The 111,187-nt window shown below is 55.8% G+C and overlaps 1 protein-coding gene and 1 long non-coding RNA gene across 3 annotated transcripts; one reads left to right on the forward strand and one right to left on the reverse strand.

Annotated features, from left to right (window-relative positions):
- Positions 1–9,293: 9,293 nt before the first annotated feature.
- FBLN1 (fibulin 1) lies at positions 9,294–88,010 on the reverse strand. 2 transcript variants are annotated; one of them, XM_046010966.1, is made up of 17 exons: positions 87,829–88,009; positions 69,898–70,003; positions 66,366–66,501; positions 64,159–64,330; positions 60,232–60,291; positions 58,824–58,925; positions 58,113–58,250; positions 56,813–56,950; positions 52,771–52,914; positions 51,821–51,949; positions 51,059–51,184; positions 48,308–48,427; positions 47,409–47,540; positions 46,450–46,573; positions 31,111–31,253; positions 29,056–29,187; positions 9,294–9,628 (listed from the first exon to the last, which is right to left on the reverse strand). In XM_046010966.1, the coding sequence occupies exons 1-17, from the start codon at positions 87,902–87,904 to the stop codon at positions 9,489–9,491; spliced, it is 2,118 nt and encodes a 705-aa protein (XP_045866922.1). In that variant the 5' UTR covers positions 87,905–88,009; the 3' UTR covers positions 9,294–9,488. The 2 variants fall into 2 exon arrangements, with proteins under 2 accessions (XP_045866922.1, XP_045866923.1); XM_046010967.1 differs by lacking the exons at positions 9,294–9,628; positions 29,056–29,187; positions 31,111–31,253 and adding an exon at positions 38,557–39,002 and having other exon boundaries at positions 87,829–88,010.
- Positions 88,011–89,835: 1,825 nt separating this feature from the next.
- LOC123945959 lies at positions 89,836–95,469 on the forward strand. Its single transcript, XR_006819541.1, has 3 exons — positions 89,836–90,720; positions 91,461–91,557; positions 92,955–95,469. It is a non-coding gene; the product is annotated as an uncharacterized LOC123945959 (long non-coding RNA).
- The last annotated feature ends 15,718 nt before the right edge of the window (positions 95,470–111,187 follow it).

The following is a 111,187-nucleotide window of genomic DNA, read 5'->3' on the forward strand; positions in this document are numbered from 1 at the left end:
TGTTCTCCTCACAGACCAGAAGGGAGGGCCTTCTCTTGTGACGTCAGTGCCGTTAGCACGTGGCCTGGGACGCCAGGTGCTTTCTGGGCTGTGGGTTTTGGTTTGGGAGGCTGGCGTGCTCAGGTTTCCATGGCGATGCTGCTGGGGCGGGGTGGGGGGTGGCGCAGACAGTAAAGGCTCATGGAGGGAGAAGATGCAGAAATCATTTCTTTGTAGGATCGCAAACTCTTTGCACGGGGGGGGGGGGGGGGGGGAGGCAGGCTCTGCTCTCTAGGACAAGAATTAAGCACCTGCTGTGTGCATAGCAATGAACTGGTCAGAGAGGAAAGGACGTCCAGCAGAGTTTCTTCTGGAATCTGTCTGCCTTTGCCCACAAGGAGGGCAGAGTAGCATTTCGCCTCTTAAGAATGATCCGCGATCACTGTCTTCTCGGCAGACAGACTGAATTAATGCACCTGTAAACGGGCAGGATCAGGGGCGGCGTGGCCAGGTGTGCGAGGGAGGTGAGAGGGAGGGGTTCGTGCAATAATAAACGTCAGGGTCATCGCCGTTGGCCGATGTCCCCATTACAGTTGGCCCTGGTACCTCCTTAGATTTCCCATTTAGGACCTCGGCCCTTGACCGCTACGCGGAGAGGTCTGTTAGCGCGCGGTTAGATGGCCACATTGGCCCTGTGCCATCTCAATAGCTCTGGGTCCCACCTTCCAGGTGACCCCCTCTTCCTTGGACCTCTTCAATGTCCAGAGCTCTGCGTGCCTGTCTCCTGCCCCCATCACCACTCATCCCTGCCTCTCCTTCACAACAGCCCTGCCCAAAACCAGGGCTCCTGGGCAGACTCTAGGTTCCTGTAGGGGTGTGGGGGGAGAGAGAGGTGCTGGAGGGGGGCTTCAGGCTTCCCTACAACTTCTGTCACGTACGCTAAGGTTCTCCCGGGCTCCCAGGCAAGCGGTCAAGATGACACAGACACCACGTACTTGTCCCAAGGGTGGGGCTGTACCCACGCTCCGGCGTCGTGGCTACGGCCAGGACTCAGGGAACCAGCCCAGGCACAGGTGTGTCAGACCCCTGAGCCACGTGGACCATGGTAGTCGGGTGGGGGGGGGTGGCAGGAAGGAAATAGAGTCTGGCTTTCCAGAAGAATCTCAGAAACCCAAAGGGAGAATGGCTGAAGCCCCAGGGGACGCTTTTAACTCTTTTCAGCTTCCCTGCAACTACGCTGGCCGGGCCTCCGCTCCAAGGAACAGCCTCAGACTTGACCCGTCATTACGAACAGGCGGTGGCAAGGGCCACCCGACGACCAGGTCCGCCGTCCTGGGATCAATGCGTGAGCAGAAGACCCCACTCGGGGGCGGGCGGCTCCTTCCTACCGGGGACCTGGCACAGAGGCGAGCCTGGCCGCCCTCCAGGGGAGTGGGTGTCGGGCTCCCCACCCCTAATAACCACCTCGTCTGCGTGCGCTACCTGCACGCAATTAATTATGCAATTATCTAGGCTGGGTTGGGAAGAGCAACCATCAAGCTGTCAAGATAGGCCGTGGGATAAGAGTCTTTCCACTCTGCAGAGTGGAAAACATTCCTTTCTAATTTCTAAGCCCCGTGCGGCGGCAGTTACAGCAGCATCTAGGACTCTGGGGTTAGAGCCCTGCTTAGGCAGGTACGTAGCATTTTCACTAACCTAAACCGTGGTCACGGAGGTATCGAGCGCTTTGTACCGTTGTGACTCCTTCTCGGCAGTGTCAACACAAGACGGCAAATGTGGAATTCGAGGGGAGAACGTGGTCCTTGGTGCAGACCAGAGGCTGGGGGCTGGAGGCCGGAGGCTGGAGGCTGGGGACAGGGCAGGGGGCGGAAGCTGACTCAGCGCCTCGTCTTGGCCAACCCCGAACTGCCGACACAGGCTTCACTTCGGAGAGGGCTCTCGGAAGAGGGCACAGAGCATCCCGGGGGTAAGACCAAGGCCTCGGGCCTGCTTTGGGGCAGATGTGAGGTTGGGTCTTGTACTCGTGGGTGTTGAGCCTTTCCAATGAATGATCTCTTTTCTGGCGAGCCTGAAGCTCCGGTATGGGGGGAAAGAGGCGGGTGAGAAGGGGTGGGTTTCGGTTAGATCTCAGACAGAACTCCCGCCAGGAGACCCTAGACTATCTCGATGCTGGCGAGACCAGGAAGCCCCCCGCCCCCCGGCCCCAGACTGCCCGGTCTTTAACTCCCACCGCCCGCAGCGCCCGCTGGCATGGCGCTGTCACGGGTCCTCAGGTGGCTCGACGGGCCTGCGTGCCTGCTGTGTGGCATGGTGTGACCGCTGCGGCAAACAGGGCAGGAGGCCTTCCCGTTCATTCTTTCCTTGCAGTTCTGGGAGCTGAAATGCAAAACCAAGGTACCAGGAAACTTGGTTCCTGGGGAGGCTCCCTTCTGCCTTGTAAATAGCCACATTCTCCTTGTGTCCATATGACGTCCATATGAGATTTTGGGGGCTTTTCTTCTTCCTATAGGGACACTGACCCTCTCAGCTCAGGGCACCTCCCTGATTACCCCGAATCACTCCCATAAAGGCCCCATCTTCAAAGAGTCACACTGGAGAGGAGGGTTTGAGAGTATGAACTTGGAGGGGGATCCAGTTCAGCCCACGGTATGGTGGTCTTACCTCTCCCATCCAATAAACATGGGCTGAGAGCTTATTCTGGGCCCGACACTGAGCCAGGGGAAACCCAGAGTGGAGATGAGTCCCCGTCCTCTGGGTTCCGGCTCTCCAGCAGGGGACAGGCACGCGAACGGACAAAGCAGCTCCCACGGGAAGTTTCCAAACGCACGAGGAGGCAAGAACAGATCACACATGGGAAATTAAGGGAGGCGTCTCAGAGTAACAGCTGAACTCCCCAAGTGGAAGGCAGCAGTGGTCCATCTTCTGGGCTACTCGGTGTCATTCGGGACGCTAGTTTTCACTGAAACACTCGTGTCGAGCTGGACAGCTCCGTCCGCTCTGTGGCCCCCTTCACCAGCAGCAATTCCCAGGAAAACAGGAGCCTGTGACGTGGCTGCTGTCCTCAAGACTGAGACCAAAGGGACAGGCCAGGCAGGTGCACCCTCGCTCATCTTTGCCTCACTTCTGCAAACGTGAGCACATAGCAGAATGAATTTCCCGTTGATGATGTCCGAGGACTCTATAAACCAGAAGATGTATTATGGAGCAGGAATTTTTCACAAATATGCAGACACATGAGCGCACATGCACGAGGATATCGTTTCCCAGGGCTGTTGCAACAAATTACCACGAACCCAGCGGCTTCACCCGGCAGATAAGCGTGTCCTCCCGCAGCCAGAAATCGAGGTGTCCGCAGGGTTAGCTGCTTCGGGAGGCTCTGACGGAGACTTCTTCCCAGGACTCCCCAGTTTCTGGAGGTTGCTGGCAATCTCTGGCTTGTGGGGCCTCACTGACCTCTGTGTCCCTTTCCAGGTGGCCATGCCCTCTGGGTCTGCGTGTCGAGTCTCTCTCTCTTTTCTTTTGTAATCACACCTGCCATTGGACTTAGGACCCATCCTAAATTCAGGACGGACTCACCAGCCCCTGCTTGATCCCATCTGCAAAGACCCTATTTCCAAGTAAGCTCCCACTCACGAGTGCTTGAGATCAGGACTTAGACCTGTCTTTTGGGGGGACTCTAGTTAACACCTACACGTAGATGAATAGTGCCTTGGAACCCTGAACTTTATTTCACTTACCAAACAGAGTCAGGATGGTCCTTCCAGCCCCCTCGCCTCGCCTCAGTCCCCCTGCCCTACTCCAGCCAGACTTGGGAGCAGGTGCACAGGGGTCCTGTTCACACCGTGCGCCTTCCCCAGCCTCCCCAGCCTCTAGTTCCCTGCTCAGATCACTTGCCGTCTCAGTGCCAGAGCCCTTCCTGGAACCAGGTGAGCATGTCTGGGACTCCAGGTCAGGCAGTCCCGGATTATTTGGGATATGTGCTCACGACATGTGCTGTATGAAGGGAAGTCCGTGCCCCAGGTCGTGGGGATCCAGGAGAAGTCTCAATTCCAAGAGACATGTTTGGGCTGAGGCTTGGAGAATGACATGGAGAATAAAGCAAGTCCGTTTTCTGTAAGCCGTGAACACAAGGTAGAGGCTGGTTTTGTAAAAGTGGTCCCAAGGTGAGTCCTTTGATAACTGAAAAGTTCCTTTTGTTAAGGAAATAATTACCTTCAATTCTGCTCCCCATCCCCCATCCCAGGGATCAGATCTTTTTTATCTTTGTGTCTTCGCCACCCCCAGTCCCCAGCAGGGTCCTTCTACCCATCTTGCTAAGTACTTGTTGAGTTGAATTAGAAATTCCATAAACCACTTATTAGAAATAATTAAGGATTCATCATTACTATGGTTTGGTGTAACAGGTGTGGTGGCCATGTTTTAAAAGCCCTCATCATTAGAAATGTATATGGAAAAAGTGTTTAAAATATTTAAACATGAAATGACTTGATGTCTAGGATTTGCTTTAAAATATTGCTGCAGTCTTCCCTCACGATGGTGGAGAGTAAGTCCTCATCCCTGAAAAAGTCCCCGGCTCTGCATAGTGACTTCCTCCCAGAGAGGACGGAACGGACAGGGGAGAGAGTGACTTCAAGCGAAGAAGCCTACAGACCCACCTCGCCTAAGTGATGAAGGTCAATGCCGCCAGCGTTCAGTGCTGTGGATGGCAGGTGCCGGGGTAGGAGGGGCTGGGAAGGGCCCTTCCCTTCCGCGGTCATCCCAAACCCAGAACCCAGTCTAACTGTGGGAAAACCATCAGGCAAATCCCAGCTGAGCGTCATCTGACAAAATATCTGCCCAGCACGCCTCCAAGGTCATCAAAAACAGGGACAGTCTGAGACATTGTCACAGCCCAGGGGAGCTGAGGAGACACGACACCCGAATGTAACATAGGATCCTGGATAGGGTCCTGGGACAACAAGAGGACATTTGGTACAAACCAAAGGCACCAGAATAAGGAATGCGTTTTAGTTAACGATGCCACATCGATGTGGGTTCATTGGACCTGACTCATGCAAGACATGAACAGTGGAGAAACCAGGGGCTGGGTGTGCGTGAACTCTGCCCGATCCTGAAAACTTTTCTGCGACTCTAAAACAGTTCTAAGCATAAAGTTTATTGAAAAAAAAATTCCTGTAAAATAAAAAGGAGCCAGGGGAGGGGAGAGATGGAAGAGGATTGGCAAAACGTCTGTAATTGTTGAAGCTGGGGGGTGGGTGCGAGAGGTTTCTAGACTCTTTGCTGTCCTTGAATGCATCTTTGGAAGTTTTGAGAAAGTAAAGTCCCAGAGCAGGGAACAGGGGGTCAGGCTGTGAGTTCGGCAGCAAAGGGAGCGATGGGTCATCCCGGGGATGAGACAGGTGTCTTCTTGAGAGAAGATGGCCCTGAGCTGACCTGGCCGCGGGGCTGAGGATAAAGTGTGTGCGTGTGCGTGTGTGTGGGTTTGGGGGGAAATTACCGAGGGGATCCTGGCACGTTAAATGGTCTACAAAACGTAATGATTATTCGGGGTCATGGCGACTGTCCCCACACTCCCTCAGGGCTGTATTTTACAAGCTTTGCCGTGCTCTGCTCCCGTAAAGACTTCGCGAGTCACTCAAGAGTCACTTTCCGTCTCACTCCACTTCCAGGAGGATGGTCGGCGGCCGCTGGGAGCCCATCTCTCGGGCACGAGTGAGGCTGGCGAGTGTGATGGGAGGTGCGGGACTGTAGCCAGCACCCAGACCCTGACGTCATCGGGGCGAGCAGAGTGCAGCCAGGGAAGGGGGCACAATATGAGAGCTGGCCCGGGGGACAGTCCAGCGGTCCTGGAAGCGGCCCGGGGACAAGCGGACATGCCCTCTAGCGGCTGGCGTCCCAGGTGGAAGGAGCAAGCGGTCTGCGGCGGCAGCTCTCACGAGGCCACTTGAGGTGACTTGTAAACTCCTCTGGAATCTTGCCGTGTCCCCAGCTGGTCCACATGGACTAACCGAATGAAGAGCGCCCCTTCAACTCCACCTGTGATGCTCGCACTATTGACGGGGACCCGATGCGCGGCGGTCCTTGTGCTGCTCACGTAACCCGACCGTTTGGTCCCCGCAGCCGCCCCCACGCGGTACGGGCATCGCTTTCACTCTGCAGCAGCAGCACCAAGGGTCTGAGACAGGAAGACGCTCGCCCGAGGCCACACAGTCCAAGAGTGGCTGGATCTGAACTTGAGCCTGCGAAACGCAGAAGCTTTTTTTTTTTTTTAAGTTTAATGTGAAATTTAATAGCATTGAGTCACCATTTCTTCAAAATGCAAACCGATCTTACAAAATGATAACGGCAGAGTCTAGGAGGTGGGGACCCCGACCTTCACTGTCAGATGCTTCCACCTCTCTCGCTGCATGTTTGGAAACTTTCACGATAAAATATCAGGGATGAAAATGTAGCATGATTTCCAGGTGTTTTTCTCACCCAAACTCACTTGAGGACCTTGATGGGATTTAGGAACGGGGGCTTACCTCCTATCGCCCTTCATGCTGGTCCCTCCAGGACGCCAGGAGACCCAGGCCCTCCTGCCACCGCGCTGCAGTGGTCCTCTGAGCGTCGGTGAGGTTCCCTTCATTCACAACAGAGACGGCTTTCCCGTAGGATAGGACAGCCCAGACCTTCTGGAACCTTCCTTCCAACTTTCTTCGACTACCAAATCAGCAAAAACGATCTGGTCCAGTGTGTGTGTGTGCCTTTGGCCTCTCATCCTGCTTATGAACTCGCTTTCCCTATAGGGACTCCCCTCTATAATTTTGTCCTAAGGCCGCAATTAAAAAGAGATCACTGTTGTCTGGGGCCCAGAGGCCTGGCTGGTTCATATTAGCAGGTCGGGAAGGCAGCTGAAGCAGGAACTCCTTGGCAAGAATAATGGGACGCGCACCGGCCATAGCACGGTATCAAATATGAAAAGTTGGGCTCTTGTGTAATCGACACAATTGTCTCCCCGGGCTCTCCTGGGTGGGTAAGAAAAGGAAATGCAGAAGGCACTGGAGACCGGGAGCACAGGAGAGCTCTGCACTGTCAGGAGCCGCGTGCCTGTGTCCGATCTGAGTTCACTCATCGCTCAAGGGATGATGGTGGCGTGACAGCGGTGGCCCCTGTCAACGAGGCCACCCCAGCGCCGTCTGCGGGGATCACTGCCTCCACTCTGCAGGTGCAGAGACTGAGGCTGGGCACATGGCGGTGACCCGGGCTGCTGGCCCCTGCCAAGGAGAGGTCCGACTCGGCCTCCCTGGCTCTGAGTCAGGTGGGGCAAGGGCCCGACTTGTTCTTCTCCCCTTTGCTTTCCACCGGGCAGCTCCCTGCCCTCAGCACTTTCCCCCTGCCCGCTCTCATGCCCCCCTACCGCCGGCCCACGCTCAGGAAGGTTGATTGGCCAACGTGGATCTCACGCTCCTCTGAGAGCCAGTCAGAGACAGGGGGCGGCTCTGTCCACTAGCGGCAGCTCCCACCCTAACCCCTGTAGAGAGTGGGAAGGCCTTTTCCAGGGGTCCTGGCTTCTGTCCTCCCACTCTGCCCCACCCAGGAATCCGGGAGCGGGAGAAACCTTCCTCTCTGAGGGCCTGGGCCCCAGCTGCCCGGCCCTTGAAGACTTGTCCCCCAGATTGCAGGCAGGAAACCAGAACCCCAAGTGGCTTCCTCACTTCCTGCCCATCACCCCAGGCTTCCATTCCTGTGATCGGATCCCAGGTCCCCCCTTCCCCACCAAGACCCCAATCCCCCAGCCTCCGGAGCTGCTGGGACGGCTTCCTGGACTGCCCAGTCCCACCCGCTGCCTCTCTTCCCCAGCACTTCAAGATGCCCAGACCCTGCAGGTCTTGTGCCTGGCTGGCCCTGGCCTGGCTTTGACAGAACAATGTCCCGAATGAGGGACCTCAGAAACGCAGGAGTCCCCGAAGGCAGCTAGAGACCCCACCCCGCCGAGTGGGAGAAGCGCTCGTTTGAATGAGCAGAACGCCAGCCACAGTGAAATCCCAGCGAGGGTGACGTCCCCCACGGGGCTAAGATCTCAGCCAGTGCCAGGGTCCGGGCTGCTGAGATGAGCCGGGGCATGGGAGGAGAGAGGCTCTGAGCCCCAAGCGGGGTCCCCAAGCTGGGATAAACCCAGGGCAGGGGCATCTAGAGAAGGGGCATGTGTGGGAGCGAGGGGCCCTGAGGCTGCATCCCCGTGGGTCCCAGGGTGCGACCGAGCATGGGCTCGGCCGGGCTCCCTGGCAATGCTGAGGGCATCGGGACACCCTATATATGCAGCCTGTCCACATCTCTGACGCAGGGCTTCACGGATGAGTGGAGTTCGGCGTCTGATACACTGACTTTGAATCCCGCGTCCCTAAAAAGCTTGCGACTTGGGCCGTGGTGTCCCTCTCTCAGAGCCCTATCTGCTCACCTCAAACTCGTGTCCGATCGTGTCCACCTTGGGTTCCGGGAGCAAATAAATGAAGCACACAGGCCGAGTGCATGGGGACTTCCGGTGCCCTGGGGGTCTCTCCTTCCTGCTGAAGACAATCCTTATTTCTCTCTGGTGATTTCTAGAGGGGACCAGAATCCCATAGGGAATGCCATCTCGTCAGGCAGGGCTGGGCGTGGGGCACGGGGCAGGCTTGAACCACACTTGTCAGAGGGCGGGCATGGAATCGGAAACGACACGGGTGGGAAGCTGTTCCTATGCACCTGCTGGGCCCCACCCAAAACCTCCACGGGGGGCAGAAGGGTGTCTGAGAAGGTATGAAGGGACAGTCCCAGGCACTTTGCTAGCGAAGAACCGTCTTCTTGAAAGACCCTCATGCACAGGCCACCAGGAGGATGACAAAACTGTTTATTTCCCCACCTCTGATGAAAAAAAACCAATGCACGGTGCAGAGAAAACCCAGCCGTTCCCCCGCTGACCGGCAGGGTCCGCGCTAAAACCTAACGACTCTGTCTCTCCCCGGGAAATTCTTCTGCTTTAACAGATCTGTAATGCACCTTCTAAGTGCTCCCCGAGGCATCGGGGCAGAGCCGGCCATACTTGCTACTGGACAGCACCCGTGTCCTTGGACACACTGCATCCAATTGGCGAAAAAAGTACCAGATGTCAAACTACGTATGATCAGTGCCGGAACTGGTTTTCTCTCAGCATCTGGACTGGCTGTCCCCTGAAAAATGTCTTTCCTTCCTTGGTCCTTACCAATGCCCAGCCACCCCCACCCCTTTTCCAGGGCAGCGAACAGGAGCAAACTTTAACCTTGGCGTTAAAAAATAAGCAAGGTTTTCAACAGACAGTTGAGTAATTGGACTTGTTATTTAAATACCAAAATACATCAGATGAATTTATTCATCTGGCCAGCTTAATACATGTTGGCCTAATGCTAAGACAAATACATCAGCTTAAGAAATGTTGATGGGGACAGGCACAGATGGTGTGGCAATGACTTGGCCTGGAGACACAGGTGTGGCCGCACGGCACAGACAGGCCCTCAGAACCAGTACTCGGAGACAAAGATGTGCACGTTGACAACGTTTCTGTGGGACACCACACCCCCGACCACATAGTTCATCTCCAGCTTCAGGACGGCATGGAACGGGCCCACAATGGGCCGCACTTGGCGCACGACACCTGGGGAGAGAACAAAAGGCGTCTTAGAGCTCCTCGTGTCCCAGGCTGAGCTAGATGGTTGAATCCCCTGTGTAGTAACATCTGCCTCCTGGTGGTTGCCCCTGGGCTCTGTTTCCACCTCTAGAGAACAAATGACAGTGAGTTCATTCTGGCCATCTACCTGACAGAGGATTTGGAAGAGCCTAGAAGTGGGCCTGGGGTGGTGTGGACGCCCAGGAGACACCCGTCCCACTCCTTCCTACCCACCGTGTCCAGTTCTGACCCAGCAGAAGGAGCAAAGCTCATGTGATCCTGTCTTCTGTGACATGAAGATCACAGCGGGGTCCTGGAAACCCTTTATCCAAGCATAGCTGTCCCCACAGGCCATGGCCCTAGGTCCCTCGCTGTCTCTGCCCCCATGGAGGGCGACACTTGAGGTCACCGCTCGTGTTGGTGGGAACCGATGAGCGAGAGGCCTCTGCCGACAGAGTCTCAGAGCGGTGCCGGCTGAGCAGAGGAGCCTGGCCAGGGCCATCAGCAGGAGGACAGGGGCAGACAGGCGGCGGAGGGACCACACGAAGGCCATGACTGGCGGCCTCCTCTGCCAGGGCTCAGAGTACAGGGCGGAGGGACCACACGAAGGCCATGACTGGCGGCCTCCTCTGCCAGGGCTCAGAGTACAGGGCTCAGACAAAGCTCAGTTTGGAAGGCACCCTGAGATTTGGAGGGGAGCAGGATCGGAGGGGAAGAGCAGATTCCATAACACTCTCCAAACCCGCACCTGACCATCTCCCTGTCTCCGGGGCAGGCTTTGCGGGCGGCTGCTTGCCTCTGCAGGACACCTGAAGGCTCAGAGCAAACTGTCCTGCCCTCTGGGAGGAGACTGATGGGGCTAGGGTGGGCATTAGCCTGGCCGGCGGAGTCAGGGAAGGCTTCTTGGAGGAGGAAGCAACACAAGCAGTCTGCAGGTGGATGGATCCCCGGTGCATGGATTCCCGGTGCCACCAACAGCTGTTGACATTTATGAATGAATGACGTCCAAAGTCCTTTCTCCGTCCCACCTGCTCTGATATCAGGACCTGCCCCAAGTCGCGTGCTGTGGAGGGATAGATCTCCCACTGGAGTGCACAGTTTCCGTGGCTGATCTTCAGCCACAGAGGCGACGTCACTGAGAGCAGGGGTGGGGAGTGTGGACCAGCGCCTCACAGCCGACCGTTGCGGTGTGCTGCCCCTGCGTGCGGGCACAGAGCAGCTGGGGAGCCGCAGCTCCGCAACCGTGTGCTGAGAACTCGCCCTGACTGTTTGCTGCATCAGACTGCTGACCCCCCGCCCCAGACCCAGGAACCAAGCCCAGGGCAGTGCGGTCAGGCCCCCAGGGCCGCCTCTGCCCACGTCAAAGGCTTGGGGTTGGGGGGCCTGCAGGCTGGCGAAGGCCTTCTGCAGCGGCCCTGGTTCCTGATCAGGAGCGCCAAGTTCACGGTCAGAAGGGGAATCTGGGTGTGCCATTCCCCCCTTTCACTCTCTGGGCTTATGTTTCAAAAGTGAAATGCCCAACAGCCGAGGTAGAATTCCAGGCTATTCTAAGTAAACAAGGGCTTTTGCTCTGACAGAGAGATATTCTGCAGGCTGTCAGCACCCTTTCTCTGCCCCTGCCCGGTGGTGACATCGTGGCTTTGTCCTGGGTAAACGCCCAAAACATCTTCAGCTCGCTGCTAAAGACGCGGGCTTGTCGGTGGCCCCTGACGACCCGGCCACTCCCGCCTGCCCCTCCCGGGCACAGAATCTGGGCGGGTAGGTGGGGGCTCCCCCATAGCCCCCCTCCGTGTCACCCTCTCCTCTCCCCTGGCCTGAGGCCCACCAGTGGCCTGGGTTACCTCCTGACTTCTCCCACGCTGGGGACAGAGGTTACTGCTCTATTTCCAGTGCTCAGAGGAGTTTCTGGGTCTTCAAGGAAGAGGTGAGAGGCTGGGGGAGCCTGAGAACTATTTTGGGACAGAGAAACAGTGGAGTGGAGAGTACATTTCTCCAAGCAACAATCAGATACGTATTTATTTCTATTAATCATCATTCTGTTTATATAGCATATAATTAATATGTGATACAGATTATAATTTTATATACGTTATTATTATAATGCCAAATATATAACTAGATAATACGAAGTATGTAAATATACATATTTAGAATATATTAAAAATCTGGGGCGCCTGGGTGGCTCAGTGGGTTAAAACCTCTGCCTTCGGCTCAGGTCATGATCCCAGGGTCCTGGGATCAAGCCCCACATCGGGCTCTCTGCTCAGCGGGGAGCCTGCTTCCCTTCCTCTCTCTTTGCCTGCCTCTCTGCCTCCTTCTGATCTCTGTCTGTCAAATAAATAAATAAAAATCTTAAAAAATATATATTAAAAATCTTTTATATAAATATTATATAAAAACATATTTTTAAAATTTATATAAATTTTTCTATATCTATATATTCTGTATAAATTTGTGAATATTATATAGAAATAGAAAATGTATACATTTGTATGTTAAATAGAAATATTATAAAATTATCATGCACACACATCTCAATAGCATGAACGTTTCAGACCCACAGACGTTTTGGGTGTTGCCAAGCACACGCTAAGGAAGTGTGTCAAGGAAATGTCGGGCTGTCCTTGTGGCTCGGCGCGGGGACAAGGAACGGCGGCACAACCCCAGGAGAGTTAGTTAACCTTCCTGCGCTTTAACGTGCTCTTCTGTGAAACAGCAATGAAAAACAGCAACCTTCAAAAGCACAAGGACACCTTCCTCCTCCTCCCTCAGAAATGACTACTGGACGGCAAAAAAGCATTTTGCGATTCCAACTTGAAAGTGATCTGATGTTCTAAGGATGGCTGCATTCTTGCATGATGGAAAAACAGAGCAAGTGTTGAGTATTTTTACTGGATTGATTTTAAAACTGGACTGAAAGGAAGGCCCCAAACGCGTAGAAAACGTTTGTACGACACCCGTCATGTCGGGCACTTTTCAAGGTTTTGTCTCTGCCGGGCCGAGGCTTGTTGCTCAGTGGCAGCTCCGCGCTGAGACAAAGGCGCGTGGAAGGAAGCCTGGGCTGTGTTAGCGAAGGGGGCACTGGGAAGGGCCGCCGGGAGGTGGGCCCGAATCTGGTGCAGGTCACTCTCAGAGCCGGGATTTCCGCAGGGTCTTGGCAATTAACAAGAAAAATGATTAAGGTGGAACAAATATGCGTGTTGCCAGGGAAAGAAGAAATCGTGAGTGCGTGTAGGAGGTCTCAGAAGCAGGGCTTCTTGGTCCTGACCCGAAGTCAGCACTAAATCCTCACCTCTAACCACAAACCCAGCCAACCCAGGGCTCCCTTTCCAGGCCACACCACTCTGTGGACCTGACCGTGACTTCTTCTGCTCAGTCACATTTCCCCTGGAGCTCTGGTTCAGGTGAACATGTTCCCTCCGTTTCCAGCATAGTCCGAGCTTGAGTTCCACTTCCTAGTCCTCCCTTTGACCAAATCCAGGTTTTCTCCGGTATCACTTCTTTCTTTACAGCTCTCCTACCCACTGATCCACTCACCATCCATCCACCCACCCATCCACTCACCCCTCCACCCAATCATCCATCCACCCATCCATCCACCCATCCACCATCCATCCACCATCCATCCACTCACCTGTCCATCCACCCACCATCCACCATCCATCCATCTACCTATCGATCCATCCATCCATCATCCACCATTCCATCCATCTATCCATCCACCCACCCACCCACCCACCCATCCATCCATTCTGGCTTCCTCCTCACCACTGATTCTAGACCAGCATCCATTCAGAACCACCACCAACCTTCCTACTGCAAGGAAACAAGGGAACTGCAAGGGAAGAAGAGAGAATCGTGCTTCCCATCTGTGACCCCACAGAGTCTGGAAAGCCTCCCCCAGGGGTCCAACCCCCCCCACCCCCGCCCATCAACTTGATTCTGTAGATGTGATATTGGTGTCTGCTATGGACCAGGCTCAGGGGACCAGCTAGACCGCTTAGGTCCTTTTTCACGAAGCCTCCCCAGCCCTGGGGTCCATGATACCTCATCCCTGCGGCGTAATGCCGCCTCTGCCCATGGCTGGGAAGCTCCAGTCAGCTCCCCTTCAAGGGATATGACATCTGCAACTCGGGCGTCCCACTGTCCCCAGCACGGGGCCTGGGGCAGGACGCAGAGGGAGCTCCATCGTGATGACTGAGTGCGATAAAGATGGAGGAAGAAAGAAGGCAAGAGGAAAGGAGGAAAGAAGGGACGGCAGACCCTGAGGCCCCCCACAGTCTACGAAGGGAGACAAAACTCTGTTCTGAAGGAAAGATGAACCACGGAAAGTTCTGGAAGGACGGTAGTTAATGACCAGTCTAGCAACAACGTGCAGGCCAAAGGGAGGCCTGCTTTTCTGCCGCGCCTGGCGTGTCCATCTGACCTGCTGGGGTCTGTGCCTCCTCAGCTTCCTGGAGCCCCGGAACAACAACAAAAAGACCACGGTGCCGGGTTCAACCGTGTTAATCTTCCAAATCCTCGTCCTTGGCATTTCTGCTTCAGGTCTCAGACGCTGCTGGTATTCCTCGGCGTGTCTGTGCCTCTTAAAGATATAATTAAGCCTTTTTTTTTTCCTTTGAAAAATGTAGGCCCCTCGGGCACTTCACCTTCACGTCTCGCCTCTGCTTTGTAAATCGCAGCTGATGTGCTGGGAGCCGGGAACACCACAGGAAGCACACGGGTCCAGCGGGGGACCTGGTCACCCCGGGGCTCTGTGGTCAGCCTTCCTGGTCCTCAAGGCCCCCCCCCCCCGCTCCCTCCGCCCAGCATCTGCTGCTCAGAGGGCACCCGAGTGCCCGTCCGTCGTTTGAAAGGACGGAAAGCAGCCGTGGAGCTCCCTGCACGGGTCTTGTCTCTGACACAGACGCTGATCTAGGAGGAGACCCGGGATCACAGCCTGGGTCTCGGGGCTCGCCGCACACGGACCAGCGGTGTGACCTTGGGCAAGTCACCACACATTCTCAGGGTCAGCCTTCAACCCAGAAGCCCCATGATTCTGACCGACGAGGTGTAACGGCGTGAACGGGGCTGTCGGAGAGGATTTTAACGAGCCGGACGACGCATCACGGAACTTCGCGGTGCTCTCATGTCAGTGGAAATGAACCGTGCGCTTCAGAGAGATCCGCTGAGCAAAGACGGGTAAGCAAGTCGCAGCCCACGGAGTAAAAAGAGTGAGAAGCTATCGCTCCTCGGAGACAGGCTAGAGAGCCATTGCTCTCTTGGGGGTCATCAGTCTCCGCACGGCCATGAAAGTCCGGTGGCCAACAGCCCCGTCTTTCCCGGCCCCTCCGGTGTGTCCGGTGTGTGGCACAGAACAGGTCCTTCATCCTACTTTGCACGTGACACACAGGAGGCACTCAGCCCACATTTGCTGAACGACTGAATGAACGAACGAACACGAAAACCTGAAGTACGGTTCGGAAAGTGGAAACTGTCACCCGGAAGGGAGAGCATGGGGAGCGAGAGAACGAGTTTCCCGGCTCGGGTGGACAGGGGACGAGGACGAGCCAGGCCTCACTGTCTGGCCTTGGTGGCTGCCACGCAGAGCGGAGGGCGGAGTGCTGGCCCGTGAGGACGAGGTGCTGGGACCGAGAGCCGGGCAGCCCGAGGAGACCCATGTGGTCTCGACAAACCCAGACACGATGGGCAGTCGGGAAGGGCCCGTCATTTCGCACGTCTCTGTGGGGTTTCCTGGGTACAAACGATGGTCCCTGCAGAGAATGAAAAGCACAGACCAACGGCAAAGAGGAAAACCTAAGAAAACAAAGATACGCTGTGGCTACATAGAAAGCAAAACACTAGATGGGGTGCTTGGCTGACTCAGTCGGGAGTGTGTGACGCTTGATCACGGAGTCGTGAGTTCGAGCCCCACGGCGGGCCCAGAGATTACGTAAAACGAAGCGGCACCACCAGAACTAGAGCCAGACGGGCGGGGGCGGGGACACGCAGCCGGTGAAGGGGAAGGGAAATGAGTGGTTCCCACATGCCCATCGGTTCTTAGTCCTCACTGCGGTGCCGTCGGGAACAGACATCCCCCTCCCTTCCCTGGGGGAGTGGAGCGGGCTCAAGGGCTGGGTGCCCCAGGTCACACAGCCCACACCTCCCGACGCCATCCAGCCGGGACGGACCCAACGCTCAGCTCTTCCCATCCCCCTGCATCTCCTTCCTCTTCACAGTGCCACGTGACGTGGAGGAAGCTTCCAGAATGTGCTGCCTTGGCTTGCATCGAAGGCAAGCACGGCCGAAAGGAACCACGAAGCGGTCCCGTCTGTAATCGGCCGTGGAGGAACTGAGCTCCCGAAACCCCGTCCTCCCTTCTTGCCCTGAGAAACACCCAAGCAGGTGCTTGGGCGGAAGGAGGAGGGTATCTGGGCTGCATATTTAAAATACCAAGTGGCCCTCAACATGTCTCCGCAGAACTCACCCTCCGCACTTCTCGATTATTATAAATGTACTCCCCTCACCGGCCTCCCGGAGCTTCCATGGAGCCCTGTGGCTCGCCAGAGGAAGAGGAGGCTGGGCCCTTTTCTGGAAGGGATTCGCCGTCTACGCACCGACTATAACAAGTTGGCCAAAAAGCCGCCCATGATGGAAGGGATAAGAAATCATTTCCTGCCCCAACCCCTGCCTGCTGGGGTCCTTCGGCCCCAGACCCAAGCTCACCGGCTGCTCAGATCCCCCCAGATGCTCCCTTCCCCCAAATCTGCTGCCCTTCTCCAGTCTCCAGAGAACGCGGACCCCTCCTCAACAGGCCTCCTGGCTTCTGTCCATCCCACTCGGTCACCGTGGGGACAGACGGCTTCCGTGCACAAGAGGGTCCAGACCCTCCTGTCTGCTCCAGCCCCAACCCCACCCTGCCTCAGGTCATGCCTGCCCTTACAACACCTTGCTGCTCAATCCCAAGCTCTCCCCTCACTGCGGCCGCAGCCAGCCTTCTAGAATGCAGGTCTGATCCTGGGGTTGTGCTATGGCTCTGCCAAAAATCGTGTCTCCCCACCCCACCCCCCAGCTCCCAGCAGGTGAAGCACCTTGCTCGGGTCCCCCACATTCTTAGCGCTCTGCCCCTGCCACACTGAACCCCTCGCAGCCCCCCAGGAGGTGCAAAGGTCATGGAAAGGCAAGTGTGTACAAGTCTTGCCGACTGGACTTAAGATTAGAGCTGGGAGTACCGGAGAGAGACAAGGCCTGCCCTCTGCTACATCACCTCCTTCTTCAGAGGCAATAAGGCCCTGAGGAATTAAGACGCCGGCCCAGTGTGCAGCTGCCAAGTTCAGAGCGGGCCCCCCAAGCCCCCACCGCTGGCTGCAACACGGCGCCCGCTCTTCTCTTTCCTTTGGCAAGCATGGGGTCTGTGCTCTGGGCACGCACTGTGCTGGGTGCTGGGGACACAAGCTTGCCCAGAGCCCGCGTGGGTCCTCGTGGAGCTCTCGGCCCCCTGGGGGAGTCGGATGTAGAGGGCGAGGCCGCAGAGGCTGGGAAAGTGAGGACAGAGGCTTCTGACCTTGGGGGAAATGCTCACCCCAAACCGGGCACCGGCCGCCTGTGAAAGCTTCACCAAGTAGCTCGTCTCGGCTGAACTTCGAAGGACAAGCCGGCCTGGCAGGAACGGTCTGGGGGGCGCACTCAGAAGCGCAGCTGCAGGGGGTTTCAGGACTGGGCCGGACCCCAAAGAGTAGGACTTCGCCCTGCCCAAGGTCACCCTGGAAGGTCACGGCCCAGGAACCCCACACGGAGTCCCGACACTGTGTGTGCTCTCCTGACTCACACTCCCTGAGCCCGAGCCTCAGTTTCGTCCTCTGTGGACGGGGAGAATCACCCACAGGCCTGCTGTAGGTAGGATCCCCGACGTGCTGGAGAGTGCCTGGCTCACAGCTGGCCCCGGGGGTGGGGGGGGCGAGTTCTTCGTCTGCCGGTGGTGACAACTAGGACGCTGGGGTCCCCCGTCTCAGCCACGGAGCGGACGTTCCTCACAGAGTCCATCCAGAAACGCCTGACATTGAGGCTCCTCCTGCTAACGGGTGACAAAGGCATCTGGGTCCTTTGCACATTATGGTTGTGAGGCGAGGAGGCTCGAACTTTCGGATTTTCACCCCCTTTCCTTTCCTGAGTTTGCAGGACATGCCTCCACGGCTGTTTGCCTACAACACTGTGTTTCGTTTTTTTTAATAAAGAGCGATTTATGAGTGTGCCCCGCGATATCAAAGGCTTTTCCAAAGGTGCATGAAAGCAGCAGCAGGAGGCTCACGGATCATCCTGGCTGGGCACAGACGGTCCCCGGGGGCCACCTCAGGGGGTGCTGAGAGTCGGTCCCGGGATCGCTTTAACCCCGTGGTGACTCTGGAATTCAGAGGACACTGGGCCTGGGTTGTGACCTCCTAGTGCGGTGGGTGTGTGCACACACGTGTGTGTGAGAAAGATTAACAAGCAGGGTGACGGAGGGGGCCGTTGCACAGAGGACCCCCTCGTAGGTCCTTGCCTCCTGGAATTCACAATCTTGAGAAGAACAAATCCAGCAAATCCAGCAAGAACTCACGAGGTCGTGAGCACCGCGCCGCTGCCGTGGGCGCGCGCGTTCCTCTGCTCCTGTTCCAGAAGGAGCCTCTAGTTATCCTGCTCTGAGCATCTCCCCCCGTCCTGTCTGCTGGGAGGGCCTTGCCGGGGTCACCAGGGGCCTGGGCGTCACCGAATCCAATGGGTGTGCCTTCCTCTGGGAAACGCCTTCCCCTCTTCTGGGATATCACCGGGGCAGGCTCCCGGCTCGCCCGGACCTCGAGCACAAGGGCTGTGCGCCCTGTCTCGCCCTCTTCTCTCTGTGTCTATACTCGCCTCCTCGGTGAGCTCATGGGGTCTCGGGCTCTGACCACCGTCCACACGCTAACGTCTCCCAGGCTCATCGGTTCCATGGAGTGCCATTGTGGGGCCGCGGAGTCCTGATCCCAATGTCCACACAGAACCTCCAGCCTCCCTGAAGCTGCCCCGTCTTGGCCTTCCCCTCTCAGCAGTCTTCTCTTTTTTGGGGCCAAAATCTGTGGGTTCATCCGCCCTAAACCACCCCATAACAAAACATGGCACCCCCTTCCAATGACACCTGAATCTGTCTCCCTCTCACGCCTTCTGCTGGACCCACACGGGGGCCCACCAGCACCTCCGCTCAGCTGGCTATGAGAGCCTCGGCCCCACACTCGGAGTTGACCTTTAAAGCGTTAGGTCATCTCACCTTTCACCTCAAGACCCTCCTGTGGCTCCCACCTCACTCAGTGGAAAAGCCAGAGGCCTCGAAAGTCCTTAAAACCCCGCCTCACCAGCCAGCAGCTCACACCTCTATTCCAGCCTCATCCGCCTCCTTGCTGTGGTTCAAAGACACCAGGCTTCCCTCTGCCTCAGGGACTTTGCACATGCTATTCCCTCTGCCTCAGGGACTTTGCACATGCTATTCCCTCTGCCTCAGGGACTTTGCACATGGTCTCTGCCTCACATTTCCATGTGGCTCATTGCCTCGGCTCCTCGGGTTAGACAACTGTCTCCGACTACCAGATTTAAAGTTGTTTCTCTGCCCCACATCCCACCCTGCCCCTCCTCCTTTCCAGCCCTCCACGTCACACTCACCGCCTCCTGACCATGAACATATTCTACTCATTTCTTATCTGCTCCCACCCTCTGGAATAAAATGAATATGTGGCCGGGTTGCATGTCTGTCTAGGTCACTGCTGTGTCTCCTGGACCGGGACCTGCTCAGCAGGGCACAGACATTGTTTGCTGGAAGGGACACGAGAAGGGTCCCCAAAGAGGCCCATCCAGGCAGTTGTGGAACACAGGGGAGGAGCCAAATACTCAGCCTGTGGGGGTGCGGAGGACAGGCAAGAGGAGAAAACAGGGCTTTGAGGGATGGATAGGAGTTCACCCAGAGGAGGAAGCAGGGAACGTCCTAGCTAATGTCCAGAAGAAGAGAGAGGCCACGGCTTCCCAGGGTCTGAGGCACGGGCTGGGGTTGCTGGAGACAGTGGACAGAGAGAGAGGAGGGACAAGCATGCTGAGCGCTGAGGAGGACAAGGACAGGCCTAGGTGGAGGACATCTCTCTGGCTGGGCAGCGGGGGCTTTACAGTTGGCTGTGGGGGTCTGAGGGGAGCCACTGTAGAGGGTCCCCAGCTGCTGGCTTTGGGAACCGAGTGGCTAGAGCACCTTTTGCTGTGACATGGGAACACTCTGCTGAGAGAGGAGGGATGTTTGGCCGGGCTCCGCGGGTCCAGCTCGGGCCACTGGGCCTGCTTGGGCAGGAGCAGGCTTCCCTGCGTGCCTCACTTGGGTGGACTCCAAAGCCCTGAGCCCCACCGAGCCCTCGGAGGGTCCAGTGTGAGCCTGGAGGGCCGCCCGGGGGCATCATCGGCTGTGTGACGCGGTGACCTCTGAGAGTCTGTCAGTGAAACTGGCGGTCGAGAGCCCTTCTCGACCTTTGTCCTTTGAGCATGGTGACGAGGTCAGGCACAGCATTGGGCCCTGTGCCCTCCACCCCATCTCTGCTCCCTGGGATCCCAGCACAGGCGCACAAAGAGTGTGGGTGCCTATCATCTCCATGCTGTCCCCTTCAAAAGACCCTCCCTCCTACCCTCTACCTCCCACCGCCCTCAGTGAGGCTGCCAGCCCTCCGGGTGAAGTCAGGCCACAGCCCATCCCAGGCCCTGAGGCAGCTGCGCGGTCACCCCAGGAAACATGCTGGCTGTGGGCCAGGGCGTGGCCCGGGGTGACAGGAGGGCTGTGCCTCCAGGAGGAGAGAGAGCGCCTAATCCCCAGGATTTGCCGTGAAAGCCGGGACAGGGCCAATCACTCGTCACCCGGCAGGGACAGCCGCACTGTTGTTTTTAGGTGGAATTTCTCAATGTCATCTGTAATGTGTACTGATCCCAGTCCAAGCTTTCTGAATCAGGCCGCGGGACGGGGTCAGCAGCACAGGTTTAACCCCTTAGGGGGTAATGATTTTAAAGAGGTGATCTGCACCCCGCTGGCTGGGACAGCCAACAGGGATCTAAAGCCAGCTTGTTGGGCAAGCAAGTGCTTTGCTCCCTGGGGGTGGGAGGGGCGGGCAGAGGTGCTGTGAGCTTGGGATCTTCACTCACAAGGTCTTGTACCAGGGCTGCCATGTACTAGTCCGTAGGTTGTGCACTGCACATGGAAGAGGCTGCAAATGGTAGCCCCCTAGGGTTTTGCAGTGCACAACATATTCAGCTGGATGCGGCAGGCCTGCCACCGACCAATTCTCCCTCCCTCTGAGACATGAATAGGTACGGGGCCTACAGGAGCTCAGATGGCAGGATACTAGGGAAGCTAGGAGACAGCTTCATGAAAGCAGGCTCTGTGGCTTGGGTGTAAGTTGGCAGCCCAGTGCCCAGCCCGGGGCTTGGCCTAGAGTAAGAACCCAGAATATTCTTGTTGAACGAGTGAGATAATTCAAGGATGGCAGAACTTGGAAGGCAGAGCCTCCACCATCTGCTTCTGGCTGGGCCTGCCTCGCCCGCCCAAGCCACAAGGATGGCCCCCAGGCAGCTGGAGCCGTTTTGGGGTGAACACTCCCGGCGCCGTCATTCCCTCAGGTGACACAAAGCTCTCACCTGCTCCAGAGCTGAACGGCTCCTCACCGCAGCTCATTCATCCCTAACAACCCACCCAGCTACATTCAAGTACGCATGCCTCTCCAGTCCTCTCGATTATTAACCCAGCAAGGCAAGTATTGAGGCAGTTTTGCTGAGATGAAAACTGAGGCTCAGAGACGTTATACGAACTGCCTGGGGTCACACAGTTAGAAACAGGGAAGCAAGAATCAAGCCCAGAAAGTCTCACCCCAAGTCCAGGGCTCCGATTGTGGCCACACGATCACATTTTGCCCCAGAAGGACCACCCCAACTACTGATAATTTTCAAACAGTAAACTTGCAGTCCAGTAAGAATCCTTCTACCCACAGATGAAATCGGAATGCTATTTCAAAGCTTAAATGTTTTTAGTTTGCTTTAAGAGGGGGTACTGTATGAGGGTGCCCGCTCCCTGGTTGGCACGAACAGCGGGACAAGTGAGGGCCATCAACCCCTTTCCACGGAGGAGGCTCAAGTCCCACTAGGACTGACTTTCTGCACAGTCATTGCGGGCCAGGCACGGCTACGAGCCTTCACACAATCTTTCCATCTAATTGCATTAATGGGCGTCTATAATTAGGGCATATCCCTTCTGCACCTAACCGGGAACCATCTCTCAGGTGAGTGGGACAATCACGTGATCCTCCATTCATCCCGCCTTTACTGAGGGCAGAATTAGCTGCCACCGGGCCAGGGCGAGTTTCTCGGGGAGCCCAGGAGCCTCAGAGCAGCCCGCGAGGCCAGGGAGCTCAAACCAAAGTGGGCACGTTGCCGACCAGCTCTCCAGCCGCAGCTCTGACTCGCTGGCTGCAGGACCCCGGGCTGGCCGCTCAGTTTTGTCTTACAGCAACAGTGATGCCGTCCCGCCAGGCAGAACGATGAGGGATTTGCTCCCAAGTGTCGAGCTTGCAAAGGGCTTTGTGCACGGGGATGAGTGAACGCACATGGGGGCCCCAGATGACTTCTCCCTTCCCAGGTGAAGCTGTGAGCAGACCCTCCAGACCCTGGCCCTGGGTCCAGGATGGCTTGGTGCTGGGGACACGAGGCTGAGCCATGATCTTACAGGGTCACCCTTCTCCAAGTAACCCCCATCTCAGAAATCAAACCCTGTGTGTCTTCATGCTCCTACAGACCTAGGCTTAGCCTCCCCCATGCCTACACATACCCGCACATACCCAGAAACTCCCACCCACCCACCCACCCACCCACACGCACCATGCACGTGCGTGCAAACGCACACACACGCACGCACGCACTGTCAGACCAGAGGGCTTTCCCAGAAACAAAGTCACAACTAGAGTGGGATCTGAATTTCTCTCCAGACCCGTAGGTTATAATTAAAGCATATTTCCAGCCAGAGTCCTGCCCGGCCTACACATAATCCCCCTAACGGGCAAGTGCCATAGAGGGTGCGGCTCGGCCCACGCTGAGCGGCTGCCCATGGCGGTCCCGGACCCCATCCCCACCAGCCCCCTGTGGGCAGACAGGGAAGAGGCAGGCCCAAGGGTCCCGAGGAGCAGCCCCCGCTGCGGCCGCCTGTGGGAACGAGAACGAGTCAGCCCTGGTCGGGTGAAGGATCAGAGAATGCTGTTCTGGACCTGCTCCCTCCCAGCACGCAGTGTCTAAACCCCGCCTCTTGACCATGTGGGCTTAGAGGGGCTCTTTACTCACAAAGGGGTGGCCTGAGGCCCAAGACCCCACGGCTGGGAGCCCTGCAGCTGTTCGAAAGGAGATGCTTCGTGACCTACCCCTCTGACTACTGCCGCCAGCTGCCAGGGGCAGAGATGCCCGCCGGTGTAGACCAGAGGCAAACGGGGCTGCACCATGGGGACCATCGGGGTGGGAGGCTCTGGAGACAGGTGGTCCAGGTCCAACTTCCATCCTGAAATGCTCCCCAGCTGAGAGGCCCCGGCAAGCAGCTTAGTTCCCCTGGCCTCAGTCTTCCCATCTGCCAAGTGGGGACAACCACCACGGCGGGCTGCGGAGGGATCTAGAAGCACCACGGGCCGTGCACGCCTCCCACGGAGCACCGCAGACCTCCGGTGGCTCCCTGCGGGCCACCGGAGCCCAGGAGGCCTGGCCCTGTGCGGCTTCCAGCCTCTCTTCTGGCTCTGGTAGCACCAGACTGCGTGGGTGCCTTCCCGCCCCGCCTCTCCGCACGTTGCCCCCGGGCCAGGAATACCTCTGGGCCTTGCTCACTCCTCCTCGGCTATCAAGACCCAACTCTCGTGTTACCTCTTCCAAGAAGCCTCCCTTGACCGCTGGGGCGCGGGCTGGGCCGCCCCTCCTGGCCTGTCCGGCGCATCCCGCTCCGTGCTGGAAGGTCAGCTTTGGTGTCCGCCTCCCTCTCCGGGCTGGGAGCAACCAGAGAGCCCGGGGTGCCTCCCGACCACCTCGGCCTCCTCGCCGACCCGGGGCCGGGCCACAGGAGGCCCGCGCGGGTTTCCTGGACTCCAGGGAAGGTTGGTGCCGGGGCGACAGCGTAGGCAAGACCGCCAGGTACCCCTGCACTGCGGGAAGCAGGAGGGGAGCGGGGGGAGAGCTGACGCGCATGCGCAGCGCTCGCGGGCCCGCGGTCGCTGGAGGTAGACCCGCTGCGTTCCGTGGCAGGTCCCTGGGTCCAGGAAGAGTGCGACGTTACTCCAAACCCCAGGACCTTCGGAGGGTTCCGCTGAGAGGCCCTGCCCAGCACAGACAATTAAGGCTGAACAACCCTGGGGTGGAGACGCGTGTAGGAGGCGTTGTCTTGAAGCTTCCAGACCGCGCGTGATGACCTAAGGCCACGCCCCCTTGACATTGAGATGGTCAAGACTTTCAAAGCACCATCCGCTGAGGGCGGGAACAGCCTTCTCTGGTTCTTCACCTGGTCAGGGCCGAGCCTCCCAGGGCCCACCTCCTCCAGGCAGCCCGCAAAGATTTGCTCAGGCAGGGGCCACCAGGCTCTGCACCCCAGCACCTCTGTGCTCTCCTGTCCCGCTCCGGAGACAGTGAGCTCCCGAGAGGCAGAGAAGCGGGGGATGGCGTTCGCGCGGCCAACGCTGGATCCTTGCAGGCCGCCACGATGTGAGCAGAACGGGAAGGAAGAGCGGCTGCGGGAAGGGCCGCGGGGACAGTGCACCCGAGCCGCCCGCACCGGAAGCTACGATTCATGCCCGAGTGAAGTCCCCACGGGACAGTTTATTTCCAGGATCTCTGCAGCCAGAACGCAGGGACGGTCTCGGCACATTTCAAGTGGAAAGAGTGGTCAGACCTCACGAGGCCCAAGGCTAACACCGCCGGTGACGCTGATACCACTGTTCTTCTGTGTTCCTGCTCGTTTTAGTCAAAGTAGAGCCTTCCCCGCAATCATGCAAAGACTACAAAACAGAACTCCCCACTCGCTGCAGAAGAGCAATTAGCAAGCCCATTTCTTTTACTTCAGCTCATTCTGGGGCTGGGAGTGCTCCCTAACTAGTAGTTTTAGGGCTGTTCTTATATTAATTGTCATCATTTATAAGGGATGTTCTCTAATACAGTCAAATGTTAGGAACTTCACCTCACGCACCAGCGGCCCGGCCTGAAGGATTCCACTCCAAGCAGGAAACGTAGGACCCGGAGAGGAGTCGCGGCTCCATCCCAGTCTGGTGGCCCTTTCTTGCCGGGGATGGTCAGTGCCTCGGGAGGTGGGACCCACGGAGGCTGTGTGACCCGGGTGCTTCTGTCCCTCCCCCGTGGCCCTGGGTAAACACTCGATCACTTGCTGTGTGTCCTCAGCTGACGGGGAACCAAGGCCCGTCCCGGGCCCGCACAGAGCTCACGCCCCATGTGGCTGGCGCGCTGTCCCTAGGCTCCCCAAGCACCCCCCAGCTCACGAAATGGGTGTGTGGCAGGAGGGGCCGACTTCCAACAAGCCACTAAATTCCCCATCTGCGTGCCCGCTGGCCAAGGATGGGTTGGGCCTGCGCGCCATCGGAAGGTGGATCTAAAAACCGCTCAGGCTACGCGCCGTCCAGCTCCTCTTGGCTTCGGGGAGGTCTTCACAGAAATGTTAGCAAAGCTGACCCTCGGGATAGACAGATTGTATGTTCCTGTCCTCGGAAAAAGAGCTGAAAAGAAGCAGGGAGCAGGGGGGTGGCGGGGAGGGCTGAGGCCTGGGGAGGGGGCGGCCCCCAGCGGCGGGGGGGGGACGCTGACAGGACCCGGCCTGTGCCCGCTTGGCCCAGGGCCCCTGCAAGCGCCGAGCTAGTACCAGAAGGACCCCTTCTCGGCACAGCCCCTGACCGCAGCCCGTAGCCCGCAGAGCAAAGTCTGAGCATGGGGCTGGGTGAGGAGGCCTTCGTCGTGGCCTGAGGGTACCTCCGCATTAAGAGGGCATTTTTGCACAGCCTAAAAGTGCTTTCTTCATTTTTCTCTGACAGCTGGTGAAGGAGGAATGCAACGGGACGGCCGCGCGGGCTTCGGGCAGACTGCAGGCCCAGACCCGGGCAGAGCCGCCTTTATCCCTAAGAACGGGCTTGTAAAGGATACATTAGGGGAAGGCCTGGCCCTTTTAGGTTCTGAGTGGACTTGGGGCACTTTCTTCTTCTGTTATTCGGGGGCAGAATGAGCTCTGTGGCCTCAGGGTCCTGGCAGCTTGTGAAGGGCGCATTTCTCTGGGACCCAAACCCTCAGTCACTTTGCCCAAGTCAGCCCCAGCCGTCAGCGGGCTCTAGCCCCGGGTGTTCGGGGAGCACGGGGCTCTAGGCCCGCGTTGCCCCCAATATCGAGTGGCCAAGGACAAGCCTCTTGCTCTCCTGGCTCTCACTAAGTGTCAGTCGCTTCTTCACATGTGTTGAGACTCAGCTCAGACCTCACTTCCTCCAGGAAGCCTTCCTGACCTCGGTGTCCAGTATCCATAGAGGGCATGGCCTAAAGCAGGCAGGTGTTCAGCTGACACCTGTAAGTGGGTCCGTGTCCCTCCCCAGGCAGCACAGGCGGCGTGCGGCTGCACATTAGTTCTCTTTGGGCCCCAGGAGCCCCCAGCATCCTGCTGGTCACCGCAGACAGCAGGTGTGACTGGCCTCAGAAAACACTTTCTTCCTTTCCACTGACACACTGGGTTCCGAAGATGTTGCTTGAAATGAGAACTGCACCCCTAAAAACAAGCTGGCAAGTACCCAGGCCCCACTGAGTTTCAGATGCCCGGTCCCAGTGTGGTTGTTTAACTCCGTTCCCTTCTTTGCCCGAGGGAGACGATTGCACCCGTCCCTGAAGGTATTGGTGAGACCTGAGAGGGGTGCGGGGTAAACAATTTGGCTGTGGCTCGTGGGCTACTCATGCCTGGGCTCGGGTCCAGCAGCAAACCATCCGCCACAGGTGGACAGGCCTGGAGCTGTACCACCACGGCCACCCCCCAGGGGCCCAGGAGCTCCTGGGGTGAACAGGAGTTATTTGGGACAGAGGAGGAGAGGGAAAGAGGAGGAGACCCAAGCAGAGAGATAAGGCAGCCACCAGTGGGCAGGGACGAGAGCCCAACCCGAAACCCAGCCCAGGTCCCTCCCCAGCCAGACCTTGCCATCTGGACTCCCCTGGCCTCAGTCCTTAATCTGGGAGATGACATCGGCACGAGGACCCTGGGACCCCGTGCCAAACCCCAGCCAGATGGATGCCCGGCAATCACAGCGAGGAGTGGAGGAGGCCGAGTCCACCAGAAGCAGGACGAATTCCCCGGGGCTGGCCTGGGCCCTCCTCGACGCAGCCCCAGCCCGGATTCCAAAGACCAGGGCACACGTGACCAAGCGCAGTGAGGGACAGCACATTCCATTCCCAGGGGCTCCATTCGGTTCCCCACTCTGCCCTGAGGCACCATGAGAAGCCTGGCACACCCTCTCGCCTCTCTGGGCCTCGGTTTCTCCCTCTACAAAACAGTTGGAAAGAGATGGTCTCTAGGAGCCTCCAGGCTCCGACACGCCAAGATTTTCTGCCCCAGTGGATGGGAAGTCTCGAAACGGAGGCTCCCAGGTTGACTCTGTCTGGACTACAGATGCGGCTAGAAAAATGCACTGGTGGGCCCTGGATCCGGGCCCAGCCGCTGCTCAACCCCCAGGCGTGGGTCACCCAGGAAGGACTTAGCCGGGACCGTGAGGCACAAACACGACAAGGTGCCACCCCCTAGAGAGGCCTCGTGGGGCCACGGAGGCTCGTCAGTCTCTCCAGCGTCAGATTTTGATGACCTGTTTTGGGGCTGTCGCTCTCCCCTGCAGGAATGCGAAGCCCCCCAGGGCAGGGTCTGCGTGGTGTTTATTCACCTGTGTCCCCGCAGTGTCCAGTCCGGGCTCCCGGACAGATGGGGGCTCAGGGACGGAGCAGAAGGGAAAGAGTGAGCGGGTGAGGCAGAAGGCTGAGTCCGGCTCTTACAGTTCCAAAGCTGTGACCTACCGTGCAAGGGGGTGAGTCACTGCGCGAGGGGGTGATTTACCCGCCGCGAGGCAGTGTTGCTGCTCCCCCGGCCGGCTCAGCCTCATGCATGGGGCTGGGAGGAGGTGGGCTTCTGGAGGCCAGCGTTGGCAGGTAGCGCTCACCATGACCCCCCCCACACGGGACAAAGCCTGACCCTCCCTCCTCCCGTCTGCTCTCTTCCCCGGGGCCCTGGCTGTAGGGCCTGTTCATCTAACGTGGGGGAAACTGAGGCCCAGGGTGGGCAGTGACTCAGGGCAAGCAGCCAGTGTTAGGACTGCGGACAGCCCAGCTGCATCCCTCCCGCTGGAATCCCAGTGAGGACTGATGGACCATTAATTGTAATTAACTAATTATTCCTGCTGCCAACTAGCGGAGGAGGCGGCTGGGGGCGGGGAGCCCCTAAATGACTCAGTCGTGTTTACAACATGCAAACCCATTTAAGAGCTTGTAAAGTCGCTATAAACGGCTCTGTGGTAACAGAGGAGTAACGACCCGGGTCTCCAGCTGCCGCTGTAAGGATGGTTGGCAGCATCCGGGCGCAGGGACCGGGTTCTGAGATCCAACAGCGCCACCTAGAGACCTTGTTCCAAAACGCTCTGCAGAAGGGCCACCGCTCCGATCCAGGGCCGGGACACGACAAAGTCTGAGCCGCCCACCCACAATGGGGAAACTGAGGCCCATGCGAGGACAGGGCCTGGCCCTCGGCTGCTCATCTCAGAGTCTAAATGGCCGCTGTGACAGTTTCCATCCCCTACGACCTCGAGGTCTCTGAAAGGCGACTGTTCAGGAGAGGTTTATGGGCCGGTGCCCTCCCCCCACTCTCTGCTCAAGGGCTGTGCGCGTGACCCGCCGGCAGGGACATCGACTAGACACACGGCAAGGCAAGCAGTCTGGGGCCGAGGCCGGAGCGCGGGCTCAGACCCCGGTTCGCTATTCCCTCTGTCGCGCCACAAGAATAAGAATTCCATCAGGTCCCACTGATGGGGACTGTCCGAGCTCTGAAACAAGTGCGTCACCTGTGTGATCTCGTGGGTTCACGATTGTGACAGAGATCTAGTGAATCTGCCCATGCACAGGCAGGACACAGAGCCCCCCAGGGTCGCCCCCCCCCAAGACCTGGCGCACAGCTGGGAGCAGATCCCCTCCTCGCCAGTGACTGCCTTGAGGGGCGGGAGGAGACTCCAGCTGGCTTTTTTTATGAGGGACAGGAAGGACTTAGGAGGGGGACTCAGATGGGACCTGGGTTGGCCCAGAGAGGTGTCCCCAGCAGCCTGGTCTAACCGGCCTCTGTGAGGCCGTCGCCTGGGAGGACACGAACGTCCCCGGCCACTCACCCACAGTCATGCCATCCATGTAGCGTTTGATGATATCGAAGGAGTCCCGCAGGTTCCCTTCAGTGATGTCGAAGATGATGTCGGCGTGGTTGGCAGGATACACGGGCATGATGGCCCGGAGAAAGATGATCTCTGCGGGAGGGAGGCACAGCTTGGAGCCCCTGGAAACGTGCCCTTGGGTCCCGAGAGCCCAGGGCCAGCGAGCCCCGCATGGAGAAGGCAGAGGGGTCCGAGGGCTCACAGGTCATCACCTAGCCGCCTTTTGATCAGTGGGGAAACTGAGGCCTGGAGAAGCTCTGGGTGCTCCCTGAGATCCTGCGGCTAACGAGCAGCCGTGGCAGGGCTGAGGCACTGTCATTAGTCATAGATCTTCGTGGAGCTGGGGAGAAGGGAAGGGGGGGTGGATGCGGGGACAAAGGGGAAGAGGTCAGCAAGGGTAGGAGAGCAGGGTGGTCTCCTGTCCCATGGTGATGTGGGTCAGAAAAGCCACTTCTCAGGGTGGGCTGGGCAGTCTGGTGGCTGTGTCCATCTCCCTGGCTACCCTGCGTAAAGCAGGACCAGGTGCCCTGGGCTGGGGGCACAAGGCCCCGGTTCTACCCCGGCTCTGGGCGATCTGGAGGTGTCTTCTCTCTGCGCCTCCATTTCCTCATCTGTAGAGTGAAGGAGGGAGACCGCCAGTGCCCACTAAGGGTCCTTTCAGCCCTAAAGGTCAAGGTCAGGAGTGCCTGGGCCCCAGATGTTAATAGACATCCCCAGCCACACTCAACTCTCTGTAGAATCCACTCCCAGACCAGCACTGCCCGAGAGGCCACAAACCGGCTCTTAGGGGTTTGGGAAGGGTTTGTCTGTGGTTTGGTGGAACCTGTCATTTGGCACAAGACAAACACCAGTCAGTGATTTCCTCCGATCCAAGCCCCTGCCACCCTGCAGAGATTCTGGGCTTCTCCTTTTTCTAGAAGAATGGGTCAGTGGAGGGGGGGGGGGCATGGGCCACCCGCTCTTTCAGGCAACCATATCCTTGGGGAGCCCCTCCTGCCCTCAGCGCTCCCTCCAACCCCCACAACGGAGAGCTGTGTTCTGGCCCGTGCTCCCGTGGCTCTGTGGGAGGCTACCACAGTGTGCAGACGTGGAGTTCGGTCATGCTGGCTCAACTGCGCCTCTTCCCTGGGAGGGCCAGGGAGCCTGATTGCTGTGCCCCGGAGCCCGACCCTGAGCCTGATATCCCGGAGGCCCGGTCCACGTTTGCCCCATGAATCAATCATGGTGAGCTCCTCCCAAGGCCAGGGATGAAGACGCCACAGAGGAAGGGGTGGCTGGAGACCACAGCAGCCTCAGCACAGGGGCCGCACTCCCGGGAGCAAGGCGTCCAGGTGCCGGGAGGGTGCCGCGCCCCAGGTCCCACCCCCGCGGGAAGGGGGTTGTGATGGCCGGTCTACACAGCCGGCCAGGAGCCACCTGCAGGGCGGGGCTGGGAACCCTGACTTACTCCTGGGCTTCCTGGATCCAGTCTAGCCCTCGGTCTCCACAGTGACCTTTCTGTATATGTCCATAGCATCAGGCCCGGCCCTGTGATGGCTCCCAAGAGCCTTGCAGTGGAAACCTCCACCCCAAGTTAGGGCTTATCCTTCCCAGACTGTCTCTTCCCAAGCCTCTCCCACTCCAGCCAGAAAAACTTGGCTTTGTTCCTCCAATATCCACCGCCCCCCAAACTCACCTCCAGACCTTTCCAGATGAGTTCTCCATTTGGCACTTTCCACTCTCCTGGCTCCCCACTTTCACTTCTTACCTCCTACTGACAACATGGGCCCCGGCATGGAAGTCACTTCCTCCCAGAAGCCCTCCCTGATGCCTTAGTACTGGGCGCAGAGTCAACGCTCAACAGCTGTTTGCCGAGCAGCTGTGACCCAGAAGAAGCGTTCTCGTGAGCAGACAGCCAGGCACGGGCCAGCGTGGTGCCGTGCGCTCTGGGGACCCCGGGAGCTTCCGAGGCCACTCCGTGTCTTTACCAGGGTGTAGCTCCTTGGCGGCCGAGCTCTCGGCTCAAGCTCCACTCACCTTCAGGGCGGGTGAACTCCCGGAAGGTGGGCAGCGACACGACGGTATGCGAGATGGTGTGTACTGGGTCCAGCACGCAGGTGACGTCGTTGGGACGGCAGGACTTGACGCAGCGGACGGTGTCTGTCTTCTCCTGGCGGAGCCTGAGGGGAATCACAGCACAAGGGGCGCATGGGAAAGTCGGAACTGCCCCTCCCCCAAAGACCCAGGCTCCACGAGGAGCTGCAGGTGGCCAGGCGGGGGCCCTGGCACTCCTGACCTTGACCCAGAGACGGCCCCACCGGAGAGGCGCGGTGGCCTCCACAGCCCAGCTGCTTGGCGGGGCTGCCGCAGAGCCCTTCCTGCCAACTGGACCGGGGTCTACACCCCGATGTCCATCTGCCCTGGCGATGGGCAGGTGAAGCTCTGCTGTTGGCCCAACCGCACGGGCTGGGCTGCAGTTTCCGCCACTGCAGATTCACGGGCTCGACAAGTGTGTGTTGAAGCCCTACTGGGTGTGAGGCACCAGAGACGCCGAAGCAAACATGGGAGACGTGGTACGGCCTCCCCAGAGCCCCCAGGCAGGTGGGTCACGGGATTAGGATACGAGCTGCAGGCATAGTGCCCAGCTCAGTGCCCGGCACGAGGAAGTCAGACCCCCAGTGTCATGGGACAGACTGGGAGTGGGGAGAGGAAGGAGGGGCCTTGTTTGCCAGACAGATTTTAAATCCTCCTTATTGTAAAATAAAACACAAATGCAAAACCTACCCAGAACAAAGACGCTGTTTAGTGAGTATTACGATCGCCGCTCAGGTCAAGAAAGAGATCCTCCGTCTGCCACCCGAGACCCCTTCATGTGCCCGACCAACCTCAGCACCCCTCTGCGTGCCTGCCCCCTCCCCAGGACCCCTGTCCTGATGGTGCCAGCGTCGCCCACCTGGCTTTCTTTATGGTCTGTATCACACAGGTGCACGCCTCGAGACACAGCTGTTTCGATTTGTCCGTGAGAAGAACGTGCTCTCAAGTCCTTTCTAATCTACGGGTTTCCTCTGTCTCTTCATTTCCCAGAAGCTGATCTGTTAAGGAGCTGGAAGTCTCTGAGCGGTAGAGCTTCCTCCAGGTGGGCCCGCCTACTGCACCCTCATGGTGCTATGCAGCGAGTCCTTCTGTCCTCTGCGGCACTGGCTGCTGGATCCGGACCCGATCAGATGCAGGCCCGGGCCCTTTGGCAAGATGACAGTTGGTGGCATCTCTTCTATCGAGGGGCACCTGGTGTCTGGTTGTCTCTCTCTCTGTGATGTCAGCCGCTGTCGATGCTCGGGGCCCAGACCCGCTGATTCATCGGGGATTGCAAAATGCTGGTGTTCTGATTCTGTCGTTTCTTTTCAGTATGTTAGTTGGAATACTTCTGGAAAGAGTGCTGCCCCCATACGCGGTCTGGTTACAGGGGGCATCGTTCATAGAAGAAAAGCAAGATCAATGCCCGACTCTTGCCTTGTTTTTACAAGTTTTCAGGATCATGAATTTTCTCTCTCTCTCTCTCTCCATCATCACCCAGAGCATACCCGTTGATTTTTTTAAAAATATCAGTATGGACTCATGGATTTAAACCATTTGATGGATTTCAATCCATTGCAATTGTTATCCTTTGCTGGAACTCAAGCTTTCGCCTCTTTGGTCAGAGGGAAGATCAGAGCGGCTCCAGGAATCTGTAGCTCTTTTACTCTATGTCACAACAGGGAGGTCCATCTCATCTTGTACCTTTCCTTCCCCAGCTACTTCTCCAAGAAGTCTTGGGTTTGTTTGAGTTTTTTTTAAATGGAAAATGGTATTTCAAGACCACACCCTAGGTACCAGGTATGGTGGGTGCTGCTGGCTTCGCCCTTGCCTCCAGGCCTCTTCGTGGATTTTTAAAGGTAAAATATATCATGAGTTCCTACTTCTATTTCTAATTCAAAACAAGAACCACACGGTCTCTTAATCTCCTCTATATTACAAAGGAATCTCTTTTCTTCCATGACAGAATCCTGGCTCTTAAGAACACAGGAGACAATAGAATATTCCACAATTATTAATGTAATTATTCCATATTCTGACACTTTAGTCTCAGAAGAGCAATGCTAAAATTATCACCACTGACATAAGTACATAAAATAATGTTTGTCTGGCTATGTCCTCCCTACTCTACCTGCACTTTTTAACAGATGTGCTCTTTCTACATCGTTTGAGCGTATAACAAGTCACAGAATACGATTTCCTTATAACACTCACTTGGTTGTAGCTGGATGTGTAACTATGCCTAATGCTTGCACAGCAATACTTTTGCATGTTGGTAATACTTTGTGTCCATTGTGCACACAAGTCTGTTTTGTTGGGTGTATAATCTTGGCCTATGTTTTCTTGAGGATCCTAAGTATTCACCTTCTTCTAGAATAAGTGTTGCTGGGAAGAAGTCTGATGTCAATATAATTTTTCCCCTTCGGCATTGTTGCTGGTTTTACCTAGATGCCTGCTAGATGTTTTGTCTTCTCTTTCTTTCATGGTCTGATAACTTTACAAGACTATGTCTTGGTATTTGCAGCTCTGAATAGGGATGTTCAGGTATGCTTTGTGTTTTTTCAATGTCAATTTTCAAATCTTGTTTATTTTTTATTTCTGGGAACTTCTTTGAGTTACCATTTTTTAATACTTATTTCTTTCATTGTTGTGGGCTCAGTCCTCAGAGATTTCTATTATCTGTGTGTTGGGTCTTCTTTGTGTGTCTTCAATGTCTTTCACTCTCTCTTTAAGCCCTTTCATCTCTTCTATTTCTTTTTTGATCTGTAAAATTTGTCTTCTTCTCGGCCACTCTTTCTCTCAAATATTTATTTCGGCGGTTGCTTTTTGCTATAATTTTAAATTACTTCCTGGGTTCCGTCACTTCATTTCTCAATTTTTTCCTAATTCTGACTTACAGTTTTTGTCCATTTTCGACCATTTTCCTAATGCTTTTACTTTGTTTTGCTATAGGTTACAGTTTTGATATAGATTTGGAGCATAGCTTTCTAGTGTGCTTACATTATGCAGAGAGATGTCATTCCATTCCTTTTCATCCTTTCTCTTACAATAATTTTATATGTGATTCAGCATTGATAGTTTTTGGTTGATCATTTCCAAGTGAAATTAATTATCCTGAAATTTTAGAAAAAGACATATTTACAGCAGCTCTTCTGCTTCACAGAGCTCCCTTTTCTGTCATTTGCAGCAACTTGCTTTCTAATATTCCTCTACATTTACCTGGATTTTCTTTATCTGCAGTCTATTGTCTCCTTCCTATTCAACTCTGCATTTCACATCTAACAGCTTTTCCATAGTGTGAGATCCTGACCTTAAGGCAAATCTTTGCTGGCTCAATTCCAAGAGTTTCTAGGGGCTAGATGGCTCCATTCCCTCTACACGTCCACGAGCTCTTCACACGCACTGCAATGGAATGAGTAAAGTGTCTCCCAGTCTCAGCCACTGCTCCAAAATTTTTCTATTGTATTTTCTAGGGAATGCCTGTTGACTCTTCTGGAGTCTTCCACCGCTTTCTTCTGCACAGGTGCTAAGACCATGCAGATGGACATGAACTGTATCTTGGGGGTCTTAAGGATATCGTGTCACCTTGTTTAGTTGGCATTGTCTTCCGTGATTTGTCCAACCATCTGTGTCTTTTGGGTTGGGATCCAGAGAGCTTCAAACACTACCCCGCTGCATCTTCCCAGATTCTGTGTGCTAGAGAGTTCTCACACATCGTCTCATTTAATCTCCACAGCTTTTCCCCTCTATACCACACTGCCTCCCTCTTTAGCTAATAAAACGTCCCATTCTCTACCTGGGAATGACAGAATAGGGATTGTATCCTGATTTCAGAAATAAGGCTAGACTAATAGTCTGACCAGCACTGACAAATCCTGGAAATCCCACCCTCTTCACAGCATTTGAGGCAGCAGGGGGGGCAGGGTTTCAGAGAAGATTCCAGAGCCAGGCTGCCTGGGTTTGAATCCCAGCCCCACCTGATACCAGCTGTGGGACTTTGGGCAGGTTACTTGTCTTCTCTATGCCTCCAGGTCTTCCATGTGAAATGGGGGAATCATAACAGCATTTTCCTCACAAGGCTGTTAGGAGGGTTAATTGAGTTAAATGCTTGGAGCAGTGCCTGAGCCTCAGTAAACAGTACACGTGTTAGCTATCATAGCTATAATTATTATCATTATAATAATGACAATCATGATTATTATCATTTGCCCTTGGGAGCTAGAGTTAGTACAGTGATCGACTCAGAAGAACAGAGGCCTAAGAGTTAGTCAGAGGTGATGACGGTGACCTTGGACACATTCAAACCCTCTGAAGCTTCATTTCGCGTTTAACTCAAGGTCCAAATGAACACTCAATTCCTTCCAATGACTGAAGAAGCCAACACTTAGTGACTGCCTACTATATACACCAGATAATGCCTCGTTTGCAAATGCAAGTAATCTTCAAAATAACCCATAAGGGGGCCATGAAGCTCTGAAAGGCCAATGACTTATCTATGACTTGGAATAGTTCATAAAACTAGTAAATGTCAAGGAGGACATTCCAACTCTTGTTTCTTTTGTTATATTTCTGCCCTGCATTATCTCAGCAGCACGAGGAAGGACAATCACGATGTAGCCCCAAGGAACTACAGGGTAGACTTGAGCCTTCAGGTAATGCAGATATAGCCCCTCGTGTGTTCTCAGGCACAAGACAGCAGAGGTGTCCTAAAATGGAATAGGCCACCTTAAGATGTAGGGAGTTCCACAAAGGAGAGGACAAGCAAACCTGGAAGGTCCGTTGGTGGGAATGTTGCAAAGGGGACTCTGGCAAATCCTGTAAGGTCACTGCATGACCTCTAAAGCCCTTGAGAGCTTTCCCCCACTTGATACTCCTATGGACATGAAGGAAAAATGTTTCTTCCAACCTGAATAATCTGGATCATGATGAAAGAATAATTGAATGCAATAACTAGATCCCTGCTGTAACACACTGACTTCACAGAAGGTGATATTTGAACTGAGCCTTGAAAATATCATCCATTCATCCAACCATCCATCCATCCATCCATCCAACTGTCCATCTATCCAACCATCATCCATCCATCCATTCATCCATCCATTTATCCATCCATCCATTCATCCATCCATCCGTCCATCCATCTGTCCATCCATCTATATGTTTATTCAGATGTTTGCTGAACTTGTTCTAGGCCAAACACTCTGAAACTGTAGAGAATACAGACATAATCCCTGTCCTCAAAAGTAGGGGTAAAAAAAGTACAGTGCAGTAGGGGTAATAAAAAGTACCAACCATAAGATAACAGCGAAAATGTTCAGATGGAGTATGTCCGGGGCTATGAGAGCTCAGATTAAGGAAAGTCTTCACAGAGGACGTGATCTTTGAGCTCGCACTTCAAGGAGAATAGCAGTTTGCAGAAGGATGGCATGGCACATGCAAAAGCCAAGGGCAGGCACATTCAGGGAAGGGAAGCAACGCTGCACGGCTAGAACAAAGAGGATGAGCTAGGATGAAGCTAGGAAGGTGGGCAGCGCTTTGAATGCCATTCAAGAGAGTTGAACTTCATCTCTTCATAGAAAAGAACCACAGAAGGTCCTAATGAGAGAGGGACATCACCAGACCAGGCCTTCAGAGGGGGTTCTCTAGCTGTAGCTTGGAGGATGCACTAGAAGATAGGATACTAGGAGCTCGTCCAGACCAGACATGATCAGAGAGAGGTATGGGAGACAGATTGGAGGCTTGAGGTGACCGGCTAAAAGTGTGCCTGGTTCCGTGGCAACTTCATTGCTACTTCTGTCAAAAAGGACAGAGCAGTTTCCTGTATGTCCATCTCCCCTACCAGACGGCAAGGCCAGGACACCCTCCCCCGCCAACTTACATGTCATTGTAGAAAGGATCTTAGGATCCCGCAATAGCCTTTATTTGATTCCTCTGTGGCGTTCTGCCCTTCCCTCTTGTTTCTGCTCAGAAACAGCATCAGCAGTCACAGAAAATGCTAGAGACATAAGCCAGTGTTGGCAGAAAGTCATCCTTTCCCTCAACAGACATGGACAGAGCACTTACTATGTGTTAGGCACCTCACCAGGAGCTAGGGACACATCACCAAATGAGAAGGAGCTGGTCTCTGCCATCACAGAAGCTTCTGGGTGGTGGAGAAGACAGATGTGAAACCCAGACACACAGGAAGTACGAACAGTGATAAGCATAACGAGGAAGTATTATGAGAAAGACCCATAGAGGAGACAACAAAGCCAAGGGTGCTGAGGAAGGCCTCACTGAGAAAGGAATGCTTAAGCTGAGCTTCAACCAACTTTCAAGCCGAGGGTGCAAAGCACATGCAAAGGGCCTGAGACAGCAAAGAACTCAGCAGTGTGGCTCAAGGGAAGTGACCAAGGGGAGAACAATTCACAGGCAGGCTGGAGATGCAAGCAAGGATGAAGTTACACAGGGCCTGAAAGGCACTCTGGGGCCTTGTGACGATGGTTTGGCTGGAATCATGTGGGGAAGGTGAAGAGAGGCAGGAGGGTCAAGGCCCATGCTGAAGGTGCTATGATAGAAAGGAATAGTCTGAGTTGGGGAATCCTGTGATGCCAAGGTTCAAATACCAGCTGTGTGACCTCGGGCAAATCACTCACCCTCCCTGAGTCTCCATGGGGATGAGACACCTGCCTTGCACCCCCGGAGGTAATGCGCAAAGGGCCCGAAGCATGCTCAGTGGTTCCCACGAGCAGGCACATTTATCGTGTTGTCCTTTACTGCCTTCTGGCACGGGGGCAGACCCCCCAACAGAGGCAGAACCCCCAACGGAGGCAACCAACCTTATTTAGGCAAGAGCTGCAGCCAAGATTCTACACCTGTGTCCAGTGTTTTTCCACCACAAGTTCAGGCTTCTCATCAAGACAAACAGAAAAGAGGCTTGAATCTCAGAATCGAGTTTTTCTGACTCCAGCTCCATGCGATACAGCAAGGAAACCAAGCAGGGCCAGAAGCCCTGGTCCCGTGGCCCGGCTCTGCCACAAATGGGCCACAAAACCCTGGCCAAGCCCCCTCCCTTCTCTGGGCCTCGGTTTCCATGTTTGTAAAATGAGAGAGGAAGGAGCTCAATGGCCTCAATGATCGCCTCCTTCTTTGGGCTCAGCACAAAATGGAGAAGAGATGTTTATATGAAATGATACAGGTGAGCCTCCTTCTTCCCACCCTGGGGCTCCCTGGTGAGGTATTCGGTGACCTCCATCAACAGGGACCCCCCCCCCCCCATGCACGCTACCGTATGACAAACACTTCTCTGTCACCGCACGGGGGTGTGGCCGGGCAATGGCAGGTGCCTGGCGCCCCCGCCCCCGCCGAGTGGTAAACAGCGCAGAATCCCCACCGTGCAAAATAAAACCAAGGCACGCGAGGCACGCTGTGTACGGATCGCCTGCTACGACTTTATTAAAATCCCGGAGGGGAGGGTTAGGAAAGCGACAAGAGGGAGCCCCCGGCGGCCCAAAGCAAGTGCTCAGAGCTCTGCGGACACAAAGATGAAAAGCTTGGCGACAAAGGAGCTGATGGTGCCGTGGCGGTAGAGGTCCATCTTGACGGTCAGGAGCAAGTCCCTGGGCTCGGGGACAGGTTTGGTGAGGGCCACCACCCCACTGTGGTGGCTAACCTTCCGGGTGGTGAAAAAGCCCTCCTCGTTGCCGCCGGTGATAGCCAGCTGCATGCTGTCCCCCGGGACGGTACTGGAGGGGCCCATGCGGAAAACGACCGCGGGCACTTGGATGTTGGTGGGGAAAGAGAGATGGTAGTGCGTTATTCTCAGAGGCAGCTTGGGGCACTCCTGATTCTCATGGCAAGGCAAGCGCTCGCAGCGGCTGCAAGAAAAGTGGACAGAGAGACAAGAAGAGGGTCAGAGCAAATTCAGCAAGCGGAGGGACAACAGAGCGCAAGGGAAAGCGGGGGGGCTCGCTGTGCGGGGCCTCCCGCCACCCCATCTGGCCAGTTCGGCCAACAGGAAGAGCCCCCCTCACTCACCTGCGGGAGGCGCCGTGGACCTCCGGGCCGCTGACTCAGCCACTAGCCTCTTCCAACACCCTCAGGGGGCGCTGGCTGGCTGGGGCCCAGGGCTGCGCCGGGAGCGAGGCGTGTTCCCTCTCACTGGCCGAGCCCCACCCCGGGCCACGCTCACCAGGCACGCCCTGCCCCGAGTGTCGTCCAGGTGCCTGGCCCCTCACCCAGACAGTGGTCGGGGCCATACAGGGCTCTTGGCGGGTCACAGAGAGGACCCGGAAGTGATCATCTCGGCCATTAGCAGTCACGGCTGCCGCCATCTGTCAGGCGCTTGGACATTCATCATCAAGCTTTCTCTAGTGGGAACACTGGAACTGCTCTGGGGCCGTGGGTTGAGTGCCATTCTTCAGATGAGGAAACTGAGCCCGGAAGAGTTCGGGGCCTTCCCAAGGTCGCAGAGTGAGTGAGGAAGCCAGATTTGTGCTCTGGCAGGGAGGACTGTTCCTCCGCCCCCTCGCTGAGCCTCGTGCCCCAGGCGCAGGTTCCTGTGGGTCCACAGGGACAGCCAGGGCTTGGAATGGAGGAGAAGACAGGTTCTAACTTGCTGTGACAGGATGGTGGTAGTTCCTAACTTTCTGTGACAGGATGGAAAGAGGTTCTACCTTCCTGTGACAGGATGGGGAGAGGTTCTGACTTCCTGTCATAGGTTCTAACTTCCTGTGACAGAATGACGATAGCCTCTAACTTTCTGGATGGAAAGAGGTTCTGACTTCCTGTTATAGGTTCTAACCTCCTGTGACAGAATGATGATGGCTTCTAACTTCCTGTGATAGGAAGGAAAGAACGTCTAACTTCCTGTGGTAGGTTCTACCTTCCTGTGACAGGATGGAGAGAGGTTCTGACTTCCTGTGACAGAATGGAAAGAGCTTCTAACTTCCTGTGACGGGATGGGAAGAGGTTCTAACTTTCTGTTATAGTTCTAACTTCCGGTGACAAGATGGTGATAGCTCCTAACTTCCTGTGATGGAGACAGAGATGGGTTCTAACTTCCTATGACAGGATGGGGAGAGGTTCTGACTTCCTGTCACAGGTTCTAACTTCCTGTGACAGAAGGGAAAGAGCTTCTAACTTACTGTGACAGGATGGAAAGAGACTCTAACTTCCTGTGGCATGTTCTACCTTCCTGTGACAGGATAAGGAGAGGTTCTGACTTCCTGTCATAGGTTCTAACTTCCTGTGACAGAATGACGATAGCCTCTAACTTCCTGGATGGAAAGAGGTTCTGACTTCCTGTTATAGGTTCTAACCTCCTGTGACAGAATAATGATGGCTTCCAACTTCCTATGATAGGAAGGAAAGAGCGTCTAACTTCCTGTGGTAGATTCTACCTTCCTGTGACAGGATGGGGAGAGGTTCTGACTTCCTGTGACAGATGATGATAGTCTCTAGCTTCCTGGATGGAAAGAAGTTCTGATTTCCTGTTATAGGTTCTAATTTCCTGTGACAGAATGATGATGGCTTCTAACTTCCTGTGATAGGATGAGAAGAGGTTCTAACTTCCTGTGACAGGTTCTACCTTTCTGTGACAGGATGGGGAGAGGTTCTGACTTCCTGTGACAGAAGCGAAAGAGCTTCTAACTTCCTGTGACAGGATGGAAAGAGACTCTAACTTACTGTGACAGGATGGAAAGAGACTCCAACTTCCTGTGGCATGTTCTACCTTCCTATGGCAGGATGGGAAGAGGTTTTGACTTCCTGTTATAGGTTCTAATTTCCTGTGACAGAATGTGACAGAGCCATCATCATGGCTCCTAATTTCCTGTGACAGGATGCAAAGAGACTCTAACTTCCTGTGACAGGTTCTACCTTTCTGCGACAGGATGGGGAGAGGTTCTGACTTCCTGTGACAGAAGAGAAAGAGTTTCTAACTTCCTATGACAGGATGGGAAGAGATTCTAACTTTCTGTTATAGTTCTAACTTCCTGTGACAAGATGGTGATAGCTCCTAACTTCCTGTGATGGAGACAGAGACGGGTTCTAACTTGTGACAGGATGGGGACATGAACTATCTTCTGCCTCCTGAAGGTTGGGCCTTCACACTCTGATGGCAGCTACCTTAGGAAGTGGAGCCAAAGTGCATAGCCCTATGGGGCATGGCAGAGCCTGTCCCAGAGAGTTCTGCCATCTTGACCATGCTGGGATGCTCCACCCGGGAACAGGTACTGTTCTCGTCCCCCGTCACATCTTCCTTTCAGCCCTTCATGTTTCCAGGCCTCATGTTGGGTCACCTGGACTTACTTTACACTTGGCGTTTATTGCGAGTGTGGTCTCCTCCTATTTCCAGCTCTTTATAGGGACTGGCAGGAAATCATTTCATTTACTCAGCCACTTGCCATTCTGAGCACTTAGGAAGGACAGCCCTGGAGTGAGCTCCATGAGCCTCCCTGGGGGATGCTCCCCCTTGGTAGGCGACAAGTCACGCATGGGGGGACAGAGGGGAGAGACAGTAAAGAAGGTAAGCAGAAGAGGGTGTTTCGAGGGGTGGCCTAACCCCAGGCACACCTAGTCCAAGCCAAATGGGAGTGTTCCGGGTGACCTGGGAGACCCTAGGGGACGGCGCCTGGCATCGGGTTACGTACACTTGGGTTTCTCCTTCCATTAGCTCACGTCACTGTCCCACTTTGTCTTCCTGTTTTACTGATGGGAATGTCAAAGCTCAGCGAGGACACGTCATGACTCCACAGTCTGGAGTAAGCGGCGGACACAAAGTTGCCCTCCCTGGAAAGCCCTCTGGCGCGCGTGCGCACACACACACACTCACCAGCTCTTTCAGGAAGGGCCTGGTGGGTCTGGCCAGCAGGTGGCATTAGAGTCTCCTTCATGGGACTGAGGCTCGCCCACGTCTGTGTGGCCGGTACCCGTCCAAGGACAGGGTTTTGATCGGTCGGATGGAAGCGTTAGCCCAGCGTGTGTGTGGGGGGGGGATCGTGCAGTGAGCAAGACACTCTGGTACAGCTCCGGCCCGCCTCGCGCACCGGAGAACGCGACACTCTTCCAGGGGCTCCCCTGACCCCAAAGCCAGAGCGCCCCCAGCACTTTCTCACACTAGGCGGATCTGAGCCTGGCCCTTTCTAGAGCTCTCCCTTCCCCAGGGCCAGGCCATGGCTCTTTGGCTTCCTCTCCAGCACCCAGCACGGGACACTACTGTGTGCTCAGTAAACGGACACAAATAACTACGGCCCCCATTTCCCCGTCAGTTCCGACCTCAACGGTCCTTCCCCGCGCTCCCCTGCACTCACTGACGCACCACAGAAGCCGTTAACTCCTGCATCTGGGAAACTGCCTGCCTGATTGGGCCCGACACAAAAGCCTTCGTCAGCGGGTATGTCTGGACCGAGGAGGGGCCGCCGTCACGCAGAGAAGGGCCAGCTCCCGGGACCACACGCCTTGGTTCCACCTCATCGTGTAGGGGAGAACAACGTGCCCCACTTTCTCACTCAGGCGGCTGGATCAGAACACCCCGTGGTCTGGGAAAGTCCAGTTACTGCACGTCGGCACGTACCGCAGCAGGAAGGTCCTCCAGGCCCGGCCCCTTCGCCTGGGAGGCATATGGGCACCGGGGCCACCCCCCAGGCTGTCTCACGCTCACAGCCTTCCCGGCCGGCACTTCCCTGACTTCCACGCTCTTGTCGTTCTGGAGAGAAGCCCCAGGAACAGGCTGAGGTGGGACACTCGCCGCCCTGTCCACCCGCGTTACACCCTCGGGCCCAGAGCCAACCAGGGCTGCCTGGCCTTGCTCTGGCTTCCAAGACCACGGGTGTCAGGGCTCGGCCCTGCTGAGGGGATAAAGAGGGTATTTCCAGTCCCATCCCAGGCTCTGGAACACTTGGACATTCCTCCTGTGGCTCGGAGGGAATCGTGTGGTCAGGATCTTAACAAACGACAGGACCCTGGAGGCCCAGCCCTGTGGCTTTTGCGACCCAGCCTGCCGGGTCATGCTCCAGTTACCGCCCCTTGGCTGCCAGGGACACTGCCCAGAAGGAGGCTGTGTGGAGAGAAAGAGGAAGTCTGAGGCCCGGAAAGAGAAAGAGAGAGAAAACGAGCACCTTCAATCTTCCCTCTCGAGGCACCCGAAATGCTCACCTCAGAAATGCTGGCTACTGGGTCTTTCCTCATACAGCTCTTCCGAATTTTACAAATTGCTTTCTGAAGGTCAGATAATAAATTCTCTAAGAGGAGTTTTGAAGAGGAGGAAAAAGAAGCCATAAAAACGGTAAACTCCAGCCTGAGCCGTTAGCGGGGCTGAGAAGATCAGCCCCTCCTTGCTTGGAGCCCTGGCGGGCCTCCTGCCCGTGTTGCTTCTTCACAGCTTGTCCGAGGCTTTCACTAGGCTCACACTAAGCTCTGAGCTTCCGTTAACCCCCCCTTCCTGGGAGGGGGCAACCAGGATAAGCCCCGTCCTGTGGCCACTCAACCTGGGATTCCGGTCCCAGCCCCCACTTCCTAGGCTGGGCTCCTGGCTGGCCCGTGATTCCCCACCGGGATCAGCCAAGGAGAAGAGTGTAACCAGACGGGCTCCCATGTGTAGTGGTGGCGGCCCCGGCCACCCAGTCCTTCAGAGCCCCCACGATGTCACCCATCTGAGGGCGGGGCAACTGCTGGTCACACGGTCAGCCAGCCACAGAGCAAGAACGGCAACGTTACCCTGAGGAACCTCCCCGTCAGGCTTGCTGCGCCCCGAGGTAGAGAAACGGGGATGTCTGGTGATTGTTCTCCGCCCCACGACTTTTTCTAACCAAGAGCACCGGGCTGGCACTGGGATGGACGCCTGGAGCTCGTTACCGCTAATCCTCGCTAATCCGCGAGGTCTTGCCAAGCAGGTGTTGCAGACGCAGAAAGGACCCCTGGGTGGCCAAGACACTGACCTGAGGCCACAGTCCCGACAAACAAGAAAACAAGTCTGGAAGCTTAAAATCCCAGCCCGGGTTCTTCCCATTTCCACGCAGCCCCTCAGGCCAAGCCCAGACCTGGACACCAGGGACCCCGCCCACCCACCTTCCCTTCGTCCATGAACACTGGCAGTGAAATACGCCTTTGGGATGCCTACTCACACCCCACCAGGCTGAACCCAGTGTGAACCTCATGAGGGGGCTCCACCCCACGATCCCTGCTCACCCCATGCGAACCGGGCGGGGGTCATCACCGTCCCCTTGACGGCTGGAGTATGGCGGCTCCAAGAAGCTCAACAGACCTGGAATGGACTGAGCTGGGAGGCAGACATGAGTGAACCCGACTCCAGGCCGGCATCTTTCCAGAATGCCTCAGCATACCCCCGGGGCTTGAGAGCACTCAGGGGGGCTGGTGGTCCGGAGTCAGGTCCAGGCTCCCAGGTCCTTTCTCCTCCCCCTCTGCTGCACCGCTGGGTGGCGCTGGGGAGCAGGAACGTGTGTCAATCTTGGCCATTTTGGGGGGTGTGGCTGGGAGCCTCATCCTTCCCTTCTCCACTTTGTGTTCTCACGGAAAACGACGAGCCCCTCGTTATCTGTCCCGGCTACCGGCTGATGAATCAATCCACGGACCAGACAGACTGAGCCCTGGAGCAGCAACCCCCCAGTGAGTGGAACGCGGGTCCAGGTTCCCTGCTGAACACCCCATCTCACGGCGGAACCCCTTTGCTCCCCTGTCCACGGCCCTTCTCCCATCCCACCCACCACCCCTTCCCTCTCTGCCTGACTCAGCTCTTCCCTCCCCCTTCCCTCTAGCCTCTCCTACTCCAGCACGCCCACTCCAGCCTCGTGGGGACCCCTCTACACTCTGTGGGCCACTCTGTGTACACACTCTACACGCCTTTTGTCCCTAGTAGGCATGGTTCAGAGGTGGGAGGCTTTGCAGCCCCGCTCTCTGCCCACGGTCCCCAAAGACGTAAATGACTTTCTCCAGCACGGGCCAACATGCGGCGGTGAGGGGCCGGTCTGCCAGTTTCAACCACGACCTTGACACACAGCGCCCACCTGGCAGACCCCCCCAGGGCAGCCGCCTCCTCTGGGTTTCATGGCTGGGTGTAAAGGAGAAGTCCACGCCCTGCGCCAGCCGGTCTCCTAGAGTCCTCAAACCCAGACACAGACAAAGGCCCCAGAGAGCAGGCACTTAAAACATACAAGGGCAGCCCAGCCTCGAAGTGAGGACACGGAACCTTCTTAGCAGTCAGAGGAACGGCCTCGCCGCCCTCTGGACCTCCGGGTAACCTGCGAGGTCTCTGGAAGGCTGCATACTTGCAGACCCAGCTCTGGAGGGGCTGGGAGCTCACGGGGGTGCAGGCAGGACGTGAGCTGCTGGGTTTCCAGAAGGACAAATACACCCGCCCCAGGGGGGAACAGAGCAGGCCTGCAGAGGTGGGCGGCCAGAGGGTGAGCGTGGACCCCAGGAGGAGCCCAGAGGGCCGTCGGGGAGACGGGTTATCTGAGCATCTCCCGTTCTGGCACTCGGCAAGCTGGAGGCCGGGCCAGAACCACAAGCCAGGGCAGCTGCCTCGAGGCTGAACAAGTAGACACCGAGGCCGGGTGCACCAGCCAAGAAGGCCTTGACCCTCCAGCGGGAGCCGCCGACTCAAGGTTGAAAGGCCGAGTCCCGGTCAGCCTGGCTGTGTGAGGGCTTTGAGCATTTCCAGGGGTTGGAGGGAGGAGTCACCCTCTGTGCTCTCGAATCTGGCCCCCTGGACAGCTCTTCCTGAGACTACGGACGGGGCACCCAACCAACCAGGGGCAGGGTGGTGTGTAAGGAGACCAGAGGGTGCTCACTCTGCCCTGAGGAAGGGCATTTCTAGAACATTCCAGCACACATCCCACTGGCCTGGGAGGGAGGGAGCTTCCAGTGACATGGGAACACACAGCTTCAAGTCTGGGACACAGACCCTTCGTGCTGGGCCCACACTGTCACTGGGCTGAATGGAATCTGGCTTTTCGGAAGTGGGGGGCCGTCGACGGAGGACGCCCCAGCAATCTCAGCTCACCCAGAACCAGCACTACCTTCATCTGGGTCAGACGTGCATGTGAGAAAGCTGAGGTCCCGCAAGATGTGCCCCAGGCCTGGTCCCAGCACAGACCTGGGCTCCCGCAGGCCCGCCCTGAAGTCACTACCCTGGCTCTCTGCACTCTCCTGGCGTTTGGGGGCTGGAGCTTCAGGGGTCCCCCTGGTTTCCCAGGGCTCCCGTGGCGGGGGGCGGGCACAGTCGGTGAAGCACCCACCCAGCCCGGGAGCCAGGGCCCACGGGAAGGCTGCGGCGGACACACCCCAGGGCCCAGAGGGACTTACGTGTCTGCGGAGCGGCGGTAGTTCTTGGGGCACTCGAAGGCCAGGCAGCGGAACCCGCCCTGGATGTTGAAGCAGGTCTCGTTGATGGAGCAGTTGTGGATGCCAGTCACACACTCGTCAATGTCTGTGGGAGACCCCAGGGCAGCCCGGTGAAGGCAGAGGCCGCCCACGCCCTCGCCATCCCGGACGGGGAGCCCAGGCCTCCCAGTGCGGCCCCTTCTCTCGCAGGATATCGGTGTTTATAGTTTGTACTTATTATGCACAGTTCCTGGGGTGAGGGAGACAGTAGCAGGCCTAGAAGGGCCCCATACAGTACAGGTGAGGAGACCCGGGCTTAAGAGAATTCTAGGCTGCGCCCAGGGCCTGGGGTCAGTATGCTGGGGGCACCGGCCTGAGAAGACTCTGGACGCGGGGAGCTGTCCCCCTCCCACAGCTCTCTGGAGCAGCCCCACGGCGGGGCCCGGGGGACACCACCACGCCTGGGAGGCATCTGTGAAGAGGGGCCAGGCGCCTGATGTTGGTGGCAAAAACAACTCCTAATTTCAAAGACGGAGGGTCAGGAATGTGCTTCTGCTGGTCCTGGCGGCGCACCCGGCTGCGGTGAGGGACGCTGCCCAGAAGCAAGAAAGTCATCTCCTCCGCCAGAAAGGAGGAAACAAAGTGACTTCCACCCAGAGCTGCGGCCGAGCTGAGTGGGTCCCTCAGCATCTTCCTGAAGGCTGTCATCCCCCGTTCTGGCCCCCTGGGGGTGTCGAGGGCCCAGCAGGGGGATCAGAACCCCCTGAAGACAGGTGTGCCAGGTACGGGAGACCAGGGTGTGTGTGCAGAGTCCTCCCATCCCTGTCCCAGATGCCCCCATCTGTGGAGTCGCCCCTGGGCCAGGGAAGCACATCCCCACAACGGGGCGGGGCCGCCCAGACTCAGCTCCCCTGCAACCGCAGGGGTTCCGCAGTGCTCACCTTGGCAGTTGCGGCCGTTGGGGGCCAGCCTGTACCCAGACGCCGGGCAGCTGCACTGGAAGCTTCCAGCGGTGTTGACGCAGCGATAGGAGCAGATGTGGCCGCCCGTGGGCAGGGCGCATTCGTCGATGTCTGCGACGCAAAACACCCCTCAGCATCCTGAGTGCGCCCCGGCCGGGCTACGTTCCCGACAGTGGGCCGCGATGGGGCATCTGCACACAGGAGGCCTCCGGATGCTGGGGCGGCCTCAGAAACTATCATGCCAGAAAGGGAAACTGAGGCCCAGAGAGGGGAAGGGGCTGGCCTAGGGTCACACAGCGAGGTGGTGGTATAAAGCCTGGCAGACTGGGGGCTCGGGCAGGGGGACGGCACACAGTGCGGGTGATCTGCAGGCCCAGGTGCGTGCTGATGCCGAGTACAAATGTGCTGATAAAATGACACCCGCCAGGAGGGGGAGCCCTAGCAGTAGCTGCCTCGAGCGCCCGCGGTGCGCTAGGCACCCTGCCAAGCCCTTCCAGGCCGACCTCCGCTTTAATCCTCTGACAGCCTGGCGGGTCTGGGCTCAGCCCTCAGGGGCAGAGGATGCACCGCCCCGGCCACGAGGAGGCAGAGCGTGGGGTCAGGCCTGCGGGTGGCTCCCTGGGCCCTCGCTGTGTCCCAGGGTCGCCACCAAGCCCAGCCACGTGCAGTTGCTGCCGTGTTGGGTCAAGGTCCCCGCCCACGTGACGCCCGCCAGTCACGTGTTCGCTGCTTTCTAATCCTCGCTCACTATGGCTTCTTTGTATCCAAATAAATCTCAGCTGGAGGGGGAAAGAACCCCACCACCCACCAGCCCGGAAGGGCGTTAAGCGGAGGGGGCTTGGGGGTCCCGTCCCCTCGGCCGAGTGGGGTGCCCCCACCTTCGCAGGTGACGCCGTCCACGTCGCTGAGCTGGTAGCCTCGCCGGCAGTAGCACTGGTAGGAGCCGTACACGTTGGCACACTCCTGGCTACAAGGGCTGCTGCTGCACTCGTTCACGTCTGAAACACACGGGGCCCCGCACGTCAGCGCTCCGAGCCGGCCACCCGCCCCTGCTCCCAGGCAGGGCTGGAGACACAGCAGTTCCCTCCAGTCACCCCAGAGGAAGGGCCAGAAGTCCCCCGGCGCTCGGCACTCGCGCTTGGGGCTGGGGACCTGCCTGGGGTCGTCCCGAGGGAGCTCGGCCCCCACTCCATCCCCCACGCCGGACGGATCTGGAACCGCTCATCGGGACCACAGTAAAGCCTCCAGTCTCAGCTCCTTCCAGTGGGTTTTCCCCAGCCTACCGCCAGGTCAGTTCTAATCCTCAAATGGAGCTCTGATCAAGCCCTCCCCATTGCACCCCAAGACAATGCCCTCTGCAGAGCAGGAGGCCTGGGTGGCAAGCCGAGATGCCAGCATTGCTAACACGCCAGTGCTTGGCACGCACCAGCCCACTGGGCAGCGCCGGGCTCCTGCTCCTCTGTCTCCTTCCCTTAGAGCAGGGATCAGCACACACCCGGCCCACCACCTGGTTTTGTAAATAAAGTTTTATTGGCACATAGCTACACTCGCTCCCTCATTTACCCCGGTCTGTGGCTGCTTTGGCAACGCAACGGCAGAGGTGATTAGCTATAACACAGAGCGTAGCTGGCTGAGCCTGAAATGTTTACTATGTGGCTTTTAGGGAAAAAAAATTGCCAACCCCTGACCTAGAAGTCCCTTCTCACATGTATTTACTGCTAACTCCTAGCAGGGCAGGAGGGGTGAGCAGCCGAGAGTGTCCATTAGCTTCTCACCCCGTGTTTCGTCCTGCAGTAACCTTGTGCCCAGCCCGGCTGTGACCTGCTCACCAAGTGGTCTGCTCAGCTCTGCCCCCTGGGGTTTCTTGTCACATCCTACAGACACTCCTTGAAGGCAGAGACCACGTTCTTGCTATACACCTTGCCAGGGGCCTTTATAAATGCTTAGTGGAATGATGCGGCCAAGCTGGCCAGGCCCCGGTTTTCTGTCCCCAGTGTGGCCGCTAATGCAGATGTGAGTATGTCCTCTCCGGTCACTTCGGAGTGACAAGGAATGGCATAAGCCATGAATGATAGCAGCAAGGACATCGGCGGTCTCCACAGATGGCACTTTGTCTCATGCGGGACCCTGGGATGAGCTCATCCCATGCTTCACCCCAACTCCCGGTAAGGTGGGTCCTGTCACACCCCACATTTGCGGAGGAGGACGCTGGGGCCCAGAAATGCTGAGTTACTCCTTCAAGGCCATAAAATGGCAGAGCTGGGATTAGAACCCAAGCTTGAGGGAACCCAGCCCACGTGTGAGCAGTTTCCTTGCCAATACCCATGCACTGGGTCTGGCTCTTGGGGGCAGATCCGAAATTCTTGGGGGGCCCTAGGGCCCAGGACCCCATCTCACTGTCCAGCTTCCAGTTTGAGAACTGTGCATCCTGGGTGCCTCTGGGCATAGAAGACTTTCGTGATCCTTCCTTGGTCGGTCCAAAAGTTGTGCGGGACAGTGGGAGGGGATCGCTGAGGGCTGCCAAAACTCTTTCCTTTGCTGGCCCCTGGCCTAATTCCCATAGAAGATGTGATAGCTGTTGAGCACCTACTGAGTGCCAGGCCCCGTGCTGAACATATGACCCGCCATCTCGGTCCATGCCCCGAGGAGGCCGGTGTTCTGTGCTAACCGAAACACTCGGCACGAACAGCTCCGTCCAACCCCCACCAGGCGGTAGGAGAGACCCGACCAGACTTCAGCCTGGCTTCTATGGGCCAAGACGGGAGAGCCTAGGGTGACGGGCTCAGACCCTTAAAATGCCTCCTAAAAAGCTCAGTGCGGCTCAAAGGAGAGACTCAGTATTCCGGCCAACACCTGACAAAACGCCCTGGCCTCCTCTTTCTTACAAGTATTACTTGATAAAACTTGCAAATGCAAACCCTCTCTCTGTCCCTTCGAGATGTAGCCTCTGCAACCAAGAGTCTTTCTCCAGGATGCAGGAATCATGCCTTCGAGACATGATCATCAGGAAGGGGAGGCCCCCGTCTCCCAGTCTCTGTGGGAGGGAAGAGCTTGTTAGCAGGTGCAGCCCACCTAAGCAGGCTGACTCTCCCCCCCCCAACATCGTGTGGGCCTACTCCTGAGCATGGCCCAGCATTTCAAAAGCCTGTTGCCTTTTGTTTCAGCAGAGCTGAGATGGATCTGCAGCGATGTCTCTCTCTGCAACTGCACCGGTCCGAGTAAAACCGGTCTTCCGATTTACTTGAAAATCTGACCTGCCGACCCCGTTTCTCCTGCTAGGGCTTCGAGGCAGATGACGTCAGCCACTGCCCCCAGTCAGGTGGACACGGGGTGTGTCAGATGCCACCAAATCCCACACTCTCGGCCACGACCCACACAGCTTCTCTGGCCTATCCACCCCCCTGCGTGGCTCTGGGCGGACGCCACCAGGCACTCCAGGGCCCGGGAGGGACTGGGTGAGCAGTCCTCTCTGACAAGCCACCTTTGACAGGCGCTTCCCCAACCCGCACGCCGCCTAATCCGTGCTGGGGAAACAAACTCGAGGCCATCCCATGGGTCTGCAGGTTGAGCGGCCGCTCTCCCCAGGAGCCGGGGTCCCGGAGCGCCCCGCCCTGGCCACATGGCCTCACCTTCACAGGACCGGCCGTCGGCAGAGAGCCGGAAGCCCACAGTGCAGCTGCAGAAGTAGGAGCCGGGCGTGTTCTCACACTTGTGGCCGCACAGACGCCCGGGGTAGCGCCGGCACTCGTTGACGTCTGCGGCAGAGGGAACGGCCGGCTCAGGACGGCGCCCCACCCAGGCCACCTCCGCCCACGAGCTCCCAGCCTCCCCCACTGTCTGCCTCCGCATCTCCTGGAGGAGAAAGGCAGAGTGACTGGTCCCAAAGCCCCCGACAGTCCGTGGGTGTGCCGGGGGCCACTCCTGGCCCTCCTGCGGACGTGCCCGCCTGCCAGTTCTCCACCCCAGAGCCCTGAAGGACGGTCCGCTGGCTCAGACACGCGGCTCTGGTGGTGGGCGGGGCGGTTGCCAGCCCTCCCCTCCCCCGGAGCAGCCTGGTCTTGGGGTGGCAGGTGGCGGCCGGCAGTGGTCTGTCCCGTTCCCAGCAGGGAGACGGCCATGCCACCATCGATTCTTCTGCCGTGAGCCCCGACTCTGGGAAGTCACTCGTGCTTCTGGACATTTGGGAGCCGGCTGTAGTCTCCTACACCCCTGCCCACCTTGGGTTGAGCAGAGCACCTGCCGTACAGGTGGGGGCCTGGGTCGCACCTGGGAGCGCAGCGGCAGGGCTAGAACCTGAATGGGGGTCCCCCATCGCAGGGTCTGCTCTCTGGGGCTGCTGCACCGGGACTTTCTCAGGGGGCCACCCGGGGCCTGCGGGGATGCCCACATACCCACGCACGTCCTGCTGATGCCGTCGAAATAGTACCCAGCCTTGCACTCGCAACGGAAGCTCCCGGGCGAGTTCATACACAGGTGCCCCGGCCCACAGGGCTCGGCGGGGGCCGCACACTCGTCCACATCTTGTAAAAGAGAATGACGCATTGAAAAACGTTTAGTGTGGGTTTTGCTTTTCTCCCTAAGATGATCAGAAAGGAAGACAAGAAAGCAGCAAACTAAAATGTAACGTTGACAAAGCAACAGTAGTTGTTCTTGGACACGATGTCACGGGACACCTGCCGCATGCTGGGCCCCGGGCTGGGGAGACAGCTGACCCAGATGCAGCCCCTAAGCTCAGGGGCCACCTACTCTGGCTGGCCAGTGATGGCCCTGGGAAAGGCAGGAAGTGCCCAGTGACCCGGGGGAGGCACCAGGGAAGTGCTCTGGGAGTCGGAGGGAGAAGGACTTCTTCCAGCTAGCAGGGATCTGGGTCCAAAGGAATGTAGCAGCAGGTGGGCAGAGGGAAAGGTGCAAAAGCAGAAAACCACACAGAGAGGAAAAGGGCAGAGCTGGCTTAAGGAGCAGCAAGGCCTAGTTCATCTGAATTATACGGTTTGCAAAGTTGGGGCCACCTCAGGAGGACTGAACTGTAAACAGGGTCACTGCCTGTCCCCTCTCACCACTAGGGATTGTGAGTGGGGAGGAACAAGGGAGCTTTCAGCTCAGGACACCCTGGACAGACTGAAAGGGACAAAGCTGGGCACAGTGGGAGGCTGGCATCCTACTGCAAGAGTCCCAGCAATCGATGATAAAGGTCTATGCTTGGAGTTGAGCAGTGGGATGGATGGAGAGATAGAAACAGCTTCACTTTGGGGATTTCTTCTCCCCTTCCAGGGAAGGAAGGGATGTGCTGGGAGCAGACAGAAAAGTTGAAATCAGACTGGTTCTCTTTTTTAATACCAACCAACACAGCGGGTTCCCTCCTCGTTGAGATGGTAACCACGGCCACAGTTGGGCACGTTCTTCTGGCATGTGTAGGAGCCCTCTGTGTTGATGCATGTCTGCCCAACGGGGCACGGGGCACTGATGCTTAAACACTCATTGATATCTACAGCAGGGAAGACAGAGCCAAGGTGGTTAAACACGGCGGGGGAGGGGGGCTCCAAAAACAACCCAATCTCCAAAAAACCGCCACGTCCCCTCCTCACGGCAAAACCTCACCCAGAGGTACTATGAAGCCCACTCACCCTGAACCACACACCAGCCCCCCAGCTGGCTCCCAGATCTCGCCAGCACACGCCACCTCAAACACCACCTGCCTGGGCCATCTCCCTGGCCCTGAACCTTCAGCCCGTCCGTCTTTCCCTGCACATTTGAGGCTGCCTGCCTGGCTCTCGGGGCTGCCCACGGTCACGTGGCCACACCCCTTCTGAATCCCACATGCCCAGAGAGTGCAAACCAGTAAACGCACGAGGATAAACGCTCGGTCGTCCAGCTCCCCTTCGGTGCAAAACCACAGAGGAAGGGGCACCTGGGTGGCTCAGCCACTTAAGTGTTCAACTCTTGATTTCGGCTCAGGTCACCATCTCAGGGTCGTGAGATCGCACCCCCATCAGGCTCCACACCGAGTGTGGGAGTCAGCTTAAGAGTCTCTCTCTCCCTCTCCCGCTGCCCTTCCCCCTACTCGAGGTCTCTCTCTCAAACAACAACAAGCCATGCAGGCGGAACTTCTTACTAGGGGGAGAATTCTAAGGTTTTTAAGAATTGCCTTCTCAGGGGCAGCTGGGTGGCTCAGTGGGTTAAGCCTCTGCCTTTGGCTCAGGTCGTGATCTCAGGGTCCTGGGATCGAGCCCCGCATCAGGCTCTCTGCTCAGCAGGGAGCCTGCTTCCTCCCTCTCTCTCTGCCTGCCTCTCTGCCTACTTGTGATCTCTCTGACAAATAAATAAATAAAATCTTTAAAAAAAAAGAATCCCATTCTCAACAAAGCATCTAGGGGACAAAGAGGAGGGAGTGACGGCAGAAGGCTCCGGAGCTGACCTCAGAAAGAGGGACCTGCTGTGTCTCTCCCCTCCTGGCCTCACCCCATCCGCCTCAGACAGTGGGCGACCAGCCGCACCCCCCCCCCCCTTGAGTCAGCCTCTCCAGCCAGTGTAGCACTCAACAGTTTACAAAGGCACAGAGGTCCCTGCTGCCCTCGCCCGCTGCAGCTGGCCTGGGAGGCAGGCAGGGCCAGGATCCTTCTCTGCGTTTTATAAACAAGGAAACTCCCGCAGCTCGCAGCTCGAGACTGGGCCCAGGGCCCTCTCAGCTCTAGAATCAGGGAGCCCCGCCTCCCAGCCCTTAAATCACGGGTGAGCAAACTGCAGCCTGCTGGCCAAATCTAGCCCACTGCCTGTTTTTGTCAATAAAGCTTTATTGGAACACAGCCTTGCCCATTCTCTTATATACTGTCTACAGCTGTTTTCACAAGCTGCAACAGAGACCCCATAGCTCAGGGAGCTGGTACTCTGCAGCTGCAGGGCTGTCTGCCAGTGGCCGGAGTGGGACAGGCAGGCTTGTGGGGTACCAGATGGTTCCGGGATCCCCGGGAAGATGAATGTGGTTGCCCATGAGGTCAGAGCTTCCCACCACCTCACACTGTTCTGGAGGGAGGGAGGGTGCCGTCGGCACAGGTGTGCAAGCTGAAGACCCAGGTGCACACAGGGGAGGGGAAGTGGCCTCTCCCAGACGGCCTTGAAACTAGCCTTGGATCCCCACACGCTTTCTCCTTGTAGGGAAGTATTTGGGATGATGCGGGTCATTTGTTTTTAAATGACAGAAAGGTACTGAGGTGAAATGATTGTTAAGGAGTGGGTGGGGGCCAGAGCCTTTGGCAGCTGACTCTGGCCCCCATTTGCATCAGAAAAAGAGTCTCCAGTGAGCGGGAGATCTGAGGGGCACATGGACTCTGCTGAGCAAGACAGACAGGGTTCCTTTCTGCGCTTTGAGATTTGCTTGCATTTTTGTAAATAAAGATTATATAAATATATGTACATATATATACACACGTATTTTATATGCATATAAAACTTTTGAAATCAAAAACATTTTTTAAAGAAAGAATCGTGAGTCTGGTTGCAAGGATGGTGGGCACAAGAAAACAGGGGCTGCCCAGGGTGAGACGGGGGGGGGGGGGGCGCCTCACGGTTTGTTGGCAAACATTCTGAACCACCAGGTGCTGGCTGGTGGGGCTCCTTCGGGGCTTTGCTCCACTCCCCCAGGCTCTCCCCGCATCTAGGGGAGGACGCGGAGGGGGCCGTCAACTCCCACTACTCTCCCACCTCGTCCCCGCAAGGTCTGCACCCCGCAGAGTGAGAGATGGGGGCCTCGCTGACACTTGCCAACGGCTCCTTCCTCACGGGCACCGGGGCTGCGCCTGCTATGAGTCAGGGTTTCCATCCGGAACAGATGCCAGCCTCCTCGCGGAGCCCCCACCCAGCGCACAGCAAGTCTGGGCAGGCCCCTCCTCCCTGCTGGCCCTGGGAAGGCCGCCCGCCTCAGGCTCGTGGTCCCCTGCGCTGGGTGGGAGTTGGCGAGGGGCCAAGCCTGGCCAGGCTGAGCGCCCCCCCCACCTCACCCCGGCTCCGACACTTCCCCACACTCCCCGCCCATCATGGGTGGGGGGGGAGTGCTGCTTTAAAGAAGGAGGCTGGGGCAGGGCTCCAAGGAGGCCCCTGCCCAAAGTGGGGGTCACTGTTGCATTTGTCTTTAAATATCCCGGGGTGGTTAAAGAAAGGAGGGGGCGAGGAGAGCTTTCAGTCCAAACTACCATTCCAAATCAAAGAACAATACAGATCTGTCTGAGAGAGGCTGAGCCAGACCTCGGGCGAAAACCTGCCATCCCTCGTTCACAGACCCTTCAAGGAGGGTAAGGGGGCAGCCCCAGGGAGTATGGGTTCTAACCGGGGGCGTTTGCAGCTCTCATCTGGAGAGAAGTCTTCCTGTCCTTAAGGGCAGGATCTAGAAGCTTCTGCCGAGCAGAGGCCAAGGCCAGGTCTATGGATCTAGACGCCAGTGCCAACAGCACATGGTGCCCGAGCCAGGGGGTTAGCGGGGCTGAGTCCAGGAGGAAGGGCAGGCCCCTCCCGTGTGTAAAGCCCGTGACAGGTCCGCTCCCTGCCCCTCACGCATGCTGCTTCCCCGCCTGAGCTTCTGGCCAGGCCTCCTGTGTTTATGAGTTTACTACACTCCCATGGGATTTTCTTCCACTGACAGCGGTGGGGGTTTTTTGGGGTGAGATACGTGTGACAGAAAATGTACCACTTTCCCTAATTTCAAGTCTCCAGGCAGGAGGCGTCAACTACGTTCGCGCTGCCATGCAACCATCACCACCGTCCAACCACACAACTTTTTAATTTTCCCCGACTGAAACTCCCTGCCCAGTCAACACCAGCTCCCCACTCCCCTGCCCCAGGCCCTTGGCACCTACCACGCTCCTCTCCACCTCTGTGAAACTGACCATTAACACAGAGTATCTTTCAAACCGCGTTTTTAAGACCGCAGGCACTTCACCATCCTCCTTTTCCATCCTTGCCTCAAGCCTCTAAGGCAGATAGCATGACTATTCCCATTTCATAGAGGAAGAAATTAAGGGTCAGAGGAAGGGAGTCAATTACTTTAAGTTCTAAACCAGGTGTAGATTCCAAAATTGAAGCCAAACCAGGGCTTTCGTTTAAGCCCCGGGTTGCTAAACTCTAGCCCCGAGGCCAACCCCAGCCTGTACCTATTTTGGTAAATCAAGTTTTATGGGGACACAACACCACCCATTCATTCACATATCTGTGGCTGTTTTCTGCAGAGCTGAGCCCGGATGGCCCACAAGGCCTCAGTATCTGCTCCCCGGGCCTTGATAAGACACACTTGCCGACCTCTGCTCAGAGGCCCCCCACGATCTGGAGACATGGCCCAGCTCCGGGGCATTCGCCCCGCCTGGGGGACCCTCTTGGCCCTGGTGACAGCGTCTTACCAATACAGTTGCCTAGAGCATCCTGTATAAAACCATTCTTGCACTGTAGTTTTGGTCTGCAGCGGAAGGATCCCAGAGTATTCTGACAGATAAAATCGGGGAGGCAGTTATGAATACCACTCTCACACTCGTCAATATCTGGTACATCATAAAAAAAGGAAATTGTTAGCAAGAGTCCTGTCAGAAACATCTCACAACATTTAAAAATCACAAGAACGCTTTTTTTTATATGCTCATTACTCAGACTACAACCCAAAACATTCCAATACAGAAATCACATAAAAAAAGAGCCTTGGTTGGCCAAATAGTGCTCGCATGGCTTAAGATTGAAAACTCTCTCTCTCTCTCTCTCTCTTTTTTTCCCCAAGGCTCTTATGAGGCAAACTTTCTGTTATATAATAAATAACCCAGGCATTTTCCTGGCAGCATGTGGGATTTTTTTTTCCTTCACTTGAGGCTAAGTGCATGTTTAGTTTAGATAATAAGCAATGATCTTCGTGGCAATAAACACGGCTCCTCTAAAGTTATTCATTCTGAAACTGTCACGATATTCCAAATAGGAGCAGTGGTGATTGTCATGATTGGACACGTTGGCTGCCCTTCCCCTGAAGTTCATGGCTGTCAAGTGTCCCAAAGCATATACTCAGCTGGCTGGGCCCCTGGGTTCTCAGGGCCCAAACCGCCCCGCGAGGGTGGAGAAGACTGAGCTTGCCCAAAGACCCTCAGACGTCAGGAGGGTGCGCCTGGCTTTTGAGTTACCCTCATCACTCGACCAAAATTTTCACACAAGCGGTTTTGTCATTCTGGAGGGCTGGAAAGCCTCAGAAGAAACCTATGTCCTCAGAGATCCTCAGCAAAGCCTTATCTGCCAAATAACATCTACGGCTTGGCAGGGAGAGGCCGGCAGCCAGAAATGTCATGTTTTCATGCAGCGGAAGAGATTATGCTTTGAACTCCGAGGAAGCCTGGAGTCGGATGGAAGGCAGCTGTTTTCAAAAATAATTGGGGGGGGGGATGCGGGGAGAAAGCACACGGAAGCCCCTGAGATTCACCTCGGGGCTTGTTTTGAAATGATCCTGCTCTGAGCCCTTCCAGAAATGCAAACCCACCACTGTCATTAACTCAACGTTTACCAACAGCACAACTGGTCAGCGTCCCCGGGCAGTCATGGGGTGGGGCTCACGGCACCAGGGAACCCAGCACTCCCCCCCCACCCCCGCCGGAGCCCGGTGCTGCCTTTACGAGCACATCCTGTCTAGTCCTGGGGAGCTGAGGTGTGCGGACCCAGAGCACGTCATACCTTTGCAGTCATTGTCCTCCGTGAGCTCATAGCCAGTCCCACAGCTGCTGTCTCTTTGGCAGCGGAAAGAGCCCACCGTGTTGACACAGGACTCTCCAAGCCGGCAGTTGTGCTCGCCCATGACACATTCGTTGATGTCTAGGAGAGAGGGAGGCAAAGCAGGAGTAACCAGCCAGAACCACGGGCCCCCGCGTGCTTTGTTGAAAAGAATGTTCCGGAAAGCGTGGTGCAATTGGTTCCCAGCCTCTGTCCAGTCCTCCCACACACGTGCCTATGTGGGGTCCTGGGCACCCACCCCCAAATCAACAGCAGTGGTTTCTTTCCCCGGCTCCGTTTCAGATCTGCTGCTCTCTCTGAGCATCCACGAAGCAAGTGCCAGGCCCGGAACCCGAGGCACGTGATCTTTAAGGCCCCTACGAGAGGCAATCCCCTTCCTCCATCTGCCTCGCCTCAGACAGGAGGGGCCAGGAGAGGCCGAGGGACATGCCCAGGGCCACTCGGCAGATCCTGGATTCAGACCCCCAAAGCCAGCCCTCTTCCCCAACACGGTGCTTGGCACCGTGCACCGTGGACTCCAGGGTATGCTGCTTTTCACCCACGGGGTGGGTAGGGGCCCGAGGTGTGTAGGGTGGACCCTGTCCAGGTGCCAAGTCGGGGCAGAGGCTCCCAGTGCGGCTGCGAGCCCTGCCGCGGGAGCATGGTGATTGTTACCTTCACAGGACACGCTGTCGGGCAGCAGCTGGTAGCCCACAAAGCAGGAGCAGACCACCTCCTCCCCCGTGTCTCGGCACTGTTGCTTGCAGGGCCCACCGCCTGGAATCAGAGCAGATCAGAGCAGATGTGAGCCACGAGCCCAACACACACCACAGACCCCCTGGGTTTCCAGCTCTGTTTGGCCTGGGCCAGAGCAAATGCCCTCGGGATGGATGACACACAAAGGCGGGCTCCCCATTTTGGAGGCCACCCTCTCCAGCCTAGCACCCCTCCCTTTCCTTGGGAGACCCCCCCCCCGGATCTGGCCTGGCACAACCTTGCGGCTGCTGCTTCGGGTCCCAGCCCTGGTCTGACAAAACGGCAGCAGGCCGGGCCAGCTGGAGTGCGGCTGGGAGGGGCCAGGCAAAGAAGCCAGAAGCTGCCGCACAGTACAGACACGGAGGGGACTATCCCGTGAGGGTCCCTGGTATCCCCCGTCCCACCAACCACATCTCCCCGGGACAAAACTCTACCAGCTAAAGATGCGGCCAGAGTTCTGACCGCTGCCCTGGGCCCGCAGGCCTCTGCCCGCTTCCCAGCCTCTTCCTCTGTCCCCCACCGCAGCCCTCCCCCACGCCATGGCCCGCCAGCTCGAGTCTGGGTCCGCCTGTCTCCACTCCTACTACGCCAATCTCTGTCCCAGGGGCACCTTCCTGGCTAAGGCACCCTCATCCATCGCAGACCAGCGACGTCCTCCCCCAGGAAGGCCTCCCACAGCCCCCAGGGAGCTTTCCGGGCTCTCCGCCCTCCTCCACTATCCCCATCGTCCCACAGCCCACCCCCCGCCCCGTGCCCACGTGTCACCGAGCGTGGACCCCATCGTTTTGCGCTTGCGCTTGCTCCCCGTTAACGCGCCCACCACAGGGCAGGCCTCCGAATGGAGCTGGGGAGAAGGCTCGCCAGTCTAGACATGTGGGAACGTTCCATGAAAGAGAAATGACCTGTGATCACATGAAAACCAAACCTGCCCGGCCCCACTCTCTTTAAATTTGCAAACGTCTCCCTGCGAGACAAAGGGATACTGTCCGCGGCACCCGCTGGGGCTCCAGGACCCAAAGTCAAGTAACACCCCCCAACCCCGCCCCAGGTGTTCTCCCTTCACAGAGGCTGTGTTCGGGCGGGTGCTGAGGGGTCGGGGCGGGGCGGGGCGTTCTGATGCCCACTTCCCGTGTGGCCCTCCCTATGAGCCCACCAGGCCCCACCCAGCTCGAGGGGAAGGAGAAGCGGGGGCCCAGGCATGCAGGGAGAGCAGAGGGACCTGAGCTGACTCACAGACAGAGGGCGCATCCCATGTGAACCTGAGCAAAACCCAAGGTCCAACTCCCGATGGGATCAGCCCTGACTCTCCTCCGGGAGGCAGCCTCACCTCTGCAGCGGTCGTTCAGGTAAGGGTCCTCCTGGTCCTCCTCCATCTCCGAAATCTTGGCTGAGGGGAAAGAGAGGCCAACGCAGTGTCCCGTCATGTCTCAGCAGAAGGAAACCCTAAATACTTTATGAATTACTTTATCTCCTTTTTTTTTTACATATTCTTTTTTTTTTTTTTTAAGATTTTATTTATTTATTTGACCTAGGGAGAGAGAGAACACAAGCAGGGGGAGTGGCAGGCAGAGGCAGGAGAAGCAGGCTTCCTGCTGAGCAGGGACTCGACCCCAGAACCCCAGGATCATGACCTGAGCCGAAGGCAGACCCTTAAACCGACTGAGCCCCCCAGGCGCCCCACTTTATCTCCTTATAAATCCAGGCAGTCATGTCCCTTTGGGGAGCTCAGGGATTGCCGAGGGACGTTAGGCACTCACATTAGCTGCCTATTTCAGTAAAGGCAGCTGCGGCCCTGCTCTACACGGGGCCACGGCCCCCAAACCTGAATCAACATGCCCAGTAAACACTTGTCGTTATGGGGTAAATGGTGTCCCCCCAGTACCCGTGCACGTGACCTTCCTTTCAAGAAGAGTCTTTGCAAACATGATCGAGTTAGGGTGGGTGAAGGTAGGCTCCTGGCCAGTATGTCTGTGTCCTTCTAGAAAGAGGACATTTTGCCAGAGGCAAAACGACAGGAAGATAGAGGGAGGAGACGGGCCACCCATGCCCCGAGGCCACAGAAACCAGGAGAGCTGCTTGGAGCAGATTATCCCCCGGAGCCTGGGGGGGGGGGGGGGACACGCAGCCGGGCCAACACCTTGATTGGAGGCATCTGGCCTCCAGACTGGGAGATAGAACATTCCCGTTGTGTTGTTTAAGTTCCCCCCACCCAGCTCCAGTCCGTGGAGCTTTGCGAGGGCAGCCCCAGGAAATAAATGCACGTATACAGCCCACCGGCAAAGCCCCGTGTAGCACCAGCCATCAGCAGGCACTCGCTAGGCTCATTCAGACGAGGTTTCTGAGTAGATCTGCTCTGCGGGCTGAGAACTCAGCACAGACAGGGCCCTACTCACAACAGGAACGTCAACCAGCGGGGTCCCCTACTGTAGTCTGATGGGGTGGTTTTCCACTGGCCATTCTGGGGTAAGAGAAGAAACGGATTCGTCCCTTTAGCTTGTGTAAGACAGCCAGGGGCAGGAAGGATCCCTAAAAATACCCAAAAGCCACATCCTGGGAAGTCGCAGCCCCATCCACAAGAGAGGATGACAGCGATCACAGGTCAGGCACGAGTCGACAGCTGGCGTGACCGCGATGGGCGGGAAAGCGTAAACCCATGTGTGTCCGTTACATGTGCGAGAAGCAAAAGAGACACAGAGAAAACACGGAAAGGAAAAGTGACCTGATGGAAACATTATTTCACTCTGTGTCAATTTCCTCTTCCCTCTGCTTTCTGTATCTGCTAACACGCCCATGGTGAGTGTGTAGCACACTCACACCAGAAAAATGAAATATCATCAAAAAGAAACGTATTAGGAATTCCGCTTTAAAATTCAATACAATGTAACTTACACACACTAGGCACAAGGCAGGCTCTTTTCTGGCTGTTAAAATGTGGTCAGGGTCCCCAAGTAAACCTTTCACTTGGCCAGGAACTAAGCAAAAGGCTTCTAGAGTGTGAATCGTCTCCTCCAGGTCAGGAGACTAGGAGAACCTTTGCTACCGTTATTCAACTTGGGGACTCTTGGCTCCCTTGGGGCATTCAGTCAAGGCCAAGGCACAGGAGGACTGTGAGGAGCTCTCGCCTGGGTAAGGAGGCCATCAAGGCTTCCATGGTGTTCCTTGGGAGCCAGCGAGCCTGGCACAGAGCCACCGCCAATCCTGCCAGAAAGAGAATCCTAAACCTGGGCTCCCCCAGCCTCCATCTTCCCATCTATAGAATGGGGCAAACCAATATATGTCCCAGCACGGTTCCTCCCAGACTGTCTGCGGTAAAGGGACAGGGCTCTTTGCCCTGCCTCGTAGGCTCATACCTTGATAACGTGATATGAACGAATTACCAGAAAAATTAAGTTATGAGAACAGACATACAGGCCCCTGTTCAGATGAAACTGGTTTTAAGTTATGCTCTCAGATGCATATAAAAGTTCCTAAAAGCTTCCTCTCGATTCCCGGACTTATTTTGTTAGAGGCCAGCAGCGGCCTGTGGAGCCTCTGTGTGGGCCCACGGCAGCACACAGTAGGCCCGCGATGAGGGTCTGGGTCTGGGAGGAGGCAGGGCAGGGAGTCCTCACAGAGACTTTGGGGAGAGTCTGGAGCAAGAATTGAAGCAGATAAAAGACAGAAGAGAAATAAGACATCTGGAGCAGCGGCAAAGCTCAGCGACGGTTATGGAAACAAGACATAAATCAACAAAAATCCTCCCCAGAGACACAGGAGGAAATCTCCACCGGGACGAATAGTTTGGGTTTGTTTAAAGTGAAAATATCGTCTCTGGTTTCAAAAGTCAAGGAGGGAGCCAGAATGTGGTTCCAGACCTTCTTTATGCCTGAGATATCGGAAATCAGCCCCACGGCATCCATGAGAAATCAAAAACAGAGGGAGGCTGGTCTGCTTGACCCAGGACCACGAAGCCACCGGGGTCATGAAGCCAGGGTGATGGGCAGCGTGACTTAGGGAGCACAGTTCTGTGAACTCCTCCTTCCTAAGGCCTTCCTGCCCTTGACCCACCCAAGCTCCCTTGAAGCTGTCCTTGGGGTCACTCGCCTATTTGCTGAATAAATATCTATTAGTGGAAAGAACACAGCCACTTATTAATAAGGTACCCCTCCCTGCCTCTTGTCACCACATCACGGGCACCAGATGGAGAGAAAAAGGGGCCAAAGGGCGGAAGGCCAGCGTTCTCCCTCCCCTGTGTGTTGGCCATGTGACCTTGAGTAAGGTCAGCCACTATGCTGCCCAGGGCTGTCGGAGGGACAAGGAAGAACTGTGATGGCCAGCATTCGTGGAGTTACCCAAACACTCCACACTCATTCTCCCATATAATCCTCCCAGAAACCTTACAAAGCAGGACTATGATTATACCCATTTCACAGATGAGGGAACAGAGCTCTGGTAATCTGTTTATTTAAAAGACATGTTAGGACAGAGAGATGAACCCAGATTTCTCAGGTTCGGGCTCCCAAGCCTTCAGTCCCCCTCCAGGGCAGGGCTCTCTCAGAGCAGGTAACAAACTCGAAATTGATCTGACACCTAGAATCAGTCTGTGCTGAGTTAAGGCAGCGGCACACGCGTGTGCCCCACTCCCTGTAATTTCTTGTGTTCACTTACTGGGGTCACAGTACCCAGAGATAGGGTCAAACATTGGTCTGTATTTGCTGTGACCATATTTTACATTTTTTTTTTTTTACAGATTTTATTTATTTGAGAGAGAGAATGAGCGAGAGCATGAGAGTGAGGAGGGTCAGATGGAGAAGCGGACTCCCTGCTGATCAGAGAGCCTAATGAGGAACTTCATCCTGGGACTCCGGGATCATGACCTGTGCGGAAGGCAGTCACCTAACCAGCTGAGCCACCCAGGCGCTCCTGACCTTATTTTAGATGAGATTAACATTTAAATCAACAGACTTTGAGTAAAACCAATGGCCCTCTGAAATGTGGGTGGGCCTTGCCTAATCAGGTGAAGGCCTTCAGCGCAGCCCCGAAGCGAGGAGGAATTCTGCGAGCAGATGGCCTTTGGACTCAAACTGCAACATCCGTTCTCCCTCCGTTCTCTGGCCTGCTGGCTCCACCGGCAGACTTCAGACTTGCTGGCCCCCACGATCGAGAGAGCCAACTCCTTAAAATAAATCTCTTTTCTCTGCATCCCACTGGTTTGGTTTCCAGGGCTAGCACTAATGCCCTGGCCAGAAAGCCAAAAAGGGGGTGGGGGAATTACCTGCTTCTTGGATGTCCCCGATGTCACCGGGGGCAAAGTCTGCCGTCTCCTGGCCCTTGACGCAGCATGCCCGGAACACCAGCCCACACTGGTAGCCGACCATGAGGGAGTACTCGCAGCTCTGGCCCGCGGCCTGGGCCGCCCGCCCCAGCAGACAGCAGTGACAGCATCTCTGTGAACGTCCGCGGAGGGTCAGGGTGAAGACGCCGCCCGGCGCTGGAGCGCCCCGGGCCTCTCTGATCCCGTATCCACGCCGCCCACGCAGCAACCACACATGGGACTTACCCTCTCTTCTAAAGCTTGGCCGTAAGCAGCTCAAGCAAGCCAAGCCCGAGGCGTGCTGTCCCCGAAACAGGTCCCGGGTTTGAAAGGAACCTTAAAGGGGTTTGCGCGCAGCACGTACTCCCCCACACCAGACCGTCCCATCAACATCCCTGCCCCGCCCCACTCATTTACCTCCAGGAGGAATTAGCTAGGACAGGGGCTCTCTGAGGGTCACACAAGAGCTCCCTGAGTGTCCCCTCCGTGTGTGTGATCTATGATTTCTCTACCAAGCCCAGAAAAATGAACAAGCCCTTGTCTCTTCCCTCCCGAGTGCAGGGGGTTTGGGCTGAAGAAGCACATCATGCATTTAAAAAGCACGAGAACCTTGAGACAGGTCATCAAGCGAGGGACAGAGTCACCGCCTGTCACCTGGACCCCGGTGTTCCCAAAAGTGACACCCGAATCCTGGGGACGGCACTCAGCCTGATACAGGAAGCGCCCTATTTCCGTCCTTACTATCCTAAGAAAAGCACAGAACTTTCCAAAAGGCCCAAAGCAGGGGCCAGGTGGTGTGGCTTTGCCTCAGTTTCTCTGCGGGTTGGTGGGTTTCCCATCCCCCTGGTTCTACATCCTCCGTGCCAGAAAGGGGGGGGGCACCAGTTACCTCCTCCACCTTCCAGGACACGAGTAATCCTTCCTGGAAACACTGATCACCCATCGGCCAAAGTGGCCGGTTCCTACTCCTGCTAGAATGTTCTGTGTCTTTTCCACACCTCCCTTTCTCTCTAGTCTGGGGACATGGACTGATGGCGTCTGCAGAGCCCCAGCCCTGCCCAGGGAGGCAGTTGCTAACACCCAGGCTCCTGGCTTCGGGGACCCCGTGACCAGACCGCCCCACCCTCACCCCACCCAGCTCCCGCATGCCAGGAACCTCCTCCCGTGAAGGCCCAGGAAGGCTGAGGGCAGGCGATGGGGCTTTGGACCCCCCAACTCCTCCACGGGGAACCTCCCTCTGCCCTAATCGGTGTGAAGAGAGAATCCCCAGAAAGGAACCCACACCCCGCCACCCCAGAATTCAGACTCCCTTCCAATTCGTGCTCCTTGAAATCGCTTCCTGGCCCTCCTAAAAGAGAATGGGAAAACTTTCTTCCTGGAAACACAGCTCCAGCAGGAACCCAGCTGCCCAGCTTAACGGTCGGAGCTCGGGCTTGTTTTTCTCTCGCAGTGGGTGGTAAGGGAGGGACAACCTGGTTAACTTGTGGTTTCCAGGCCCAGAAAGCGGTCAGGAACTCCTCCACACGCACGGGAAGGTGCAGACCCCCCACAGGGACAGAGGCCCCGAGGGACCCGTCGCAGACCCAGGCTGCTTGGCATCACTCACTCGGCGCTCACCTCCCCCTGGGCCCGATGGACCTAGCGCTGCCTCGCCAGACCCTCCCCTGCAGGTCCTGGAAGTATCCCGCCAGGCCACTCTGGAGTGGGGGCCTCTCTGAATCTCTGTCTTGTCTTCTAGGACAGTTTGGGAGGTCGTGTGTTCTCAGAGCCCCCGTGGGGGACCCTTGTGAGCTCCAGGCCACGTGGACTTCGCCCTGGCAGGCAGGAAAGCTCCAGGGCCTCCTGCTCCTGGCAGACGGGGGTAGGGGCACCTTCACTTGAACAGCGAAGCGGGTTCTGAAGGCCCCAGAGCCTGGGTCACCTCTGCTCTGACCTCTGCATTCCGGCCGGAAGCCCGGGGACTGGACGTCCGCAGGGCCAGCCTGGGTCCCTTCGTCCCTGTCTCCTCTAGGTCGTCCAGGGTTTCCTGAGTAAACTGCAGGGGGGCGGGGGATCCGAGAAGCCCCCTCCTCCCTCCCTGCTGCTCAGAGGGGGCCTGGGCGGGGGCTGAGGCAGGAGAGCATCCAGGCCTCCAGCAGCGGACGGGGCGGCTGGCGGGCGGGTCGCACCTTCACGAATGTAGCCTCGAGGCTGGCGTTGTCGCCCTGTGGCGTGGCGCAGCTCTCCTGCTCGTTGGCCAGGTTGATGCCGGTGGCACAGTGCAGCTCCTCCAGCTGGCTGTGGCAGCATTGCTCCTGCACCATCCTGTGCGGGGAGGGGACAGGGCTGAGGACAGGCCCTGGGAGGGTGGGGCCTGGGAGGGCAGGGGGCCTGCGGGGTTGGGGGTGGGCTGTAGTGCCTCAGAGATGGGAGCTCTGGCCTCGCTGGGTGCCTCCCCTTCCCAACCTACTCCCACCCCCCCACACACACGCACACCCGCACGTACACACACACGCACTCGCACGCACACACTCACAGCACCCACTCACCAACCCACACACACGTGCACATACACTCACACACATTCACTCCACCCACTCGCCCACCCCCACACTCCCACACACATGTAGTCCCATGTGCACACACGCACTCGCACGCACACTCACTCCACCCCCCACATACATGCACACACTCGTTCACACCTGCATGCACACACTCACTTGCACACACGGACTCTCCCTCACACACTTGCACGTGCACACACTCACGCACACACACACAATCACTTACACACACTTGCCCACACTCAGTCGTTTGTATACATACTCACCTGCACACACTCACACACGCATGCCCAGTGCTCTCTCACACTTGCAGGCACACACTCCGCCCACTCACCAACCCCCACACACTCTCACGTACACACGCACTCGCACGTGTTCACGCATTCACAGACGCCCACATGCGGTCACCCACCCTGCACACGCTCGCAGGCACGCATGTGCACACGCTCGCACACACGCCAGAGCCAGCAGACGGCAGGCGCTCCCGAAGTGTACAGTTAGGAAGACTGAAAGCGGAGCCGTGTCGGGCCCCCAGCCCACCATCCCCCCACCTCCACGCTGCAGGGCTGGAGCTCTGCACCGGGCTTCCCGTTGCTTCCGGAACCACCTGGAAGGATCTGTCTATGCTTGGGATCCTACACACTTCCCTTGTGCTTTCGGCGCATTTACAGAGATAGGTATTCCGCCGGGTTGGACAGAACGGCAACCAGACGGGCGCACCTGCCCCTGCGTTCACGGAGGTCGGCTGGGCCGAAAACACTGTTAGTTGGTGGGGGGGACTGGAAGGGTCAGGCACGCTGGCGGGAGTCACAGATGCTGTAGCAGCTGTCAGGTAGCTCCTTGAAAAACTAAATACACAACCAGAGAATGGTGCAGCGATCCCACTGGCGGGCGTACACCCGGAAGAACCGAAGGCGGGGGCCCAAGGAGGTCCTTGCTCACACACCTTCACGCCAGCATCACGCACAGCAGCCGGAAGAGAGAAGCAACCCCCTGCCGTGCCCACCGAGGAATGGCCAAGCAGAATGTGGTCTCTCCGTACGGTGACGCACAATTCAGCCTGAGCAAGGAAGGAAGGAGTCCCCGTCCCTGCTAGGACTGCACGGACCTGGCCTCTCCTCGTTCTTCCTTTCCCATGACACAGAGCACCTTCTCACAAACCCTGCAGTTAACTTATTGTTCTGTCTTCTGTAGCCTGTGGAGGAGCTTTGGTCTGTTTTGTTCAATGATTTATCCCTGTCTCACCGAGAACGTGCCTGGCGCTCAAAGTGGCCCAAGGTCTTGGGCAAATTTAAATTTCGATACTAAGAAATGTTGGCCCTTGGTTCGGGTTGGGATGCAAGGGGACATGGGCATGCGGGAGCCTCAGAGCTGCTGTCCCCCAATGGCCCCCAAGTGTGTCTCATGTTAGAGGCTCCGGCGGCAGCTGAACGCCCTGGGCTAGAGCTCATGTGTGCAGAGAGGGCTCAGCCCCTCCCGTGGTCCTCTGGGATCGCTCTCTCCCCACCCAGTGGAGCTGACTGCCCCCAGGAAGGCTCGTCGGCTGTGTTATCCCATCCCACCTTGAGTGACGCCCCTCTTTGAGCCAACAGCCCACGCTCGGCCTCTGACCTCTGCAGACTATGTGGGGTTCAACCCCCAATGTCCGCTGAGCAAAGGGGAAACTATGCAGGGGTCTGGAGGGGCGTAGACAGTGACGAGGGCTAGAGCCAGTTCAAGTCGACGGCTCACTCTTCACCGGGAGGCCTGACACCCACATGCAGTCCGGCCCGTGAGTTCCCCAGGACGAGCCAACTAGCCTCCGGGGGCCTGTCTGGCTTTGTGGTGCTGGCTTTCTCCCTCCCCTGTGTCACTGTCCCAACCCTGAAGTGATGCTGTCACAATCCTTTTCCATGTGGGGAAGCCGGGGCCCTGAGCTGGCTCAGGTCACACAGCCAGAAATCCAGCCCCGTCCATCCAAGCTGCCGGGCCAGGCTGCTGCTCGTGGGCACAGTCTGCGGACAGAATGCTCGGCACGGCCCACCCGGCTCGGCTCCGGCCCCTCTGACATTCCTAGCCCTGGGTTGCACTCGGGAGCCAAACACCCAGCTCTCCCTGCTCAGATGCCCCACAAATCCCAACAGCCAAGCGTCCTGTTTCCTCTTCCTTTGTTTGGTCCACAATGCTCTGGACTTTTCAAGAATTTCCTAAACCGAGATTTACATCGTTCGGCCGCGCCGGCAGGCTGCACACGATGCTCGCTGCCAACACAAATGCGAAAGCCCAGGACGAGGCGAAAGAGCCTGCCCTATGCATTCTTTCCATGACAGCTCTCGGCCAAGCTGCCCCCAGCCCGAGTGGGGCTTGGCTTAGACCGGGACTGGAGGCACAGGAGAGCGGGGGCTGCCCCAGGAGGGGAGGTCACCTCCCCGACATTTGCTCCCCAGGCGAGCGGGTCTGGGTTCACATCCTAATGCTGTCATCTACCAGCTATGCCTGGGGGGCAGCTCAGGCTCGTCATCCGGGAACAGGGATTAATAACGGGGTTGAATGAGGTCACGTGCCATAAGGCATGGCGCCGCCGACGAGCTTCCCACGGGCTTGCTATTACTTTCATGGTGACGATCAATGTTACAGACCGTCATCCTTCACTCTAAGCTTATCTCCTCCCAAAACTTTGCGGCAGCTTGGGTCCATTTAAGGGAAGAGGAACCACGGATCCATGAGTCCGTCTGGGGGAACTCTCTGCTCCAGATTGGCTCGTCTGTGTTTTGGGGTCTGATGTCAGTCCACACGTTGACTCGCCAGTCACGTGATCGCATCCGACCCCACAACAGACCCCGTTTTGTGAGGAGGCGCCTGGCTTGGCCGCAGCGCCGGGCGGCAGCAGAGAAAGCCGGGTCTCCCTGCTCTGCAGCCCGGGGAAGGGGAGAGATTTCCCAGGCATCCCAGGGCGGCCCAGGAAGGGGGAGTCCAGTCCCATACAGGGACGTGAGAGTGCAGAGGAAGGGGACGGGGGGGGGGGGGACCCACCAGGTCTGCCGCAGCCGGGGCCGGGGCTGATGCGGGCCTGTGCACCAGGCTCTGCCAGGGGTCTTGGCTCACGCGGTCCCCTCCCACCGCTGCATTCCGCTAAGGGGACACCGTTCTGGTAGAACGGGGCCGTCGGCACACGTACCTGCATTCCTTGGATTCCGAGGTGTACGGCAGCGAGCAGTCCCTGTGCTGTGTGGCCATGCGGTGTCCGTCCCCACAGCAAGCCTCCATGACGGTGTCCGCGGCCGCTGTGCGGGGAGAGAGCAGCATGCCTGGTCGGGGGGGGGGGGCAATTCGCCCCTGGCCCACGGGACGTCCCCTCGGACATACAGCCCCCCTCTTGATTTCCCGGGCCCCCACTGCAGGTCAGTCCAGTCCAAACAGGCCTGCACACGTCCGTGAGTCACTCCACAAACGTGAATGGAAAACCCACTGCGTCGTGGGCTGGAACGCACGGCTGCTCCTTCCGAGAAGGGCCTGACACCTGGATGGTTACCTGCCGGATCCAGATCTGAGAGTTGGGAGGACAACAAGAGCAGGAACGGCTGACAGAGACCCAAGCCAGCCGCCGTCCAGCCCAGCGGCGAGGGGGTCCAGGCACCCCCAACCTGACTCTTAGAGGGCCAGAAATGGGGGCGGCCCAGAGGTTCCCAGCAGGGCTGACACCAGGCACTGGACAACCCAGGAAGGCTCCCTGCCAAGGAGAGAGCCGCCTGGCCACCAGCGCCGAGGCGCAGCAGAAGGAAAGACTCGGGGGACGGAGTGGGAATGGGGACCTCACGGCCACAAGCCCCTCGGGTGACAAGGAAAGAGCCAGCGTTTCCAGACCAGCTTCTGGGAGCCACGGCCCTGTTCTGTCCTTTACTTCCCTACGCCCGTTGTTAGCGAGGCGCCAGTCCTCCCCATACAGCGGCCGATGGCTCTTGCCCCTGATCTGGCCCAGACCGCGTCCTCGCTGGCAGAAAGGACAGCAGAAGGGCTCCCGTGGGCCAAGCAGCTGGACAGCGGCCCTCCAGTCCCGAGCCGGGCTCTCCGCCTCTCCCCAACTACTGTCCCGATGAGCCCCACGCCACGGGGGAAGGAGGCGGCCTCGGTGGGCCCCAAGGGAGGAGCAGCCGGGCACAGAGGTACCCTCAGCCCAGGAGACACCCGTGGCCAGAGCACTTCCCACAGCCTGGGTGGAAAGCCTCGCTGTGACAGGACGAGCGAGACGGGGCTTCAGGAAACACCACGTTTTCTTACTGATGGCTTCCCGGCACCCAGCGGGGTAAATCGTGCCGGGCTCGGCTGAATTTCTTGGCACCGTCAGCCTTGGGCGCTTAGTTTGGGCTCATTATTCTTCCAAAGCCGGGCCCTCGAGGCGGCTCCAGAGGGGAGGCTCTCTCTATCGAGCTTAACACGAGGCCACAACTTTCTGAATCGTCCCCCTGCCAACCTGCTCCCAACTGTCCCAAGTATGTCTGTGGTCAGACCGGGTGTGGGACACGCTGACCTTGAATGCCACGCTCACTGCCCACCGAGAGACCCTGGGACAGTCAGCGCGCAGCTGCCCTTCCCACGTGGCCGGAAGAAGAGGGGGTGGTGTCGCCTGGAACCAAGTCTGGGCCACCGCTTCCCCGGGCTCCCAGGGATCTCTGACTGCTTCCCACAATGAGGGAGGTACCCCAGCCCATTCTCACGTGCACGGGGCGGAGAGTGACAGACCACTCCGTCTGCTGCCCCTGGCCACTGGGGCCCTCCCCCGCTCAGCTGTCCCCCCCACCCCATTCCCCGACCATGCTGTCTGTGAACATGGGAGAGTCACCGTGGGGTCGGGGCCTGGACAACGCTGCCCGGGGTCACGGGCCTCCCTGCACCGCAGCAGGGACATTCCCACAGAGCGCTGGGGACAACGTCGGACGTCCCCACTGACGCACCCACTCGCTCACTCTTCATTCTTGCCCCGAATGTAAGAAAAGCACTCACAGAACAGGGACCTCATCTGTCGGAGATAAAATATGAGCCGCAGTTCACCGGGATGAGTGAGACCCGCCGGGAGGCTGCTCTCTCCCACGCCGCCAAGCCCAGCTCCCACCCACCCGGGCTGCAGCTGGGCCCGCCCGCCCTCCTGCCTGGCGTCTCCCCGCTCGGCCTTCTGATGGCCTCTGCGGTCTCCAGGGCCGGCCCACCCCGCACCCCCCGACAGGGCACCCCGACTCCTGCAGCCTGCCGGCCCACCAGCCTGGCCAGGGCCCCTCTGCTTGCACACCAGAGCCTGTACGTGGAACACAGTGTCCTGCTTCCCAGTGATCCCCTAGCCTCGCCCTCCCACCCACGAATATCTGCGGGCTGGGCCTGTCTCCTATCATTACGCCCTTGGCACAAGGCTGCCCGGTAGCCGCTCCAGACCTGAGCAGAAAGAGCCTGAGCTCCAGGCTCACAGCTCTAATCCTGGCCCTGGCTCCTTCCTGCTCTGTGACCCGGGGCAGGCTGCCTCACCTCTCTGGGCCACAGCTTCCCCGACGGTAAAGCGGGGCTTGGAGTACCTTCGCAGAGTGGCTGAGCAGACAGATATAGCTTCTAAAGTTCTTGTTTAAGATTTTATTTATTTAGGGGCACCTGAGTGGCTCAGTGGGTTAGAGCCTCTGCCTTGGGCTCGGGTCATAATCCCAGGGTCCTGGGATCGAGTCCCATATCGGACTCTCTGCTCGGCGGGGAGCCTGCTTTCCCCTCTCTCCTCTGCCTGCCTCTCTGCCTACTTGTGATCTCTGTCTGTCCAATAAATAAATAAAATCTTTTTTTAAAAAAAGATTTTATTTATTTATTTGAGAGAATGAGAGAGAGAGCATGAGAGGAGGGAGGGTCAGAGGGAGAAGCCGACCCCCACCCCGAGCTGGAGCCCAATGCAGGACGCAGTCCAGGGTCTCCAGGATCATGAGATGCGCCAAAGGCAGTCGCCCAACCAGCTGAGCCACCCAGGGAGGTGGCTTCCAGTTCTGAGCACGCAGGGAGCTCCCAGTAAACAGTGCTTGATTATGTGTTAAAGGAACAAAGGGGCTTTGCTTGCCATGAGCAGCCTGTGAGAAATGGGGAACCGTGGCCCTGGGCTGGTGTGCAGAAACCCCCTGGCGATGAGCAGCAACCCCAAAGCTTCCCTTCATCCCTGAGAGAGACAAGCACTGGGGAAGCTCAGGCTCCCACGGCCCGCTCAGTGGGGTGGGCACTCTGTGCCCTGAGCCACGGAAACATCTGGAAAGGATTCTCGCCGGGGAACCTGAGCCCTCGGAACCTTGTTCTCAGCAGGACAAGAGCACGGTAAGTCCTTTGCTCAGTCCAGAAATTCTGGAATGTCCCTGGAATGCTCCAAGCAGCCACAGAGCTGGAACTCGTGCAAAGCAGAGGTGGGGGCCGGGCTGGACTGGACCCGCACGCAGCCCATCACATAGGCCATGGGGAGCCCCCCAGGGACCACGGCCGGGCTGATGGTGACAAGCGCCGATGTGTGGGAACAGACCCGGGCATGACTGTCCTCACTGGAACCAGTGTTCCTGACAGGCGGGGAGCCTCTTTCACTCACCATCTCTCTCCCTCCACCCCTGACCTTCCTGTTGACGTCACCCAGCAGGGCGCATGCGTCACACTGTCAAGTAGAAGAGGCGTCTTTCCCGACCCATTCCCCCTCTCTTGGCCCTTTGGCCGCTTCCTGTATTCTATGCTCAAGGGAGGATCAGCTCTGGGGGGAGCATCTCTATCCACACGCTGTCATCCCGAAAGCCCCGAGTGTCTGCTTCGGCCGCGGCAGCCAAAGGAGAGGGGCTGGATCACGGGGCAGACCTTCTCCAGACCCCCAGACACACAGCGGCAGCCGTCCCAGAGGCTTCCCGGCTCACACGGCGCTGCCCACCCCGCCGCTGGAGCACGGTGGCCGGGGACGGGTTTAGAGCCATTCCCTGTGGCCGACGGGCGGCCCGCTGGAGCTGGGCTGACGGGCCGAAGCTCGTGGGCTTCTGGTCAAGGCGGAGGCGTGGACCAGGGGATGAGCGGAGAGTCCCAGCTGCAAGCCAGAGGGACCCGAGGGAGAACGCCGGCCCCTGTGTTCCCCGTGTTCCTCTGGAGCACAGCAGGGCACAGGGCAGTGCGGGATCGGTGTGAGGCAGACCTGGGTTTGAGCCCCTGCCCCCCGGTCCGCAACTCACCATCCGGGGTAAGTTCCTGAAGCGTCTGTGCCTTGGATCTGGGTCGCAGTCTGTGAAACAGGGCTTGGCCCGAACCAGAGGGTTCTTGTGGCCGCCTGGCGCCCGGAAGGCAGCCGGGGTCCTCCTACGCCCCTTCCTGCCCCATCCCCACTCGCCACTGTCCTTCAACCAAATGTCTTAAGTATCTTGTCACCAAGCTGTCACATCGCGGCCGCAGGTCTGGAACCTGGACTTCGAATGTAATTATGAACGGAAGCAGCCAGATGGAGTGAAGTCGCCACACAGTGATGTGAACACAAATGCTAGGCTGTCCTCGATCCCACCGGGACCGCGCCTTGCCCTCCCGAAACCAGTGGGCGGCCAGCTCTGCGCAGCTGTCCCTCAAAGTCCCTGATGCTTTCCTGCCAACCTCTCAGCCCACTGCTCCTTGGCCTGGGCTCCGGGCCCTCTAGGCTCTGGTCCTTCCCTGGCCCGCCCTGTCACCTGCTCACCTCCAGATACTGCCCCGTTGTGTCGGGAAACCCCGCAGCACCAGGCCTCACGATCATCACTGCTATCGCTCAGGAAGGGAGTGCTCCTTACTGAGTGCTCCCTCTATCCCAGGCTTACCCAGCACTTACTCGTTCTCACAAGAACCCAGAGAGTCCGGCTCATGATGTTCCCCATCACGCACATAAGAAAATTCCAGCTCAGAGAGGTTAAGTGACGAGCCCAAGGTCACACAGCCAGAGGGGCCAGGGAGCAGCAGAGCCAGGCATCAGGCTTGGTTCTGACAGACTCCAAGGCTGGTCTAGTCTGCCTTCTGGGGAATTCGAAACTCCTCTGGGGCAGGGATGGTACCTTTCTCCTCTCAGTGACCCTGAAGCATCCACCCACACCCCACACAATCAGGGAGGCTCAGTGCCAGTTGAACAGGACAGGTCAGCGACAGGCGTCTTAACCAGAGGCTGAACGGCAAGGCTGTCCTTGGAGTGTGGGGTTTGCTGCAAACACGCCTCATCACGGGGAGGCAATGACCCCAGGGAGCAACACATGATCGGAGCCAACCACCCTGAAGAGAGGGGCTGCTTAGAATTTCCGCAGGAGCCGGGGCCGTGCTGGGGCCCGGGTCTGAGATTCCAGAACTGCCATTTTCTTGGCCTTAGAGACAGCTGTCCCCCACCCGTCAGAGCTGCAGGGACAGGAGGGGTCTCGAGCAGAGAGGGGAATGCCCTGCAGAATTCTCTGGAGTCCTGGCTCAAGATGTCAACGGAGATGCCCTCTGTAGCAGGTCGGTCTCTAGCAGACGGGGGAGCGCCCCCTCCAAGAAAAGATCCGGGGAGCATCCCATCCAAGAAAAGATCTGGTATTAACTTGTGTTCTGAAATAGAAAAAGCCTCCTGGCCACTTCCCAAGTGTTTCCTTTCCACAGGGCGGGACCAGGCTGTCAAGGCCACTCCCAGCCCTGGACACAGCTCTTCCAAGACCCTTGCCAATTCGAGAGGGACGCAGAGCGGTCTTTGCTGTTTTCACACTTGTCCCCGTCAGAGTGAACAAGCTTTACTCTGGTGACGAAAATCATGTTAGGTCAGAAAGGAGGCACGCTGACCCAGGGAAAGAGGGCTAGATAGGGACCCCAAGGCCGACCCACCGTGTCCCTGGTGCTGACTCAGGAAGGGGTGCTCACTACAAACGTTTGCTGTAACCTGGACAGAGAGAATGAAAACCACTACCTACGGTGTTCAGAGGTTGGAGACCCCAATGCGCTGCTCTACCAAAACCAGCACGACAGTCTGGACCATGCCTCACCCTCCCCCACTCCCGCAGAATAATGGCTACACATGCGCCCTTGGGTTAAATTAAGTTAAATTAACTTGAGCTTCCCCACAATGGTTTAAAGGCTGAGCACGGAATAGTGAACTAAACGCTTCGCTTAAAATGTTTGTTGCCTGGGTGGCTCAGTGGGTTAAGCCGCTGCCTTCGGCTCAGGTCATGATCTCAGGGTCCTGGAATCGAGTCCCACATCGGGCTCTCTGCTTAGTGGAGCGCCTGCTTCCCTTCCTCTCTCTCTGCCTGCCTCTCTTGTGATTTCTCTCTGTCAAATAAATAAATAAAATCTTAAAAAAAAAAAAATGTTTGTTGTTGGGACGCCTGGGTGTCTCAGTCAGTTAAACATCTGCCCTGGGCTTAGGTCATGATCCCGGGGGTCTGGGATCGAGCCCGGTGTCAGGCTCCATGCTCAGCGAGGAGTCGGCTTTTCCCTCTCCCTCTGTCCCCTCCCTGCCCTGCTCATGTTCTCTCTCTCTCAAATAAATAAATAAAATCTTTTTTAAAAAAAGTTGTTGTTGAGGGGCGCCTGGGTGGCTCAGTGGATTAAGCTGCTGCCTTCGGTTCAGGTCGTGATCCCGGGGTCCTGGGATCGAGCCCCGCATCGGGCTCTCTGCTCCGCGGGGGGCCCGCTTCCTCCTCTCTCTCTGCCTGCCTCTCTGCCTACTTGTGATCTCTCTCTCTGTCAAATAAATAAATAAAAAAAAAAATCTTTAAAAAAAAAGTTGTTGTTGAAGACATCATGCTGAGTGAAATAAGCCCGTCCCCAAAGGATCAACCCTGTGTGATTTCACTTAGAGGTTCTTAGAGGAGCCGCAGTCAGAGATGGAAAGTAGACGGTGGGTGCCGGGGGCTGCAGGAGGGGGAGATGGGGGCTATTCCCTGGGCACTGACCTTCCGTTTCGGGAGATGAAAACATCGTGGAGATGAACAGGGGTGGTCGCTGCACAGCCATGGGAATGTATGTAATGCCCCTGAACAGTGCACTTAAAAATGGTTAAAATGGATAATTTTTTGTTACGCATATTTTACCATAATAAAGAAAATACATTTTAAAAAATCGAGTGTTTTCAGGATGCCTGGGTGGCTCAGCCATTAAGCATCTGCCTTCAGCTCAGGTTATGATCCCGGGGTCCTGGGATCGAGCCCCGCTCAGCAGGAAGCCTGCTTCTCCCTCTCCCACTCCCCTTCCCTGTGGCCCCTCTTTGTGACTCTCTCTCTCCATCAAATAAATAAATTAAACTAAATTAAAAAATTGACTGCTCGCCTGCCGTCTTGTACGGCCTTCCGTTCAGAAAGGACCTCAATGTTCTGCTGATGCTGTTCTCAATCACTGTCGTTCTAATGTGCGAACGTGCAGACCGCAGAGAGGGTTAACTCGGTAAACTATTTTGGGGCATCCTCCCACCCGTGGCAGTCTGGTGGTGACTGCGGCGTTTTACATAAGCAAACAAGGTGACCTCAAACGGGAACAGGTAAAATGTGAAGGAACGAAGTACAGAAGGCAGCGGCCACTCCCAAGCCCGAGGAAGAGCCCAGGGCAGGCTCTCAGGAGGTGACCAGGAGGCCATGCTTCTGGAATCGCTTCCCCAGCTATACACAGTAAGAATTCAGCACGAGGAGGATCCCAGGCCATGGCTCCTCCAAGACACAGGACATACAGCTGGGCCGGGGCGGGGAGCAAGAAGACAGGCTGACACCTCCCCCTGGAAACCACCTCTCACTGGTACCACCAAGGATTTCACCACGATCGACAGATCGACCCACACTGGCAGTCCCACTGGCTAGCAGCCCTCCGGAAGGACATCAATTTACAAACTCCCACGCAGGGGCCCCAGCACATCTGCACGGCCCTCGGCAACCTGGAGCCAACGAGGCCAGCACGGCTTCACCCCTCACTCCTGGGAGCGATGCCAGTATCGATGATGCTGCGTCAGGGGACCCCCCGCTGGATGCCCACCCATGCCCATTGCAGGGCTATAGGTCCCCTTAAGAGAGAAGTGGTCTGCAGTCTTCTCTCTCAGATCACCTCCCTCCCTTCTAAGCAGAAGCTTTGATGGGGCACAGTGTTCATCTCCGGTTCCCATAATCTGACCGTGAACTGGATCCACAAAGCATTACGCTAAATATAAATGAAGAATAAACTCTCTTTCAGACCTCCTTAGCCTTCGACACGACCTTCCAAGGGAGGGGGACAGACGTGTGGGTTAAAACCGCCCAGACCCGGACCCGCCTCCTCCTCACTGAGCCTCCTTTTCTCCATCTGTCAAATGGGGTAGTAACTGGGTACGGCTGGAAGATCGATGTGATAATTCAGGCAAAATGCTTAAATCAGTGCCCGACCGCAGAATGACTCTTCAAAATGGAATCGTCACGGAAGTTACCGCACCAATGTGGGGAGGGGAATCACGCAGGCCCCCAGACCGACCCATCGCCACGGGCCTGACACCCCACCACCTCTCTCCGGGAAAGAGACACCCCTGCCCTAAGTCACTGGTGAGCAGGTGGACAGAGACAGCCTGGTTCATGGGCGTCGGATACCACACGTCACCCCAGACAGCAGCTGAAACGAAATTTCTTCCAGGTGAGGTCTGCGTTCGTAAAGACTACAGCGTAGGCTGTGAGTCATGGTAGTTCTGATCCATGCAAAAGGCATGCCGTGTGTTCGGCGCCCCACCAAGCCTCACGGTCTAGAGCAGCACCCGTTCTCGTCAAGTGGAGATGTGGACACACGTTCTTTCCAGCACGACAGATGCCAGCTGGCAGTCAGAGGGTCTCTGCGCTGCTCCTCGGGTGGAAGCTTCCAGAATGTTAGCCTGGCACCTATCATCCTCCCAAGGGCTCCGGGCAGCGCCTGATGGCCCATGAGCAGGCAAGCAATAAGCCAAGTTGCTCAGTGTGCCGTGTGGTGGTGGGGCAGGCCCAGGGCTGGAGCTCCAGAGGCCCAGGTCTGCTTACAGCTCTACCACCGAGGGTCCTTCCATCTGGAGCAAGGCCAGGACTCGGTCTCCTCACCTGTAAAGTGGGTGGAGAAGTTGGCCTGGAGTCCAGCAACGGCTTGCCAAACCCCACCGTGTATGCGGACAGTGTTCTGACAAAATTCCCGCTGGAGAGCAATGAAATGAGCGAGAAAGGAAATGGCCAAGGGAGGTTCCCCACAAGTCAGCCTGATCCTGCTTAAAAGGCTGTCTCTCATTCTGAGACCTGCCCTTCCAAACGCCCCGTGTGTATAGGAAATGGTGAGAAAGGAGGTGGTGAGTGGTTGGATCTCTGCCTTCTATTTTAATATTCTCATGTGGCAAAATAAAAAATAGACGAGTTCTGGGCATAAACGAGAAGGGAGGGGAAGGTGTGTCCTCAGAACTAGCCAGCAAGTCAATCTTCTTGGTTTTCTCAGACAAGCTCAAAGCAGCAGAGGGCCTCGGGTGTTTCGAATGTGCATGGGGTCCTAGTGTGTCCCGTGGGTCCCCTGAACTTGACACCCTGCAAGGTTTGTGCCTCATCGGCTCCGCAGCAACTGGCTAAAGCTGCGGCCAGAGTTGGAGGGGGCCCCTGGGGTGTCCAGGGCCCACATCCCCGGGAAGCCTGAAATGCAACGAGACGCCAACAGGAAACCGGGACCAAATAGAACCCTGCAAGATTCGGCTCGCCCCTGCCAGGGGCCCTCCCCTGCCGAAGCTGGGGAGCCAGCAGGAGTCCAGCCCAGGCCGCAGCCCTCGCCCTACGGCGCTCATGCTGTCCTAAGTCCCCTGTATATTCAAAAAGCCCCGCTGTGGCTGGCTCAGTTAGTAGAGCACGCGCTTCTTGATCTTGGGATTGTGAGTTCGAGCTCTTGGTTGGGTGTAGAGATTACGTAAAAATAAAATCAAAAAAAAGGTTCCTGTTACAACACTTGCATGCGCAGGCTCTACCTTGGGGCAAGGGACCCAGAGGTGGAAAGTCAGGACCCTGTCCCCAAGGGGATAGCCCAGGGAGACACCAGGTCATCATCACTGGGGTCTGGTGCACAGTACCCCCACATCCTTTGCAGGTCTAGGATAAGGACAGAGCCATCTCCCCCTTCAGGGGCAGCTGACCTCCCCAGGAGGAAGCAGGGTGTGCTGGAGTCTCCCCTCGCGGTTTCACACAGACCCCACAGACGCTTCAACCCCCACACAGCAGCACCTGTCACGAGACAGGGTCTAGCGCAGAGAACCAGCAGGCAGGAGGCCACAAGAGAGAAGAGCCAGAAGGCAGATCTCAGAAAGCAGAGGAGAAGCGCCTCCCAGATTGCTCCCTCCTCGCAGTGACCTCCTGTGACCAAGGCCAGGGGACACGTGGGCTGGCCTCATCTCCTGACGTCTCTACAGCATCCTACCCTGCGGGACCCATCTCCCCTGGTCTCCCTCTGAACTCAAGGCCACCTGTCATGCGTCCGCTGCACCTGGCCTTTGGAAGCTGGAGCTGAGTGGTCCTGGGTCCACACCCTTCCTGGGACTGGCTCATTCACACCCACATCAAAGATCCTTTCCTCCAGAAGTCTTCCCTAACCACTCAACACACACACACACACACACACACACACACACACACACACACACACACACACACACACACACGTTCTCTTTGCACCCTGAACTTCCCGGCACCGAGCGCAAATAATTAACTGCGTGTGTACTTAGTACCCCGGGGGCTGGGACGAGCTCTGCACCCTGGCCCAGGCCAGCCTCAGAGCAGGCACTCGATAAATTCCTGGGAAAGAGCCAGCGGACAAATGATCTTATGGGATCCTCACGACTCCAGGAAACAGCGGATCAGGGAGAGATTAAGCAAGCTGCCCCAGGGCACAGAGCAAACACAGAGGTAGCCTTGGAGCCTGGCTCCGACTCAAAGCTCACCTACACCCCCGTCACATGCCGAAGGACACTGGCTTCCTCCCCAAGCCGGACTTAGCAAAATCAAGACTTTTCGGTCAGAAAGCTAAACGAGGCGGGGTAGTGTCCTGCGGAAGAACACGATCTGGGGCGCCCGGGGGGCTCTGTTGGGTGGGCGTCTGCCTTCATCTAGGGTCATGATCCAGGGTCCTGGGAAGGAGCCCCGTGTCAGGCTTCTTGCTTGGCAGGAGAGCCTGCTTCTCCCTCGCCCTCTGTCCCCGCTCCTGCTCGTGCTCTCTCTCTCACATAAATAAATAAGATCTTTAAAAAAAAGAAAAAGAGAAGAAAAAGAACATTGTTCAAGAGTCATGCTTCCAGGTTCCCGTCCCGGTGGAGCCGTTCAGCTGCTGTGCGCCCACAGGCACATTGCTTGGCCTCTCTGAGCCTTGGTGTCTTCATACCCTCCTTTGTGGATATGGGGATAATAAGGGGCGTGGGGCGCAGAGAAGCCTCATGTCAAAACCAGGAGCACAGGTGGGCAGCAAAACTTATAGTACGTTTGACCCCAGCAGGTGACATGATCCAAAAGGAAAAACAGGTTCAAGAACGATAGTGGCTCGCCCCATTAGCGAACAAACCCCCAACCCCAACCACACGGGCCCCTCCCATCTCAAAACCAGTCCTGGCAACGTCCCAGGGGTTCTGGGAAGCCCCCGAGCAGGCCCGTTACCTCCGAGCTTCTCCCTCCTCAAAGTGCCTGGGAGGGCTCGATCCCCCGGCTCCTCCGTCCCCCTCTCTCCATCTCCCCTGCCAGCTTCATCCTACGGGCTGAGACTCCCATATTGCTGTCTGCAGCCTGATGGTGCCTCCAAGCCCAGGCTCCACCGGATGCCTAGCAGGACGCTTACAGGGTCCACTAGGAACCTAGGCTCTTGTACCACCCCCCGGGGCCCCACTCCATTCGGCCTTCACTGGCTCGGTTATTAGCAAGCACCCTCCACCCAGCGGCTCGCCCCACAACCGTGGGGTCATCCTGAATTATTCCTTCTCCCTCGCCCTCTATTCCCCATCCCCGGGCAAGTCCCAGCCACTCAAGTTCCCAGATGCCCTCAATCTATCCACTTCCTAGCGGCCCCCTGACTACTGCTCGGCCCTGGACCCCGCAGAAACCTCCACGCCGGGTACTCTGCCTCCTCTTACCACCATCCCATTGGCCCTTCACCATGCAGCAGCCCAGAGTGACTTCTAGAAACCTGCGTCAAATAACATCACTCCTCTGCTTAAAATCCTCCAGCGGCTTCCCAGCACACTCGGGATAAAACCCACAAGTCTGCACCCTAATTTTTAAGGCCCTCCCATCCTCTGCAGCTCCCCCTCCCCCCCACTCTCCCCCAGAGGCACCCACTCCCTTCCCTTCCCTCCAATACACCCCCTGCCCCCCGCCGGCGCCTGGAGCCAGCTGCTCCTTTTGTCCAAAAGCTCTTCTCAGGGCCTTTTCACTGATGGTTCCTCATGTCTCACACCTCAGCTGGGTATCACCCTCCTCCGCCCACTTGAGAGGCACCCCTGCCTGCTGTCCCCGTCACGGCAGGTCACGGTCATTGCGGCACTGGTTCCTGCACATACACCCTAGCGAGGCCATCTGTGTGTGCAGCGGCTTGAACGGTAGCCCTTGAAAAGATGCGTCCACGTCCTGCCCCCAGAGTGTGGCCTTATGTGGACTAAGGGTCTTCACAGTTGGAATTAAGGATCGATCTCAAGATGAACTCCTCCTGGGCCACCTGGGTGAGCCCTGAACCCCACAAGGAGTGTCCTTAGAAGAGACACAAGAAGAAGAGAAAGCTACGTGGAGACAGAGACAGCCACGAGCCCAGGATCTGAGAGAGCGAGGACAGACCCTGCCCCAGAGCAAAGCCCCGCACGACACGGTGACAACGTGGCCCCCAGGACGGTGAAAGGCTAGACCTGTTGTATTAAGCCGCTCGGTTTGCAGTCACTTGATCTGGGGCCACAGGGGACCCACAGGGCACACGAGCTCCACAAGGCGGGGTCCTCGTCTGTGCCGGGTCCCGGGGGCCTCGTGCTCGCGGTGTACATGGTGACACGCTGACAAATGATGGCAGCATGATGAACAGCTCCTCGGGGGCCAGGCCAGGCTCGAAAGGGAGGCTCAGGAAACATTTGCTAATAACACCTGAGAGACAGCTGACAAATGACACCAGGGATCACCTACTTCCTCCTTCTGGGCCTCAGTTTCCCCACCCATACCAGGAGTGGACTGGCTGATCTGTGGTTTCCATGTCTTGATAGACAAACCATTTCTTCCCAAATTCACCTCAAGTGCCCATCATAAAACCCATCCAGGGACCCATCGAACCCCAAGGCTGGTTCTTTGGTTTTCATGTCCTTGCTACCCTCCGGGAGGTGTAGGAACCCTAGAGGGCCAGACCCCCCCCCCACCCCCCGGTGTGATGTCCCCTGTGAGTGGCTGGAAGCCAGCAACACAGGACGCATCACAGACCCTCCGCGTGGAGAAAAGAAGGCTCTGGGTCCTGGCCGTCAGGAGCAGTAACCGGGGCCCTTGGCCGTCAGGACCCTCAGGAAGTCGGCAACAGGATGGGCAGGAACCCAGTGTCCCCACTCCCAGCGCTGGCCATGTCAGCCCAGCCCTCTGGCAGGATCACTTGGCAAGGCCAGGGGCACATCAAGCGGGAGTAGGACCTGAACGATTTCCAGGGCCGTCTTCTCCAGATGCTGGGCCCGCCCTGTTGTATCTGGAACCCAGGACCCGCCAAGAACATTTTCCTTTATGAAGGTGCCAGGAAAGGGGCGACTTTCTACCCCGTGGACAGTTCTAGACCTCACCCAGCGTCCTGGGCCAGAGGCACCGGTTCCTGCGTGCACCGCCGCCCCCTGAAGCAGGAAGGACACGACCAATGTGGGTTCCTCGGGAGAGGGGGAGGGGTCCTGAGCCCCACCCCAGAGGGCAGCAAGGAGGCCCTGACTTGGGCCCCTCCCAAGAGAGAGGCAGGACTGAGAGCAGACCTGGGTACCCGAGCAAACAGCCCTCCACCGCCACAGCCCCTGCCTCCGAAGGACGGGACAGGCTTGTCCACTGATCTGAAAACAAGACAGGTGTTATCACCTCGGGGAATCCCACCAAGCCAGCCTCGAGCCCCTCATGGCTTCTGTGGTCCCCATGGATGGAAAACACCTGCTCCTCCTCAGGACCCCCGCACGTGCAGCACTTGTCTGTGGGGTTTAAGTGCTCTGACCGGTTTTTATTTCCCCTCATTAGGCTTACAGCAAGAGAGCCAAGTGGTCAGGAATCTGGGGTCCCCTGTCCTGGCCCTCGACGGACCACTGTGTTTCCTAGACAAGTTACTTAACTGCTCTGGGCCTTCGTTTAGACGTCTGTACAATGAAAATAAGGACAGTACCTTCGTCATAGGGTTGTTGAGAGAGTTAAATTAGTGACGACATACAAAATATGTTAGTTTTCAAAATTTCCTAGAGCAGAGTGTGTTCTCACTCCGTACTTAAGGAGAAGCAGGGAGAGTACGGGATTGGTCACAGGGGGAACTGGGACCAGTCTCCCGCCTCCTTTGAGTGCTGGCCCCCACCTGCTGGTAACGTGCAGGCAGCTGGAGCAACCCACTCCTGACTCTCTCCTGACTTGGAGCATGGTGAGGACCAGCCTGAGGGCCCAGGGAGGAAGCCCCAGGGGGGAAGAGCTCTGGTCGGCAGCATCCAGCCTCTGTCCTGCCCTGCCCGCTGTGACTTCGACTTCACCAGCACTCCCTGCAAACCCCCTCCGCAACGAGCTCCCTCCAGGCTGAAGGGTCTCCGATCCCAGGAAAGCTGATCGAATGGGGGTCCCCATTTGGTTAGGCAGCCACACGTGAGGTCGTTACCAGGACACTGGGACCCTACAGAACCTGCAAAAGCTTTTCTGAATCAAACTGTTATAACGTGATGTTTTGCAAAGGAGAGTCTTATACTGGATGAAGCGTACCGGCAAGGAGACCGTGTGGGCCAGCGGCCTGTGTTGTCAGTCTTGATCTGCAAGGCTGTCCAGACCGCACCGGCTGCCCAGAGCCCTGCCTTCGACGGAGCAGGAGGGACGAGGACGCGCGTCCACGTCCTCTCGGGCCTTCTGCGCTCTTGCCTGAGCTGCTTCCTCTGTCTGGAGCCCCGTCCTCCCCAGAGACCCAGACCCAGGTTGCGGGTTGTTTCGCTTGTCCCTGGGGAGGTCGTCCCCGACTCTTCCCCTACGGGGCTGCTTTGGAACGGCCTGTCCACTCCTCTGCCTTCCTGGGGGGGGCGGGGAGCCCCACAGGCACAAGGGCCAGGCCTCGCCTCTTCCTCGCCGTACCCCGATTTAGAACAGCGTCCGGCCCAGAGCACATACCTAGTGCGCGGAGGTCTAAGGAGGTCAGCAGGCGCCCCTTCTGTGGGACCTTTCCCAACACGGCTTTGGCTCTCGACCACTGCGGGTTCTGAGGCGCTCCTGGGGAGCTGGGAGGACTTTCAGAGCACTCGTGGGGAAGAGGACCCTGTCTTACCCTAGGGAGCGGGTCACGCAATAATAGGTCACACTAACCCAGCCGCCGTGGCAGGCACGGTTCCATATCCTCCCCCCCGCCCCCCGCCCCCCGCCCCCCGACCCCCTGGCACATTCCGGAGTCGGTTTCTGCTATCTTCGTTTTACAAATGAGAAAACCACCAACCCATCCTGTGGGCTTTTCCAGGCGGATACAGGCAAAGTTGTTTCCTGTCCCACAGAAGCTCGTGGCAGCCAGCTGGGACCCCCAGATGACTGAGCCATGTCCCTTCTCCCCCACCCCCACACACCACAGTCCAGCAGGGGCCGCACAGGCGGCCCTGAGCCGGGGCGGGGGGGCGGGGCCCTCAGGCAGAGTCAGGAGAAGGTGTCACCTGGAGTCGTGGGTCCCACAGGAGGGGCCGTGGCACTGTCCCCCACCCGGGGGCACCCTGGGCTCATCTTCATGCATCCTGTACCCCAACAGGCACCACCAGCCCCCTCCCCCCCACTTAGCCTGTCCGGCCCCCGCCACCAGCCTGGGAAAGTTCCAACGGCGGGGTGCAGGCCACGTGCTTCCAAGCCAAGCCCTCTCCCTCTCCCGTCTTTGTTCTCCCTCCCAGACACTTGCTCTGTAATCAGTCAGCAGCGCTGCCCGCTGGAGCTAGAGGCCAGGAAAGTCTTGGAGCAAGCAGTCGGCCTTCCCCACTGCCCGCCTCCTCTCCACCGGACAGACAGACCTAGGACAGACGGTGGCTGGGCTCTGCCCCCTAGCATGGAAGGTCAGCGCCCCCTGTACTGCTGCGACCAGGCAAAGCGAGTGGCCACAGATGAGCGACAGGGCCCACGGCCAGACGGCCTTTCCCAGCATCACTTCCAACTTCCACTCCCTGGTGTACTGCCCCGCACCCCCCACCAGCTCTCTGGAGGGTGGGCCCATGTCACCCCAGGGAAGCCGCAGACGCAAACCAGGGAGCTCCAGCTCCCTCCCCCCAAACCGCACCACTGGGCTGCAACTCAGAAGAGGGGCCATCCCGAAAGGAAGGGAAGGCCACGCCAGCCGGGTCCGCAAGGAACAGGTCTCCTTTATCACATACGCTTGACGTCAGGGCCTCCTGGATGCAGACGATGTGCGCCCCTCCTGCCTGACCAGTCCCCGTGTCCCTTCAGAGTCAGACACGGCCAGGCTGCCGGGGAACCTTCTCACACCCCGGGCAGAAGAGCACAGCGGAAAGGAGCGGGGACTCAGCCTCGGGAGAGCTCGCCTATGCCTTCCCTCTGGGCCTGCCTCAGTTACCCCATCTGTAAAATACACGGGGAGCCCCTGGGGCCCTTTGTAATTCCAGCAAGAGTCTTGTGTGGCCTCCAGTCAGAGCCCCCCCCCCCACCCCAGGGTCTTCAGTCCAACCACCAGTCACCTCCCCACGAATGCCCTTCGTCCCTCTGCCTGCCCAGCTCCTGCCCAAGCACCAGCCTTCCACCAAGTCTCCTGTGAGCCCCGGGGAGGCCAGGATGGCCGCCAACTCCTGGGCCCTTGTGCCTCCCACGCCATCTCCCCCACAAGGTGCCCCCAGCAGGCGTCCAGGACAGAGCCAGAGCTCCAGGATCTGCTGCAGCCGGCCAGCAAGCCCAGAAGCATCCGCAGACTCTGCCCTCTGCCCCCAACCTCTCCGGGCGACCTTCTGACCAGGGAGGAGGGTGGTCACCAGAGTTGAAAAGAAACTAAGCTAAACCAGAGATAAAGCATCTAGGATTCTGAGGGTGGTCAGTGGGCCCTTCCGGGCCTGGCCCCAGGAAGAACAAAGCCTTGGGGCAGGCAGGCCTGACTAATGACTGATGAGTCACGGGTCAGCGGAGAGGTCAGAGGCCACCGCTGCTGCTCTAATCTGCAGGGCCTAAGGGTTCTCCTGCCCCATCTCCTGCCCCCAACCCAGGAGTTAGGCCTTGAGAATTAAGGGAGAAAGAAGGGCCATCCCGCTTCTGTCAGTCCTGGGCCGAGCACGGCCTGCAGAGACTTGTCCCCCCTGCCACTGGGGGGGTTTGGAAGGGGCCTGTCCCCAGCCCCAGCTAGGTGTGCAGCCTGGCCGAGCCTCTGCCTCGGGGCCCTCTACGACCTGGGAGGGCAAACAGAGGTTTCCCCATACAGGGCTATTTCCCTAAAAATCTATCTCCACATTGCTCCCTTCTTTTCTGATTTTTCCAGTCCAGCCCCCGCGAAGCCCGTGAGTGGCAAAGCTCTGCCCCCAGTCTCAGTCTTCCCACCAACAAGGTGGGTACAACAGCCCCTACCAAGGGGCGGAGGTGGGGGCAGCCGGAAGAGCCCGGTGCTCTGGACAGAGCGGGGCAGCCGGGGTTCAGTCAACCCTCAGCCAGGCCTTTCCCGCTAGCCTCCCAGCCTTGGCCCCGGGGGGCGCGTGGGTGGGCACCAGGGTGGGCCGCACGAGGCCGGGGCTGGGGTTGGGGTCAGGGAGGAGGAAATATCTCCTTTCACACAAGTGCCCCGGGTCATGGAGGCGGTCAGGACCAGAGCCCGGAGCGGGGTGAGGGGAGGGCACGGCCCGCGCACACGACCCCGGAACGGCCGCGGGAGCGCGGCGGCCAGACGACCGCTACGACCGCGGCTCCGGGCCTCCCGAGGCGTGCGGGCTGGCAGGGGAGGCACCAGAGCGGCGGCCGTGGACGCGGGGCGCCCCTACCTCGGGCCGCCAGCAGCGCGAGGCCGCCGAGCAGCAGCAGCGGCAGCGGGACCCTCCTCGGCGCGGCGCTCTCCATGGGGCCGGCGGGCGGCGGCGGCGGCGGCGGCGGACAAAGGCGCGGGGCGCGGGGCGCGGCTCCTGGGCTCCACGCTCCGGCCGAGCCTCGCAGCCAACGCAGGGCCCGGGCTGCGCCGTTCAATTATCCCGCCCCGGAGGAGGGCGCGGCGGGGGCGGGGCCGGGGGCGCGCGGTGCCCTCCCTCCCGGGTCGGGCCGCCCCGTCCCCGGCCTGGGGCCCGGGCACCCCTCCCCGAGGGGCGCACGGGCCGGTGGCCGGGGGCAGGAGCGGGGACCCCCGAACCTCTCCTAGGGGGCGGCCGAGAAGGGAGGCGCATAAGGGCGGGGGGCGCATACGGGCAGGGGGCACCCCTCCCCGCCCCCGCCGCCCTCCCCTGCCCAGTTCCCCCAGGCGCGCGTGAAACCCGATCCCTTTCCCCACCCGCGGCCGGAAGGCGGGCGGTGTCTCCAAGGTTCTCTCCGCCCGACTCCGCGGCCAGCGCGGGGGGCGGGGATCAAGGTAGCAAGGAGGTCCCCACCGGTCGGAGGCGTTTTCTGGGGGGAGACAGGGGGTGTCCCTTCGAGGCGGTAGGGGGGACCCCCTGCAGGACGTGGCCAGCGAGCAAAGCCCCGCACCCACTGTCAGATCGCTTCCCGCCCTCCGCCGTCCCGCACACACGCATCCTCCCGGGCCTGCAAGTCCGTGGCGGTCCCAGCTGGGTTCCGGCACCTGGCGCGGCCCTCGGCGCACTGCCAGCCAGGCGGGCCGACCTCGACCCAACATGCCAGCTCCAGGGGAATGTGCTGAACCCGGGACCCCGATGCGCAGAGGAAGAGACTTTGTTTTGCCGAGAGAAAGCGGCCTTAGAGCTGGGCCTACAGAAATTACCTCTTTGTGCGGGAATAAATGGCTGAACCAGGCAGTGGTTCCTGAAGGTGAGTTAGTCTGTTGGAACCATAAATACATTTGTTTTAAAGAAGAAAAAAAAGGGGAAAAAGCGAGTGCCGGCCGGTGAAGGTAGGAAGGAAGAGAGGAAACCCACAGGAACACCATTCAGCGTGGACCACCCCATGGGCCCTCCCCCTCCCAGGTTCACAGCCCGCAGGTGTCAGGCATTAGCCTGTTGATAGCAGTGCTATTCAGAATAGCTTCGAATTAGGAACTGCCAGGCGTCCCTAGCAATAGAATGGAAACATGGTGGGGCACTCCAGCATCCCGGGTGTTGCAGGATTCCCTCTATGGGAAGGACAACAGCATAGTGGTCAGGAGAACCATGGTCCTTGGGGAGCACCAGGGAGCTTTCTGGGAGGCTGCTTGGGATCTGTTTTCTAAAGCTGGGTATCGGTTACAAGGCTGGGTTCCCTCTGTGAAAACCCCGTGCCCAGCTGTTCAGTTACTATGTGTCCTCTTCTAAATGAAAGTTCCATTCGAGGGCACCTGAGTGGCTCAGTCGTTAAGCGTCTGCCTTAAGCTCAGGTCATAATCCCAGAGTCCTGGGATTCAGGTGGGGATCAGGCTCCCTACTCGGCGTGAAGCCTGCTTCTCCCTCTCCCCACTCCCCCTGTTTGTATTCCTTCTCGCGCTGTCTCTCCCTCTGTCAAATAAATAAATAAAATCTTTTAAAAAAAAGTTCTATTCAGAAATAAAAAACAAAAAGACAAAAAACTCCTGTCTTCGTAGGATGCTTCCTAAGGTGGAGGTTTGCAGAGAGTCTAGGAATGATCATAAAAAGGGGTCACTTGTTAATTCCTCGGCTAAAGATGCCTCCCAAAAGAGGAGACTTGGGGTTGGCCCTTGGCAGATGAGCAGAGGGTACAAAGGGTTCCCTGCCCCGGGCAGCTGGGGAAGGTTATCTGGTCCACTTCACTGGGTATGGGCTGCCTGCAAGAGGCAGGGAGCTGCCGGCCCTTGGGTGGGGGTGGGTGGGGAGCTCCGGTCTGGGGACAGATTGAAGATTTGTGCTTACGTATTGTTTTTGCTTTCTTAAAGCCATGGGAGGAAAGAGGGGCCCTGGGGAGAGTTTATAGTTCAGAGTAAATGTAGTATGTGCCGTGGGTATTATGGGCCAGAGCGTTATTTTGTGACTACAATAGCCACGGAAGGTCTTGGTGCTCCCATTCTGCAGATGAAGACACTGAGGCTCCGAGAGGCTGGCCAAATGCTCACAACTAGGCGACCGGCTGTGCTAGCATTTGAAAGCAGGCCGGCCAAGTCCCAGGCCTGGGCTCATCTGGGAGTGAATCGTATGAACGCTATACACATGGTTTCACCACTCCCCCAGGACTGACATTTAGGGCGTTTAAGTTGGGGAGCAGGGGTGGGGGGAGTGTTTAACAATCGTGCTTCAGTGAAACCTGCATGTTCTAGGCTCAGCATCTAGGGTAGAAGAGGAAGCTTTAGGAGAGCCGTTCTGCACCCAGGAATGGACTGATTCTCTCAGGTCTCTGCCAAGGGACACGGCCAAGCCCGGAGTCTCTCTGCCCGCGCGTCCGCACGGAGTAACATCTTTGTTTAATTTGGGTCCGCAGGCAGAAGCTACAGGCGTGTCGCCGGTTCAGTGTATCATCCGTCATCTTCTGATGTCTCACCACAGGGTTTGAACGCGTTTCAGGGGCTTCTTAGCCGTTTGTGTTTCTTCTCTTTGTGACTCCTTTCATAACGTTTGCTCATTTATTTTGGTAATAACAAAACGGCTCATTGTAGTGGACGATCGAGAAAAGACACGGCGTCCAACAGCAGCCTGTCTATGGTATATAGGGTTAGAGTCAACTCTGCCCGTATGCCGTGCTCCGGGAAATAGTGCAACATTGCGGAAGAGGCTGAATAGGACGCGGAGGTAAGAAATAGGATCTCTGTGAGCTAATATTATGCAAAAACAACAAAAAACAAAATGAATATGACTGTGTAGGTTCACCCTGCAATTACAACCCTAGGAAAGCTATATTCATGTAGCTAAAGAGCAAAAGGGAACTTAAAAGAAATGGGATATTGTGTTTACTAGTGAAAATTTTGTTATTTAAATGTAAATTTTTTTTTTTTAAATGAAACAGTTGCTACAGAAAGGAGGAATTGTACCAGAAACCTGGAATGGTCTAATCCCTATACCTAAACTTGACTGAGTTTCTGGGCAACAAAGTAAAAAATCAGATTATGATCACTTGAATAATTGCTGTTTTCTGACAAGAGAGCGTGCAGCCTTTCATCAGGAGAGACCAGCTTCTTCCAGCACCAAGTTTTAACCGTTTTCCCTCTGGGTCCTTACGTAAGAGTCAAGAAACTTGAGGAGCAGCGAACTGCGTGTCCCATGTCCCGTGTCATTTTCAGAAGATGGGACTGGTCTTCACAGAGGCTCCCCCGGGGGGAGATTAGGGACCACGGAGGCCGCCCCACCATCTGACCCCTGGGTCTAGGGCAAGACAACACCCCCCCCCGCCCCCGCACCCCCTGATTCTGCTCCAAGCAGGAAGCCATCTGTCATGTCCCGCTGTGACAGTCCAGCTTTCTCCCATCTCAGAGGAGCCTGGCGACTCACTGCTCCCACCCCCGTAACAAATAGCTTCTCCGTTTGTTTCACAGATCATTGTTGGCACACGTGGACTGTTTTTCTCCAAGTCAGAAAACAAATGGCTTCGGCGCCGCCCAAATTCTGGAGGACAAGCCTCTTGTGGTTCTTGTATGTGCTCCCCACCCCGAGGGCAGTGGCGGCCTGCCCCCCACCACCCACCCAGGCGCAACCCGGCCCTGCGTCCCTGGCTCATGGCCCCCAGAACACCCAAGCACCCCCTCCTCCCGCCTCTTTGCTCCCCTGGCTCCTTCTGCCTTTCGGGCGTCTGCTAAGACGCCACTTGGCAGAGGGCTTTTGTTGCCCCTGTGCCCGGGGCCCCGTCCTGCACCATTCCATCCCCTTTATGACAGTTTTCCTCTTTATACTCCTTTACTTCTTTGTTCAAGGGTTGGTTTTCTCTCTGGCCCCGGGCCTGTGAGCTCCCCGAGGGCAGGGACTGGGTGCGCACGTCTTTCCGGGGCAAGAATCCTAGCCTCCGGCTGGGCCCGTGGGAAGAAAAGCAGGGTTCTTCATCAGGGACACCCAGCATCACAACGTCCACTGGGCTGCACATGGTCGTTCCGTACAGCGGCCGAGGAGACTGAGCCAGGGAGGGGGCAGAATCCCTGACGCTTGAGTGACCGTGTGGCTCAGGCCGGGGCTGCAATCCCACCACCTCCCCTCCTGGTTCCCCTTCCCCGCCCCTCTGGTTCCCTTCTCCGGGCTATCCCAGGGTCTTTTCCTCATCAGGAAGGTCCTAGGGACCATGGCATGACTAGAGTGACAAAAGAGAAGGGGTCCTATCCCCTCCAGGTGGCTGCAGAAAATTAGAGATTCCAAATTATGCCTGACATCCATAAAAGACACACAATTATACACAGAACAGGGAAGGCCACTGGGCTCCCGGGATCCCCCAGCGGATTCTTGCTCTCAGACTCCCACAGAGCGGGGCACCGAACCAAGGCCCACACTGGGAGCCTCCACGTCTAGTGACAACTCTGTCATCAGGGAAGGTCATGACCAGGGAAGCTCCTGACCAGGGCTTCTAATACTCCTTTCTCCCCCGTGACACCTAAAGACGCAGAATTTCCACACGCCCAGGGTCCTAGCATGCCCCAGGCCTTCAGTGGCATTTCACTCACATGGCCCAGCCATGAGTAGTGAGTCACTGGGTGACTCTGTTGTGCCCCGAGCCAGGCAGGATCGTGAAGGAAGCTGCCGGCTTCGCATGGACCAGCCGCAGGGGGTGACCATTGCAGACACAAGAGGACGGCCATCCACGAGCCAAAGACAGAGGCCTCAGGAGAAGCCAATCCTGCTGATGTCTTGACTGTGGGGTCCCAGACTCTGGAACCCTGAGAGAATATAGTTCTGTCATTCAAACCACTGTGGAAGGAAGGAAGGAAGGAGAGGGAGTAATCAGCATTCCGGAGCATTCTAGAACCTCAGCTGTCCTGAGGTTCTACAGATCAGAACTATCAGGGCAAATTCAAATGAAACCAACATCATTCATTCTTGTGTTACAGGTAAGTCTTGAGGGACGGCGCTCTGTGAAGACCCGAGCTCCAGCTCCATCCAAGCAGAAGCCCAGAAAACAGAAAGACTGAAGAGATTCTGTCTTTGGGGGACCTTGCATGATGTTTGGGCCGTCCTAAGAGTAGTTAAGTGGAAGTGGGAAAAATGAAAGTCAACGAGATTAAAAGCACGGAGCTCATGTGGTTAAGTTATGTGCTGGGGGGGGGGCGGCGGTGGGCTCTGACATGTTGAAGCAAGTGTAATTTTGTCTTGACAAGCATGAGAGGATATAACTGATCAGGTTCTGGAAAAACTGCCCCTGATGCCTTGGGCACAGGGCTGGGAACTCGGACTGCCTTGTGTTTGGGTTTCTGGTTGTCCCAGGTCAGATCCGTGTGTCTTGCCTTCCTTGCCAGAGAGAGTGCTTTGGAACGGGATCTCGAAGCTTCCTGTTAGTCTGGGTTACAGAGTCGCAAGTGGGATTGTAACGGCATCTCCCATTTTCTCCCCTCTGTCTGAGGCAATGCCCTCTTGAGGCATCCCTCCTCTTCCCACAACAGAGCCTAAACCCGTATTTGTCCCACACCGACCTCCTTGAAAGCACGGTGCTGGCCCGTGCCCGAGGGGAGCTAACCACACACAACCCCCCAGACTTTGCAGTGGGAGCTGGTAACGGGAGGAGGCGGCGTTGGTGGCCAGGCCCTTCTGTGGGCAGCGAGAAGCAGCAGCCGCGAGAACATGGAATTTCTGGGGTCAGTCCTGGCAGCCGGGAAGCCGTGGTGGCAAGGGCCCCAGTGGTGGGTGTCGGTGACATCGCCAGAATCTGGGCACGGCCCTGGCTTTACTCCAGATGCCCCTGGTCGAGTCCAGCTTTTAGGCTCGGTTTGTGGTATTCCTGATGATTCCGCAGGCTGCCCAGTACCGGCCGATAGCCTTCTTTCCCTTTACATTGACCCGAATCAGTGGCAACTAAGAGTCCTGGTAGACACTTGGGCTTGCTTGTTACAGGAAGAGGAGCGGCCTTTCCGCCAAGGACCGTGGGCCCTGGGAAGAGTGGCTCTGATGTCATTGCAAATCTGAACGTGACCTCTGAACAGGGCTTTGGTTGCCTCTGGTGGGAGGAACTTCACAACGTTGCGGTTGTATGCAAGAAAGCTGGCTTGAGTTCAGCAAAGACAAGCTCGCGTGTATATAGAGAGAGAACGAGGGAGGAAGGTATATTAGCGTGCCGAGAGCGGCCAAGGGGCAGAACATCGTGGGCACCGCCGGGGAATCACACACCTCCATCACTCCCTCTTCTTGGAGAGCTGAATCCCTTACTAAAACGCTGCATTTTTTAGGACAAATCTTACAACGTCCTTTGTCAGTTCTCAGTGCTTTGTGTGCGTGACTGACATTTCACGGGGATATGATTTCCGTCGTGTTTCGCACGTCGCTGCCCCCGATGTAGTGGAAAGCTGTAAGATTTTACATATCGAATCTGTACGACTCGATGGGTATCGCGGGCAATCACATTTCTTGCCACGAGATTTATAATAGAAACACGAGCACAAATGGGAGCGTGAGAACGGGTGTGGGGCGAGGCCGGTGATGAAGTGGGGCTACGGCAGACCCCGCTCCGGGATGTGACGGAATTCTGCAGACGGACAGACGTGAAGACGGAGGAGTTTGCGTTTTAGTAAAACCAAAAAGAAAGCGGAATTTGACACTGTACATACACATCCTGTAGGTACACCAGGCTTTGCTAAAACATCCACGAGTCTGGCAAGATACTGGAAGGAAGTTGGGAAGAAAAACGCCGTTTCCTGGGGGTGGTAGCATTTCTAGATCTTTCTGCACTGACTATTTTTGTACCTTCTACGTGTGTTACTTTCTCACCGAAGAAAAAGAAAATCTGAAATAAGCCGTACCAGTGGTTCTGCAGGACTTGTTTTTACAGGACTTGTTTTTACAAAGTCAGGAGGGATGCTCCACCCCCAGAAAACCAAGCACTGTTTCTTTGTTTTGACGTCTTCGTTTATAAGACACGTTTAACTATAACCACATTGCAGAAAATCAGGAAGAGGGAGAGAAAAATTATCCACGATCCCACCCTCCGACAGAAGCCGAACTGTGGGGCGTTATTTTCCTGTATTTTGTATGCATAGTTTACATAGCTCGTCTCAGGGTGCATAGTTTTGTAACCCGATTTCTTTAATTCACATTCTACCATAAACATGCTCTGTGTGGCTGCAAAGCCTCCATCGCCATTCCGCCTCGGTGGGCAGTAAAACGCCATCCAGCTGGGGAAACATCGACTCATTCCCTTATTGGGAATTTGAGTTCCTTCCAGTTGCTGATATAAGGAATTCTGCAAAGACCGTTTATTTGCTCATGAGGCTTTTCATATTCGGGATTATTTCCTTAGGACGAATTCCCAGAAGTCAGATGAACGGGTCAAAGGGCAGATGCTGCCCCAATGAGCATCTCTCCTGAAGCTTGCCGAGTCACCTGCCGTTTGCTGGAAGGACAAATGATTCTAATTAAAGGCCCAGAGTTCCCCCATAGGTTCCAGCTGTGTGTGTGTGTTTATGTGTTGGGGAGGGGGGGCAGGTCTCTACACCAGAGCAAACTTGCTAAACTGAACGGTCAGTGCCAGAAATCTCTGCAGGTAGCGTTTTTCTAAAAGGAACTCAACGGTCTTTTGTACTGACTCATGATTGAGGGAAATCCACAGAACCCCGAGTCTTACAGAGTATCTGCTTGGCTTAGCAAGGAACCGGCTTGGGAACTGCACCATCCCTCCCTACCACCACGCCCCGACTCGGTTTATCAAGAGCTTTCCTCTCTCTCTCTACCTCAAATTGTTCCCATTCTACAGACAAGAAAACTGAGGTTCAAGTGGGTGAAGGGACATCCTGACTGTCCACCGTGATTCAGTAGCAAAACCAATGCTCACTGAGTCCCTCCAGTCCCAGGGCCACTTCAGAACCAACCCGTGCTGGACTGGATTCATTCGCTCTGCAAACGCTGAGCACAGACGTGCGCAGAGACCTCCCTCGGGGAGCTCACGGTCTGGAGGAGACCTACCCCAGCCATTTCAGTACCAGGGAGAGCCGTGGGAGCCCCGGCAAGGCGGGTGCTGCAGGGAGCAGGGGGGCTCAGGGTTGCCCACAGGAGGGTGACAGGTGCGTAAGGAAAGGAGGAAACTGGGAGGAGAGTGCGTGGTAATTTGGGCAGTGGGGCACGTCTGGCTCTCGCCAATCTCAGCTCCTGGTCTCCTGGATGGAGACAATCATGTGAAGATAACGCTACAGGAAAATAATCAGGATTCTCTCTCTATAGCATACAGAGCACCAACAGACAGTGTCAGAGACCACAGTCACCTGTCACACACCTGGCAGCTGTTTGCTTCCTGCTGCCTCTGGCCGCGTGGTCACATGGTGTGGCCAGAAGCCTTGCCGGCACACGGACCCCACAGGGAGACATTGGCCAGGCCCCTGGCGGTCCTGAAGGGCCACCAGGTGGGTGGCTGTGGCCGTGGCTCTGCTCAGGGTCTGGCGGCCACACGCCTGCCCCCCCCCCCCGGGCGCCGGGGGCATTTGGGCAATACCAAGGGGACCTTGCGGCATCCGTGCTGGCTGCCCGCCATCCGCAGGACTCCGTCCAGGACCTCGGGCTACCAGGCGAGGTCCCTGGGACGCTCTGTCCCGCCTGCTGCCTTCAGCGTCACCCTCACCGCTCCCGTCGGCACAGCTGGCGGACGGCGCATGCACCCGTTTGCTCAACGAGTATTTTATTGAACAACTACTGTGTGCCAGGCACGGTTGTAGATGCGGAAGCGAACCACAGACAAAATCCTGCCTCCCCGGAGCTGACAGGAGGGGGCGGGGGATTTCCATCGAGACATGAAATGTCCTTCCTTTGCCTGGGGCTGCCGTTCCCTCACCTGGGAAACCCCTCGTCCCTGGCAAATCCATCATCATCCTTCAAAGGTGCCCCAAGTGCTCCCGACTTCCCAAGGGCAGTCTAATGATGGGGACCGGGGGGGGGGGCATCTCAGCACTGCCCCCCCGCCCTGACCACGTGGATACAGAAGCTTCGCCATCATCTGACACAGACTATTGTATCTCACCACGGAACGGGCTCTGACCTTATCTTTGGTTTCAGTTTCAGCCTTAACAGAAAGGTGCCGTGTTTACTCCGACATGGTCTATGAGTCTAAGACCGGTCTAAGAGTCAGTCTATGTTTTGGATTTCACAGTTCACCAGGCTGACCTCATTTACGACCACACTTCACGTGCTCTCACGCTTCAGACCACCAGACACCTTTAACTCCCTCTGGGATTTCAGGGTTGACGTCGGGCACAGCCGGGTGCTCGGTGGGGGCAGGCTGGGACACAGGTCTCTGCCGTCAGCCCTCTTCTGGATCTCCGGGCCCTGGTCCCCCGAGCCTCACCCTGGCCGGCCGGTGCTGGCGTGGACCATTTGCCCAGCTCACTCAGCACAGGGCAGGCGGCCTCCAATTCGTCTCGGACTCCCACTCAGGGTGTGGCCGGACAGAGGGCGCATTTGTCCTGCATCCACATTGAGTGTCTCGTGGAACCGTGGGAATGAATGAATGAATGGGGCTGGCTGGTGAGTGTGTCTAATCAGACCAGTGACCTGGGCCTCCAACGCCATCATCTGCTCATGCCTGTCGGCCCCACGGCTCAAAGGCAGGCTTAGCCGAGCTCTGGTGAGCCACACACAGCACAGCCCTGAGTCCTCGAACTGCCCTTGGAGGGAGGAATATTGTACCCATTCTACAGGTGGAGAAACAGGGGCTCAGGAAGGCCCCAGTGCTCCCCTCTCCAGCTCTCCCGGCTCCAAGTCCACAGCTCCATGCACTAAAGTACCCAAAAATGAATAGGACACTCAAATGGGTCAATGTCGTGAATTCTCCCCAGCCTTTTAAGGCATCTCAATGGGGATGAAGCCAGGGGCCAGATGAAGTGTGGGGGTTCTCTGAAAGAGCAGGGATCACCTCGGATGACTCAGCCTGCGTACAGCTGAGGGGCGGTGGCCCATTTACAAGAACCCAGGACATCGTCGGGCAAGAGGACCTCACGCAGAGCCACATCGCCAAGCCTGGTTTCCAAAATGGTATTTGTAAAAATTCTATAAGCCACAGCTTAATCACATTAAGGAAAATCAAAAGCCCAGAGAAAAACGGACACTCCCACTGCCCTAACCTAGAAGGCTCACTTTTCATGTTCCTTCCCATTCTTGTTGATTTGCAAGGAGGATTTTATAGCTGGAATCACGGCATAGATACAATCGTATGTTTAGGTTTCTTTCACATAAGCATGATTTGGGGGGGGAGGGGCAGAAGGAGTCAGAGAGAGAATTTTTTTTTTAAGATGTATTTATTTATTTTAGGGGAGGGGAACAAAGGCGAGGGGAAGGGGCAGAAGGAGAGGAAGAGAGAGAGTCCTCAAGCAGACTCCCTGCTGAGCACAGAGCCCTGTGTAGCGTCTGACCAGGGGCTGGACCCCAGAACCCTGAGATTATGACCCGAGCCTAAATCAAGAGTCAGACGGATGCTTAACCGATGAAGCCACTCGGCGGAGTGCATGGTGAGGCAGCTTGAGAGGGTTCAGATGCAGGGATCATTTCTCCTGGTGGGACATTTGCTGAGCTCTGGTGCTGTGAAGGGATCTGGGGAGCCAGGGTCAGCCTGGAAGGCAGAGCGGAGCTTCAGGCACAAAAGACCAGCTGGGGAGACGACCTGCCTCCAACACGCCCCCTGTCCCCTTGCTCCGCGTATTTGCGGGGTGTGGAAGCTGCTGGGCAGGGAGCGGGAGAGCTGGACGGGATCCCCCGCAGGGCAGAGCGGGTTCTCCTGGAGTGTGTGAGGGCTGAGGAGACGACGGCTCATCAGGTTCCCAATCCATGCTCTGGGAACAGCGACCGCCAGAGACACACTGACCATGACGAAAATGACAACCTAGACCCTCTCTGCTCAGTTTCTGGTTGGACTGGAGTGAAAGGTTTCTCATAGTATTTACAGATTAGAGACAGTTTTGTATTTAGCTTTTTTTTTTTAGTTAGAAGCAGGAATATTTTTAGGAGTTGAGGAGAAACCACTCCCGGAGGAGAATAAAGTCCCCTGGAGCCCCTCTGCTTTACACACACAATGTCCAGCATTCAGTTAAAATCCCTAGACATGAAAAGAGTAAAGACAGTATGACAAATAATGAAGAGAAAACAGGGGCAAGGGACACATAACCACACTTGAGGCAGATAGCCAACCATTAAAAATAGTAATATCAAAGGAAGTAAAGAAAAATGCAGGCAAAATAACAAAAGTAGATTTTTCAATGACAAGGACAACAAAATGGAATCTTTAGAAAGGAAGGACCGGGGCGCCTGGGTGGCTCAGTGGGTAAAGCCTCTGCCTTTGGCTCAGGTCATGATACCAGGGTCCTGGGATCCAGCCCCACATCGGGCTCTCTGCTCAGCGGGGAACCTGTTTCCCTTCCTCTCTCCTCTGCCTGCTTCTCTGCCCACTTGTGATTTCTGTCTGTCAAATAAATAAATAAAATCTTTGAAAGAAAGAAAGGAAGAACGAACCAAATAACCAGACTGACATTCTCGAATGGAGAAATTAAGTGCCCAATGGAAAGGTTTAACAACAGATTAGGCATAACACAGCACACGGAAAATGAACGGAAAGACAAGTCAGTAAAAAATACGTGAGCTGAAACATAGAAGAGGGAGAAGAATAAATTTTTTAAAATACAAAGGATAAAAGATCTATGGTTTTGTGGTCAAAAGCTCTTACATATGGTAATTATAGCCCCAGAAAAAAGGGAGGGGCAAACCAGCGCTCAGATTATGGCCCAGAATTCCCTGAAAACAAGGAAAGTTGTCAACACACAGGTTCAAAAGCTGACTCAGTTTACCCCAAACAGGATAAGCACAAAGAAGACCACTATCTAAAGTACAGAATAGTCCAACCGTTAAAAAACAAACACAAAGAAAAGTCTTACAAGCAGCTGGGAATAGGAGTAGGGACAAGGAAACACGTTCCCTGTAGAACACCGTCGATGAATTAAGGCGGGCAGAGGAGGGAGCTGTGGGGAAGGGTAGAACGCCCTGGGTGATCACAGAGACACACAGACATGGTCCCTCCCCGGGAGGCTCACAGGCTGGGAATGACACAGGACTGCCATCCCTCCTGATCTGTTCATGGCAGATGGAAGCTTGGAGGGGACCAAGCTGGGAAGGCGCGGTCTTCCCACAGAGGGAAGTTCTGACTGGAGTCCTGAACAACAGCGGGGAGTCACCGATCAAAGAGAGAGGACGTTCCAAACCAAAGCCACCAGCCAGGCCTCTCTTCCCCAACCTCGGGATGGCCTCCAGCCCCCCGCCCAGGGCCTCGAAGAGTTCAAGGTCCCTGTTCTTCCAGATTCCCCCAGAACTTCTCCTGCGAGTCAGTCACCGTGCGAGTTCTGAGGGAGGCACGCAGAGCAGGGCAAGTCCTTACCCAGGGACTTGCCTGCATCAACGCTCTCTTCCTGCCTTCTCTGGAATCCCTCCCGCCAAGCAAAGTAACTCCTTCGATTTTAAGGCAGTATCTGCTCAGAGTTCCAATACTCCATGTTAGAAATGAAAGGCGGAATGGCTTCCTTTGCCCTGAGCCCCGGATCAAAATCCTTGGGGTCCCACCTATTTAACACACCTCTCGGTGTCAAACGTTTTCGAAGAATCCATTTAGCCACTGTTAGTGAGCACGGAACGCTGTCGGGCGCTGAGCTAGGGGCTGGAAATTAAGGAATAAACGAGTCCCAGGCCTGCCCTCGGGGAAGGTCCTTAACGAGAAACATTTGGGGGCCAACCATGGGGTAAGCTGCTTTCGAGCCAGTGTGCTGTAATGCTCTTTCTTTCGTCTCCCCAGATGGGGTTAGCCTTGGAAGTGCGTCCGACAAGGACTTTTAACAACCTGCGCTGCTCCCCAGTGCAATGTTCGTTCTTGGCGCGCAAGAACGTTGGGGCCGAGGCCATCCAGAACGCATGAGAAAGTCGGGAGGTATACAATCGCCTCATTTCATGCCTAATCTCAAATGCCAGTTTCCCAGGTTTGAGTCTGGGCCATTCAGAGTCACAGTGGGGACACAGGCCAAGTAAACAAAAAGCAAGCCCGAGCTGAAGAGGGGGAAAAGACACGCACGTCCTAGAGGCCGTGGTTATCTATGCACGACTAAACCCCGCAATCGAATCTGAGACGTTCCCCAGAGAACGTGCGTATTTTTCGTGGCAGGTTTTGTATCAGCCTAATCTTTCTCTGCACACGAAAACCGCCTTCATAAAACTTCCCCACATGCTCACGCTCTAGGAGGAGAGGATCTGTTGGCAATTCTGAGATCGTATGACTTCATTCGGAGCCAGGGAAAAGTCAAAATATTTTGTTTTAAACTTTAATAGAAAAATGAAACGGCCCATAAAGATGTGACCTCTACTTCAGAGACACAAGTAAGAATTTGGTCATAGGGATTCGGAATTCGTAAGACTTTAGAACTGATCCAAAAAAAAAAAATCGTTTCCAACACTGAAGTCACCACTGAGGCCCCAAGTGAGGGGCGGGGCTGCCCGTGTGACCCTCTCTGCTGTCACCGAACACTCCATCTCCCCCTTAAAAGCAGCACACAGTAAGGACTCAGTGATCAGGGGTGTTTGGGAAAGAACCGGTCCCCCATGAGCAATGTCCCCCCAGTATTGACACTTCTCCCTTCAAGCAACAAGCTTTTGTTTCTTATTTGGACAATTTTGAACGGAGAGACTTTCAAAACACACAGTACACGTCCTCGCCTTTAGGAACAGAATGCGAGCTCATTTCATTATGTTTTCCTTTGATGGTTTCTAGCCATGATGACGATGGGACACAGTCCTGCATCTTCAAGAGCACGGCTGTGTCTTGCTTCTCCCCACCCAGGACAGACATGCACTGACGGTTTGCCGACTGACCCTTTCCCGGAGTGAGACTCAGAAACCGGAGAGATAGGGAGAGGGGGATCCAGCAGCCTAGGACGAATGATGCCAAGTTCTGCAAATTTTCCTTGATGAGACTGCTCCCTAGAACATTTGGGGGTATGGAACCAAGGCATAAGGACAACCCAGATAGAGGATTCCAACTCCTGCACCCCTCTGGCCCGCTAGCCATGAAATGCTGCCCAAATACCATGCAGTGCCAGCAAGACGCCTAGCTGGGCTTGAGCTGAAAAGAGCAAGAGCCGGTATGTCCCACCTGCCCTTCCCTTTGGGGAGGCAGCTACCACCTCGCTGGGCAATGGCTGCATAATGCCGGAATGCCCCTCCCTTTTGTTTGAAAACATGCTGATGCTTTATCGGAAGCTTGTGATCTCAGGGTCCTGAGACAGAGAGAGGAGAAGTGCGGCAGAGAGAGGAGACAGAGAGAGGAGAAGTGAGGCAGAGAAACAGGGTGAACCAGTGCAAAGAAGGCAACAAACAGAACCACATGTACATACTTTAAATTTCCGAGCGTGATAGGGCTCACGAAAGGCTCTAGCACCTTCTCAGTGTCTTCGCAAAACTAGAATTACAATTACTTATGGGGCTTGCGAACCAAAGGTCTGCAGCCAAGGTCCACAAAGAAGGTTTTTAAAGAAGTATGCATTTGAATGCTCTGCTCTCTAGCCACAGACCTCACCACTCCCTATTACAGATGCGGCTCTTTCACCTGTTGGTCTTACTGGTTCAGCCTTGAAGCCATTCCAGTTTGTAACCGTTGATCCGCAAGAACAAATTCGTTCATTCCACATGTGCTAAGCTCCTACTGTATCCGTAGAGGGACTGATGGATAGAGGGAAGACTCAAAGATTCGTAAGTGGATTACATCAAACATCTGAGATAAAAATGACACCAATTGTACACAAACTCAGAAACAGGGAAGGGACTATTTCTCAACTCATTTCATAAGGCCAACATTGCTCTCTTGCCAAAACCAGAAAAGAACACTAGAAGAAAAGGAAATTGCAGCTTAACATCTCTCATGAATACAGACACAAAAGATCCTTAACAGATACTGTTACAAATCACATCCGGCAATGTATCAAAAGGATAAGACATTGGGGCGCCTGGCTGGCTTAGTCTGGAGAGCCTGTCACGCTTGATCTCAGGATCATGAGTTCAAGCCTCACACGGGGTGTAGAGATTACTTAAACAAATAAAAGTTAAAAAGGGGGAATGGGGCACCTGCATGGCTCAGTTGTTAGGCATCAGGTTCTTGATCTCAGCTCAGGTCATGATCTTGGAGTTGTGAGATCGAGCCCTGCCTTGGGCTCTGTACCAGGGGTACGGAGCCCACTTAAGATTCTCTCTCTCCTTCTCCCTCTGCCCCTCTCCCCCTCTAAGAAAAAAAAAGGATAATACATCATGACCAGTTTGGAGTTATCATGGAAATGCAACGCATGTTTAACATTTAAAAATTAATCAATGTAATTCACCAGGTGACATAAATTATATAATAATTTCTCTGTGTGTGTGTGTATCTCATCGTTTGATATATTTGTGTACATCATTTCTGTGTATATATATAGGAACAAAAATACATATATAGAAATAAGAAATACATATAGAAGCTGCATTTGACAAACTCAATGTCTATTCATGATAAAAAGTTTCAACAAACCAGGCATGGAAAGCAGGCATTCGATCTGATAAAGGTCCAGACGCAGGTTGACCGTGAACCTGCTGAATGTTCCAGGACATCTAGGTTATTCCAGTTTGGGTCACCTAGAATAAAGGTGCAGCAAACATCGGTGCACAGATTTTTGGACGAACATAAATCTTCATTTCTCTGGGATAAAAACCCAGGCAAGACAAATGCTTGGCAGGGGGTGGGGTGGGGTCATATGGTAGTTGAATATTTAATTTTTAAAGAAACTGCCTAATTATTTTCCAGGCTGGTGGTATCATTCCCATTAGCATTCCCATGAGCAATGTATGAGTGATCCAGTTTCTGCACATCCTCACCAGCATTTGGTTTTGTCATCATTTTTTGTTTTAGCCATTTTGATGGGTGTAGAATGAACCATCATCCCGCTATGGTTTTAATTTGTGTCTTCCTAATGACTAAGGATGTTGACCATCTTTTCATGTGCCTGTTTGTTTTCTGTATAGTTTCTTTTTTTTTTAAGATTTTATGTATTTATTTGAGAGAGAGTGAACGAGAGAGGTAGAGACAGCATGAGTAGTGCGGAGGAGCACCTTTATCGAAAGTCAGTTGGGCATATTCAAGTGGGTCTATTTCTAGGCTCTATATTCTGTTCCATCGATCTGTATGTCTTTTCCTCTGTCAATGGAACAATTTTGATCACTACAACTGTAGAATAAGTCTTCAAACTGGGTACTTTGATTCCCCTGCTATATTCTTCCCTTTCAAAACTGTGTTAGCTGTTCTAGTGCCTTTGCCTTTCCATATAGATTTTGAGACAATCTTATCTATATATTGTTCAAATCTTGTTGGGGTTTTAAAGGAATTGCATTAAACATGTATGTCCACTTGGAGAGAATTGACATCAATACTGTGTTGTGTCTTCCCATCCATGAACAAGGTATGTCTCTCCATTTTCTTAGCTCTTCTGTAATTTGTTTTATCAGCATTGTATAAATTTCATCCTGTGTATGTTCTATCAGATTTATACCTAACTATTCTATTTTTGAGTGATTATAAATGATATTGTACTTTTAATTTTGGTGTTTACGTGTTCATTGCTAGTACATAGGAAAGGTAGATTTCTATGTATTTATTTTATATCCTGAGATACTGCTGAACTCACTTATTAGTGCTAGGAGCGTTTTGCAGAATCCTTGGCATTTTCTATGGAGAAAATGATGTCGTCTGTGAATAGGGACAGTATTATTTCTTCCTTTCTAGTCTGTAATGCCCTTCATTTCCTTTTCTTGCTTTGATATACTGGCTCATTCTTCTAGTACAAGGCTGAGTAAGAATGGGGAGAGCAGACCTTGCCTTGTTCCCAACCTTAGGGGAAAAGTATTCAGTCTTGTACCATCAAGTATAAGGCTAGCTGTAGGGTTTTTGTAGATGCTCTTCATCAAGTTGAGGAAATCCCTCTCTGTTCCTCTCCTCTGAGAGTTCTTTATCATGAATGAGGTCTAATTTTGTCAAATGCTTTATCTGCATCCATTGATATGATCATACTATTTTTCTTCTCTAGCTCATTAATAAGACATCAATTGATTTTGAAATATTGAACTGGATTTCACTTCTGGAACAAACCCTATGTGTATAAATCTCATGTGTCATGGTGTATAATTCTTTTTATGTATTACTAAATTCTACCTACTAGTATTTTGTTAAGGATGTTTGTATCTAAGTTCATGAAGGATATTTGGTCTGCAATTTTTTTTGTTGTTTTTTTTTTTAATTGTTCTTTCTTTATCATGTTTTGATATCAGTATAATACCGACTTCATAAAAGTGAATTTGGGGGGCACCTGGGTGGTTCAGTGGCTTAGGCCTCTACCTTCGGCTCGGGTCATGATCCCAGGGTCCTGGGATCAAGTCCCGCATCGGGCTCTCTGCTCAGCAGGGAGCCTGCTCCCCCTCCCCCACCGCCTGCCTCTCTGCCTACTTGTGATCTCTCTCGTGTTAAATAAATAAACAAAATCTTTAAAAAAAAGTGAATTTGGGAAGTGTTCCTCCTGTTTTCTGGAAGAGACTGTAGAATTAATAATTCTTCCTTAAACATTTGGTAGTATTTTTCAGCAAAACCATCTGGGCCTGGAGATTTCTTTCTTTTTTCTTTTTAGGAATTTTACAATAATGAATTCAATTTTCTTAATAGTTGTAGGGCTGTTCAAATTATCTCTTTCATATCAAGTGATTTGTGGTTAGTATGAGTTTTTGGAGAAGATGGTCTATTTCATCTAATTTGCCAGATTCATGTGTGTATAGTTGCTCATAAATTTCCCTTATCAACCCTTAAAAGCAGGATCTGGAGTGATAGTCTCTATTATATTCCAGATGTTGACAGTTTGTATATTCTCTCTGTAATTTGTCAGTCTTGCTGGGTTTGTTGGTTTTATCTTCTCAAAGAACAAACTCTTTGTTTTGTAGATTTTTTTTCTTCTTTCTTCTGTCTTCTGATTTCTGCTCTTTATTATTTCCTTACTTCTGGCTTCTTTGGGTTTATTTTTCACTTCCTCTTATCGAATCTTGAGGTGGAATCCTGCATTACTGATTCGAGGTTTTTCCTCTTTGCTAGCATATGTATTTAGTGCTATAAATCTCCCTCTCAGCACAGCTTTAGCTGTGCCCACACATTTTGATATGTTGTATTTTTATTTTAATTCAGCTCAATGTATTTTTTTTTCCTTTACTTAAGACATCCTCTTTGATCCGGGGGTTATTTGGAAGCATGCTGCTTCCTTTCCAAGTGTCTGGAGATTTTCCTTTTAGTTTTTTGTCATCAATTTCTAGTTGGCTCCCATTGTGATTAGAAAACATACTGTGCGGTTTCCCTTCTTTTAATTTTCTTGAGGTTTGTGTTCTGGCCCAGGATGTGGTCTGTCTTGGTGTATGATTCCCGGCAGCTAAAAGAACGTGTGTCCTGCTATTGTTGGGTAGAGGGTTCTTCAAATGCTGTTTAGATGCTTTTGGTCAGTGGTGTCGTTGAGTTCTGTATCTTTGTTGGTATTCTGTCTGGCTGTACTATCAGTCACCAGGAGAAGCACATGGAAGTCCCCAAGTATAAATGTAGATTTATCTGTTTCTTCTCTCAATCCTACCCATTTTTCTTTCACATATTTTGCAGCTCTGTTACTTGATGCATATTCCGAATTGGGGTGTGTTGTTGATGGATCTATCCTTTAACATCGTATAATCTCTATCTCCAGTCATTTGCTTTGCTCTGAAATCTACTTCATCTTATGTTATTAATACAGCCATCTGCTTTCCCTTGATTCATATTTACGTGATCATTTTCTACTCTTTTGATTCTAACCTGACTATGCCAGTGTAAGTGAGTTTCTTGTGGACGTCATAAAATTGGGTCATTTAAAAAATCCACTAGGGCGCCTGGGTGGCTCAGTGGTTTAAGCCTCTGCCTTCGGCTCAGGTCATGATCTCAGGGTCCTGGGATCGAGTCCCGCATCAGGCTCTCTGCTCGGCCGGGAGCCTGCTTCCTCTTCTCTCTCTCTCTGCCTGCCTCTCTGCCTACTTGTGATCTCTCTGTGTCAAATAAATAAATAAAATCTTAAAAAAAAAATCCACTATTCTAGGGCACCTGGGTGGCTCAGTTGGTTAAGTGACTGCCTTCAGCTCAGGTCATATCCTGGAGTCCTGGGATCGAGTCCCGCATCAGGCTCCCTGCTTGGTGGGGAAACTGCTTCTCCCTCTGACCCTCCCTCTTCTCATGCTCTCTCTCTTTCTCTCTTTCTCATTCTCTCTCTCAAATAAATAAATAAAATCTTTAAAAATAATCCACTATTCTAGGATGCCTGGGTGGCTCACTCAGTTGGGCTTCTGACTCTTAGTTTTGGCTGGGGTCATGGTTTTGGGGTGGTGAGATTGAGCCCCATATAAAGCCCTGCTTTGGGCTCCATGCTTAGCATGGAATCTGCTTGGGATTCTTTCCCTCTCTGTTCCTTCCCCAACTTTCTCTCTCTCTCTTTCTCTTTCATAAATAAACAAATAAATAAACAAACAAAATCTTACAAATCCACTATACTAACTCCTGTCTTTTCACTGCCAATTTCTGTCTGTTAGTTGTTTTCACATGGCAAATGATCATTTATATTTAGTTTAATGATTGACATATTAGGGCTTAAATCTCCCTTTTGTTTTTTGTTTTATATTTGTTCTTTTTTTTTTAATTTCTCTGTGTTTGTCCCCTGTCATCCTGTGAGTTACTTGAATATTTTTAGAGTTACATCTTCATTTGTCTCTCATGTTTTTTAATTTATTGTTTTGTATAACTGTCTTAGTGGCTACTTTAGGTATCACATTATATATACAAAGCTTATCACAGTCTACTGGTGTCATTTCACCAATCAGAGCGAAGTGTAGAAATCGTACCTCCCTTCACGTTCCTTTATTCTCCCCCATTTATACTTGCCTCAAATATTTCCTCTACATATATTTGGAAACACATCAGCCAGTTTTTGTTTTAATGTCAAAGAAAATTTAGAAAGCTCAGAGGAGAAGGAAAAGTCATTGTATTTTCCCATCCTTTTGCTTGCTTTCCCAATGTTCCAAGGTTTCCTCATTTTATTGTTTCCTTTTTGTTTAGAAAACTTCCATTCATAATCATTTTAGGACAGGTCGACTGATAAAAGTTCCTCCTTTGTCTGATAATGTCTTGGTTTCCCTTTCCTTTCAAGGATAATTTCCCTGAGTATAGAATTCTGAATGTTTCTTTCCAGCCCTTGTTAAATATGGTGCCACTTTCTTCTGGCCTTTGTGATTTCTGATGAGGAGTCTGCTGTGATTGGAATGGTTTCCCCTATGGGGAGAGTGTCTTTTTCCCCTGCTGCTTTCTAGAATTTTTTCTTCATCTTTAGTTCCCAGAATGTTGACTATGATGGGTCTTGGTGTACATTTATTTAAATTTATCATATTTAGAATTTGCTCACCTTCTTGAAGCTGCAATTTATGTTGTTGTTGTTTTTTTTTTTTTTTTGCCAAATTTGGGATGTTTCCAATGATTATTTCAGCCCCACACTCTTTCTCTTCCCCTTCTAGGACTCTGATAAAACAATATTTGATCCTTCGATATAATCCCATGGATCACTGGGGCTTTTTAATACCCCCCTCCCAGTCTGTTCTCCCTCGCTGTCTGAATCAGATGATTTCTGTTCACAGATTCTTTCCTTTGTCTACCTCTTATTTCTCAGCTGAGACTTTCTATTTTTCGTTAGCTTTGAGCATATTCATAATTGCTTGCTGAAGCATTTTTATCACGGGTGCTTTGCAATCTTCACCAGATAACCTAACACCTAACTGTCTCAGAGCTGGTATCTATTTATTGTCCTTTTTCGTTCTGTTTGGGACCTTCCTGCTTCTGAGAGATTTTTCAACTGAAACCTGGATATTCTCCTATTACGTATGCAGTTCTGGATCTTATTTAAACCTTCTGTTTCAGCTGGCTTTCTCTCATACCATTCTGGCAGGGGAAGCGGGGGCCCTGCCTCATCACTGCTAGGTGGAGATAGAAGTCCTGGTTTTCCACTCAGCCTTCCCTGACATCCACGATGGATGCTTCCTGTTCCCTCTGGGGGGTGGGTGGCTGGGTAGGCGTTCTGGCTCCCCACTGAGGCTCCACTGAAATCTCCCCAGCTGGGAGAGACAGAGATGCTTTGCTACCTGTTTCCACCTTGAGCCCCTGATTGGGGGAGGGAGGAGGGTTGTGACTTTGTTACCGCGGGGCCATGGTGAAGGTCCCGGCTCTATTTGGCCTCCTCTGACAAAACCCCCATGGGGAAGAAAGAAGATGTCTTTGTCACTGCTGATTTGGGGGGAGAAGTCGAGACTCCCCATGTGTTTGTACTGACACCACAGAGAGAGAGCTCTTTACCAGCTGGCTGGGATGATGGTCCTGGCCCCCCACTCAGCCATCTCTGACACCAGCCCTGTGAGGATATTGGGGGCCCCTCATTAAAGCCTAGTTTGGGGTATGTGGGCAAGGCTTTTTTTTTTTTTTTTTTTTTCCTGTGTGTTTAGCTAAAGTAGGGCAGTTTTTGTCTAAAAGTTTTCTGTCTTGTTGGGCTGCCCTTTCTCGGTCCTTTGGCTAGAGAGAACAGGCTTTTGTTGGGCTTCTGGTTGTCTGTGCTTGCTGGCATTTCCAGATGGCAGCTGCCTTGGCTCCAAGTCCAGGTTACGTACAGCAAAAGAGAACCCAGGAACTCACCACCGTGTTGTTTCTTGGGTCTTGAGGCCCCTTCTCGGCCTTTCTCCTCTCCACCTTTCAGAATCTTCTTATATTTATAATAAAATGCTCATTTTTGAGGTGTACTTAGTGAAGGGAATAAGGAAAAATGCATCTACTCCATCTTCCCAGAAGCAGAAAAGTCTCTGTGCTGTTTTTTGCAACTTCCTATGAGTTTATGATTATTTCAAAATGAGAGGTTAAAGAGAAATTTTAACATAGGCATCTCGCCCATTTTTTCACGGGTCAGAATCTAAGAAAGCTTTCTTACTCAGAAAGAATAAAACAATCCATCGATCAAAGTCAGTGTGTGATAAAATCCAAAGGACGGCCGCTCCGAGGCAGGAGCAAGTGTGGGGCTGACCTTGGCAGGGGTGGGTTTACCAAGGCAACGGGACCGTGAACAGCACCGGCGGTGCCCAGGGAGATGGGGCCAGGCTGGCAGCTCAGGACAGACTGGTGGGTGCTGTCTCTGAAGATTATGAAACACTTTTGGGGGCACCTGGGTGACTCAGTCGGTTGAGTGTCTGTCTTCAGCTCAGGTCATGATCCCAGGGTCCTGGGATCAAGTCTCGAGTTGGGCTCTCTGCTCAGCGAGGAGCCCGCTTCTCCCTTCCCCTGCTCTTATGCTCTCAAAAATAATAAAATAATAATCTTTAAAGAAGAAAAGATTATGAAGCACGTTTCAAATAAAAGGCACCACTCCTACGAACCCTGCAGGGGTCCTTGAACGCCTGACTTTGATTCTGCCCAGGAGGGACACGACTGTAGAATGGGAGCTGGAAGGGCCGGCGGGTGCCACCTGTCTGACCCTCCTCTACAGCAGGGAGCGAGGTCACAGCCACAGCCACAGCGAGGCGGATGGAAGCGGGGCCCCAGGGAGGCCGTCCGGCTGCCCTCAAGGGGGGACTGAAGGAGAGGCCCACCGTGGGGGCCCAGCTGGCCAGCCGGCCTCCAGGCTGGAGGAGATCTGAGCATCTGGAAAACATCAGTCACTCTGACCAATCAGTGTTTAAAAGCCAAACAAAGCCACGGCGCGCACAGCCGGGTCCCCCCTCCCAAGTGGATCAGCACATCTGGGTGTCTCATTTGACCTCGCCGTTCTTTGCTGCCATGGCTTCCCTGGGGACGGCGGAGCCTTCTGTGATCAAAGGACACATCTACCCATCTTTAACTCCCAGAAAGTGGCCTGATCGCCCGAAAACCAATCCACGCCTGCTTAAGGAAAACCAGAAATGGTAGAGTTCCGCGTGTCCATTGTTACCACATTCCCGCAGCAGCCCCTGGGGGGAGAGCTGGGAACGGGGATAAAAG

Source organism: Meles meles, chromosome 7 (genome assembly GCF_922984935.1).
Source record: "Meles meles chromosome 7, mMelMel3.1 paternal haplotype, whole genome shotgun sequence".
Taxonomy (NCBI): domain Eukaryota; kingdom Metazoa; phylum Chordata; class Mammalia; order Carnivora; family Mustelidae; genus Meles; species Meles meles.

Bases quoted from the DNA above. Each gene is read 5' to 3' on its own strand.
- FBLN1 (XM_046010966.1), bottom strand. From the start codon at position 87,904: ATGGAGAGCGCCGCGCCGAGGAGGGTCCCGCTGCCGCTGCTGCTGCTC. The intron at 58,251-58,823 runs GTAACAATCACC...CCTCTCTCCTAG, and splicing joins CGACAGCGTGTCCTGTGAAG to ACATCAACGAATGTGTCATG. The intron at 51,950-52,770 runs GTTGGTATTAAA...CTCTTTTACAAG, and splicing joins GGAGGGAACCCGCTGTGTTG to ATGTGGACGAGTGTGCGGCC.